The 144,179-nt window shown below is 43.1% G+C and overlaps 1 protein-coding gene across 1 annotated transcript; it reads left to right on the top strand.

The window, feature by feature from the left end:
* The first annotated feature begins 8,983 nt into the window (after window positions 1–8,983).
* Window positions 8,984–113,369, top strand: EFNB1 (ephrin B1). The gene is made up of 5 exons (XM_068247654.1): window positions 8,984–9,345; window positions 91,917–92,194; window positions 104,816–104,908; window positions 105,282–105,407; window positions 107,140–113,369. Exons 1-5 carry the CDS (start codon window positions 8,984–8,986, stop codon window positions 107,526–107,528), a joined length of 1,248 nt encoding a protein of 415 aa, XP_068103755.1. The 3' UTR covers window positions 107,529–113,369.
* Window positions 113,370–144,179: the final 30,810 nt, after the last annotated feature.

Consider the following 144,179-nt stretch of genomic DNA (forward strand, 5'->3'; position numbering starts at 1 on the left):
CACTGGCTCCCGGTACAGAGGCTGACCTCGCCAGGTTGTCCTCTACTGCGCCTGCGGGAGCGCCGCTGTCAATCACTCGCACGAGCAGCGCAGTAGAGGACCACCTGGTGAGGTCGGCCTCTGCACTGTCGGGGACCGTGAACCAGCGGCTGAGAGTGGAGTTGCGTAGAGGGACATAGCGGCTGCTAGGGGCCGGAGGAAGCCTCGGGAAAGTAGGTGTCATTTTTTTGGGGCAGCTCAGATATTCCCTTTAAAACCACATTTATTTTTTTTTTAATCCTCACATTTTCTCTGTGCTGTATATTGCATGCCACCAGTAAATGTTTTTTTAGCCTGGTTTGGCTTGAATTGGATGCAGGTTTTAAAGGATACCTTAATCTTAAATAAATTCAGTAATTGACGCCCTGTGTGTGTGTGTGGGGAGGTTCACATAGGCTTACTGCACCTCCCATGGCCTGGCACCTGTCTCCGTTTAGAAGAAAAGCTGTTCGGTCCAAAGTCCTGGTTGGCAGGGTTGGTGCAGGTGCAGTATGTCCGCAGGAGTATGCTAGCACTCCCACGGAAAGACATAGCCGACATGTGTGCCCTCTGACTTGGGCAAACTATGCGCGCATACACAGTATGTCCGTTTAGGCACCTTCTGACAGCGCGCACTGGCTACGTCTTCCCGCGGGAGTGCGAGCATATTGCTGCGGACATACTGCGCCTGCACCGACCCTGACAACGAGGTCTTTGGATTGAACAGCTTTTCATCTAAACGGAGACAGACGCCGGGCCATGGAAAGTGCGGTAAGCCTATGCATCCCTCCCAATTACTGAATTGTGTTAAGACTAAGGTATCCTTTAATACAATGCAATGTAATTCAATGCCCCAGTGTGAAACTAGCCTCTGAGGATAACTTTTCATTCATCAGTTTCATAAACCGCGTCACACTGGGGAGTTGCGTTGCATTCCCTGGAAACAGAAACACAACGTAATGGAAGGGAAAAATTGCATTGCACAGTAGGGGCTTGATTCACTAAACCATGTTATGAGTTATCTGATTCACTAAACCGTGATAAGAGCTAGCGTTTTTGCGTGCAATCGCAAATATTTGGGATTGCATGTGAAAATTCGCGATTGCGCATGAAAACACGTGCAAAAAACGCTAGGACGGCCTTGATATGAGTTATCACGGTTTAGTGAATCAAGTCCCATACGTGAGATGAGATGCATTAAGTCCCAAGGGAGAAAAGCGCTATATAAATATTTTTATTGTTATAACGTGCAAAGTGTGCAACTGGGTCCTTTCACAGTGCTCAGATTCTGCATGTCAACTCACTGCCCATATAACTCCAGGGGGCTGTTTGCGGTACTGCGTAGTAACTAATTACTCTTATTACTCTCAAGGCTCATACACATGGGGTACGGCCGTCGCCGCAACCACGTGGCACGCGCGTGTTGTGGCGACAGGTCGCCCGTCGGAGCTGTCGCCAGGCGATTGACATGTTCAATCGCCGGCTACGGCTGTCGCCGCAACTTCCCCGGAACTGTCGCTAGTCCCGTGTGAGTATACGGGCTAGCGACAGGAGACCTACGCGAGTTAATGGAGCATCCGGCCGGGGGATGCTCCATTCACAAACAGCTTCCGCCGCGTCTCTGCCTTTCTGGCGAGACGTGTGAACAGCTGTCGCTCCCTGTTCGCGTGCACGCATGCAACGGGAGACAATTGTCCCCCGTGTGTATGTAGCTTCAGGCTAGGTTCACAGTGGGATGTTGCAGAGCTACGTTATAAATCTTTATAATTCACAGTGCGACGTTAGCATTGCATGGTAATGCACAGCTGTAGTGTGTTACCACTAAACGCACGTTACCAGGTACAGAAAAGCATACTTTTCATTGCCTATATGCTCTACTTAATGCAATGGTAATGCAGCGTTATCACTTTTTTGTTGCGTTGCAACTTTACAATGCAACGTCCCACTGTGAACCTAGCCGGACTGGAAGGCTGGTGCACACCAAGGGCTTGATTCACTAAACTGTGATAACTGTGATTATCAAAGTTAACACGCCTTAAGGCCTAGTGCACACCGAGCGGTTTTGGCAGCGTTTTTAGAACCACTTGCGGATGTGGAAACGCTTGGGAAATGTATTTCAATGGGCTGGTGCACACCAGAGCGGTAGGCGTTTTGCAGAAACGCATACTCCCGGGCTGCAGCATTTTTTGGATTTCGGAGGCATTTCTGCCTCCAATGTAAACTATAGGAAAAACGCAAAACGCTTGATAAAACGCCAGATCAGAGCGGTTTTCCAGGCGTTTGTTACAGTAGCTGTTTAGTAACAGCTTTACTGTAACAATATCTGTAATCTGCTACACAAAACCCCAAACCGCACAGGGGCTCAGGGCAGGACGAGTGCCATTGCCAATTAGCAGGCAGAAGTTTGTAGCGCTCACTATGCTACTCTGATAAGGTGTGTTAACTTTGATAAGGTGTGATATTTGAGTTATCATGGTTTAGTGAATCAAGCCCCAAGAGCATTTTTTAAAAATGTTTGCGCTTTGAAAAGCGCTTGACTAATGTATTTAAATGGGATGGTGCACACAAGAGTGATTCGTTTTAAACGCAAACTCGGGTCCTGCAGCATTTTTGCTGATTTCTGAGGCGATTCAGCCTCAATGTTAAGTATAGGAAAGTGAAAAATCGCTCTGAAAAGGGCTAGATCAGAGCGATTTTCCAAGCATTTTTGTTACAGAAGCTGTTCAGTTACTGCTCTACTGCAACAAAATATAAAAAAAACTCTACACTAAAACGCTCCAAAAATTGCTAGGCATGCTTAGAAAATAGCTAGGCACATGCCTAGAATCGCCTTTAAAAATCACTTCAAAAAGCGCTAAGCATTTGCTTTTATGCTAGCGTTTTTTGGTGTGCACTGGCCCTTACTTATTCTAACTCGCCACAGGCAAGTTTCTGAGTTAACATCCAGTCTCCATTGCAGTTTACACACATTATAACGTGTGCAATGTGCACATTATGCGGTACCACACTGTTTATATCTCTGCGTTGTAACAGACTACATTATCTTAACACACTTTCTACAGTGCGATTCTGGATAATTTGTGTGCAAAACACATACATTACATAGCAATTCTTCATGCTATGAAAATAACATACACGTTTTTACATGCAGAGTGTGCAGTGTGTAATGCACGCATCATAGCACATACATAACGCAATGCACTTAGCGTGAACTTAGCCTTATTCATACATATTGATAATGGAGTAATGCTTTTGCACTGCATCGATCAATACAATACAATGTAGAGTGTGATATTTAAGTCAGGTACCATTGAATATGTGCCTGAAATCTTATGTAAACTGGAGAACCGTTTGGTGTATCTTTTATGTTAGAATCTCTTTTGTACAGAGTGCTCCACTCCTCCTGCATCATGTCTTTGTCTGATTGTAACTTATTCCCCTTATTTAATGTGGTCAAAAAATAAGACATTATTGCTTTTGATGTGGCCAGACAGGAATCCAATAGCCTATTATCATCATCACAAATTGTTTGTATTATATTCTCAAGTGTTGATACACAGAATACTGTATGATAATTCTCTTGCTGCTGCCTGGGCTGTTTTTACCTCACTCTAGCCTGTTTTCTGAGTGAATCACAGGAATGGATAACCAGATTCACTTTCCGAGTGCTATCCTTGTCTGAACATTACTTCTCATCACCTGAGTCTGATAATTCATTGCGACCAGGTTCACAGTAGGACATTGCGGTCCTGTGTTATAAAGTCTTATAACACAGCTTACTGCAATGCAATTAAAAGTCTGTGATGTTCACAGTGCAGTGTTAGCGTAGCTTTGTAATGTGTATCGTTATGGTAACGCACTGCTGCAGTGCGTTACCTCTAAACGCACATGTTACCAGGCACAGGAAAGCATACTTTTCATTGACTGTATGCTTTACTGTAACTACTGTATGTGATGGTAAGTTACGATTGGTAACGCATCTTCCATTTGCGTTACCACTTTTTCGTCGTGTTGCATTGTAACTTTACAATGCAATGTCCTATTATGAACCTAGCCTCAGTAAGTGTTGATATATATAGTTAGGTAAGTGAATAGAGCTATGATATGTGGTTCTGTATGCAGATTTGTCCATATGGCCACTGCTTAAGTGTAAAAGTGCCCATTGACAATGCATTTATAATAGTACAAACTCTTACCACGTCTATGTAATATGAGGAACTGCTTAAGGTATTTACTTAGTTTACCCTTCTACTAAATAGATTTAGTAAGATAGTTCAATCCAGATTGTATTGTTAAAGGACACCTTAACAGCTATTCTTAAGGCCCATACACACGTCGGATTTTAGCGAACGACCCGTCGTTTGAACGTTCCGTCGTTAGGCCGTTTTCGCGTCAAATCCGACGTGTGTACAGACTATCGTTCGGGTGATAAGACTGGTTACCAACGATCCGCCGGGCGGATCGCTGGTAACCAGTCTTATCACCCGAACGATAGTCTGTACACACGTCTGATTTGACGTGAAAACGTCAGAACGACGGAACGTTCAAACGACGGGTCGTTCGCTAAAATCCGACGTGTGTATGGGCCTTTACTTTCCTCACTAAGCAGACATGTTATGCTGGGAATACACGTTACGTTCCGATAGATGCCTTTGATGATAAATAGCGGTTACTTCAGTCAACGTTGCTCTTCTATCAGCTTGAATCAGTCTGCCCTTTCTCCTCTGGCCTCTAGCATCAACAAGGCATTTTCACTCACAGGACTGCCGCATGTTTTTCCCTTTTCACACCATTCTTTGTAAACCCTAGAAATGGTTGTGCGTGGAAATCCCAGTAACTGAGCAGATTGTGAAATACTCAGACCGCACCGTCTGACACCAACTACCATGCCACGCTCAAAATTGCTTAAATCACCTTTCTTTCCCATTCTGACATTCAGTTTGGAGTTCAGGAGATTGTCTTGACCAGGACCACATTCCTGAGGCCTCTTTCACAGTGGGACGTTGCGTTTGATGCGACGTTAAAGTCACACAAAGTGCCCCTAACGCATGTGGGTTATGAAATTGGATGTTATTTTGCACTGCGTTGTGTCTCTTGGTGCGCCGTTTTCGCCGCATACTGATAGAACGAAAACGGCGCATGCGTTACTTTAAAAAAACATTACTGAGCATGTGCAACACACATAACGCAGCAAATTTATTGCTAAACACACAGCATGCAGCACTGTCTAAATATTGCTACACATTACACACAACGCAACGTGTGCACTGTAAATGTCGCACAGACTTTGCTGTGCGTTAGTCTGCGTTATAATTTTTTATAATGTGCGACTTTAACGTCCCACTGTGAAAGAGGCCTAAATGCATTGAAGCAGCTGCCATGTGATTGGTTGATTAGATAATTGCATTAAAGAGAAATTGAACAGGTGTTCCTAATAATCCTTGAGGCGAGTGTATAAACACAACTGAGTATTTTAGATAATTAAAAGCAACATGCTTGAGAATCATTTATACACAATTATGGCGTATGTCTATTAAATGTTGACGTGTCAGTGGGTGCTTGAGATAATCTTACCTACAGCAGAGGGCACCTATAAAGCACAGGCTCCTATAAAAGGGCACATAACAAAATAATACTGAAGAACAAAGGTCTAATATAGTAACATATCAGGTTGAGCTCAGACCATGCACATTGCATTGCCTAAATAACGTTATGGGCATGTTCACATCTTTGCTTTATAAATGGACCATGTTATTCAAAACAGTTTCTACAGTGCATTTATGGTCTGCAAACACACATACATACGTTACTATTTATCATGGTCTGAAAATGATGTGCACATTTTATCGCGCAGAGTGTGCGTTGTGCTATGCTCACATTGTAGCATGTTTTTCAGCCTTGTATGTGTAAATTCCACTAACAAGATGGAAATTTACATTTTAGAAAATGAACCACACAAGCTAAAGAATACTTCTATAGTTAACAGAAGATCCAAGCAGTTCAGGGTGACCCAAAATTACAAGGAAAGTATAGGGGAATAAAAGAGACGCTCAGTGTATTAGCCTTCTTAAAACAGAAGATATTTGCAATAATTCAGCTTTAAGTGAGCGACTGTGGTGTCCCACAATGCATCGCTACTTTAGTTAATATGTCACTTTTGAATCATAACTAGGCCAAACCTTTTGCTTCTCATGTTGTTAACAGGCCATGATTGCTTAGAAGTATATGTTGGGAGGTATTGCTGTGAGAAAATACATGTCTGTGTACAGTCTTCTCTCCTTTCATTAGCGTTTTGTAATATCTTACTCCATGCAGCCAAGAATCACAGGCCCTAATCCACATTATTACCTGAAAAAGCTGGTCTTTTTTTAGCCGTTATTTTAACACCTCACAATGGGGCTGAGAGAGATTCTTATCTGGAACACTAAGCATGAGATAACTTGTAAGCCAGATAACTAGCAGGAGGAACTTCACTCAGTCAGCACATGCATTCCCCACTCTGTGAGCTGCCTACACATCATCTTCCCTCCTCTCATTGCCTGAAGTGATTTCACAAATCACAACCTCCTGCTAATCTGTCCATTCAAAGTGTTTAGCACTTTCCTACCTTCAAGGCTGAGAAAGTGCATTAATGGCCTGTTTGGGGACACCACTGTGTATTGTTCCAATTCTTTTCTCATGACTGACAAATACAACTAAACTCACATTTGATTTCCATTCTCCATTGCAATCTTGGCTCAAGAATTTAGGCCTGTTTTCTGCCTAGAAACACCTACTAATGTATTCACAACTGTCCCTTCCAATTGAAATAAATTTCTTTCCATTGCTTAGCATAATTAAGTAACTAGTTTGTTTTCTTTGCCACATTATTTCCTTTAAAGTTTATATTATAGAGCAGATATGGAGGGTGTTGGTCACATTAAAGACAGGGCTGTTTATAGGTCAGTCAGTAACACTCCAAATATGTCCTAAAGATGTTTGACAAATTGCATGCCTTTGTGTATTACTTATTATTTGTATTGTTTGTAATTAATTAACACAAAATGGTTTATATTTCCCAACATTTGTTTCTAGATGGCTTATGTACATTGAGGTAAAAATGTCCAGGTTTTTCAGCATAGGGAAAGCACTGAATACGTAAAAGCCTTGTCTGTTTGCAATAAAAATACTTTCACTCAAGCAAAACCACACAAACAATATCTCAAGAAACTTCAGGCACCTGGATTTCAGCATATAAATCAGAGGCATAAAACAGTCACACGGGCATCTTTTAATCCTCTTAATATGACCTAAAATAAAGGAAGCCTTTAATATGCCTATAAAGTTGTCATGATTAACCAGTGAAACGTGGACCTCACCTAGTGTAAAACTTGTTACTGCAGATCTTTAAGCATTCAAAAGCTAGCCCTTTTTTCAGGAAAAAATGGAACGAAAAATATTTTTCCACTGGATTCTGAGGGTATTAATAAATGCTTAGAGAAAAAAAAATCAATTCAATATCATTAAAAAAACATTAGCTGGGTGGGATGAATGTTGTGAAACTAATGGTGTGAATTTTACAAAGTCTGAGGGAACCTGTATTTGCACCAAAACCCCACACAGAATAAGTGGAAAATCATCAATACAATGTGAATTATATATAATTGTCATCTCTTTTTTTATGCAATAAAGTTTGAAGAATAAAGTTGAGCAGTTGCCATTAAAGCACATTTAGAGATGTCCTGATTCAGTAAAGTTTTGCTCTAGTTTTCTCATGGAAGTTTTCAGACGTTATCCCCTCTGCAAGAATATACAGTACTTACTAAAAATAGGTCCCAAGTTATTTTTAGTTTGAGATTACTTTTCTACCTGTAGTTTTTCATTTGATATTTGTAAGAGAAATAAGAAAAAAAATCCTGTGAGAAAATTAAGAAAAACAGTTTACTGAAACAAAGCTGAAATCTGTAAAGTTGAAGTAGGGTAAGCCAATGCATTTGAAAAACTGTTTCTAGTAAAAAAAAAAATTCCTAAACACATCAGATAGATCAGAAAATCTATCTGATGATCAGTCTGCTGCTAATCTAGGAGTGTATGGCCAACTTTATCTTATCTTCTGGCTGATTCAGACTCTGCAGGTCACCAGCAAATTATTGTAAGTATTGGATGGTTTATTTCCTGAGGGAGCAGAGCTGTGCAATAAGAATAATGGAATACGAATCAGAAGAACATATATACAGCCCAGCAGTAGAAGAGGCCAATATGACATGAGAATGGATTGGTTAACATATATATAGCCCAGAAGAGAACAATGCAATGCGAGAATGCTGGTTTCCTGGGAAATGAAAGGTGAGAGGACATGGGGAGAGAATGCTGCCGGCCTGTTTAGGGTGTAGAATAACGAGAAGCTAAACTAACAAGTTTACACAGAGCTGAATAGAGCTTTCCCAGTGTGCAGAGGCAGAAGGGAGCGACACTCGGGGAGGGGACAATGTGCACAAGTCTGGAGATGACCTGCCTATTGTGTCCCTCGCACTGGGACCTCAGGAAGGGGGGGGGGAACGGCCGAAATAATGGAGTGCCACTGAAAAGGAGTACTTCACAAATACGTGACACCACCGCCCAATCCTGAGAGAAAAGCCAGTCCATAAATCTCGGCAGAAAGCCAGGCTGACCAGTTACAGCAGAAACTAGGTGCTCTCTGCATGGGGGGCTGAGACAGGCGCTCCCCCATAGCACGCAGAGCTCTCATAAAGCTCCTTCGGCTGTGCTGTGTGAAGTGGCGGCGGTAGCGCTGCAGGAAGTGATATACATGCAACGTTCTCTCCATCTTCATACACTAGCAGCCTCCAGCTCCTTTAAGAGGCGTGGTTGCCCGAGTGAGCCACGCCTCTCTTGACACACTGGGGGCGTGGCCAGTTCTGGGAGAGCGTCGGGGAGGCTGTCATTGGCTGACAGCTGCTTTCAGCTGGCCACGCCCGCGGGGGCGATGCGAGCATCGGGTACTCAGTACCTCAGTCAGTGTGAGCCGGGCGGCTGGAAGAGAGAGGATTGTGCTGCGCCCGAGTCAAGCCTAGAGCAGCACTGGCCGCTGCCCAAGGAGAGCGCTTCCGCCGAGCCGGCAGGATGGAGCCCTGATAGGATTATAACCGGGGGATGGCAAGCCTGGATACCTGACGGAGCTCCGGACGGGATCGGATATTGGACGGAACAAAGTTGGGATATTCCGGGACGTGGAGTTGCTATGGAGGGACTCCGGCATCTGCTCGGACTGCTGCTCGCCCTGTGCCGGGTGTGCGGGCTGCTCGGCAAGAACCTGGAAGCGGTCACATGGAACTCGGCGAACTCGCGGTAAGGACCTGAGCATCCTCCGGTCACTGCGAGTCCCCCGTGTGTCCCGCCTGCGCTCTCACCTGCCCGCCGCTATCCTCTACAGATAGATGGGGCTGCAGGACTCCTCCGTGATGATCAGTGCTGCTGTATAATGTCTGCCTAGCCATGTGTTGCTGTGATCTCCGAATGCTTCTGATGATTTGATGATTGGGGTGGTTCAGCCTTTTCACTAGAGATGTTTCTGGACAGTAAATCTGTTTCTCCAGTAACTTAGATTGTTACTTTCCTTACCAACTTATTGCCCATGTCTTCCTTCCTATGTGTATGGGGTGGTGTGGGTGGCTGGTGCAGCGTTTTCTGTGTAGAGATCCTCCTGATCTGTGGCCGTCCTCGTATATTGAGGCAGTGCTGTATGCTGATGTGCACACTGGCTTTAAAAAGGCCAGTATGTAAGTGACTGTCTACCCCATCATCATAACCATCCGATCATTTCCATATGAAGGCCTCAGTAATCAATCAGCACAGGCCAGATAACTTTTCCTTGACGTTTAGCTGTAGTTTAACCCCTGATGCCTCTAAAAAGTTTCAACTGTATCTTCTTGCATTGTTGCATTTACATAGCTGCTTGAGTAGGTAGATGTGTGAAGAGGTTCTGCTGTGTTTTGTGTATAAATATGCTACTCAGTTAGGTCCCCAAATCCTAGGTATTGCATTGCGATGGGAGGAATGGTGTCATTGCCTGTGCAGTGCATGTATTGTTGCCTTGTTTCATTATTGTACCAGAAAACTCTGCCTTCTTGGGTTGCTAAAGAGATATAAAAGAATACATACATATTTTATGTTTAGAGTTGCAAGCGTCCATTTAATATTATTTTTGCTGTAAGTGTGTGATATGCTTTGTAGGGTCAGTTTATATTTGATGGGGTTTTGGTGCAGGACCCCATTAAGATCTTTTGTCTTTATGGAAAAAGGCCTGTTTTACAGTAAGTTACTTCGTCCTTAATTGTCTGGCATAGAATTGTGCCGAATTTCATATATTTACTTTCAAGTTCTCACTTTTTGGATGAGGAGGTGGCCTTATGAGAAAGACTTCTGGATTTCTTAAATTCTTTGCATTTTTGATCTTTCTCTTACTTTCTCTTCAATCTGTCTTAAAGTTAGTGTAGCTTGTTGTGGACCTCATTCCCCTTAGTTGCAGATTGTGAAGTCTTTCTTCAGATGTATATTACAGTAATGCTTCAAAGATATCTTGAATGTTATGGCCAGTGAAAGATTTTCAGAATTAATTTTGCGTCTTAACCATTAAGGAAATTCACCGATTGCTGCTTATTGTTTTGTTGACCTTCACAATCTGGCAATGGCCTTTCCATGTTAGACAAAGCAGCTACAATATTTTCTCTGTTAAGTCTTCTAAAATACTTTAGTTATAAAGGTAAAATATCAATGTTTAGCTTTCTATTATTTTTTTCCACAATGTACTGCTTTGTATTGTGCATGGTTTTCATTTTCTTTCCCTAAGCACCTACTTAGAATGACAGAATACAATTACTAACATGTCTTGTAGACCATCACAGTTTCCAGTGGTGATGAGTGTGTAACTATCAGCAGATACATTATGAAGCTTATAGTCCAAGCATCCCACTATTTTAGCTATTTTTCCTCTGTAGGGCCTCTATAGAGTGCAAATGCATCGGGTGCGGCTGGTGGCGTCTCCTTGAAAGGGTCTTTGTAATTAGCTTGGTTGAAAATAAACCTACTCTGTGCTGCCAGAGGGAGTTGTCAGGAGTGGCAAAGGTACATTTCCCACCTCTGACAGCAAGCCATGCAAGCACTTAATATTCATAGACTGAATCTGCCTAGTAGAGCCCCTGGCTTTCTAATGTGTATAATTGGCTCACAGAATTAGAAAAAAAGTGATGTAAATAATCAAAAGTGGTTTCATATTAGCCTGTATTTAGGATTTGTTTTTTGTAAGTGTGGAATGGTGATAAAAAATGTAGTGTAAACATATTGCTGCTATTGTAAATTTCTTTTTAGCTCTTCTTGTTTCAGTATGACGTCCGCAAGGTTTATCTTGACACCGCAATGATTAATTAAGTTGTCCATCTAGCGTGGGATGACACTTGACATCCTTTTTGCAAAGTTAGGGTGTTTTTTTTTATTTTTTTATTTTTTTTTACTTTCTTCTTTGACCATAGGCTCTAAGTTTTGCTCTCCATTAGTATAGTAGGAGAAAAGTAACTTAGTAGTTGGGCCTCTGTGCCTGGAGCCAGTGTGTGAGCTGCTTTTATATCTCTCTGTTATTGTACTGGCCAGTTCCTGAGACTAAGCAACTTTGATCTTCGCTCAGAAGGGGGGGTCACTGTTCTATCTTAAATTTAGACAGTGCGAGAGATGATAGATTATTCTCATTTATTTAAGTTTCCTGGGTTAAAATATATCAGTTTAGAAAGACCCTGACTCTTCTTGTTACTGAGCAAGTTATTTGTGTTTGGTATAGATATGTAAGTAGACTGAAATATGAATGTACCATTCTGCTGCAAAAATTGATGCCTGCAGAGCACAGCTGTAGGGCTACAAGGCTGAGAACATTGCCTAATTCCATCATCTTTAATGTTTTGACATGTTATAACACCAAGCCATGTTTAGGTGTCCAGTCTGTGGTGAATCAGATTATGGCCTGCTTCTCGGTTTTACATTTTCCCAGAGCGTAAAGGATGGATGGGTTGATGGCAAAGTACAACATTATCTGTTTGTTGGTGCAAAGATAAAGGCTTTGTTTGGTTGGGTTTCTGTTTAGACCCCAGCTACTTCTTTTTTTTTTTTTTTTTTTTCCCTTCAATTATCATACTGTTGTACAAGAGAAGCTGATCTAATTTCATAGTAGAAGTTCAGCATTTCTTTCATAAAGTATACAGCTGACCTTCTGAAGTGAAAATGTTAACCTAGCTTCTTCCCCGTAGACATACTTCCCAGTTTGCTATCTTGAAATCACCAGTGTTTTGTAAGAACAATAATGCAGTAATATCCCCCGCATGTCTGTGCGCCTATATGTGTGTATTTAATCTCCACAATGAAGTTTCATTATACCTAATTAAAGTGAAGGGCTATGCCAGCAGGGGAATCTGTGATAATCACTTTATTGGTCCTTTGAAAAATGTGGGCCCATTTTCCCAACACTAAAAAGGAGAATTTGACATTATTTTCATTTAGTGTAGTTTAGTTTAAATGGAAAGTTGTGCATCATTATTGACATAAACTTTAAATAAACATTCGTGTATTTACATCCATGGCCCTGGATTTGTTCTTATAGTTTAGTTTTTATTTTGTCATCTGGAGTTTGGTTGCAACTCCGATATTACCTAAACTTATACAAAGCGAGTGTAGGAGTTAACTTGGCAGCTGGTCATTATATTGTAAAGTAAAGTTATATCTTTCATGAAAATCTGATTTATGGTGCTTCACCATTTCATGATAAAGTGTTAAAATATGTAATCTTAGGGAGAAGTTGGACCTTCATTTTTCAAGCTAAACAATCTGACTACACGACCATTAATATTTTTGTGGACTTCAGGAAGGATTAAACAGCATCCTCTTTCTGCTTAGGTGCGTTGGAGGCAAAATAACTAGATTTTTGTTGTCTCGTTGCAAGCATAAGTTAAAATTATGACCATATTTTATCAATTTAAAATAAAAAAAATATAAAATGTTATTGGTACAGATGCTTAGTTTCCTCTGATATTGCTGGAAAAAGTAAAATGTTAACCTTTTAGTTTTTTGTTTTTTTTTAATGCTTTACAGAAGTAGAATAACTAGTGCCATTTTGAATTTTAGCTAAAGATTTTTTTTGAAAGGGGTCTGAGTTTAGTATTGGCTTTTCTGACTAATTTTGAAAGCTTTGTTTGTTTCTGGAGACAAATATATATAGTTTCACGCTAACTTAAAACGTAAGCACTTTACTCATTTTGCTGCTTGGCCCATTTGTCTATGTTCACTAAATTGGCTGCCAGTAGAACAAGGCTGGTTGTAGAGCTTGTGGATTGGGATGTGGTGACATTTCTGCTGTTTCAATGGGTTTGTTGCACTTGCTGTAAATAAGACAATAGTTGCCTGGTAATTACACGCTGCTGCGTTAGCAGTGTATGGCAGAAGGATTGCGACAAGAGTAGATCGTTTCCCTAACAAGCTCTTATTTGCAGCTGTGACAGTTCATTTCCCTCCGCCCATATTTCATTCGGCAGCACCTGGATTTAATGGCTCCTACATTCATTTACAATACAGGTTTATTTTGTATAGTCTGTTCCTTCAAATGCTTTGCGTAGCAACTAAATTATACAGCGCTCCAGGACTTGACAGATTAATATTCAGTATGTCATTCTCACAGGTAGCTTGCACTGTACTATTCCCACTTGTCTTTACAGACAAAATACAATCGGGCACCCCAGGGTATGATGTGCCCACTTTTTCTAGTTCAGTGTTCACTAATGTGATGTTATTTTCTAGTGATCAAGTGCTCCATGTGGGTGGTTTTAACTTGTTACTTTTACTTTGTGATGATATGATAGTATTTGCACACTTTTGTGCTGCATCTAAATTGGTTGCTTTGTTGTTGGGCAACAAGAGCTGATGGGTCTGCTATCTCGATGAGCTGAGGTTGGACGCATTCATGTGAATTGAGTTGCCAGTATGTCCAATCCAAGAGCCAGCTCCACTGATGGCAATATGATTATGAAAGTTAGGCTCCAGCTGCAATTTTGAAGGCTCCTAGGATTTGTACAGCCCTGCTATGTCCAGTTTTACTTGCTCTGTAAAGACAAGCCTGCTCTCCAAGAAGTCTCTCAGGCCACAGCCTTATTTGCTAGCACCACATGATAGAATGTTGCTGGTCTTTTAGTGTTCTTTTTCACTCTTTCTGTTCCCCTTACTCCATGCTATGTTTTACTCTTTGCTCTGCTGAGGAAGTACTAATGCTGCTGACTGTGTACACTTTTTGGTGCCTGTCTTTCGCATTAATGTTCCACTGGATATCCTCTCCTTCATGCCAGGGAGGCTTAAACTTTTGCTAAAGTCTAAAAATATGAAGTGACTTTAGGGCTGGGCCAGCTCCCCTTACCTGGGTGACCACTGCTGGCTGATATTGGTGTACAGAATTGAGTAGAAACTATAATTACACAATGCTGGATGCTACAAAACACCAGTCCCAGTGAGTATTTCACAAGTGTTTTTTTTTTTGTTTTTTTTTTTGCACAGTCTCTCATATGACTGTGCTGTAACTTTGTGCCCAGCCCTGTTCACAAAATCTTAAAAGTTCCCTCAGGGAGGCATTTGCTCTCGGTCCTGTGGTAGCCATGTTCCAGGCTGCTTTGTATGTGTACTCTAGTGAAGCACAAGTAATTGGCTCTTATCTATTGTATTTTCTGAGCCCTGCATTGAGGAATGTGAGTGTGTGGCTGGGTCAGACATTACATAGTAGATTACTCTTCTACTTCCAATTGTTTGTCCATTAGCATTTGCCTGGCTAGTACTGATGGCATGCAATCACAGTACAGAGGACACACCACACTATTTTCAGGACTTCCCCTCCCAAAACTGCCGTGTGCTTTAATCCTTTGCTTATTGGAAAGGCCATGTTCTCATTTATAATCGTTTTGTTACATTCTCTAATCTCCTGATTTTCCTAGTCTCCTGGTATTGCTGGGCACATCTTATTTGCCTTTTGTCGACTCAACGGTTTAAAATCCTCCATAAAAGTTTTTAAGAGATCCTTTATGCGCTGCAAGATTCTTGTTTGAGGCAGTTTCACCCCAGTTAACCTAATATGATAATAACATTTAAACAGTAATTTATCTTTTAAAAATAACATTCTTATCAGCTGTGGAGTGCATGTCCAAACACTGTGTGCTGGTCCTTGTTATACACTAACTCTTATCAGGAATAATTTACATTTGGATCAATGCATGTGGAATCCCAGCCTGTCTTGTACTTCAGGCGTCTGATTAGGAGTATTAATAAGTTGCTTTTGAAGCATAGTATGAATTGCTACATCACAGATTATTATTTATTTTTTTTGGATAACGCTATTCTTTGAAGAACTACAGAATCCATTTTTAAGAGTATCAGTAGCTGGTAACTTTTGCATTGTATAGCTGTATACTGTGTTTTTATAAATGCGTAACTTTTTAGACGCTTTGCTTGCTGCAAACTGACACCCAGCACTCGTGACCTTATGCTGGCAATACACGGCTCAATTCTAAGCCATAGAGATGGCTCGATAGATAATTTCCGATCTCCCGCCCAATCGTTTCTGCGCTCGATTCTGCATTGAGGACAATGGAAAAAAGATAAGAAAAACGGAAGATAAGAGAATCGCCTGGGGAATCGAGCGGGTAATAGGGCGGGAGAATCGAGCTGCAAAATTGAGCCGTGTATGCCCAGCATTAGAGACTTGACTAACTTATAAATCATGTGATTGCCACGAAGCAGTTTGAAAAACTGTACTGCTTGGCAGGGTGTGGTGCCCTTCCTCCTATGACTGCAGTTGATTGAATACGTAGCACTGCCTCACCTTTCCAAGCACCACGGCTTTTCAAATGGCTATACCACATCCAACTTTTCAATGCTGTACTTCTTAGAAGGTACAGTATTGTGTACTATATTTTATTTTTACAAAGTAATTGCAGGTTATCACTTCCACATGTCTATAAAAAAAAAAAAAAAACGTAATGCGTCACACAGTGGGTGGAGCCCTTAAAATCTTTCCAACTTCTAGGCGAGTCAGCCTTAATTACACAATATTTTATCCAACTAGCATACTGTTTGGTTTGTGCTATTAGCCCCTCATCAGTGTAGGGTATGTTTGTATGACTGTGCATGCATGATGACTAGGGATGCAGTGATATGTGGTTCCCACTTGTCACATAGAGAGAGGACTTTAATAGGCTAAAGGTGGTCAGTCCATATACAGCGCATCTCAGCCTGCAATTATTTAAAATGTTTGGATGGGCTGGGGGTAGAGCATCTGCTAAATTTTGGTTTCTATCTGGGTTCCTTCTGGGAGGTTTTGTTTATTGTTGCTGTGAGGAGGAATCAAAGCAGTACATTTTAAATCTCCTTTGTGAACAGACGGCAATAAAAAAAAATCTAATGGCCCATACTCACGGGCTACAATTGTCGCCGCAACACGCGGCGCGCGCGTTGCGGCGACAGGTCGCCCGTTAGTATGGGCCGCACCCCGAACTGTCGCCCGTCGCTGATGTCGCCAGGCGATTGAAACTTTCAATCGCCTGGCGACAGTCGCCGCCGCACCTCCGCCGCAACTGTCGCTAGTCCGCGTGAGTACGCGCACTAGCGACAGCAACCTCCATTGAGGTATGCGGGGCTTCCGGCGGGGGGAGGAGGAACATCGGTGACAGCTTCCGTCGCGCCGCTGGTCCCTCTTCCGCGTGTGTACGCGGAGGGACCTGGCGAGGAGCTGTCGCTGGCCTGTCGCCCACACGCTCACGTGTGCTGGCGACAGGCCACTTTTGCTGCCCGTGAGTATGGGCCATAAGAATCCTTTAGCATAGTTTACTTTGCATCCATATTTAGATTTGTCACTTGACGGGGCTCCTGAGAGGAAATATTCCTCAGAGGGGACACAAGCTTTTTTTTTTTTTTCCCCACAAACTTCATTTTTTGTGTCTCCAGTCAGCAATTACAACAGGCACTTGTATAAAAGTATAAAAAAAAAAAGGCGCTAACATCAGGAAAGATTACTCCTAAGACGATACCTATATAATATGAATTCCTCCTAGGGGATATTCTCAAACTAAATTCACTGAGTTTGCTTGAATTTGTTTCCTATTAACATTGTCTATCAAATTAGAACACAGTACTTTTAATTTATGTTCAATATATATGTGTTTTATATTAAGGAAATCTTTTATTTATATAAAAAAAAATGAAGGAATAGTCTCAACGTTCAACCATCTAAAAGTGTTCTATAAACCAACCATAACATCTAATATGTGCTAAATTTCTGAACTTTGTCATTTGCAGTCTATACGATATCCTCCATTTTTAGAAATGGGTTCTACTAAATCGCCAAAACCGGGTGTATAAGTTGTTTTCCAAAATGTAGCTGTTTTTCTGGTTGCAGACAGGATATGACCAATTAAGGATTTTGTAATGACTGAAATATGACCTGGTATCATGGCTAGAAGAGCAATCTCAGGCAGACGGGGCAAAGAGCTGGAATACAACTTAATATACAAATAAAATGCTGAGTTCCATAAGCAAAGTTTTGGGCCGAATTTGGATGTAATCAACCCTGGGCACTTCACATCTTAAACATGTATTGATATACGTGCACCAAATTTCCGTACTGCAGTACGCTACCACCTTGCTAACATCGTTTCTTTCCTGCATAGTCCATGGGTAAGATCAACTACCTTCCCTCAATCTCCCTTTGAATAAGACCCATGTAACACTTTCCATTGGAGTCCGGAGGCCCCATCCAATTCACTTTTTCTCCTAAATTTTTTTCTCCTACGTAATACATTCACATCTTATGAATAAGATGTGTCTAGCATGTGAACAGAGCTTTTAGGGAATAATGCTAATTCTACCCATGGTTTACCCTCTTTCCCATGGAACCAAAGGTATATCTGATAAAATAGCTGTGCTATGGTATAATTCCACAATTCGAGCTCCCAAACCTCCCTTATTTTCCACACTGCATAATGGCTTACAGTTTATTCTCGGTGGCTTCCCAATCCCCCAAGTATGTTTAATAAAAATTTTCTAAAATACAGATATTGCTTTGAGAGCTTGATTGGGATTACTTGTAGGAAATATAGTAGTATAGCAATATTCCCATTTTAAGTGTAATGATGTGACCTAGCCATGATGGTTTTGAAAATGACTAACTCTTAATGTTCTGCTGAATTTTATGAAGTAAGATTGTAGAATTAATTGAAAACCAGTTAGGGATATGGGAGGGTAGACTGATACCAATATATTTCAAGCTGTCTTGTTGCCATTTGAATGAAAATGTATTTTTGAGTTTGTGGTTTCAGTGGATACAGATTGCCCAGCAAGCTCATGATGAACTTTTTTTTTTTTTGCCAAATTTAACCTTGACGTTGCTCAGTGAGCCATATCTTTCTAATTCACAGGTGTTGGAACTCCAGTCCTCGAGGTCCATGTCCATGGCTTTGTTTAGGGTGGACTGATAAATGTGCTCCTACTTGATGAGCTACACCTTTTCGTAATCCAGTCCCGTCAAATAATTTGAGCTGTGCCTAAAATGAGGTCCTTGGCCCTTAAAGAGAAACTCCAACCTAGAATTGAACTTTATCCCAATCAGTAGCTGATACCCCCTTTTACATGAGAAATATGATTTTCACAAACAGACCATCAGGGGGCGCTGTATGACTGATTTTGTGCTGAAACCCCTCCCACAAGAAGCTCTGGGTACCGCGGTACTCTGGGCAAACTGCCACAATGTAACAATGTTCACAGACAGGGAATAGCTGCTTACAGCTGTCTCTAAAGCCCCATCTACACGATACGATTCTTTATACGATTCGATTGCAATTCTATTTACGATCTGATTAAATCCAACATGTCCGATAGGGAATCGATTCAATTCGATTTGCCATTGCGAAACAATGACAAATCTAATCCCGATCGGACATGTTGGATTTAATCTGATCGTAAATAGAATCTTAATAATCGTATAAAGAATCGTATCGTGTAGATGAGGCTTAACAGCCAAAACAGCTAGGAGCAGCTACATAACCTGCCCACAGTAAAAATGTCACCATGTAATAAATGTCAGAATGTAAATCGGGGAGACTAGATTTTACAATGAGCAAACACTGACTAAATCATTTATACATACCGTATTTTTCTGACTATAAGACGCACTTTTTCTTCCCAAAAAGTGGGGGGAAAAAGTCAGTGCGTCTTATGGTCCGAATGTACAAAATTTGGACCACATATATATGGTGCCGCGGTGATGCATTCTAACCATATACGGCAAATACTTTCTCCCAGCAATGCCCCAAGCCTAGTGCAGTCAGAGCGAGTCCATCTTCAATAATAGTTAATACTGATACTCGTTCCTCCCCCCCTACAATCCACGCAGCAGCGATCTGTGCGTAGCCAATGCGTGATTATAATGCTGATAATTGCCGATAATAGTATATAGCCCACCGCACAATCCTCGTGGCAGAGATAGCTAATGCAGAGCGCAGCAGAAGCTGTTAATTACCTATCTAGCTGGCGCGTCCTCCATCTTCTCTTCGGTCTTCAGCCGGTGCAGTGTAACGCTGTCAAACACAGCCCCGGTGCGCTGCATATCCTATCTCTTCGTTACTTCCCGGTGTAGTGCGCTCTCCCTGCCTATTGGCCGCGATACCTCTGCGGGTGGGACCAAGAAATCCAATCACTATGCATTGCAGGGCTGGCAGCCATTGCCCCCCCCCCCCCCCCCCCCCATGGAGTCACTTCTGAGTGCGGCTGCAGCCATGCTCAGACGTGACATGTCGTAGTCCTCCAAGAACACCCGAATAGCACTAGTGGGCAACAGACAGAACGTTGAATTGCTCTGCAAACGCTCTCTTCAGTCGTCCATCTGAAAGAGACCTAAGAAATGCAGGCTTCTCTAGATTTATTACAAAATCTTTTTCATTGTGCGCGTGACATCAATCTCATTACCTGCCTCTGTCCTATCAGCCATCCCTGCTAGGCTTGGAAATGGTGCACATGAGGGCTGCATGCTTTTGCCACCTATATACAGTGCTTCAATCCATCCCAGCCAGGCTTGCCATATCATTTATGTTCCTCAGCCCTGGAGGACCTTAGTAAATCAGGCCCTGTGTGTCTCTGCTGTAGCTTCCATAGCCGGCGTTCAGTAACATTGCCGAGGAGCCCTCAATGCCATTTGGAAAATCCATTAGTAAGATAGAGCTTCTGCCAAGAAACAAAACAATAAAACAAAGCAGCGACTTGTAAATGTGTTAATTAGTCTTGGGACCGAGCAAGCTGCACCATAGCAGATAATAAACTTTCCTGGAGAGTTCTAGATATTCAACTCTGGGCTGAAAAGAGTTAAACAGACTGTTAGAGAATGGCACTTAAAGTGCATTTGTGCATCCTTGCAGCCTCAGGGACAAGAGCTATCCTGCAGTACACGGTTTGTCACAGCAAAATATTAAACACATGAATGGAGTTTGCTTTGCCCTCAAATACCCTTCAGTGCCCCACTTATTATTTTCCCATTGCATGACAAATGCAGCCTGTAAAATGAAGGAAAATGTTGTCTCTTTAGTCATGGTTTTGCAAGGATTTGCAGTCTGTTCATCGCAAAACTAATCTGAACTATCTGAAAGATTCTTCCAGTGAAATGCGCCTGTGTTCTGATGAATTATTTGTGTTGTGGCTTTACAGATGTTTAGCAGTTCAATCATTAACCACTTTGGGCCATATGTGTGTTGTGCGCTGGATATGTTTGCACTGAAATCAAAATTCCTGCTTATGTTGCATTTCTAGGCTTGCTGCTTATGCAGGGATAAGTGACTATATAACTATCTGCACCATCATAGATTTTCAATGCCCTCCTTACTAGGTACAGTAAGTGTGTGATTATCTATGCAGTTCTGGTGCTGCCCTTCACATGCTACTGGCACACAGCACGGAGGGAAAGGGTGACAGTCAGTGATTTGTCTTCTGCTGCATGGCACATTGTAGTCTGCCTAGTAGTTGGAGTTTGCGTACAGGAGAGGAGAGTTGAATAAAGGCCCTAGCAATAAGCTGCTATCTAGTGTAGTTCAGTCATCAGGCAAAGGAAGAGTTTGTATCTGTTGTGTTGCTAGGATGCTGAGCATAAAGGGGGTGAGGGAGTAGAGCTTGGTTGTGCTGCATTAACTGGACTGTCGTAATCAGAACCGGGTGGTCTGCATTAATAATAAATTGTTTTATGAGTAAAACCTTATGCTCCATTTCAACTTCAGCAATCCCTTTCGTTTAGGCCTTCATTTTGTTACAATTAATGGAACACCTTTAATTTTTCTTTTCTTGTATTGATTACTTCTAATGCTCACCTACGCCACACTTATCTTGATAACTCTGTCAAGACTGGGAAGCTCTTCGCTTCCTATCTTCACTCAGTCAATGCAGGTGTGGAAAATAATCAGGAAGATTCTGAGGCTGTCTGTACTAAAAAAGAGTGCAATATACAGTTTCTTGACTGGAAGAGTAATGAAGCTTTGGAAATTGAAAGCTGCCTGCTAAATGAAATGAAAAAGTACTGTAACTTTTATAATATTGTGTTTTTAAAAAAAAAAAAAAGTGAAGCACTAATGGATGTTGCTAGCAAATCTGTAGTAAGAGTAGACCTTAGTAGTAGCTTTCTACCTGTGTTGCCTGAGGTATCGGGTCCCAATCCTCTTTGGGTGACCTCTTATCTAGCTTGTGTGTGGGCCATTAGAGTTGGCGGTATTGTGTGGCAGCTGTCTGTACATGATGACACTTAGTTGTCCCTCCATATCTTTTTGTGAACCAAATCAACAAGTACAGTACATTAAACAATTGAAATACTGTATATTTATAGTATGTTGTGTGTGTTTGTGTTTTTTTTTTTTTTTTTTCTCTTTATACATACTAAAAACCATGGTAGCTGTGTAAATGAAAAGAAAGGCAATGGGACGCCAAACCTCCATGGACAGAATGCTGCCCTGTTTTTCAGTCAGCTGCCAGTTTTGCAGCTGGCACTCCGGCTGCTAGTATGTAGGCGTGTGTGATTTATTCATACAGCAGCCCATGGTCCTCTCTATGCCCTCCATGTCAGGGCTGCCTAGCGGCAGGGGGTAGCTCTGAATGTAGGATTGTGTGTGTCTGGACACAGAACAGCACAGTCCAGCAGGGGCTGACAGATGCCTTTCACATTAAGGTGGGATAGCACTGATCTTTCTTTGGTTAAGTGGCTTACATGATACCCACACATTAAAGCCAACTAAATAAACCTCTACTCTGTAATTCTGTAGCTGTGCTCATAGTTATTAGCACAGAGAATGTGCCTGTGGCTCAGTATTTCACAATTAAACCTGTTCCCTGCCTGTGATGCTTCCCTTCTCATCCAGGTAGGTTTGTTTTTCATTGGGCGTAGGGCCTCAGAACGTTTACTGCTTTGTGCCACTCAGTATGTAAAGTTAATGAAACTTTGCAACTGCTAACTTTGTATTTCCCAGTGAAGTACGAAGCTATATATCCACTGAATAAAAAGAACCGGCATTATAGAATAATGCTCCATTCTATCTATTACAAATCAATGTAACAAATTGTCATTTGATTCAATATTTTTTAAAAATTGAATATTCAAATTGTTGAGAGCATCACATAATGCATGGCCGCACTTATGCTGTATGCTCCCTCTGGCCCCTGGATAAATGTGCTAGGGGCACGTTCCAAGGATCTGTTCTTCTGGTTCTCCTTTCAGGTTTGTCCTATGAGTTCAACTATAGTGCCAACAGACACAAAACATTTATAGTGCGCTTTTCTACTGCCGGACTCAACGTGTCAAAGCTGCAGCCGCTCCACAGGCGATCAGGATCATTAGGGAGCCTTGCCCAGAGACTCCTTACTGTTTTACATACTGGCTTGACCCTGGGATTCAACCCTTGTCAAAGGGCTCAAATCCCACATCAAAGGCATCCAGCTGACCCTAGTACTAAGGAATACTCAGCTCATGGTGACCCAGAACCACCTAGAAGCAGCCTAGCTCCCTGGGCATAAAATGAGGATTTGCATATTCAGGAGTGATGCATCATGGGAAACCAGTTGCTCACTTACATCTGAATTGCGCTAATATATTCTGCTTTAATGAAGCAAACTTATAAACAGAGTACTGATTCTTGGCAAACTTACATTCAGTTAATGTACTGATTCTTACAAGCTGAACTGGTGGTTCATGTGGCTCCCACCACACACAGCAGTATTTTAGGCAATTTTGGTAATACAGATTGAAAACTGCTACATTGTTTTCAAACAACAATACACAAACTTAGCAATTCAATTAAAAAACTTTCCACCCATTCTGTTCATTTCTCTTTCAACAATAGATTCAATTGTATAGCTAATCAAACACAGAGGACAGTAATTAAACCTCATCTTTTCTGGTTGTTCTGGTCAGATGATTGTCACCTGATTTGTGAGCCCTCTGAGGAGACTGCTGGTGATTTGACACGCTCAATTTACCCCGTAAAGTGCTGCAGATAATGTCAGCAACATATACATAATAATAATTACCCAGCCAAATAAAGGTGGGGAGCAAGGTGTCAGGACTAACATGAAGCCTCTATCCATGGAGTTTATCTGGAAGGCAAATGCTACAGTCATAAAACATTAAATCTGTACAGTATTTGGTGCTCTCAGTGATCTGCACTCTTATGCCCCCATTTCATGTGATACCTCATTGCCCATGTATATACATTGTAAAGGAGTTCAGTGTTCTCCCCAGCCCCCTTCCCGGCGTTGAGTTTACAGAATCATACAGTTTCCATACACAGTAAAATCTCTGCTTAATCAGAACTTGAAGTGTTTTGATGGATGTACCACCTCATGCACAGGATGAGTGAACTCCCTAAGGGCTGGAACCCACAAGAGCGGTTTTTTGAGCATTTTGGCAGCGCTGCGATACGCTAGCGTTTTGCCAAAACGCTCAGCTGATGTTAATGGATGGGGCAACTTCCACAGGAGCGTTTGCGTTTCTGGGAAACGCAAACGCAGGACCTGCAGCATTTTGGGAGCGTTAGCGCTTCAATGTAAAGTATTGAAACGCTAGCAGAAACGCTCAGCAAAACCTAAACTGAGAGGTTTTGCTAGCGTTTTGCGGTTCAGCACACTGTAACAAAATTAAAAATAATTCACAGGACCAATCAGGATAAAAACGCAAAACGCTACACAACCGCTGAGCAAAAACATACACTGTTGCAAAACGCGACCGAAAACGCGCATGAATCCGCTTGCAAACCGCTCAGACAAAGCGCTAGCAGTTGCGTTTTGCGTTTGCGGATTTCAGTGGGTTCCAGGCCTAAGGGCTTGTTTCCACTGTTGCGACGCGATTTCGGCCGCATTCCGACGCTTGTAAAAACGCATGCGGATGCGTTTCCACATGCGTTTTTACCCGCGATTTCGCCTGCGATTTCGCATGGCAGGGTGCCATGCGAAATTAACCATGACACTGCCAGGGCTAAATAAAATTGAAAAAGGTGCGAAATCGCACGCGAAATCGCGGGTAAAAACGCATGTAACAAACGCATGCGTTTTTACTATTAAATACATTAGCGGCGATTCGCACGGATTCCCGACGCAGGCGAAATCGTTGGCTCTTTTGTGCGTTTTTTTCACGCTGAAAAAAACGCACCTCAACAACGCTACAGTGGAAACAGGCCCATCCACTTGTATTACATGTGCGGATCTGCATGCGTTGGACGCATGCAGATTCGCGATAGTGGAAACGAGCCCTAAAAGTGTTTTCTGAGATCATAGGATCTTTGTTTCAGCTAAAAAGGCACCAATCCAGTGAATTTGGCTTTTTTTTTTTTTCTTATGACTGTTGGATTTGATGTCTGCAGATTTGCCCGATCTACAGATTCCAGCTGCTGGGATTCATTAATTGCACGATTCTTCAGGGAGCTGGCTCACCTCGAGTTCTGACCAATGTTTTAAAGGGTGTTGAAGACATATGGCTGTGACTCACCACTGCATTCCCTATTTTTGGTTGAGAACCTTTTCAGTTATAAATCCAGCTTTATGAAGCCAAGGCTGAAACTAGGGATTATCTGCTATGGTGGTTTTAATAAGCTGCATGTGGTATTTCTACTTGTTACCAGTTGATATTTTTCAGCGTGAGAATGCCTTGTGCTGGGTGGATTTACAGTATCTTCCAGGTGTTGGATGTTTGCCTCGTGCTCCTCAGCTAGTGAGACCGATGGCTCGGCATGTGGAAGTGCTAGGTTGAGCTAGAAAGAATTCATTAATTGGTAACTGTCCATGTGTTTTGTAATCCTTCTGACACGGTGGCTGACTGTCGCTGCCAAAACGAGAGGCTGGGAGCCAGTAACATTGATCTGCATCTATAGGAACACATCTAAACAGACCGTGTAATAGCTTACTAAGCAGGGTGCCCAGCTATATTATTTTTTTATGTTTCTTATGAGGCTTCTACAACTTAAATTTAAAAATAAAAATCCTCATGCAGCCTAACTGAAGGAGTTAACAGCAGTCTTTGTGTGAAATTCTTCTGCTTGCTTGGGCTGCATCCTGCTGTTCAGTCCATGAGGGCAGCAGATTGTGTGAGGAAATCTGTGTCTGCGGGTCTGTGCATGAAACTGGGGAAGGGGCTCCTGACTGACACATTAGGGCTGGCTCACATGGCAAGGGGGTTTTGTGGCACTTCAGCAACTGTAGGTTGCTGCTGACTGATGCGGTCAGAGTGCACTGGCTGATGTTGCAGGTAAGATCATTAGGGACATGCCTGCAGGATGCATGGTTAAGTGAACCAGCGGCCCTGTCCTCTACAGAAAAGCTTTAACTCCAAGGGTTAAGTAAACATACCTTGCACCGCAGATGCCTTTGGTCACCTTCTCCTTTCCATAGAACAGAACATGCTGCTTGAAAAATAGAACAGCAGGTTTATACAGTAAAATGCTGCCCAAAACCTGTAGACTGGTTAATTCAGATGACCATTTCTGAAAGTGTCCCTGGCTTAATCAATCCCAGCCTTTTCAAACCCGTTTTGCTGAACACCCATATATTTTCAGGAAATGCCATGAGTCACTATTGCAGGTGGAGAAGTGATATTTGGGTTTTTTTGTTTGGGGGAGGCACTGGTATCCTCAGACCTATGACTAAACCTATAAGCATTTTGATGAATTGTGGTTGCAAACTAGGCATGTTTTTTCTCTGTGCCTGTAAAACCGATGGTCTGTATCAGACTGAGGCCATATTTCACATTTATGAGCTCATCTCTCATAAGTACAAGATTTAAAATGGCAGGACTCCGACAGACAGAAAGTTGTTGAATATATGGGGCATTTTGTGCATGAAATCATACATTGGCCTATGGCAAAGTGTCATCTGTTCAGTTAACTTGCGTTGTCTCCTATAGCTGCACCCTGTGTTGTGTGGTGGCAGCTAGTCATGGACGAGTTAAGGTGTATAGTAAGGGGATAAGCTAAGTCACTAGGTTTCAATTTTCATTCTGTCCCTATTACTCAAACGAAGGCATTTCTGCAATAATCATTGTGTAGCAGGATTTGGATTCGCTTTCCTAAAAAATTTCCTTGATTGTTCATGGTAATTTGGCTGTAGATTATGTGCTGCCTTTGGTAATCCTGTTAAAACCTCATCTAGCCCTGGTTAAGAATTGTACACTTAATCCTCCTGCTGTAGAAGGAGTCAAATGGACGTTTAATATTTCTCTATTGCGAGGCAGTATATGCATTTTGAATGGTATTGAATCTTACAAAGTAAATTTTATATTTCTATCATGTTAATGCCATTGAGGTCCAGACAACCCCACAGAGATTTTGCATTTAGAAACAAATTCTTCCTGTGAGTTTTTTTAAACCGATTTGAGGATAGTTTCCCAAATGTGATGTTGTTGGTGCTGATGTAAGTAGCACAGTGTAACAAGGTTTTGTGTAGCTGGAAGCTGGAATCAATTTGAGGTTACAGATGTGAAGTCATTTTTCCATTACACCTTAAAGAGGCCTTTCCATCGTTCTGCCGCCTTCAAGCTCTTACTGCCCACAGATATGGATATGGATAGACTTGACCCAGCAGATGTGTATGTATGAAGACGAGCTGCCTGAATGCCCCGAGGGGGCTCATCGGGACACTTATCAGTGTCTTTACTTATGCAGCAAGTGATTTGCAATGGATGTCTCTGTGAGGTGTGTGGGTATGTGTTGCTGTGGTGACATGCAAGGAGGGGGGGGGGGGGGAAGCAAACATATGAAAATGGATTGCATGTAAGATATATTGGTGAGATTTCACTGCCTGTGAGGAGAATGATAAATCTTCCCGTTTGCCATGCAGTTTCCTTTCGCTTTGTCTTGTCAGTCCTGTAGAAAGAAAAGACTTGATAAGGTCTCTTACCCATAGGCACAACATATGTAATTTTGAAAATTAAAAAAAAAAAAAAAAAAAAAAAGAATTATTTGCAGCCGACTTTGCTTATTAATACAGATCTGTAACACGTGCACCTGTCTTTAGTGACCACTTTATTTAGAAACTTTTCCCAATGAAATGGTGGCCTTTGGACAGTTTTCCCTTCTCTTCTGGACCTTGTCCTTGGGGGGCTGTGGGCCTTATTAATATTTTCTGAAGAGGATGTCCTGCTACTTCCATGGAAGTATGGGCCAGCTGTCAGTCACCTGCTGCTGCTAATATAATAAGATACCGATTATTTATTTTTTTCCAGGAATTTAGGACAGTGGCTCTCTAAGGTCTCCCTCGATGCTGGAGACCAGCAAGGCTAAGTTCACACTGACTCTGTTGCGATGTGCTGCAGATTTTGAAACTGGCATCTTGTCACTCCGCACGATGCCCTATTGCCAGTCATTTGTAATGCAGGCATGATGTGAGTGTTGTACGGCATGCACAGCTTGGCTCATGTTATGGTGGAACCTGAAGCACCGCAGAGCTAAAGTGACAGATGTGAACAGGCTCATTGTGGGAACATGCAGGGCAGTGCTGTGCAATAACGTGCGATGTAACACATCACTGTGCATAATTTGAATGCACCATTTTCCTGTAAAATTTCTACCAGCACTGAAATAAATTTTTATGCAAAAATTCTCATTTTCACAAATCACTTCAGATTTGGTAATGAGGTTTTTATTTATTTTATGTAAAGTGCACATGAGACAAGACATGGCAAGTGACCACCTCACCTGTCTGTGGCCTGCTGAGCACTGTTTGAGAAACTTTGACTAAGGACATGGATGAGTTTCATGTTTATTTTGTGCTTTTATGTGTCTGTAGATATCGCACAGCTGTACAGGATTCCTCTGTTGCATCCACAGAAAAAAATAGAAACAGAGCTAAAGCACAAATGGGTGCTGTGCCTTCTTGTATGCTGTAGCCTTGTGCTCTGACCACAGAATCACATGATGGACATAATGACTGGATTTATCAAGATCTAAGAGACTTTCTTGTTCACAGGCTCTTGGGTGACCTAATGTTGGAGCTTTTAGATGCGTCCATTTCTGATTAACCCATGAAACAGAGCAAAGCAACAGGGAACGTGCAGTAAAGCATGATGGTCAACTATATTTGTGTCTATTGAAGCCAGACCATGGAGGATAGTCTGATTGGTTACTGTTTGGCTACAGCGCTTTGTTTTTCCCAATAAAAGGAAATGTCCTCTTTACAGATGTGGTCATGAAGAGTGCCTGCGAACAGTAGGTAATAATGGTGGACTTGAGCCCAGGAATCATTCCCTGGATATTTCAGTTACATGTCAGTTCATCTGCAGGACACTAGCAGTGGATTACTCGGCATATGTTGGCGTTTCTTCCATTCAATACTTCATATGCCGAGGAAAACTGGGTCAGTGTTCTAATGGGCAAAAATGTTCATGAGCTATTCTTCCCCTTCTGCAGCTCCTGCCTTTAATCCTTCACAAAACTCTGCAGATGTCTTCAAATCCCCTGCTTGAAAGTGGAAATAGATCTGATGATCTGAGCTGAAAATGACCTCTTAATCTTCACCTCGCATCTCAGGATTATTTACGCTGAAAACAGAATTTGCGAGGGATGATGGCTTAATGGGACTTGAGTCCATGCACAATCTTGTTCCAATCACATTTTACTTTTTACTATAGCCATTTCTTTCTCCTGGTTAGTGGTGCATGTGCAAGTAACCAATTAACAAGCCAAATTTGCCAGTAGGCAGGAAACTTATTTGCCTTCGCCTGTTAATGCCAAGAATAGGTAGTTGAAGGCCAAATATTCATTATCCTTCATTCAATAAAAGATGACCATTGAGAAGCTTCATAAGTACTTCCTTACATTTTGGCCAGCTTTATATAATTTGCACCAAAATTTGCATCAATTCAGAAAATTTGCATCTCATTTACGTATTTTTTTTTTTTTTGTGGGGGGGGGGGGGGGGTTCTGGTGCTTGCTGTGGGACCACCCTGTTCTGTGTATTTGACCTTTGTTACTGTAGTCAGTGGGTTAACCCTATACATTTTTACTTTTTTGCGTCTCATGTTCATGTTGAAAATTTCCACTTCCTTTAGAAAAGTCTTGTAAAGTGCATTTCCTCAGTTTGCAAAGTGCTGTTCAAAGGCTAGTATTCCCAGGGGTGATAGTTTGTTTAATGCAATATTGTCTGCCACAAAATCCTATTCCACTTGCACACTGCTCTGTGTTTATTATGCAGTCTGCATCCTTACCCTGCATTGCAAGCATCCCAATATAGTCATAAGTGTTTTTGCTGAAATGAATCTTCGCAGTCAGTCTGGCTCCTTTCTGGTACATTGATAGGGAGAAGGAAGCTTATCTCATCTTCCACATTCCTGCTCCTCACTGATTGGCTGAGTGCAGTTCAGTGTGACACGAGGCTGAGAAGGAAAATACACCTTAACCCTCTGTGGAAGCTGCTCAAATAGAATCTATGTTGTGCCCACTTGTGTTAACAAAGCAAGCCAGATATGACCGTGCAGTTTCTAGGAGAGAAAAGAGTAAGGGAGGAAGTGACATCAGGATTTGTTTGTTTTTTCCCCTGGGTTATATCCCTGCTACTTTTAAGTAGAATGACAGTCACTAAAATTGGACAGTACAGCTTTCAGTAAGTACGTTGTGAAATTCAGTAGGCTGCTGTTGCGTTTAATCCTTTTCATTATACTCCAGTTGTCTGCAACTGGTGTGCGCAAGGCTTGTGTTATGCAGTTTGACCCTCACCACTCTATTCATATCTTGTGAATGCAAGGGAGCAGTAGAGCTACCCCTCTAGGCTTACCTGACAGGCCAATATGATTGGCCTACAGAATCCCCTGGTAAAGAGGTGCTTTCTCCCTTTACTGAACTGCCCAATAAAACCCACATAGGGAAAATAACAGCAGCATTTTGTGTACCTGAAATCATGTAAACACTGTTGCACAAAATCTGTCCACACATATATTTTGTTTTCACTATTCACTAATAGGTGCCCACTAACGATACAATCTTGATTTTACAATCTACTTCTGTGTAATGTTAGGTGTTACCTACGGTATCCATCCAAAGTATATATTCACTCAGTTTACCCCTCAGTTATTGTATTGTTCTGGACACCTCTAATCATGTCAATCTCCCTCCTCCCTGCAGAAGATTGCAGAAATGTTTGGTTTATTAGTCTGAGAAGCAGGGCTGTGGATTCGGAGCAATTTTGGGTACCTGGAGTCGGTGGTTAAACTGAGAAGTCTTAGTCAGAGTTGGATGATTTTTGTACCAAATCCACAGCCCTGGTAAGTATTTGACTAAGGAGTTGGGGAATCCGAGTCGTTTAACCACTTAAGTACCAGTGGTCTCTGCTCCCTTAAGGACCAGAGACCGCTGGTACAATACCGGCGGAATCCCGAGGAATTGCCATGCATACCCGCCGCAACCGCTGTCACCGCCGCATGCCGGGATCCTCCTGACATAGACTGCCGTCTCTATGACGACAGTCATGTGAGCCGGTCAGGAACTGCTTTCATTGACTCTTGTGCCTATCAATGTAAGCCAATGGGAGCGGGTTACGTTGATGGACACGGCCAGGAGCCAATGAAATCGGTTCTTGACCGGCTCACATGGCTCTGCCGTCATAGAGACAGGCAGAGCCAATGAGCTGCGGCGAGAGCCGTCTGGTTTGAGATCCACAGGGAGCTATGGAAACGGCGGATGCACGGTGCAGCGGTGGTTGAAATCTACGCCCTGCCAGCCAGCCCACCAAAACAAGGCGTAGATTTCAATCACCGTAGTCCTAAAGTTAAAGAAAACCTGAACTGAAAATTAAGTCAAAATAAGCATACACAAGTCATACTTACCTTCCATGTAGACTACTCCTCAGTGTCTTTATCCTGTCCCGCATCCTATTTGTTCACTGTGATCAAGGGAATTTTCCGTCCATTTTGAAAATGGCCATTACCCATAACAGCTTTTTGGTCAGCACACAGTTAAACTGTAACATCGCCCACTTGAGCCATAGGGAAACATGGACATTACCTGGTACATCAGTTTTCCTCTCAGCTATAACTGACAGCAACTGATATTTTACTGACAGCAACTGATACATTTCAGATCTGACAAAATATTGTCAGAACTGGAAGGGATCACTGTAAGAAGAAAATGGTGAGCTTCTGAGAGGAACTGATGGCAAGGTAACTATGCAATGTTCATTTGAAGTTACCTCATGTGTTTTATTTTAAATATTTTTACTCAGTACAGGTTCTCTTTAAGGTACCTGGAGTCGGAGGTTTCATAAACTGAGGTGTTGGAGTCAGATGATTTTTGTACCGACTCCACAGCTCTGCTGTGAAGGCCCAACTTCATAGAGAGCCTCACACAGAATGCCCCGGTATTCAACCCTTAACCAGTCCCAATCTGCCAACACAATTTTAGTTTCCTCCAATTATTTCCAATTTCTCGCAGAGGCCATTTTGGCCCCGCACTGCAGTATTGCAGCTTTCCATGCATTTATTGGCTTATTTAGGTAGATGTCTTAATAACTGACCTCTGTTCTCCATTGTCATAAGGTTATTGAATATAAAGTCTTGTTGGAAGAGCTGCACAATAGTTACAGCCCAGGCAGAACCAATTTAGAGCGTCAGCGTGCCAGGGCCATTGGGATTATACTGGAGGATGCCAGAAGACCTATTCTCAGTGTTCATTATGTACACTCTCTATGCACAATTTCATCTCTAAAGAATGTTAACAGAGCCATTAAAAAGTGTCTTAAACCATAGCAAATCTTTTGTGCTGCCTGATCTCTAACTAAAAACTCTAGCTGTGCATTAACAGAATCATGTTTTTCTTGTTCTAGCTGGAAGTTTGTCTTGTGTATCCAAACACATAGAACAGGCATGCTAATGTTTCTTTGTATAATGTCCCCTTGCTTGTGTCATCGTATGTCGCCATTTCTCTAATATATCTGAGCACCAGTTTTCATTTTACAGCTTTTTACTTCCCCCTCACCACACATGCATAAATAGATGCAACACACACATGCGCACATGTACCACATGCACCACACACACAAAAAGGAAATGCACCATACACACACACATAAATACATACACCACACACACACATCTAACACCTCAAACACTCACGTATTTGTGCAGTGTTTAATTGATTTACTGGCTCATAACCTGCTGTCATAATTAGCCTGATTCACTGCATCGGTAGGATGTGATCTGTGGTTATGAGACAGAAATGTAACATCTGACAATCTGTGCACACCTAATTACATCATTGTTTGAGCTAGCCATCTCTGCTTGTGCATTGTTTCATCCCTCATTGCTCATTTATTTCCTGTGACAACATATTCATTATTACATTGCAGCTCCTACAGAAATAGATTTTCGTTTTGGACAGTGGAAGGAGGGATAATCTCGAAGGTTTTTACTGATGTTTCGCCTTTGTCCTATCTTTGGGTCCTCCATGGCGGTAGTATAGTCTGCGAGAGGCTCTAATAAATGTTTTGCATTACAAAAACCAAAACAACCCACAGTACAGGGAAGTTAAAGCAGCGAAGTGCAGTGATAGTTTGTCAGTGGTATCAGTATTTCAGATTAAAACGTATATAAATAAGATACGGATAGTCTCCTACTTACAAACGAGACCCATTGCAGGAGGTTTGTTTGTAAGTTGAATATGCAAGTTGTCGTGTTGTACATACTGGTACTTGTGGGGAAATTGTCTGGATTTGAACATGAAATAGAAACATTTTTTTCGGACATTTTTTAATATGCTTAAAACCACTTCCAATAGTTTGTACAATACTGTAACATGCAGTAACAAAAATGTGATAAGAAAACAGCACAGTGTATCTTGCACATGAGGACCACTTTGTATGAGACGTTTGTAACCTGAGTTTTTGGTAGTAGAGTACTATCTGTGCCTGTAACTTTCTGCTGTTCTGCATTATCACTTCCTCACTGTGGCTTTATTTTTTTTGTTTTGTTTTTTTGTCGCTGTTGGATAATGTTAGCATTACGTCAGGACACAAGGCTGAAAAAACTGCACCTGTGGTAAAGCTACTGCCTAGAACAATTGATCATGATAATTTAGTTACAGATTTAATTAATTCACTGTATCGATACGCTGCTGGCTGCTCTGTCACGTGCGGTCTTCATAATCTTTCAGGATAAAGGCAATTCTGAAAATGTGCAAGGGCAGTAGGGCACACACACTCACACCTGTTTTTGCAGACGCTAATGGGTGTGACATCACATTAGTAACTCTCCTCACCCACCCAGGATGGGGTTGAAGGGTTAGGTGGGAGATTTATCAATCTTGTCACATGGTGCTCATTAGAAAACAGTAGAAGAATGTGACAGATGCATAATTGGAGAGCAGCTTCATTTATACATCTCTCTCCCCTGCTGCTATTTGTATAGAAATAAGTGCCATTGTCCACATTTTTCTTTTTGCATCTGTTTCTGTCAAAGTTGCTGCCCTGTCCTTCAAAGATGTGTGCCTCACTATTGCTGTGGAAAGAAATCGCCTGAGTCAGACGGAAAGTAAAAAGTGTATATCATTTGCTACATGTGTAAAAGATTGATTTGTCCTGGCTCAGTGCTGGATTCTGGAATAAAATGACTTCATCCAAGAAGACTATGGACTAGTAGTATTGCTAAGCTAGGAGTTTGGGTAATGCTGTCAGTGAAATGGGTGTAGGGGCTGGGGCCCACTAGAAAGCGCAAATCAAAATCGCTCATTGCTTTTGGTAGCGATTTCTACTTTTTTTGGAAGTCATTTCCAAAGTTTAAGTGATTTTGTATTTAATGCTAGTAATTTGTCAAGTGTTTTTTTTTTTTTTTTTTTTTTTTTTTTTTTTTTTTTTTTGTTTAATCTTGGAAAAATCACAAACGCAAACCGGTAGCGCTGTTTTTTGTGTTTTTAAATTACCCCTGACCCGGACCTTGGCTCTGATATTTTTAATATAGTTTGTTACTGATGCTGTGTGACTAGCACACAGCACCCTCCTCCCCTCTCCTGTGCCCCCTGTAGACCCCGTTCTGCTCAGGCGTAATCTTCGACTGAGGCAGAACGTCGAATATGGGCGGAGAGGAAGTGGCAGTTCTTTCTCCCCTCTGCCTATCCATAATTCAGCTCTCTCCACCTGCTGCTTTAGTTCCACTTATTAACCACTGCACACAGCGGGCTGCAGAGCTCCGCTGTGTGCAGACTTGTGATAATTGAGATCCGATATCCTTCCGACCTCAATCGCCACAAGATCGCACACAGCGCAGCTCCCATGCATGCTGTGTGCAGCAGATCATAAGGGGAACTAAAGCGGCAGGTGGGAGGGGCTGAGTTGAGGACGGGCAGAGGGGAGGAAGAACTACCACGTCCTCCCTGCCCATATGTTATGTCAGTACGGGGCCGCAGGGAGCGCTGGAGGTGGGAGAATGGTGCTCTGTGCTAGTCACACAGCACCAGGGAGGAAAACCTATTAAAAATATCAGGGTTAGGGGTACTTAAGTGTGAATGGGCCCTAATTGTACAATGATTGCGATTTGCCCTTTTTTCTTTTTTCTTTTTTTATTTTTTTTTACTAATTTTGTTTTTGTGGTTCTAAGTAGTTAAATTGCTTCAAAATCGCTGCAGATTCCAACGCGTGGCTGACACTGCTCCTGTGGACCTCAGCCCTAACATCAGTCAGTGTATGCCAGGGCTGGATGAATTCAGGGAGCCATTTTGCCTCGTGGTATGAAAAAAAGAACAGAAGCTAAGGGTTTTTTTGGGGGTTGCTAATTGAAAAGTCTGCAGCTTTAAAACTCCCACTGTTATCGTAATTATCTCTTTTGGCCAATGGAGTGAAAGCCTAATCTATGTAGGAGAAATAGAGGCACACTGGAAACTGTGTGGTACAAGACAAGAGTCTGAGATGGTAGCCTGATTTAATGTAAGTGGTAATGGGCCAGGACTGCATAAATGTATGCTTTTTACTCCAGGTTTTTTGTGATTAAGTAGTAGTGACTATTTAATTGCCTGAGTATATTAATTACCCAAAGAGTAAAAGTTTTCTGAGAGTTGTGTAAGTGTTGAACAAAGCAGAGTTTAGAAATGCCTTCAATTGTCAATAGTACACAGTGTTTCTCTCTGGAAATGGCTGTTAATGCAGATGACTATAGAGCAGAGAAAGGGGTCTCGGAAATCCCAAAGCTTACAGAAACACACGACAGGAAAAGTGACATGAAGTCACCCTTGTGTTTCAAGTAGCGGCACAGGATGGGAGGCAGCAAACGGGAAGTCTTTCTGGAACAATGGACTCTTGTGTTCCATCACCATGGTCTTCACTTTCTGTCCCTGTCAGTGTTGAGCAGTCTGCTTTCAGCCTATTGGTGGAAAGGTTTACAGATGGCTTCTCCTTAGAGATGGGCACAGAGGGCAAATGGTGGTGACACATCTTCCTGCCTTTGAACTTCTTGATTTAGTACTAGTAGCCACTGCAATTTTCCTCCTCGTCTGATGTCCCTTTGCTTACAAGACTTGCTCATTACATAAAGGCTTTCACTAAAATGGTGTTTTCTGTGTTGCCTACTGCTTCTCCGTCCACAAATCTTCCTGTACAAGTGTTCTGATGTTTATGCTGGGATTTCCACCAGAGAGCATAGTTCTGGTGTAGTATTCTTTGAAGGTCAGTGTTGGGAGGATGACGATGTTGGCTTTGGCTACTCATAATCGTCTGCACTTCTGTAAGCAAAATTGCATCTGTTTGCTTGTCTGTCTACCTGCTATGGTCATATTAAAGGGTGGCTTTTTTCCTATGAGTATTTTTCAGCTCCTGTGTGAAGCTGAGAACACAGCAAGACAGCAAGTTAAGCCGTAGTTAAGGGGATACCTACCTGTACAGATGTCAGTCTGTCACCTAAAACAGTCTTGCATGATCAGGTGACATAATGGTAAAACTGCCCCCACCTTTACTGCAGTTATGTCGGGGGCAGTTTTTCCATTATTTGTTACCTGATCACACGTGATTGTTTTAGGTGGCAGACTATCTGTACAGGCATCCCCTTCATAACTAGGGCAATCAGAGGAAGTGTCGCAGACTGATGTCATAAAGTGGTGTCAGTACTTTTACCTCAGAGTGCCTGCCTATTTTTCCTTTTTTGGTTGTGGAGTCTGAAGTCTGTTGCCAAACCCAATAGGCTGGAAATTTCAGCAGGTGAGTAATGGGGCATTGTAAAGAGGCAATTCTGTCAGTATTTTGGTAGACCTTAACCTGACATTCGTACTAAGAAACCTAAACTAGCAGGTGGTGGTTGCCCTTGGCATCTGTCATCCACAGTCCACTGGGCCGAAAAATGCTTTTGGTGTTTTGCGGAATAGGCTAATCGTCTTATGTGAGCGAGGAAAGAGAGATGTCCGGGCAGGATTTATTTTGAAACGGTTCTGTGTCTGAGCATTTGTGGGGAAGGCGTATGCATTAAGGTAGCCACACCCAGATGGAGAGCGTTTGCCAAATACCATTTTATCATTAGAATTTGGCAAATATTTATCAGTAAGCTTAAGTGCCACTTCATCTTCACGTAACAGACCCTCTTTGCAAGCACAGTAGTTATCCACTGTTACAGCTTGCCTATAGTTAGTTTCTGCTGCCTGACAAGCTACTTCTGATATCATCATAACGCACCATGGCTTGGTAGGATCCAGTGCATTTTCTTTCTCTCTGCATAGCGCTCATCTCTTTATTTCCAGTAGTAGTCCTTTTTAGTTTCTCATATTTTGAAGGGAAGAAAGAGTCTGTGTCTCCTGAACTGAACTTTCTGGAATGATAACATGGACTTCCATGTAGATTTTGCAGCCTGATGTCTTAATTGAAAAGAGTTTGTTTGAAGAAACATGTTCTATGAAGTAGAACTCCAGCCAAACTTTTTTTGTCCCATGTTTTTCTTTCCATAGACTACAGAAGGGTTGGCTTTGCTTTTAAGGAGGCAACTGACTGATGAAGGTCAGGGCCAACTTGACCATCGTAGCTGGTTTTATTTTGTATGTATGGGGATGGGAAATGCATTAATTATTAATGGGGTCAGGACATATGGGTGCAATTGAAAAACCTTCTTTATAGCAGAACAACTTTCCCCTGTCCTCCAAGTATCTTGTATTGGCTTCAGCAGGGAGCACACTTGTGTGTCAGTTGTCTGTGCTTTTTACTGTATGTGTTTTCTGTACACTGTGCTTTTTATGTGGGGACACGCTGTTTTTTTTTTGTTTAACAGAAGCTAATGTAATGGATAGAGAATATGTACACAGTGCTTCACTGCTGTAATTTTTTTTTTCTGCATGCAAAAAAATGCATAAAAGTGCAAACTAGACGATTGATTTATATGGGTACTCAGTTTAAATGCATTTTCCTGTGAAGAAAATGTGCAGGAAAACAGAAGTGTGCTCTCTGTCTTAGGGCCCTTTTCCACTAGCAATCGCTAGCGTTCACGCTGAACGCTAGCGATTGCTGAATCGCAATTACCGCCGATTCCCCGGCGTTCGCGGCCCGCGATTTTGCTATGTGCTGCATAGCAAAATCGCGGCAAAAGTCGCTCCGCGGCGCGATCAAGTAAAAAACAAATCGCGGTAGTGGAAATTACCTACCGCGATTCCTATGTTAAAAAGCAAACCGTAGCGATTGTAAAATCGCTAGCGGTTTGCGTTTTTTGCGATTCAGCCAGCGCTGGTGGAAAAGGGCCCTGAGGGCAATCGCTACGGTTTGCTTTCTAACATAGGAATCGCGGTAGGTCATTTCCACGATTCGCTTTTGACGGGAACGCGAACGCGCGGCGGAGCGATATTTGGCGTGATTTTGCTGTGCATAGCATAGCAAAATCGCGGCCGCGAACGCCGGGGAATCGCCGGTTTTGCGATTCAGCAATCGCTAGCGTTCAGCGTGAACGCTAGCGACTGCAGGTGGAAAAGGGCCCTAACAGAAGCCCAGGGCAGGAAGTAGATGTTCGGTAAAATCTCCAGACTGCTGCTAAGTGTCAGTGGTGCTCAGAGCTCTTCCATCTTAGCACAGCCTCTACATCTATGGCATTGTTATCTCTTGCTGCTCTGTACATGGGAAATAATCAAGTAATGTGACTTTCTATCTTGCTTTGTGTGCAAATAGCAGATTAGAGTTGGAACACATGAAGAAAGCCATATGCATTATGTTTCCAACATTGGTAATCTGATCTTGGCTTTACAGTTACTAAAAGTAATTAATTTGAACCCAAAGGACATGTGTTATGAAGGCTGAAAAAGACGCACACCATCTGACACAAATTCAGAGACTGCTTCATGTAATTCAGGCTACTGGGTGATTTGCAGACAACTCGGTGACATATTTTATGTGTCATAACAAAGCCGGTTCAGGCAGCAGAGACACAGGTGTCTAATGTCAGAGCTCCTCTCAGCTGGGTGCAGTGTGAGCAGGCCTGCCTGTCTGGGCACTTCATATGTGGGCTGCTCTCCAGTCTTCCATTACAGCAGTGCATTCACTCTTTGTGCCTTGCTGTCGCTGTGCTTTTCTATCACTAATCCTAATCAAGGCAGGATCCTCTTGCAGTCACTTCTCAATAAAAAAATCAAACTATTTACTGCTTATCTTGTATGTAGTCTGTCGTCTTCAGACTGTAGTAGCAGGATATTGTACTGGTTTAGGGCCCTTTCACACCAGAGGGATTTTTCGGCGTTTTAACGCCACGGCCGAAGTTGGCGTTTTGCTAGGTAAAAGAAAGTCCATAGACTTTTATTTTACATTTCACATCTAACTCGGCGTTTTGGAGCATTGCGTTTCAACGCTCCCAGGAGCTTTTTCAGGGCTGTTAACAGCTGAAGTTGGCTGTTGGCGTTTCAATGATAGTCAATGGAAAACGCCAACTTCAGCGTTTTCAAAGCCTTTTCAAAGCGTTTTACAGCTATCTTGTTCACTAATTTTTATAGAAGAAAAAAAAAAGGACGTTTTCATATGGGCTGTAAAACTCTTTCAAAAGGCTTTGAAAACGCTATGTATTGGCGTTAAGCAAAAGGCTGACTTTCAGCCTTTTCTACCGCAGCCTCTAGTGTGAAAGAGCCCTAAGGACTCTGCCTCTGACACAGGAGACCAGGGTTCAAACCTCAGCTCTACCTGTTCAGTAATCCAGCAACTACTCAGGAGACCTTGGGCAAGACTCTTTAACGCTGCTATAGAGCGTGTCCTAGTGGCTACAGCTCTGGCGCTTTAAGTCCGTCAGGACAAAAGTGCAATATAAATGTTCTGTGTCTTGTCTGTCTGTACAAAACATTTATCTTAAAGCGGTATAAAACCCTGACATAATATTCAATAAAAACATGTTTTCCTACTTTTTATATGCCATACGGTTAGCATATTTGCTTTTGTGCATATTAGTATTATTCATTTAGAAATGATACATTCATTATTCATGCTTTATTCATCCTCTAACTTAATCAGAAAGCATCAGAAAGCATTTATGCTGGCAGTATGAGAGAAGGCTTTGTTTACATTTCTCACTTGATACAATTAAACACTAGATAACATAATGTAAAGTTTCGGAAACGGCCAGCTCTGCTGGAAGGGAAGCTTCTAATGCTGGGAATACACGGTTCGTTTGAAATTATCAATCGAGCCACTGATGGCTCGATTGATATTTTCCGACTTGTCCGATACCCCGCCGGATCGATTCCGCGCTTGGTACCAGCGGGGAGAACAAAAGAATAAACGTACGGGAGATAAGAAATGCTCGCACGGACGAGCGGGAATCGATCCGGGGGGGACGAGCGGGGACGCACTGGCATCGAGCCGCTGGCTTGATTCAAGTGCGTAATCGACCCGTGTATTCCCAGCATTAAGCCTGTGTTAACCCTTTTGAATGCAGTTCTAGTAAAAAAAAAAAAAATGCTGGTTGTATATAATATGCTGTAAATCTATAAGAGCAAAGTAGAAATGCTGGGTTCCGCTTTAAGAGCACAACATGTATACAGTGGCGTAGCTAAGGAGCTATGGGCCCCGGTGCAAGTTTTACATGGGCTCCCCCCCCCAAATCCCTCTGCAGGTTTTGGTGCGCCGTATCAATTGTTATGCAAAGGACAACAATAGTGTTGGAGGTGCAAGTAGGGGATGGGAAACAGTTACTACTATTTAAAGCATCTATGGAAGTGATTATTACCAGCACAGTGCCAATAGAGAGCTAATATTGTGCTTGAGAGGGGGCCCCTCTGACCCAAGGGCCCTGATGCGGTCACTGCCTCTGCAACCCCTATTGCTACGCCACTGCATGTATACATTCTGACATAGGGAAGAGCAGAGATTACTTGGCTAATACCTCTTCATGACCTTGATCTCTATTAGCAGAATTGTTTCTTTATGTACACACACACACACACACACACGTACACACACACACACACACACACACACACACACACACACGTACACACTCACACGTACACACTCACACGTACACACACACACACGTATACACACACGTACACACACACACACACACACACACACACGTACACACACACACACACACGTACACACACACACACCCACGTACACACACACACACACGTACACACACACACACACGTACACACACACACACACGTACACACACACACACGTACACACACACACACGTACACACACACACACACACACACACGTACACACACACACATATACACACACACACACACGTACACACTCACACGTACACACTCACACGTACACACACACACGTACACACACACACGTGCACACACACACGTGCACACACACACGTACACGTACACACACACACACACACACACGTACACACACACACACACACACACACGTACACACACACACACACACACACACACACACACGTACACACACACGTACACACACACACGTACACACACACACACGTACACACACACACACACGTACACACACACACACGCACACGTACACACACACACACACACGTACACACACACACACGTACACACACACACACGTACACACACACGTACACACACACGTACACACACGTACACACACGTACACACACGTACACACACACACACGTACACACACACACACGTACACACACACACACGTACACACACACACACGTACACACACACACACGTACACACACACACACGTACACACACACACGTACACACACGTATACACACACGTATACACACACGTACACACACGTACACACACGTACACACACACGTACACACACACGTACACACACACGTACACACACACACGTACACACACACACGTACACACACACGTACACACACACACGTACGTACACACACACACGTACGTACACACACACACGTACGTACACACACACACACACGTACGTACACACACACGTACGTACACACACACGTACGTACACACACACGTACGTACACACACACGTACGTACACACACACGTACGTACACACACACGTACGTACACACACACGTACGTACACACACACGTACGTACACACACACGTACGTACACACACACGTACGTACACACACACGTACGTACACACACACGTACGTACACACACACGTACGTACACACACACGTACGTACACACACACACGTACACACACACACGTACACACACACACGTACACACACACGTTGTGTTTTTAGGATTCAGTTTAGAATGCAGACTGGAGGCCTGAAGATATACTGAAATCTTTGTCTAGTTAGCTTCTAAATGGTTCACCCCCCTATTCTGCCATACCTGATTGTGGAGCAATACTGCCACTTATCACTCCTGTTGGGGGAATAGTGAGGCTGCCATTGCTGGCTTTAAGTGCTCATTGCCTACTTATAATGCTGATCTTGTCTAGAATATTTTCTGAATCCTGAATAAGTACGCAGATTAGTGTTTGACTTTGATCTAGAATACATCATTCAGGTGACAGACTGAGAAAATACAACCAGAATATCTGCAGTGAAAGTCAGACATGCAGGATCTTCAGATTTAGGTCAGCATGCAATGGTGACCTCCATATTTCCCTCATAGCAGGTTTTATTTTAGTGTAATTTGTGACACGCTTCAGCAAGTGCTGTCAAGTTTTGTTCATTTTTTGAAGTTGTGACCTTTAGAAGATGTTAGCTGGCTTATAAGAAAATAACAGAAAACACTAACTAGCCCTTTTGTTAATGTCTCTGAAGTACTGGACGGTTTTAGTTGTTTTTCTTTTGATTTCAAGATGCAGATGTTGTTCTTTTCCACCATGTGGAGACAGATCTGTGGCAGAATTTTAAGGCTGTGGCGTCTCCTAAACAGACCCTGAAAATATCTGCGACACAATGGGGATTTCTAGTTGTGTGAGTTGTCCAGCAGAGGGCTGTCCAGACACTCAAACCTTTGGATTTGGAGAGCGAATGTGAGCAGCGCCTCCTGCTTTTTATTGTTTTCAAGTTGGATCTTTCCTGCTGCATGAGCGTAGCTTAGATTTTCAGACTACTGAAAATTGCTGACTACTGAACAGAATATTGACTGTGCGAGACAATTTTACTTGATTATTGTTTAATTTGTGTAATGGATTGAGTGAATTGCCAGTTACAGCTAATGCCATTTAAGCATCTGATTTTCTGAGAACTGTGTGTGTGTGCTGGGTGAGAGGTACCTCCGGATACATTAGAAAGCTGGGTGAAGGCAGCTCTTCAGTGTATCTACAACGGTGTGAACTAGTGCAACGGTTAAACATGGGAGAGCGTTGTCTGTCAGCATAGCTTTCATTCATGCAGGGTAATCTGTTAAAGCAGTGGTCCTCGACATTATTTCAGCCTGTATTAAAGACTGCTTGTGCCAAGTACCCCTGGAATCATCTCAAACTGCCCCCCCCCCCCCCCCCCCAAAAAAAAAGACCCTCCAACAAGAAAGATTTGGAGCACCTTGCTAAAGATGAATGGGCAAAAATACCTGTGGAGACATGCAAAAAGCTGGTCTGCAATTAGACAGCGTTTGATTGCTGTAATAGCCAATAAAGGCTTTTCTGTTTATTATTGAGAAGGGTATGAATAATTTTGGACTGGACACTTTTTGCTCAAATGTAAATAAAAGCTGAGAAATATTTTTTTTCCCACAATAATGCCTCTCTTTTTTTTTTTTTTTTTTATATCTTTTCTTTTTGGGAGACACCTATGTCATTCCCGTCAAAATTACTTGCTGGTTGAATAAAAGTAACTAAGTAGAAATTTGCCAGGGGTATGAATAATTTTTGGCAGCAGTGTGTAGTGCTACATAATAGGCTTTGTCCCTTTTATGCTTTAAATTAAGTAAAAGTGATTGTACTCAGGTTTGCATTGTAGTACTTATGTTTTGGTTTTTAATCTCAAAACTTACTATAATTGATTGTGACAAGACCAAGTACCTCGTGAACCCAATGCAAGTCCCCTGTAGCGTATAGGTGTTGGATTATGCAGATAGACTGTAGGTAGCTGTGTGTGTACATGGTTGTAAATCCTGGATGTTCCTGTACAGTCACTGTAGAAGTGTTGTATGTCCATTAGTGAGTTTAGCACCCACAATGATGGTGTGATTGGGCGAGTCTGATCACTCAGGGGATTCCTATCACATTCAGTCTTGATTGGAAGAAAGCATTAAGCTGCATTGGAGTTTTTCAGCAGATAAAGATTTTATTTCTGCACACTGCACAACACAGAGGTAGTTCTTACAATTGTATTCCCACACAGATGGAGCCTTATAATGGCTACAAGAAGGTTGATTTTAGTGATCTGTGCATGTTTTCTTTACGGAAGAATTGTGAAACTCCTCTTTGTTTAATCTTCCTCTTTCGACTAGAAGCTTGTGACTGTTGTGCTTGACCATCCGTTCTATCAGAAGTCTATGGCAGCATGTGTCCACTAGAGGGGGCAGAATCAGCTATGCTATGGTGTTATTTGCTGTATGGTTCATTCACCTATGCTCTTCAGTGTACACATAATTATAAACTCCTCCTTTGGCTGAGCCATTTGTCTTGTTGTAACACAGCATCCAGCCCTGGGAGAGGATCCAGGGAAGTGACAGCATGTTATGATGGTGTTACAGACAGACTCCTTTCATGTTCCCTAATAGACTTGCTCTGTCTGTTAAACTCATTACCAACCTCCTCCCTACTTCCCCTACATGCTCCCCTCTCCCTTAGCACTCATTTATTTTTTTTATTTTTTTTTTCAAATTTGTTCAAGCTTGCCTCTTTCCTATTTTTGACGTCCTTTGCTTTGTTTCTTTTGGTAATTTTTTTGCCGTGCTTGGAAATATTACTCATGTAACCGAAGTTTGGAGTTTTTCATTTTGTATTTGCTCGGCCTGAGTAGGGAGATGTGAGAATTGTGGGAAAATTTTAAACTTCTTCTTTTTAGCTAAAGACCGGGGTCTTTGCTTTTTATTATAACATATTTATGTCAAGAGGAGTGTGTTGGTGTTTGTTTGTTTTGTTTTTTTGTTTTTTTTGTTTTTTTACAGGACTGCCTTGTTAATTTATTTGGTAAAGGTTAACTCCAGGTACATTACAATTTAGAACATTTGAAACCAACCTACAGCAATTGTTTTACTATAACTAAATCAATAGGATACAATAAGGGCAGGTATAGCCATGTTTGTTGACTGCAGGAGCCAGCCTCCTTCATCGTTATATTATAAATCACTTTACTTAAAGCGGACCTGAACTCAGAACTTCTTCTCTGCTCTAAAGGTTATGCAGCAGCATAATCTTTAACGAAAAACAGTTACTGTATATTCCTGCGTATAAGACTACTTTTTAACCCTTGAAAATCTTCTGAAAAGTTGGGGGTCGTCTTATACGCCGGGTGTCATTGATGCCGGGGGATACACCCTATTCTGTTACCGCCTCTCAGATCTCCCTGCTGAGGGAGCGCAATCTATTCTTCCATACCGCTCTGATAAACCGGTAGACAAGGAGAGCTGACCAGTCTACTTCAGGAGAGTTGACCAATGCAACAAGTCAATTGACTATATACTGTTATATACTGGGTAACACATACAGTACAGCACCAGTATCTGTTCATACACAGCACCAGTACATGATATTTCTATTTTCATTCGGTGTGCCTTGGAAGAGGGGTAGTCTTATACAGCGAGTATATCCCAAATTCTATATTATAACTGGAAAAGTTGGGGGGTCGTCTTATACGCCGGAATATACGGTATTTGTTACAGCTGATGCAATCTGCAGTGTGCCTTTTTCCTACTTTCATGGAAGCAGACGTAGGGTTAACATCCTGTGGTTACAAATTAGCCGCTCTGCCACTGAGATTCCTAAGCTGAAAGATCAAATTACAGCTGTGATTAGTCACAGATGAGGGTGAATTAGACAGGCTAAACACTCTAAATACATACAGGGTGCATTTCTCGGTTTTCCTTTTGTCCTGTGCAAGAGTTCAGGTCCACTTTAAAGGGACAATGCCACTTTTCTCACAGGGTGCCCCCATACCCCCATTTTTTTTTTCAATTTCCCAAAAAAATGTACTTGAGCTGCTCATACACGGGATTGATTTTTCTAGGACCCAATCGGTTTGCCACATAGTGAAAATCTGTGTGTAGGAGTACCTTCTTGAATGTGACAGGAAGGATTCAGTTCTGCTACTTCTGCACACTGAGCAGAATAGCCATGAGGCAGGAGGTAAGGACATCTGAGGAATGTAATATCAAAGAACTCAACTAAAGTTATGTATATAATCCTGGCTTAGAGGAGAACATTCACGTATCTTTTTATTTAAAGTGGAGCTGTCAACCATACTATCACAGAAAAAAAACACATAAGCAGATAAATACTTGCTCTACTTACCTAATATGGATTGCATTGTCCACGTTTTGATTTTAGTGATTCTTCTACTGTAAAAAAAGAGAAAATTCTTCTTAGCATTTCCTATTTTAAGTGTGGCTATTTTGAAGCCAATTCTGATGTAATTTCCTCCCTTACTCTCTTCTGCCTGATTGTGTATGCATTGCCCACCCTCAGCTATATAGAAAGTGCATTGTCTCAGCATGATACATATTTACCAATCAGAGATGAACGGAGATGTGGGAGGGGAAAACAGGAGGGAAAGAGGCTTCAGCCAATCAGGCTGCATTAGTTAAATCTGAGGTGAATTAGAGAAGCAAAAAAGGACATCTCAGCATGCTCTGCAACTTTTTGTGTACCAAATTTAGTGTGTTCCAAATAAGTCAGGTAAACTGGGGAATGATCATTTATCATCAAAAGTAATAGATTTTAACCACTTCACAACTGAGGAGTTTTACCCCTTGAGCACCAGAGCAATTTTCACCTTTCAGCACTCCTTCCATTCATTCGTCTATAACTTTATCATTACTTATCGCAATGAAATGAACTATATCTTGTTTTTTTCGCCACCAATTAGGCTTTCTAGGTGGGACATTATGCCAAGAACTAGGCCTGAAAGATAAATCTAATTTAAATCAAAATCGCGATCACCAAGATCACAATTTCAGAATCGTCAAAGCGGCGAATATCGCGATCACGTCATTTCCACAAAAGGAAGTTTGAAGAAGCACCCTCAAACTTTCCCAAAGTCTCAGTGCCCGCAGGGTTGGACATACCTTCCATCCTCTATCGCCCTCTGCCGCTTCTTGTGCTTGGCAAAACTTCGGATTCCTGTATGTCACATGATATACAGGAAGTATGCCGTGCATTAGAGCCTACAGGAGGCAAAGTGGATAGACTGGCATCGCTGGACTTGTGCTTGAAGCTATGTCCAGAACTGATGCAACTTGAGGGACAGAGGACGCACAGAGAGAGAAAGCGTGGGCACAGAGAGAGACACAGGAAACAGAGGGGGCACAGAGAGAAACCGAGTGGGCATAGAGACACAAAGGAGGCAAGAGAGAGACCCAGAGGAGGCATGAAGAGGCAAAGGGGGCACAATGAGAGACTGGGACAGAAGGGGGAGAGGCACAAAGGGGGGGGGGGGAACAAAGCTTGATTTGATGGAAATCGTGAATCAAATCGAAATCGTAATTTTGGACGGAAATCGTTCAATTCAATTTTTTCCTAAAATCGTTCAGGCCTACCAAGAACTATTTTATTCTAAATGTGTTTTAATGGGAAAATAGGAAAAAATGTGAGAAAACATTATTTTTCAGTTTTCAGCCATTATAGGTTTTAACCATTTACTGACATCCTAACATATTAAAACGTCATGCTTACCGCTATTAACAGCAACATGACGTTTTAATACGTCCCGCGTTCCCGCCGATGCTACCGCCGTGTGTCCGCCGCTGCCGCCGCTGTTTCCGTCGGGCTTCCATGCTGGGTGATTGGGGAAGAGGACCGAACGGTCCTCTACCCAATCGCAGTGCCTGGAGTGAATGGACGTGACCGCGAACAGCGGCTACGTCCATTCACAATAACAGGAAATGTAACAAATAATAAAGTGAAGAAAAAAAAAGTGAACATTTCCTATGAGTGTTCACTAGCGCCATCTTGTGGCCAAAAAGTATATTACACCTACAAAATACATTTATTTTCAAGTACATACAGATCTTAATAAAATACTTCCAACCCTCCCCCCACCCCCCAAAAAAAAACTTGTAAAAAAAAAAAAAAGCAGCTAAAAAAAAAAAAAAAAATAGTTGCCTTCGGGACTCAGCTTTGTTAATTTATATTTTATGGGGGGAAATTTTAATTTATTACATAGGGGCTTGTAATTATGGCCAGAATGGAAAAAAAACACAACAGAAAAATAACTTATATTTCAAAATAATATACTGTCGCCATACATTGTGATAGGGACATCATTTCAACTGTTTAATAATCGGGACAACTTGGCAAATAAAACGTGTTTGTTTTATCCACAGGAGAATGTTTAATTTTAAAATTTTTAATGGTTGAAAACTGAGAAATGATTTTTTTTCTTTTTTTTCTGTTTTTCTCATTAAAAAAGCATTTAGAATAAAAAAAATTCTTAGCAAAATGTACTATCCACAGAAAGCCTAATTCGTGGTGAAAAAAAACGAGGTATAGATCATTTTCTTGTGATTAGTAATAAAGTTATTAGGGAATAAAAGGGAGGAGCACTGACAACTGAAAATTGCTCTGGTCCGTTAGGATAAAAACCCTTGGGGGTGAACTGGTTAAATAATGAATGCTACTGTAATTAAAACCCATGAAATTTATTTTCCCATTTGTCCCGGTTATAAAACCGTTTAAATTATGTCCCTATCACAATGTTTGGCGCCAATATTTTATTTGGAAATAAAGGTGCATGTTTTTCAGTTTTGCGTCCATCCCTAATTACAAGCCCATAGTTTATAAAGTAACCGTGTTCTACCCTCTTGACATAAATATTTAAAAAGTTCAGTCCCTAAAGTAACTATTTATGTATTTTTTTTATTAAAAAAAAAAATGAAAAAATTGGGAGGTGATGAGTTAATTTTTAGTGTAAAACTAATGTATTTGTATATGAAAAATGCTTTAAGGTGTAGTTTTACTATTTGGCCACAAGATGGCCACAATAACTTTTTGTTTATGCGACTTGCAAGCGTAGGAAGTACGCTTGCAGGAAGTCTTATGAGGCTGGGAAACGGAGATATCCGCAGCTATGGGGGTAAAGTGGTTAACTTTTGGATTGCCTGGTTAGCATCCTTATTACTTGTTTACCAGATAAAGATAAAGAATTTATTTTATGCCCGACAGTTACTGTTTAAAGACAACCAGCGTTCCGGTCCACTTGCACAAATATATGGTAAGCTGATGTGCTTTGGACCTGCAATTGGTCCTTTCTCATAACTAGAAGTAATAACTAAATTGCAAAATATGTACTCTGACCCACTAGATCCTTAAAGCAAACCTGTGAGGGAAAAAAAAATGAAATACTATAGTAGGAAGCTTTTGGATGGTCCAGAGGCTTCCCAGATCCTCATGGAGTCCGCCACTGTTGCCTGGAAGGAACTCTCTCTTGTTTGGCCACGCTCCTGCATAAGTATGAGCTTCTTTGTACTAGGCACTAGTATGGTCTACACATGCCCAGCAGAACTAAGCCGGGGCACAGGACAAGAATCTCATATTTGGACAGGGAGTGAAGTCTGGACAGCATATCCAACAGGCTCTTCTCAGCTATGCGTAGAGGTTGGTGCTGCAATGATGGGCTCCAGGAGGATCCGGAAAGCCTCTGATCTATCCAAAGGCCTCCCTTTACTGAGAACTTTAGGTTCACTTGAAATAAACACTATGCCGATGTACAATCCACTGTCTATCCGCGTATCTGCTGGTGTCCGTTGTAGCTCGTTGTGGCTAGGTGTAGCATCATTCTTGCATGTTTGTATTCTGACTCGAGTGCAAGACGACTTTGCGTTCTGCTACGATAACTGAGGCGACAGTTGCGTTGAAAACAGACATATCTAAATGGGTCCTATCGAATAAGAGTTTGACATGTTCATTTAAACGCTTGCCTCCTTTTCATGAAATGGTCAGATTTTATATGCAGTTTTAACCTTGCATTAAGCTAGAGATGGTTAGTGTTGCCCAAACTCTTGCATGTAAATTTCATATTAGGGCTAGTCTAGTTCACACCAAAAATGGCTAAGCGCAAACGCTTAGCGCTTGTAACGATTTGCAGTGGTGATTACCATCATGTGCCTATCAATTTTCTATTTATGCCTAGTGATTTTGGAGTGTTTGCATTAAGCAATTTTGTAGTTCATATTTACAAAACGGGAAGTATACTTTGACCTAGAAGTGAACAGCTTTTGCCAAAAAAGCATTGAAAATTGATTTGTTCAGCAATTGTTAACCACTTAAGTACCAGCGGTCTCTGCCCCCTTAAACCTGTAATGACAAAAAGTTCCCCTGGGGGATACTCACCTCAGTAGGGGGAAGACTCCGGATCCTATCAAGGCTTCCCCCGTCTTCCTGTGTTCCACGGCGGTCTCGCTCTGGCTCTCTGAACGGCTGGGATGTAAATATTTACCTTCCTGGCTCCAGTGCAGTATCTGCTCTCTGCTCGAAAATAGGCGGAAATAGCCGATCGCTGACTGCCTGCTCTACTGCGCAGGCTCAAGTCTCCTGCGCCTGCGTAGGAGAGCAGACCCGACAGATCTGCTTTTTCCTCCTATCTCCGAGCAGAGAGCTGCAACAGCACCCCCCCGCGCTGGAGCCAGGGAAGGTAAATATAGCAAGCCTTGTTAGTCTTGTCGAGCCAGGATTGCAGGAGACTTCGGGGGAGCCAGCTCTGGACTGCCTGCAGCTACAGGGGAGGGGGAAGCCTTATTGGAACCCTGAGGCTACCCCTTACCGAGGTGAGTACCCCCAGGGGAACTTTTTCTTTGTTACAGGTTTTCTTTAAGGACTAGAGACCGCTGGTACAGAAACAGCAGAAAACGACAAATTGACGCACATACCCGCCGCAATCGCCGTCACCGCCGCACGTCGGAAACCTGGGCCACCCACTCTGCCGTATCAGGGCGTAGATTTCAATCAGCTTGGTCCTAAAGTAGTTAAAGCAATTTTACAGTTGTCCTATACTTTATATTGAAGCATAATTGCCCCCAAAAATCCTATCGATGTGTGAATGAACCTATACAAACACATTAGCCAAGCACGTTTTGAAATCCTAGTGCTCTTAAAAGCTCTCAAAAGCGATCTTGACTGGAACCAGCCCTAAATTTGATACAACATGGAGATGCACTAATTGAACCTGGCAGGATTTTTTTTTTTACACATAGATAGATAGATAGATAGATAGATAGATAGATAGATAGATAGATAGATAGATGTGTGTAGTATTTATATAGCGCTGGTATATTTTGCAGCTAAGTACATCAAACAAGTTGTGCCACACTCTAATATCTACTAGTTAATTTGTGCCCAGTAATGGAATCTGAAGTGCCTGGATCGAACTTCCACAAACATGGAGAACATACAAACTCCATGCAGATAGTGTTCTGGCCAAGACTGAAACCTGGGACCCTAATGCTGCAAGGTAATAGTGCTAGCCACTATGATCAAATGAACAGTCGAGGCGTATCTGGTAGATCCTTTGTCTGTCTTTAATCACCTTTACAGTATGGCAGCTGTGCAGACTGTTTTCCCACATGTGCCCCAGCATGCTAGTGGGTCAGTAACCTGCCTCATAGCGCAGTATAATATTATTTAATGGGTAAAACCTGCATCTTTGCTTGCATCTGTTCTGTGAGCTGTAAATCATGAAGACTACACACTTTTGTTCCTTTCCCTGGAATAAAGAGATTTTGCAGCACTTCTTCAGCCCCTCCTCTCTCTCTCCCCTCAGTACAGTTTTGGCTTTGCCACAGTCCAGTTATGAAGGAAGTCTCCCTCTGGGTATGGGAGTGTTTGGTCTTCCCAGGATTCTTTCTTGGCCTCCTTTTTATGTGTCTGGTAATCTATCCCAGCTGGGCTGCTGTGTGGAATCTGGCCTGCTGAGCCTCCTATCCTTTCTCACTTTTGCCTTGATTCTTTGTTCCTCGGCTTGCTGTTGCTTGACTCTCGACAGCTGAGGGGTTTGCTAGAATGAGGGGGATGCTGTGTAACTGAGCACCCAAGATGAACTTTTTTTCCTGCATGCTTTTAGTGTATGTAGAAGCATGTGCTGTTAATGACTTTGCTTGTTATCTGTGTACTCCAATAGTTGACCTCCTCAAACTGATAATTTACATTGTAGAGTGGACACCCACATGGTAACCCAATTACCTTTAATTTACTTAAGGACCAATGTTCAGAGTGCTATTTCATAAGGAAATTATTTTTTTCAATGGTTTACTATGAACAGACATAGTCAGTCATTAATGGACCAAATTGCATTTACGGTAAAACGATTTCCCAGAAATGGTCTTCCAACTACTGCATTCCTTACTCAGTGCTGCAACATGTTCCCTCCAATCAGTAGTGACTGAAGGGGTGGTGTTGCGGGAGCACCTCACCCCAACCCAGATGTCACTCCAAGAGACCGAGATGCTGCGGTGGCGTGTCAGCCTGCTTCCACAGGACAGTGGGGCAGGGATGGATGCTCATTATGAAGTGACTTTGGAAATTTCTAGGGTCTTCAGCAGTATGGGGTAGAGACTATGGGAACTATTCAGCAGGGGCTAGAGCTGACTAGTTCAGTTTCTCTGTTAGGCCTTGTTCACATTGCGTTCCGTTCGCGTGTCCGTCTGCGTTGGGGTTTTTTTTCCGATTCCCGGCGCTTGGGTGGGCGATTCGTTTTTGTGCTTAGCAGTTTTCTAAGCATTTTTTTCCGAGCAGTTTTGTAATACACTCCCTGACGCAAGTTAGGAAGTGAACTCTTTGACTCGGAAAAGAATTTAAAAACGTGAACGCAATCGCCTTAAAGCGCGCTTTTGTACACATTCGCCGATTTTCCTATACCATCCATTGATGCGGAATCGCACTGAAAAGGGAACACACACCGCTCTTTCCTAGCCGCACTGCGCACGACCTGCACTGATATGAACCTTCTCATAGACATTGGCGATGCGGTCGGGGTGCGTTTTGAAAAACCGCAGGTGGGTGAAAAAACAAACGCCTGCAGTGTGAACAAGCCCTAAAGGGGGCTATATACTAGCCGTCCAACCAACCAATCGACCATCCAATTCGATTATTCTAATCAAACTGGGTGAAATTTGGTGCTGCCAATTGCACGCCCGACCGACAAAGCAACCAATTTCGGGACTCAAATTGGCCGCCCGGTCGATCGCGCATGCTGGAAAATTTCGGGCCAAAGTTGGTCGGTCAGGTGCACGGCAGCCGAATTGCGATCAAGCAACGAGACGACGAAACCACCACTGCCGCCGCAATGTATAAATGTATGTAGTGTAGTGCATTTATACTTTACCTGTCCGGTGTCAGCCTCCACACGGTTTCCGTCCATCTCGCGGGTTCCGCATACACGCCGGCGGCGCTATGTCTGACTTCACGAAGGCGCATAGCGTCTGAGGTCAGACGCCGCTAGCGTGTATGTGGCTTACCGTCGAGATGGACAGATGGACCAGGTGAGCTGCTACAGGACAGGTAATGTGTAAATGCACTACACTACATACATTTAAACATTTTGGGGGCAGCGGCGGGGCGGACGCGGCTGCTCAGTTGATTCCCTGATGATTTCATGCTGAAATCGGACGGGAATCGGCCTGTAGTGTGTGGGCAGATTCGACTAGAGTCAAATTTATCTCTAATCGGATTCGATTAGAGATAAATTTGTCTTTGATGAATCTGCCCATATTCATTCTAATGTATGGGCACCTTAAGTTTTACTACTTCCCGACACTGCTCAGTCGCCTCACCAACTGGGCATCTATTTCCCCAAGTAAAAAGCTGGAGTCTTACATTGTTCAGGGCTCTTTCACAATGTGACGTTAAAGTCGCACGTTATAAAATACTGTAACGCACGCAATGCAAAGTCTGTGCGACATTCACAGTGCACACGTTGTGTGGCGTTATTACGTGTAGCGTTATTAAAAAGTGCTGCATGCTGTGCGTTGTTGCACATTCTCAGTAATGTTATGTTTTGTTTTTTAAATGTAACGCATGCGCAGTTTTCATTCCATCAGTATGCGAGGAAAACGGCGCACCAAGACACAACGCAGTGCAAAATAAAGTCCAATTTCATAACCTGCATGCGCTGCGTTAGGGGCACGTTGTGCAACTTTAACGTTGCATCAAACTCAATGTCCCACTGTGAAAGAGACCTCAATAATACAAACATATTGACAAGTAATACACAAACAGTTGTGTAGCAAAGTATACAGCATAACAGCAAGGATGAGACAGTAGAGAAAGGAGGCATTGTCCTTGCAAGCTGACAAACTAGAAATGTATAGATTTTTTTTTCTAACCTGTGAAATCTAATCATTGTGATCCATCCTCCTGTAACTTCAGTTTGCTTGACCTCTGGCAGCCCATGCCCTGATGTGCAGAGGGTACAAAAGATTTATACAGTATAGTGTATGTATACTATCTGTGTATTTGTGTGTATTCTTTCTGTATGTATGTGAAATAGAGGTAAAGGTGTCTGGGTCTATTGCCTATTTGTCATGTCCGCTTGCTCTAGCTCACAGCCAGGTGACCAGACACTCTCCTATGTTGTTCAGTTGCTATTCAGTCATGTCCAACTCTCTGCAACCCCATGGACCACAGCATGTCAGGCCCCTGAGGATAGTCACCTTATCTGGGGCTGAAGGGGATAGTTGTTTTATAGGATGTTTCTTGGCTTCCCAGATGAGCGGTTGTTTAACCCTTGGAGTGCATTTTAGCAAGTGTTTTTTTTTTTTTTTTTATTTTCCCTCGTTCCCACTTGTATTTATTTTGATTAAGGTGATCAACTTAATATTTTCCTTTTCTCAAAGGGATGGTCTGTATTGCTGATATTGTGGTAAAAACCCTGCTAAAGTGTGATGTCAGGACCATGGTCCTGACAGTTTCCTGTCTGTGAACCTCATTGCATTGTGGGAAATAGCTGTTTACATCTGTTTCTAACTGGAAAAAAAAGCAAGCAGCATCTCCCTCCACTGACACCACCTGCCAGCAGTAAAAATGTCACCATGGTATAAATGTCAGAAATGTAAATCAGGGAGAGGAAAGAATTTAGAACGTGCGAACACTGACTTAATTATTTATACATAATTGTAAAAATGAAGCATTTTTGTTTTATTACATTATATTCACTGGAGTTCCTCTTTAAATTCAAAATGGCTAATAGTGCCCTTAGCAGCAGCTGCCAGTGTGTTAAACATTTTATCCCTTTTTCCTCCAACAATTTGGCCCAGTGCACACCAAAAACCTCTAGCAGATCTGCAAAATGCTAGAGGTTTATGAAGCAGATTTCAGAGCGATTTTAGGCATGTTTAGAGACATTTTCTAAACATGCCTAGCGTATTTTGGAGCATTTTTGTGTAGCAGATTACAAATATTGTTACAGTAAAGCTGTTACTGAACAGCTTCTGTAACAAAAACGCCTGGAAAACCGCTCTGATCTAGCAATTTTCGGAGCAGTTTTCCACTTTCCTATACTTTAACATTGAGGCAGAAACGCCTCAGAAATCTAAAAATGCTTCAGCCCCCGAGTTTGCGTTTGTGGAAAAAATGTACCGCTCTGGTGTGCACCAGCCCATTCACTTTCATTAGCCAAGCGGTTTCCCCCCTGCAAGCTTTTTAAAAAACGCCCCAGAACCGCTCTGGTGTGCACCAGCCCTTTCTTGACTTTTGTCTGTGAGAATTCCCTCTCCAGCTTTGCATTCCACTATGCAAGTCTACTTGCCCTCAATGAGAATTTTTCCCACCAGCCTTGTCAGTGCACTAATCTGGGTGAGCTGGGTGTACTAGACTGGTCATGGAAGAAAAAGGTACCCGAAGCTCAGCCAAGCGTAATTCAGAATTGCATAAACAAAATTCAAGTGACATCTCAGGTAACTGAGTGTTCCTTCTTGCCTACTTTAAGAGCTATGTATGCAGTAGTTTGAGTACAGTTAGTACTGCGTTGAAAATAATTATCTGTAGTCTTAGGCGATTAGACTGTGTATAACCAGAAACACATTATGGAGCAGTGTTATGGCCCTTTTCCACTATCAGCGTTTGCGATGCTAAATTGCAAAAACGCAAATCGCTAGCGTTTTCTAAATAACATAGGAATCGTGGTAGGTATTTTCCACTATCTCAATTCGATTTTTACAAAAGCGCAATCGTGCCGCGGAGGAATTTTCCTGCTATTTTGCTATGCATTGCATAGCAAAATCGAAATTGCGGGAAAGAAATTGGGGACGATCGCTAGCTTTTAGCGCTAGTGATTGTTAGTGGAAAAGGGCCCTTAGGGAGTCTTGCCCTAGGACTTTTTACCGAATAGGTAATGGCTTACTAAATGGGAAAAGATTCAAACTTTGGTCTTCTATGCCAGAGGCTGTGCCCTTAACCAGTACAGTATCCAGCCACTGGACTGGGTAGTGTACTGGAAGTGAACCAGAGACAAAGCACCATCATGTATTTTACCATATATATCAGTGGGGACATTAGAGAAAACACCTACCCTGCTCTTTCTTTCTTCACTGTTCAGCTTGCTTCTTATCAGCCCTGATAAAATCCCGACTGAACATTCAGTCTGGCTTTGCTCAGGAATCATTCTAGCTGAGTCATTTTAGCAAAGCCAGACTGAATGGTTCAGTTGTGGATTTTATCAGGGCTGATGAGAAGCAAGCTGAAAAGTGAAGAATGAAACAGAGCAGGGTAGGTGTTACAATATGATCCGTGCATGTGGAAGGACTTTGAGAACTAGCTGTGCGCATGAAGTAATATTACATGGGATTATATGATCTCTGTGTGTGTGGAAGGACTGTGAGCACTAGCTACGCACATGAAGTAAAGGGGCCTATACACTGGTCGATTTCAGCCATTTGAAAGAATTGATTTCTGATTGATCAGAAATCAATTCTTTCAAATTGATTGATCAATTTGTGACCGATTTTGATCGATTTCATCTATCTGACAGGATGGAGGATCTAGGCCGATCTGCTGCTGGTAGCAGATCCATGGCCCATAGTTGCATTGGATCTAATGGTCCAATAATGCATTTAGGTAGATTTAATTCTGAAATCTATTGGAAATCTGTTCCTAGTGTGTGGCACACATCAGATTCCTGTCAGTTTCGACTTGACAGGCATCTGACAGAAATCTGATGGTCGAATCTACTGCAAATCTATAAGTGTATGGCCACCTTTATATTACATTGGATTATATGATACTAAATGTGGAAGGATTGAAGACTAGCAGTGCACATGAATCAATATTAAATGGGATTATATGATCCCTGGGTGTGGAAGGCTTGTGAGGACTAGCTGTGCACATGAAGTACAGTAGTATTACATGGGATATTATGATCTCATGTGGAAGGACTATGAGGTCTTGCTGTGCACATGAAGTAATGTTACATGGGATTACAATATGATCCCTGCGTGTGGAAGGACTGTGCAGATTAGCTGTCCACATGATGTAATGACATCCCTGCGTGTAGGACTGTGAGGACTAGCTGTGCATATGTAGTAATACATGGGAGTATATGATCTCTGCGTGTGGAAGGACTGTGAGTACTAGAATCAATATACATGGGATTATATGATCCCTGCATGTGGAAAGACTGCACTGGTTTATGCACAAGCAACTAATCTTGTATGAGATAATACCACAGCATGGATTTATTGCTCCCAATCTTAGATCTATATGACTAACATCGTAGAAACAACTAACGAGCTGCTTTGCTTGCGGTGCTGCTTTATTATGCAGTAGTGCTGAGAGGGCAATTGAGGTTGGGTCCTGGGGGGCTTTGATATGACAGCGTTGTCAGTTTTAATGTGGATGCATTTGGTGAGGCACACCTGTGGAGGGTTTTTACATATTTTATTTTTTTTCTAACTAAACAAAAGTTATGTATAATTATACATCATGGTTGTACTAATTACAATAGCTTCCGTCTATTAGTACTCTGATTACCAGTAGGGCTACTTCTAGGAATTCTCCTTGGATGAATAACCGTGATCTCATTTAAAAATATGATCAATCAGTGATTTTTCTCACCCCCCCAAACTGTTTTACGTTTCTATTCATCTTTAAAGGAGAACTCCACTACATCGAAGTATATTTTTAGTTATAACTGTTATTGTAATTACTGTTAAAATGCATTGTCCCCTTGCTTATAATCTCCTGCCAAAAATACTGTTTCCACAGACTTCCAGATAAAGGTTTATGTACAGCCTATGTTGTGTTAACAATAAGCAAGGACAAAGCAGCTTCTGTTCTCGTTAACGCTGCACGCGTTCCCATCCGCGTTTGGGGAACGTGTGCAGGAGACCAACACACATGGCATCAGACAGTGCATAGACTGCACTGTCTGATGTTCACGCTGCATGCATTCGGGACCTGTGCGGTCCGGGAATGCATGCTGCACGCATTTTTTCCCAAAACTCGCGGCTGTCCCATTCACTTTCAGTAAATGGGATCAGCCACACAACGCATACAAACGCGGATGGCGTGTGGTTTTCGTACGCGTTGCGTTCCGAACGCACGGCCATCTGCGTTTGCCAATGTGAACAAAGACCAGTATCCTTACAGCTGTAATATCAAGCTATGCATTTCATTATCTCCTGAGTCATTCAAATTGGCTAGTCAGCCAGTTGGCTAGAGGGAGCACTTGAGACTTATATAGCTGAAAGCTTTTACGAAAAGGTAAAACATTGCATCTTATTCCTATTGAGTGTGCAATCTAATAACCTTTTGTGGTGTTCTTTGACAGACTGAGCTACATGAAGTCTGGTACATGCTTTCAATTGTGATTGGCCAGTCATTGACCTATCTTACCACCTTCATGTAGTATGAGAGTTTACACACAGTCTGCTCATAGTTTACAATATCTGTTGCCCCTCATACCACATTGAGGATGTAAAATTGGCCAGTGATTGACCAGTCATAATTGAAAGTGTGTAGCAGGCATTATTCTGTCCTACATCCTGAAACTAGGCATATAGTTATAGACATCTGGTGGCCTTAAACATGTCCAGTCAATTCACTCTTTTGATCTGCTCTTGGATAGTTTATCAATGAAAAGTGTGATTTGACTTTTGGGGGAGGGTAGAGTAGCAGGGGATCAATGTGCCCTACATCATACATGTGGTTCAATTGCTGCCTAATAGATTTCTGCTGAAATGTAACGAGATTTCGTTTGCAGTATTGTGAAGGCATTTAACACTATTCTGTTGAATTCTGATCAGGGTTGCAATGATTGGCCTGGCATATGGGACTGTAATTGGCCCATGTTGGTCTCTTTTGAAATCCTTGTAAAAAACGTGCTCTTTCTCTACACCCCCCCCCCCCCCCCCCCTCCAGCAGCCAGTCTGACCTACCACATAAAGGCAGAGGGAAGGAGTCCTGCATTAGTTAGAGGACATTGGGCTTCTAGACTTCAACAAAATGTGTCCATTATGTCCACTCAACATGAAATGACATTTGTGTATATCAATTTATCATTTCACATACAGTAGTTTGACAATATTCTACTAAATAACACTACATTAAAAATGAGTGGGGAGGACTAAAATATCGATAGAAATACTTCACTTTAGCTCTTATTTCATTCAGCAAACCTATCTTTGCTTGGACTGATCAAAGTGTAGTTTTTTGGGGGGTTTTGTGGTTTTTGTAGCTGGAATATAATAGGGGACATGCCTGAAGAGGTTGGCTTTTACTGTGAGACCTCTAGCACTGGCCTCACTTATGTGTGGACACAGGTGGGGGCTTGCTGAATGACGAGCATTCCCTGGAAACGCTGTGGAGCCCCAGCCATCACAGGGATCAAAGGCCTGGAATGTGTGTGTTGGGGTGAAGGAGGCTTTGTTGACCCTGGGTCTGTACAGTTGGCTGTTAATGAGTCAAATAGGGTAGTCTGAACAACGTATCAGTTTCTCGTTCGTAAATTTATACTTTTATGTTTAGGTTTTTTTGTTTTTTTTTTGTGTGCGTTTATTTTAGTGTGTTAAGAACACCATTCAGACCTAAGTGGAGACCAGTAATGAATTTCCTTATTGGAGGTGGTGGAATATTTTAGTCATGCCTGTGTGGTGAGGATCATGATGGATGGGCTGTACAGACATGGGCATGGGATGCAATCACTATTCATTACTGCTAAATATACTACATGAGGGCTCTTTCACACCATGTGCATTTGGGGGGAAAAACTAATGGCACATAGACTTCAGTGGGGCCATGCAGACTTATGCATTGCATTTTTTTTATTTTTAAACACACTGCTTGCTGCATTTTTTTGGCAACCTCTGTTGACTGAGAGGGAAAACTGCAAATTGCAATAAAAATGCATATGCACATTAAAGGAAGCACAAATACCATACTTGTTGTGTGAATATTTCATCCTACTAATTACTGAATCTGAGAGAGCCTAAGCGCTTTGAGTCCTATGGGAGAAAAGCGCTATAGAAATGTTATTGTATTGTATATTGTATTGTTGTATACTTGTTTTTGTTCAGAAACACAATGCTGTATTGTGAATGAACCACTGATATTATGAAGGGATCAAAGGTTACACTGATTTTTGTGTTATATTGCATGATACGTATATCTAACATTATTTTAAGAAAGTAAAAGATGAATGGTTGCCTATAAATTTCATAAGCTAAGGAAAATCAGCCCTGGCTTGTCTTTTCTCATTGCTCTTATGCACTAGTCTAGGTTTGATAAGAAAGCCCAGCACTGGTCCTATTTAAGTAGGACTTCATGACGATCATCTTGTTTAGGATAGCCTCCTTGTAACCAAAATAAATGGGGTGGAGTTTTGTCAACTTGCCTGGCTGATTGTGTTGCTGTTCCTCCTGTGTGAGCCGGTCTGCAGTTTTATGTACTCTTATTTTATAATTATATATCTGTTAACAAGCAAACTAAAGGCTTGTGGATTGTGTGAATGCCCATTAATTGCAAGAGGTGAATATGAGATATGAATGAGACATTACATTAACTGGATTTTGCTAATAAAACCTTTTAGCATTATACGTAATGAAATTTTGAGCTCCCTTTTCCTTTTTTGAAAATGAAGTGTAGTTTGACACAGCGAGCAACACACAAAGGTGGATTACACATGCACAATGACTGTCACCTTAACGGATCCTAACTTGATCCATCTCTGGGGCCAGTGTGGGGCCAAGCTAGTAACAGACTTGTCGCTAGACAACAGCCGAGCGATGTGGTATGTTATGGAGGAGTAATGACAGCATGCCACATGGTGAAATGGTGAGGATGGCAATAATGTGCTCGCTCTATAGCGTACATGTCAAACTCTGGCCCATGGGCCAAATCTGACCCACAGAACCATACAATTTGGCTGGCAAGTGGTTTCCTTACTTTGCATTGTTTTGCCCTTCTAGACCACCAGGGAAGCTATATTAGAGGTGAAGCCCTGGATCACCAAGGTGGCCATTTGGGAGAGGGGAAAAGCACTAGACACCAGGGAACTGTATGTGGGAGGTAGGGGAACCACTAGACTCCCTCAAACTGTATAAAGCCCCGTCTACACCATAAGAGATTGCAGCGATCCGGCGGCTCGATTAGCCGCCGGATCGCTTCTTCCGCGTGCCCGCCGCGTCCCCGCTCGCCGTGCGTGCGCCGCATTCGATTCCCCGCTCATGCCCGCTCGTCCCCGCCGGCGCCGCTTATCTTCCGCTCGATTCCCTGCCATTGTCCCCTCGCGGGAAGCGAGCAGGGAATCGGCGGTGCGGAGATCCGTCCTGTCGGATCTTATCAATCGAGCCGCATCAGCGGCTTGATTGATAAGGAGCATCGCGGCCGCATCTACTCGTGTAGATGCGGCTTAAGGAAGGGAGGGGGGCAATTAGACACCAAAGAACTTCATAAGGGAGGGACTTGAACACCAGACATTGAAGTTGGCCTGTGACTTGGTCCCAGTGTTCAATTTCGTCCCACTTTGAATTAGTTTAACATCCTTGCATCTTTTGTCAACACTTCAAGGGAATCCGAAGTGAAAATAAACTTATGATTTGTATGTGTAGTACAGATAAGAAATAAATTAGTAGCACAGATAAGTCTGCTATTGTTTCCAGTACAGACGGAGTTGAGAAACTTCAGTTATCTGTGCAAAAGAGCATCTCTGAGCTCTCCGACCAAGAACTTGGTCAGCTAGTTTTCTGAAGCACTTATCTCAACCCTGTCTCACTGTTTCTTGTTGGTTTAAGGTTTTACTGCAGGAAAGTTCAAAGGGTCATTAGCTCTGCTCTTTCATAGTTTAAAATAGAGTGCAGTTTGTAAACTGAAAGTATTAGAGAACGATGCAATTTTATTAAAAAAAAAAAAAGCTATATAACTGAAAATAAAAATGATTTTTATTTTTTTTTGCTACTAATCTATTCTTCATACTACATATACAATTCATTATATCTTTTTTTTTTCGTCGATGTCACTTTAAAGGTTTCTGTGGCATGTTAATAAAAACCAGACACTTACCTGGGGCTTCTATCGGCCCCCTGTAGCTGTCATGTCCCGTGCCGTCCTCCTCCGATCATCTGTTCCCCGCCGCCGGTCTAATTATTCTTCTAACGCAACTGCATGGCCGCGCACGTCATCGGGAGCTTACTGCACAGGCGTAGTACAAGAAAACTGCATAAGCTCCTGGAAACGCGAGCAGGAGCGCACACTATTTGTCTTGTTAGACGAATAATTGACCGGTGCCGGCGGCAGGGAACAGAGGATCGTAGGATGGCGCGGGACATGACAGCTACAGGGGGCCGATAGAAGCCCCAAGTTAGTGTCAGTTTTTTTTTTTTTTATTTTAACATGCCACAGAACCCCTTTAAAGAGAACCTGAACTGAAAATAAAGTCAAAATAAATATACACAGGTCATACTTACTCCTATGTAGTCTACTCCTCAATCTTTTTCTCCTCTCCTGCATCCCATTTGTTCACTGTGATCAATGGAATTCTCAGTCTTCCATTTTAAAAATGGCCATTACCCTATAACGGCTTCCTGGTCAGCCCACTGTTAAACTGTAACATCGCCCACTTCAGCCATAGGGAAACATGGACATTACCTTGCACATTCAGTTGTAACTGACAGCTGCTGATAAATAACTGACAGCAACTGGTATATTTCAGTTCTGACAAAATCTTGTCAGAACTGGAAGAGATCACTGTAAGAAGAAAATGGTGAGCTTCTGAGAGGAACTGATGGTGAGGTTAGTATGCAATATTCATTTGCAGCTACGTCATGTGTTTATTTTAAATAATTTTACTCACTTCAGGTTCCCTTTAAGGGTGTCTTTAAACATGCTATTTTATTGGCAGAGGCAGCCCCAACAGGATGCCTTTTCCAAGTTTAAGCTAGCATGTGTGCAAGGCTTTAGGTCAGGTCATTTTATCCATGAAAGCAGACCCCAAAAATTCTGCACAAAGACAAACCTCCCCAAAGTCAACTGGGATTATACTGGTCTATAGTGTAATAGGCACCCCCACTGATGGACAGCGGGGGCCAGAGGGGTGTGTATATAGTAGGTATTCATTTTTCCCGTGTACTAGTAGCAGTTTGCAACATGCCAAACTGCTTTCTGTATTTGACATTAACCCAGGATTGTGCTTCTATGGATTAATACACACCTGTTGCACTTAACCTTTGTTACTGATTCTAGTGAAGTTTTATTTTTTTCTTCTGGGTCCAATGGCAAAGCTTGCCAGCCTTTTTAAGTAAGATGTGTAACTTTTAACTTCTGTGCGGCTTTTTTGCAGAGCTGTTTGTGATGTAGTGAACTGCTGCATACCGTAAGGATGATTCATGCTGGCTGGACTGAAGATACATTCTCACCTGAGGGTGGCTGTCTGGACTAAAGATACATTCTCACCTGCGGGTAGAAATCTGAAGCCCACCAGAATCGATTCCCAGAGGCAGCTGACACTGCCAAAAGCCATGTGTCTTGTGTCAGCACTACAACTTGTGCTTAAGGGAAGACTTGTAGATAAGATGACCATATGCAGGTCAATATTTCCAGGACATTGGATTACAATGATCACTTCTGCCAGTAGTCTGATCCCTACCATCCTGATCAATACATTTTCACCTGATTTTCAACAGTTTATAGATAGAAACGCTGAGTGTGGTGGGAGGCTGCCAGTGACATTAGCTAGGTAGCATAGCAAGCTTTGAGCTGTAAAAACATTTAAGCTGTGTTCACACATTAGATTAAACCCTGCTGAGGCAAGAATCCAGCACATGTATAGTGGTCACCCAAAATCCCTTGGGCAGAATGACTTGGCCAGCTGTTCTGTGCTACTGTAGACCCCCCCCCCCCCCCCCCCAGCAATAGAATGCTTCGCTAGGCTGGAGGCTAGCAACACATCTGTACAGACTCAGCACTGGTCCCACACTTTTGGTCGAGAGACTCCTGATATTTTCTGGGTGACTGTCTACATACATGTGTAGGCTTCAGTGAGTGCTGCAGTTAACTGATTTTCTATGAGCTGTTGGTAATGTTCGTACTGCAAGGCATTATAAATCAATCCATACTTGTCCAATCACTTAGTGACCATTTGTTGGATTGTGCCGACATTCACCCATGTATGGCTAGCTTTAGCTGATTGTGTATGTGGAGAACATACTGGTGGCAGATTTGCCTGACAGGCTGGGGATGCACAGAGCTGTCAGTGTCCCGAGTTTGAGGTCTGTTGGATGCAGTCATACACCCTGCATGTGGTGTGCTTTTATGAGGGCTTTTGATTTGCAGTCCTTATGGGCAAGTGTCAAACGATTTCTTTCATTAGTGTACAGGGGACATAGTGTTTCGTTTTTTTGGCAGATTTTTAAAAAGCAGTTGAAGGTAAAGGCTACAAGTGCCCTATTGCCAGTGAACTTGTAATTAATGTAATTAAAATATCTGGACTGAAATAGCATATTTGGCTAGCAAATGCTGTGGTAAATTAAGATATCTTTAAATGAAGAGGGACAGCTGCACTTTACCTCTTCTGTGTCACTTGGCCATTAGAAGTGTATAAATTGAGGAATAATTGACAGGTGTAAAGATAAAGCCAGTCTGGAGGCTGAGGTTGCTTTCTAGTGCATCTATAAAGGTGACACGACTGCAATGCTTTACCGATAGTCTGCTCATCACAGCTGGAGAGTTTGAAGCTGTCAGCTTTGAAGTGTTTGCGATGGATGTGACTGCAGCCTTGGTTGTTTAAATTTCACTCATTTTGGTCCACACAGGGTTAGTTTTCTGGCCAGTGGATTTGCTGGTTTACATAACGCGCGCGGTACACTCGCCTCCAGGAGGACATAAAAGGCTCCTGGCAGGATAAAAGGAGTTGCTGCACTTTCAGTATGACTAGGCTAGCTTTTTGATGCAAATTATACTGGATATGTGGTTAAGAGGTGGACATGAGTTAATATTTCTCTTCTCTGTTATTTCACACCCTTCCTTCCCCAGAAGCAGGAGGTTCCGAAATAGCTTTTGATACTCCCACTTCTGTTTAAAAAAAAGTGGTGATCCTTCAAGCCATGCTGTATATGCAATAATCTGACATCACTCATCTCCTCCCCACACCCCCATGCCCCTCCCAGCTTCCCAGCGCACAAGATGGACACTAATTGGATTGGATACGCTTGCTTAACTCACAATGGCTGCAAATATGTCCATGCAGGTTTTCCATCATAAAACTGCCATCATAAATGATGTGATGAGCATTAATAGAAAAAGAGGTTGTGTTTTTTTTAGTTTTGTTCTTGCATTTTCCCTTTACATATATTTCAGGAAGCTTTAAAAGTGACCCTCAAGTTGTGATGCAAATATGTTGCTTTGTTAGTTTTGTTTCAGTAATATTCCAAAAACCAGCAGATGTCTGTGAGTTTGTGTAGAGTAAAGCTTTGTAGGGTTTGTGGCCCCTTCTGTGCTCATCTGCCTGCTCTGCTATCACCCTTACAGATGGAAAACTAATGGCAGCACTGAGGCTGGTCATACATGTGTGTTCCTCTGCAAATGGGAAGGATTGTTTTTTACAATTGTGTAAAAATAAAACGCTTTCCAGCATTTTAATCCATTTTATTCCCGAGAGGCAAAGAACTCCTAATGATTAGATATTTGCTGTTGGTGTGAGGAGGGATGGTCAACTAGATGCCAATAATTCCAGCTTGCATGCCAGTTGTATGCAGCAGAGAATTGGGGACGTTCTGAATCGCCAGGGAGTGCATTTGATTTGCCCATTTCCCAGGGCTGAGGAGTCAGTACAAATATCTTCAGACTCCAACTTCCGACTCCTCCGTTTATGAAACACCGACTCGGACTCCAGGTACCCAACATTTCTCTGACTCCACAGCCCTTGCAGGGCTATAGAGTGGGTACAAAAATCATTCTACTCAAACTCTTCAGTTTCTGAAACAGACTCCAGGTACCGCAGAATTACTTGGACTCCCTACCAGCCATTTCCAAGCTGCTTACAGTTTATATACATTTTGCATACAGGCTGAAATTCTTGGCCTCTTTGACCATCTCCTGATGTGAGGGCAGATATGGAGCTGAAGTTGCAGACACTGAGAAAGCAAACAAGCTCCTGCTGTCTTATAAAGCTTAGTGTAATAGAATTTAATAGTACCGTATATTCCGGCGATCCACCAACTTTTCCATTTAAAATATAGAGTTTGGGATATACTTGCCGTATAAGACTACCCTCTTCCAGTGCATGCCAAATAAAAATGTTAAAAAATCATATACTGGTGCTATGTATGGACAGATACTAGCGCTGCACTATTTGTGGTACCCAGTATATAACACTATACAGGGGATTGACCGGTTGGATTGGTCAACTCTCCCGAAGCAGATTGGTCAGCTCTACCTGTTTATCAGAAAGGTATGGAAGAATAGATGGCGCAGTGCCTGCCCTTGTATCCTATTTACCTCCTTCTCTGCCTCTCAGATCTCGCACACGTGCACCTGCACCACTTCACTACAGTCCTCAGAAGCGAAATCTGAGAGGTGGTAACGGGACAGGGCGTATCACCCGGCATCAATGACACCTGAAGTATAGGACGACCCCCAACTTTTCATTTTCAAGAGTTAAAAAGCAGGGCTGTGGAGTCGGTACAAAAATCATCCGACTCCTCAGTTTATGAAACCACAAACTCCAGGTGCTCAAAATTGCTCCGACTCCTTAGTCTAATTTTTACAAAGCCTATGGATTTGGTTAAAAAATCATCCAGGTACCAAAAACTGATTCGACTCTGACTCCACAGCCCTTTTAAAAAGTAGTCTTATAAGCCAGAATATACAGTACCTATTCTTTATATCCACCAGTTAAAGTGGAATTTCAGCCAAATGTTTTAGCTTGGTACAGTATGGGGATGGATGTTGAATCGGTCAGATTTTTGTTACCTTTATCCCCAGTGATGAGATCCCCTCATTTCCTGCTGTGACCCCAACCAAGAGAGGAAGTTAGGAGGATCTGCACAGATATACAGACAGCAATGAAATGATGTATAGATGCCTTTGCGCTTTTCTGCCCACCTAAATCATTTTTTATTGGTGTCCTCATTATAGAGAGGTTCTGTATCCCTGGGACTCTGTAGTGAAATTGACTAGCAACCCAGATGGCAATAAACACCTGACAGGTTATCCAGCTATTACAAAATGGTTGGATTTTAACTTTACTCTTGCAAGTTTTGAACTGAAGAGGGACTTATGTAAATGGAGGAGAAAAGTGACTTTAGGAGGTGGGTGTTAGGGGAATGTAGAATAATAACTTTGGGAGAATGATCTTGGGGAAATGGAGAACAGTGACTTAATAAGGTGAGTGTTGGGGAAATGGTATAAAGTAGGGACTCTGAGAGGAGGGTGTTGGTGAAATTGGGTATAGGAGTGACTTGTGTTGGAAGGTCTTAGAGAAATTAAGAGTCAGACGCGTGGCCCCTTACCATGCAATTAGCAGCATTCTATCATAAAAATCTGATCATTAGTTAGCTGGTTGGCACATTACCAACTTAAGTCATAAGCCATTCTGACCACGTTTTTGAATGGAGTCCTGGGCATTATAAAATGTCTGTGTAAACCCTGAACCATGTTGTAACTTGGATCCTGAGAGGCTGCTTTCCTGAGCACCCCTGTTTGTAAGAGGGAAGGGAAAGCGAGAGCAGCTTAAATCTTTCCTGGTGATGCTTATCAAGGCAAGGAATCTATTTATTCTTGACCTTCAGGGTCTGCTGAAGAACCTACAAACATGCACTGTCTGTAGCTATATCTTCTAGAGTAGACACTCTGGACTCTTAATCCCTGTGCCCAGCCAAAATGATCAGGAATTTTTCAGCCGACAAATACAAATGTCTGATTGGAGCTTTACAAAGTGTTTTTACACACGTTTTCTGGTAATGGATATACTCGCCTTTACTTAAACATATGTTCATATTTATCTACTACAAGACCATTGTCTGCTTCCTCCCCACTCTAGCACAGATGAGAAGTGGTTCTCTGTCCAGGCCTTTTTACCTTTTCATATGTCTGATGCAAGAGGTCTTGTTCCAGACTGCCAGGGTGCTGCTTCCAGTCTGGGGCTGGGAAGATGTGCAGTCAGCAGTCCTGTGACCACCAATACAATTTTTTTTTTAAATGGGTGTTGAACACAATAGTATTAATTAAAACTGGTATTTCCTGTGATAACTGTGAGTGGTGAATCCACATTCGGAGACAAATTCCTGAAATTTCACTTAAACAGGGGCAGCACGGTGGCGTAGTGGTTAGCTCACTCGCATTGCAGCGCTGGGTCCCTGGTTCGAATCCCAGCCAGGGCACTATCTGCAAAGAGTTTGTATGTTCTCTCCGTGTCTGCGTGGGTTTCCTCCGGGCACTCCGGTTTCCTCCCACATTCCAAAAACATACGGATAAGTTAATTGGCTCCCCCTAAAATTGGCCCTAGACTACAGTACTTACACTACATAATATAGACATATGGCAATGGTAGAGATTAGATTGTGAGCTCCTTTGAGGGACAGTTAGCAACTAGACTATATATATATATATATATATATATATATATATATATATATATATATATATATATATATATATATATATATATATATATATATATATATATATATATATATATATATATATATATATATATATATATATATATATATATATATATACTTATATACTGTACAGCGCTGCGTAATATGTCGGCGCTATATAAATACTAAATAATAATAATAATAATAAACATTTGTCTGTTCGGTTTGAGGGAATGAATAGTGAGAGAGAGAATTTCATGTAGCGTGTATACAATTTGTGAAAACCTCATGTAATGTAAAGCTGGCCAATGAAACAGGGAGGCTGCTTTTGCTGAGAATTCTAATTACCAGAAATATGTAGGCTCTGTCCATAAAACATGGGGCTATATTTTCCACGTTTCTCCCAAGTTTGTGTTTACCTATAAATAGCGAGCCAGTTTGCAGTTGTGCCTGAATTATGAGGCACCATAGAAGATTGATGGACTTTTTTTTTGTCAGACTAACGGAGATGGTGGGCATGCCCGTGCCCAAGTTATGTATCTGAAGAACATATTGCTTTATGTAACTGCAAATGGCTTATAGAATATAAAAAATAACCTTAAGTATATCACTTTTTAAGCTCCAATCCAGTCGCAATTCTGGACATGTTTGTAGACTGATCACTAAGTTGAGTTTTTTTTTCTTTTTGTGTGTCCAGTTACTGGTTGCCCAGCAAGCTCATGGTGAACCAGAACATGTATAAGGGTCTGAAAGGGGTCAAAAAGCCTCCTTACTAAAATGATGTGCAAAAAAAAAAAGTTGCTCTCTTAAAACAAGAGATATTTGCAATTATCCAGGTTGGTGTGAGCTGCTTCTGCAGCCAAGCACCCTGTTTTTAAAATAAGTTATGCCACGGACTTCCTGAGAATGTATGTACCTAAAGTGAAAGCTGAAGTACAAATCTCAAGGCATTTGTGTTCATCATTGTACATAATTATATCCATACAAACTCAAGTCCTAAGTACTCACGGGGGGACAATTGTAGCTGTCGCTGCACACGGGAGCGTGTGCGCGACAGTTCGGCGACAGCTCGTCGCCAAGTCCCTCTGCATCCACACTGCAGCAGAGGGATTAGCGATGCGGCGGAAGCTGTCGCCGAGGTTCCTCCCCCCTGCCGGAAGCGCCGTGTGTGGGTAGCTGTCGCTAGCCCGCATACACATGCGGGACTAGCGACAGTTCTGGCGAGGTTGCGGCGACGGCTGTAGCCGGCGATTGAACATGTCAATCGCCTGGCGACAGCTCCGACGGGCGACGGTTCGGGGCGCGCGTCATACACATGGGCGAACCGTCGCCGCAACACGCGCGTGCCACGTGGTTGCGGCGACGGCCGTACCCCGTGTGTATGAGCCTTTAGAGTCAGACTAATGTCCTGTTTACAAAGTGAGGTGTTAAGCCCCATCTACACGATATGATTCTTTGTGCGATTCGATTACGATCCTATTTACGATCCGATTAAATCCAACATGTCCGATCAGGATTCGATTCGTTTCAATTCGATCTGCCATTGTTTTGCAATGGCAAATCGACTTGAGTCGAATCCTGATCGGACATGTCAGATTTATTCGGATCGTAAATAAAATCGTAATCAAATCGCACAAAGAATCGTATCGTGTAGATTGGGCTGTTTACAGTTGTTCACCACATACTTTCTATGAGCTACTCCCATAAAACAACTTCAGTCTGGTGTCTGTTTTGGTTTCATTGGCCACACCCAACAGACCCACCCAGCAGCTGAATGAGGAGAGGAAGCAAGCTGTAGTGCATTGATGAGCACATATGACCATGGAGTAGGTATTCTGTTCACCCGTTCTATGAATTGATTTCATTAATTATCCTAATCACTGTCAGACTTTTTCTCATTCACTTTGTGGAGCTTTAATACAAAATAAAAATTGTACAGTGCTTTGCCTTAATAAAACATTTGTCCTGTTTTAAGTTTTCCTCTGGTTTTGGTAGGGTAATTTAAAACTTATGCTGTGTTGTTGCTTGTCACTGTAAATGTTCAGAAATGGAGTATTCCACAACTCATGTTTTGGGAATGGCAGCAAGTGTACTGAATCCCTTTCTTTAATTGGGTTTATTAGACAGTGCTAGTCTGTGGAAGAACACTGTGCCTTGTGCCTAGCCCTAATCTGTAACAGTACTTGTGCCACAGCCCCTTATCCTGCTGGGTGTATCGGGAGCTAGACTGCACTGGGTCTCTGTGGATGGCCAGCAGAACAATGTACAAAAAAGCAGGTAGCTTTTGTCTAGGCGGCTGCTTTCTAAAGAACCTTGAGCCAAGCTTCATGGCAGGGAAGAAGGATCAAGTGTTACCTCTCCTCATTGTGCCAAGGAAGAGTTTGTTTCTCAGAGCTGTGCTGCTGACCCTTGGTCTCTGCTTGTCACACATATTAACCCCGTCAGCTGTTGTCCTTTCTTCATCTTGTGCTCCAGCAGATGAAAGTACCATGCAGCGGAGCTCCCTCCCTCCCTCACCAAGTCCTACTGCTGAACAAAAAATGAGCTGATTGCTTCAACTGTTTGGAACTCAGTCTGGTGAATCAGGAATTCTTGCATCCTCCTTCAGTAATTTGATTTGATATGTACCGGTATAAACTCCCTGTAATCCACCATGTGTATAAAATGGCTCTTTTAGGCACACTACCGCCATTGCATACGTTTTATGTCGCTGGAATGTCTTAAGGCTTTTACACACAGCCACAAGTTGACTTTATCACTTGCAGTTTAGGTCCCTGGAATCCAGCACCTCTTTTTCCTGATCCTCTTTCAGCAGACGCTATCTTGCATTTCCCCCCTCCTCTAGGTTCACAGGAGAAGGTGGGGGCTATGTGAAATTTGTCATGGTTCCTGCACTTTATCCATCTTCTTGAAATAAAGAAATTGGAAGGGTACTGGGGGGGTTGGATAATGCTTTGCACCCTCCCCCTGTCAGTCTTGTTCAGAGCTCTCACTGTCAATGAGTTTCTGAATAGAAATCTGCAGTAATTGGATGCAAATTATACAGAAGGAGCTCAAGGCTGCCTGGAATTCCTTTGGGGGACAGGAGGCGAGGGTATAATTAAGATTGCAGGAATTAGGAAAGGGAACTTGAAGAGAGGGGTTTGACAAGCATTCATTTGGATTTTAATCCCTTTATTGTTGGAGGGGAAGGTTGTAGTTTCTGAAACGCTGAATTCTCTGTGCAGGAAAGAGTTAAACACCCAATAAAGCGGACAAAAGAGCTCATCTGATTGGTGCTGGACTGATAAACATCAGGTTTTCTGTTCAGCCTGTTACTAATAAGGGTCTAGTACTTCACATAGTAATACCCATCTACATACAGATGCCTTATAAATGAAAACTCAAAAATCTGCAGGTAAACTCTCTAAGGTGAACTGTTAATTCTGTAAGTTAGTTTTAGTAATCCGAACGAAAATGGTACCTATTCTGTGTGAAGGCTTTTGCAGCTAAAATTCCTCACTTAACTTGAAGCAGAGTTCCAAGCTCTGTATGCCTGAATTGCATTATCCTACTGTTCAGACTGTAAGGGGGAATGCGTGAGCTGAATCTCTGTGACCTGGCTGCGGCCGATAGCAATGAGTCTGTATTGCAGGCAGTAAGCAGTATTTGGACTCCTAAGCAGGTACTTTTAAAAGTTATTTAACATCATTAAAAAAACAAACTGTCTTCACATATCTAGGAAAATGTTGGTTTCTGGAGTTCGGCTTTCAAAGACCTCTGTAAAGAGAAGAATATGGAGGCTGCCATATTTCCTTTTAAGTAAAATCAATAACCTGGCTATCCTGCTGATCCTTTGCCTCTAAAGGCCCATACACACATCGGATTTTTCCGAACGACGGGTCGTTTGAACGTTCAGTCGTCCGCACGCCAAATTGGGCGTGTGTACAGACTGTCGTTCGGGTGATAAGACTGATCTTGAGCGATCCGCCAGGCCGGATCGCTCAAAATCAGTCTTATCACCCGAACGACAGTCTGTACACACGCCCAATTTGGTGTGCGGACGACTGAACGACGGGACGTTCAAACGACCCGTCGTTTGGAAAAATCCGACGTGTATGGGCCTTAATACTTTTAGCTATAGACCCTGATCTAGCATGCAGCAGATCAGGTGTTTCTGATATTGTCCGGCCTGACAAGATTAGCCACTTGCTTGTTTCTGTTATTCAGACACTACTGCAGCAAAAAAAAATCAGCAGGCTGCCAGGTAACAGGTATTATTGTTTAAAAGGAAATATGGCAGCTTCCATATTTTTCTCACTTCACTTGTCCTTTAAAGGACAACTGAAGTGAGAGGTGTATGGAGGCGGACATATTTATTTCCTTGTAAACAATATGGCAGCCTCCATATCTTTCGCTTCGATTGTCCTTTAACAGTTTTCTCTGTGAAATAAACCTATCTGAATTGAGATAGCTTCATCACCCCACTGTTGGGTCATATTAAGGTTGCCAAACACGTTTACTGTAGGTGCTGTGTAATATGTTGTCACTTTATAATTAAATGGTAAATCCTTTTTTTTGCTGGCTTCTGTTTGGTTCTGAATCACTGTAGGGCTGCCTCTGAGACTGTCCTGCTGCAATTCTATTGCTTAGAATGTGTTCCTGTGCATGTTTGTCTAGGCAGTGTTGGGCTCATTCTGACCTGGCCTGCCCAGCATGTATATAGAAAGCAGGGCTTCTGGAAGTGAGTGGAAATAGTTTAGGAAGAGCACTTATTCAATGCCGATTAGATTTGTGTTGCTGCGCCATTTTAAATGCTAAATTTGCAAATTACTAGAAAGCATCTTTTCACATACCGGTAGTTGTATTTTCTCTTATATGGACATGGACCGAGTGCTCGGAATAACTGCAAATATTGAAAGCGGAGCGCAAGTTCCGTGAAACCATGCACCCCCAGAACCTTTTCCCACAAAACCGTTCCTTTTCTATGACCCAAAATCACAGAGGCTTCAATAAGATGACTATGCTATCATAACTGAATTGTCACATAAAAATATATAAACAATCCTACTCTGAACTTGACTGCAATCACTTGTATGGTTTTTTTGCTTTGTTTTCTCATTGCAAACAAACACAGAACATTTATATAATGCTTTTCTCCTGGCAGACTCAAAGCACCAGAGCTGCAGCCACTAGGACGCGCTCTATAGGCAGTAGCAGTTAGGGAGACTTGCCCAAGGTCTCCTACTGAATAGCTGCTGGCTTACTGAACAGGCAGAGCCGAGATTCGAACCCAGGTCTCCTGTGTCAGAGGCAGAGCCCTTAGACAGTACACTATCCAGCCACCACCAGTGGTTTCTGTGCAGATGAAGCATTCAGACTCTCCTGAGAAGACATTAGAAGGCAAAACACTTGTATGTGGCTAAACTAATGTCTGGTACACACCATGCAGAGGAAAGGGGAAGAGATCTGTTAGGCTAGGTTCACACCAGCGCCCAATGCACAATGGTGTGTTCACATCATATCCTATGTAGATATGCAGTGTCCATCGCATTACCGTCACGTCATTCATAGTACCCTTCATTGTGCATCCAGTTTGGGCCTATCCCAAGCTGCTTGGTGCCTCTGCTGGTGACCAAGCGCTGCAAAACTGATGGGAGCCCTAGCAGCTACCCATTAGATTGAAATGGGCCAGTAGGTATCCTCCCACCTCAGGGAGGACTTTCTCATTGGTCCAAGTGGTGGATGAATGAGAATCCTCCCTGGGGAAGGAGAGTTCCTATTAGTCAGTTTTAATCTAGCAGGTTGCTGCCAGAGCACGCATTAGTATTGCATGTGATGGTCCTTGGCAGCATAGGACATGAGCGGGGGCGATGCAGAAGGCAACAAAACAGGATAGATTTGTACCTGTGCAGTGCGACCGCGCTCATACACCGAGAAGCATGGCCGAAAGCAACAATCAGTATTGTTGAATATTGATCAACAGATCCCTGCTCAGGGACGGAGGAACGTACGGAAATCAGTAAAGCCTCCAGAGGTTTCCCCCTACTGAGGTAAGTATCTAACTTTTTAAAGTGACTGAATAGAAGGTCACTGCTTCTCTAGCTGGCCAGAGGTTTTCAGATTAGCCAGACTTACTACCAAGGCAGCGCTGGTTATCACAACCCATAAAGACTGACAATCCCCATAGTCTCCTGGAGGAGCTGCACATGCTGCATTCTCATCTATGTGGTGTACAGTGTGACAAGGGATGGTACTTTGGGGAAATGCCAAAGAATGAAGCAAGCATGAATCTAGACAGGCAATCAAATGGACACAAGGACAATGACTGCTGTGATGTAGCTGCTCATAATTCCCAAGCAGGACAAAATGCTGAAGATTGTAAATTTAGGGTTCTGAAAGGTGGTGTCAGATCTGTGCAGGACCCAAAAACCTTTCAACTGAAGATGAGTCTTGTAGAGTAAGTTACATTCTGATCTTTTGTATTGACCCTAGCTTTTTAAATCGCTATTCAGCGATTGATTTCTTGCACCTCTCTATCTCACTATACTCAATGCCACCCCATTGAAATTGCTTGTTTATTTTTTTAATCAACACTTAAAGGACAACTGTAGTGAGTTATGTGGAGGCTGTCCTATTTATTTCCTTCAAACAAAACCAGTTTCTATTTGGTTGCAGTAGTGTCTGAATAACACCAGAAACAAGCATGCAGATAATGTCATAAACACATGATCTGCATATGCAGAGTCTACGGCTAAAAGTATTAGAGGCAGAAGATCAGCAGGGCTGCCAGGCAACTGGTATTGCTTAAAAGGAAATAAATATGACAGCCTCCACATACCTCTCGCTACAGTTTAGTACTTTAAATAGGAACTTTTATATTAGGATTGAACTTTATTCCTATCAGTAGCTGAATCCCCCTTTCCCTCACATGAGAAACCTTTACCTTTTCTCTAATACATCATCCGGTACATCTGTGTGGCTGATATTGTGGTGAAACCCCTCCCACAGTGTGATGTCATGACCAGGGTCTTGGCCGTTCTGTAAACCTCATTGCGTTGTGAGAAATTACGTTTTGTTTTTTTCCAACAGCCAAGCAAGCAATATCTCCCTCTGTGCATAGAACTCTCAGTAAATGGACATTCCATACAGATCACCTGGCAGAACAAAAGCTGTCACCATCGGTGATAAATTTCAGAATGTAAATCGGGGAGAAGAAAGATTTTATAATAGGCAAAGACTGACTAAATCTATAAATGAATGTTGTAAACAATAAGTTCTCATGTTATGTAAAATTTTGGAAGTTGAGTCCTGAAGAAGGCAAGTAGTACTCAGAAAGATAATCCTTCAAGAGATTAGTGTTGGTGCAAATACAGAGAAACAAACTCAATCTTGATGGGTGTCCTAGATAGCTCAGCAGTATTGTGCTGGTCCAGTGCTCTGTGGGGCTGGATGTGGATACAGGATGAATACATTTGCAGCACATGCGCCTCCAGATTTCACTAAAAGCAATTGGTGGCAGTTCAGGATAATTTTAGGACTATGCAGAATGCTAGTGTGGTTTTTTTTTGTTTTGTTTTTTTCCAAGGAATTTATTTAAAAAAATGTATTTTAACATACAGTGGAGGAAATAATTATTTGACCCCTCACTGATTTTGTAAGTTTGTCCAATGACACAGAAATGAAGTCTCAGAACAGTATCATTTCAATGGTAGGTTTATTTTAACAGTGGCAGATAGCACATCAAAAGGAAAATCGAAAAAATAACCTTAAGTAAAAGATAGCAACTGATTTGCATTTCATTGAGTGAAATAAGTTTTTGAACCCCTACCAACCATTAAGAGTTCTGGCTCCCACAGAGTGGTTAGACACTTCTACTCAATTAGTCACCCTCATTAAGGACACCTGTCTTAACTAGTCACCTGTATAAAAGACACCTGTCCACAGAATCAATCAATCAAGCAGACTCCAAACTCTCCAACATGGGAAAGACCAAAGAGCTGTCCAAGGATGTCAGAGACAAAATTGTAGACCTGCACAAGGCTGGAATGGGCTACAAAACCATTGGCAAGAAGCTGGGAGAGAAGGTGACAACTGTTGGTGCGATTGTTCGAAAATGGAAGGAGCACAAAATGACCATCAATCGACCTCGCGCTGGGGCTCCACGCAAGATCTCACCTCGTGGGGTGTCAATGGTTCTGAGAAAGGTGAAAAAGCATCCTAGAACTACACGGGAGGAGTTAGTGAATGACCTCAAATTAGCAGGGACCACAGTCACCAAGAAAACCATTGGAAACACATTACACCGCAATGGATTAAAATCCTGCAGGGCTCGCAAGGTCCCCCTGCTCAAGAAGGCACATGTGCAGGCCCGTCTGAAGTTTGCCAATGAACACCTGAATGATTCTGTGAGTGACTGGGAGAAGGTGCTGTGGTCTGATGAGACCAAAATAGAGCTCTTTGGCATTAACTCAACTCGCTGTGTTTGGAGGAAGAAAAATGCTGCCTATGACCCCCAAAACACCGTCCCCACCGTCAAGCATGGGGGTGGAAACATTTTGCTTTGGGGGTGTTTTTCTGCTAAGGGCACAGGACAACTTAATCGTATTAACGGGAAAATGGACGGAGCCATGTATCGTGAAATCCTGAACGACAACCTCCTTCCCTCTGCCAGGAAACTGAAAATGGGTCGTGGATGGGTGTTCCAGCACGACAATGACCCAAAACATACAGCAAAGGCAACAAAGGAGTGGCTCAAGAAGAAGCACATTAAGGTCATGGAGTGGCCTAGTCAGTCTCCGGACCTTAATCCAATAGAAAACCTATGAAGGGAGCTCAAGCTCAGAGTTGCACAGAGACAGCCTCGAAACCTTAGGGATTTAGAGATGATCTGCAAAGAGGAGTGGACCAACATTCCTCCTAAAATGTGTGCAAACTTGGTCATCAATTACAAGAAACGTTTGACCTCTGTGCTTGCAAACAAGGGTTTTTCCACTAAGTATTAAGTCTTTTATTGTTAGAGGGTTCAAAAACTTATTTCACTCAATGAAATGCAAATCAGTTGCTATCTTTTAAGGTTATTTTTTCGATTTTCCTTTTGATGTGCTATCTGCCACTGTTAAAATAAACCTACCATTGAAATACTGTTCTGAGACTTTTCATTTCTTTGTCATTGGACAAACTTACAAAATCAGTGAGGGGTCAAATAATTATTTCCTCCACTGTACTTCAAAAGGTATCTTGAGGATCCCCAGTGTACCCGGTACTCTAATTGTGATTGACACTTTATTGAGACTTTCATAATATAATATGGGGGAAAAGCAATTTGTGCTTTTGCAGCTAGAACAATATATCTTTAATCCCTGTGGAAGGGAGAGGTTACACATGATGGTGACCCATGCTTCTTGTATGATACTTTGTTGAACAAGCATTATTAATAGCTGGAATATATATAGCTGCTGTATGAAAATAAAAATGGAGATATTACCAGTGGACACATGATTTCAATGACCTTTCTGACATGAAGTTTCATAAACAAATACTGGCCTTGTAAATACCAAGTTTGTGTTGACAATGCAATCTGTTCAAGCAGTTCTGGTGCGGATCTGGCAGTTTTCTTAGATGCTTGAAAATCTCGCTACTTATGGAAACCGTTCTGATCTTTTCTCTGAAACTCCAGTTTCCTGCTTGCAGGCAAGCTACTACAGTGAACTGGCATTGAATCCGAGCCTCTGTAGTAGCTTTTCTGTCTTTCAAGTCACCTCACAAGATACTCTACTGCTGAAAATGCCATTGTAACAAATGTAGTTGTTCGGCAGTTATGAACACATCCTCACTTTCTGGTATTTGAATGAATAGACAGTAAACACCTGACTGAATGCTGCAGGAAGCATGCCTGGTTTACCTCAACGCTGGTGACCTGATCAGGGTCTAATATGGAAAAGGTGCATGTACACCACACCCATCATCGTGTTCATCTGTATAGATTTCCTTTCAGCAACAGAAATCACCTCATTAAGTAAGTGTAGACCTCTTTACGGCTTCATGTTGGTTTTTTTTCTGGAAGTCTCACACATTCATGCTAACTGTGGCTGTGTTATGAGTAATGTAGTGCCAGCCACATATTCAGAGTGTCAGTTTTTACAAGTTCATTAGATAAATGCGACTCTGTCAGAGTCCCTGCCCCTAAGCACTTAAAACCTGTTCAGCTTTGGGAGAGGCTGGCTGAAGTCTGAGGGATAAACCTGAGCATTCAAAGTACAGTATAATGCAGAGATTTTTTTTTTCTGGAAAGGGATGGGTTGAGCTTTGGTTTTCCATTACTTACATGCATTTATTCTTTGGAAGGTAAAGCTTTGGTAACTATGATTTTGATGAATTTCAGAAATGGAGCCAGCTGTAGGTTATGGCTTCCAGCATAAGACACTCCTGCTAGAGTTGTATTTCCCCTTGCAGTGGTAGCACTATAAAAGGCTTTGTTTAATTTTTAGATTCCCGTTGTAATTTTTGCCATGTCTGTGTTGTAGTACAATTGCAGGTTTAGCTGCTTTTATGACTTATTAATGCATTTACTCACATTCCCTTTCTGCCCAGGAGCCCTGCACTCCCACTCACTGCAGGGAATCAGCCACCATACAGGGAATGAGGTAAGAGGGTGGGCCACTAGGTTCTTTTCATTGCATAGAGGGAGTGAGACAAGACCAGAAAAGAGAACTTTCTTGACAGGAAATGACAGGGAGGGAACAAAACCCCCTGAACAGAATGACTGACAGGCTTGGCTTTTAATTGGTACTGGAAAGAAGACAATGAGCCTCATGAGCTTTGAGTTCTGTTGTCTGGTGCTCACAGGAGATCCTGAAGAAAAACAGGGCCTAGAGGGCTGTTAACCCCTTCATTGTCCTAGTTACTACTGGCATGTGGCAGAAAAGATGACGTTTTCCTTCTGGCAGCATGTGTATTTGCTACAGGGCATGATGGTCCCTATAGATACCAGTTTAGCTATCTTGCGACCAGCAGGAAATTTTATTAGGATTGACTAGTGGAAATCAGTATGCAATCCATTACAGATCTTGTATATTATGGAGCAGAGGATTTTCAGCTCTTGTTCTTCCACTTCCTTTCCCCCTTGCATTAATTGCGGTATATATTAAAACATGATATCCGCCACCAAATTTGAGGTATTTATAGATCAGTAATGTGCCCTTTGTTTCATTCCTGAGAGTTGCTAACATGTTAACATGGCATTGGTGAATGGGAGCTCTGACCACCTGGAAGCTGCGGAGGGCCCGCCACTCAGAGATCTGATATGTTACACAGGCATCTGGGAGGGGAGCCACAGATCATTGCACCACAGAAAATGGCACATCTGGGTGGGAAGACTTGCTGGGCCATGCAGCTATATCTCTGCTGTCTTTTCCTTGTAGTCTTAAGATGGATGCTAAACAGTTTTGCTTTTATTTGTGTGGTGAACAAGCTAGTAGGAGAGCATTTTTAGCCGACCATTGCCCAAATCTAATGATAGAACACAGACTTTGCCATGGGGGAATCCCTCATTTTGCTGTGAGGTGCCAAGCCGCTGAGCAGAAGTACATTTGGATATGGAAAAGGGGGAGAACCGGGGTAGCAAAGGGTAAAAGGGAGCAAAGATTACTATGGAAACTAGTTTCTGCCTCACTGATGCATCTTGTAAATCCATTTAGAAGCCAGAAAGTGGGTGGGTAGAGAGCACATCAATTGAGGCCGGTGTGTGAAAGAGAAGAGAGCTCAAGTGTGTCTGTAAGGGGGTGCCTAGTGAATAAGCGCAGGGAGCCGAGGCACAAAGACATCTCGGCCTGTCCCTTGTCTTGGACAGTCCATTAAGAGTCACCCTTTAACCCTAGACAATAGCGCTATACTTGTCTCAAGTATATAAGCCCATTCATTCTTCCCATCCTGGCTTCAGGGTGGGGTTTTTTTTAATTAGCAGGGATGGTGTGCGGTTCTCACAGTAAAGATACTCTCCGCCCCTGTTGTGTACCTCATTGGCATAAAAATTCTAGTTCAAGCTGATGGCAGTGTAGAAGGAGTAGAGCAGTGTCTACCTTACAGGCTCCATCATATTTTAACAGATCGCCTCATTGATCATTATTAATCTTGCAGTGATATAGTGAGACATAAGTTTATCACATTTTTTTTTTTCTAAATTATCCTAAGTCTGTAGTGTTTGTTGCTAGTGGTGACTAAAGCGATGTACTCACCATCCAGTGACATCCCCTTGATGACGGTCGTTAAAGGGAACCCCAAGGTGAGAGGGATATGGAGGCTTCCATATTTATTTCCTTTTAACAATACCAGTTGCCTGGCAGTCCTACTGATTCTGTGTATCTAATACTTTCAGCCACAGACCCTGAACAAGCATGCAGCAGATCAGGTACTCTGACTCAGCTGACTCAGGTTTTACTGGATTAACCATATGCTTGTTCCAAGGTTTTGACTTAGACACTACTTATGCCAAGAAAAGATCAACCGGGCTGACAGGCAACTGGCATTGTTTGCAAGGAAATAAATATGGCAGCCTCCATATTCCTCACGTTGGGTTCACTTTAAGCGACACCGCTTCCCGCTCACGACGCTACACAACTTGCGCGAATGGGAAGTAAGTGATCACAGTACTTTGCACAGAGTCGTCGAGTATCTAAACAATCCAATCCGCTGTGTCGGGGGGGGGGGGGGGGGGGGGGTGCGCAACATCGTTTAACATAATTATGTTAAACCATGTTCCCCAATGTTGGGTAAGATCGCCGCAAATATTGCCTCATGGGTATGAGGCTTAATGTGCAGTATGTTTATATTGCTAGTTGATCTTGCAGCTCTCTTCTGCCTATTGCATCACATTTTCAGGCTCCCAGATAGACTGAGTGCTACAATCCATATTCACAACCGATTATTTCGACGAGATGTGCTTAAACGGTTTATGCTCTCCTGAATTTGGCAAGTTTTGTTGATTGGTTCTCAGGGTGGTGGGTTGATGAATGGTAGATATAGATCAGTTATATGGCGGTTCTAGTCATGTTGTTCTGCACTGTGCCATACAAATCGTTGTAGACTGCGCCTCCAGCACATTTTTGCTGAAAATCTCTTCAAGATTTGTGGCTGCTGTGTGGCAGGTTGATGGATATTGATATCATTGATAGGTGTTGAAACACATGCAGCAATAAGGAAATTGAGTTAAAGGAAAGATCAATCAATGGGCAGAGTGGACCGGTATCTACACATGTATGGACAACGTGGGATTGTCATCTTCACTCCATACCGAATTTACAACATAGCTTACTAGGCTAGTGCTTTATAAATGTGCTAAGATTCTAGACCTGTAAGATTTTTGAATGAAAATGTGTCTTGCATCAGACTTCTCAAAACTTTTAAAAAGCAATTGTGATATTTGTGTAGCAGCCAGAAATGGCCACGAGGGAGAAGCTATGCTCTACATTAGAACATTGATGTATGGCAGCATTGTAGCACTTTCTGACAGTCTCTGGAAACTGCAGTGATCCTGGGTGCTAATAAGAACAGGATGTTTGAGACTAGAAGTTTTCCTAACAAATCTCCATGGTACAGTCAGTTTTCTGGCACAACAGGTCCCCAGTGTTTCCTCTGCCAGTCAGAAACCTCATATACAAACTGCTGCAGTAACACCAGCCTTGCAAGGGGGGGGAAGCCTTATTTGCTGTGATCAGCACTGCCAGAGTAAAGGTGCTAGTCATCAAGGCATATAATGGGATTCTCCCTAATACATTGGATGTGGCTTATGGTCACGGTTAGGTTGTCTGCTGATCAGTAGGTTTCCATCACACCTCCATACCAGTTGTGTATAAGCAGTGTCTGCACAATGTCTGTTTGGCATATCTCAACTAAACAAGCAGCCTTCTGCGAACACACACTTGTGCTTGGCTCCTACCGACAGTCAAGATATTAATCAAGGCATTTTAATATGCATCTGTGTGGTGTGTTTAAAGGGCAGTGCCACTCTAGTACATATTTTTGTAACCATGTCAGTCTGCAGCTGTAATAACATGAGTCTTGGTGTTTATTGCCCAGAGTTCTGTCTTTGTCTCATTGGCTCGGAAGTCTGCACAAAGCAGAAAGTAAATTTCAATTGCTCACTTCATGCCCCTAAAACTTTGCTAGGCTTTCTGCAGTGAGACATTCCTTCCACAGGGGGAAGTGGAGTCTTCATGAGGATACTGGCTTTGTGTATGCTAGGGTTGGGCGTAAACTGTCCCATCTCAGTAACTGCTGACAACTAGGTGAGGTAGCACTGACCTATCACTGTGGTGGAGCTTAAGATTCTGTTAGCTGCAGCAAGCTATTTTCTATTCTAGGCACCTGTTTGGATTTTGAATTACCAGTAATCGCCGCACATTTTCTTCAAGAAGCCACCTGCACTGTTCTTACATGGTCAATGGAATAGAAATCTGTCAGACCAGTCTGCGGCAAGCATAACACATGTGTAGACCACCACCACATGTATAGACCACAGACATATTTTACAAAGAACATGACATTCACACCACTCTGTCCTTTAGAGGTGCTTACAATCTAGCCTGACTAGCACACTCTAGGACCAATTAACCAGAGTACGTAAAATGTGTTTATAGATCAGAGTGTTGGTATCTTCATAAACTCTTGTCGTCATTTTGTCATGGCTCTCCAGTTTGTTGATAACCACACTTTAACAAGAACATTTGCTGTTTGAAATGACCAGATAATGTTATTTTTATAGACTTTCAAACAACATATACAACATCTGATGTTTTTGTTTTAACTATATAATACAGTATAAAGTATTCAGTCCCAGAGGTGAGGTATGGGAAGGTGTAGAGATGCAGGAACCATGACCATTTCACCCTTAACTCTTCTGCATAGATCCTTGTAACTACAAAAGGGAAAAATGTCTGCAGTCCCATTTAATATGATGGATGTAATGGAGGTTATATGTTCTCCATGTGTTTGCATGGGTTTCGTTTTTGGGTACTCCGGTTTTCCTTCCACATCTCAAAAATGTACAGAAGTTAACTAGTTCCACTCAAGAATTGAGTGTAGACTACAATAGAAACATAAGGCGATGACTGACCATGGTAGGGATATTCGACTGTGAGCTCCCCTGAGGGACCGTTAGTGACATGGCTACGGAAGATGTCAGCACTATATAAATACACATTAATAATAATCGGAAATTCTGGTGATGGTCCTCAGCACTTGTGGCTTCAGTTTGTATAGTAATTTCACAAGTAACAGGTGTCCTGTGTGTCATCTCCAGTCAGGGGGCTGTTACCTGGTCACACTGTAGGTGAAAGATGAAAAGGGTGAATGATCTCTCTAGTTATTCTTTGAGATTTAGTGAGTCTTTGTTCATATTCATCTTTTGCCCTGTTGCCAACCAGCTTCTCAGTCCCACCCCCCTGTGCCAGTCTTTGTGCGGCTGAATGGACGAGGAATGTAAGCCGCATTACACAGCTTTGATCGTTAACTTCCCCACTTCATCAGGATAAGGGGAGTTGTGGGGACTTGAGAGGGGTGCTTGTTTAGGCTCTCTCATATGCAAATGATGGGCATTGAGAGCTGTGGAACGTAATGAGATAACACGGCTTTAGAGACCCCAGCACAATCATGGAAATCCTAAAACAAAAGCCAAGCCAGGACGTGAAAGGGATTTTGTCAGGCAGAGACTGGGGGTGATCCTTGTTCTCCCCCTCCCGACACACACACACAACAGATTTCTTTCCCACCCCCAAAGGAGCCAAAAGCCCTAAGGATGTGTCATTATACTGTTTTAATATTCATGAACTTGTCAGGCATAGGTTCCATCCTGGCAACTTTCACAACTTCTGACTGTTGTGCATGATTTAGCTGTTTTTCCCTTTTCTATTTAACCATGTCTGCTCTGCAATGCAGTGTGAAGACCAGCTGGATTGCTCGGGGTTTGATAGTACGAGACCACAGATCCTTCACAGTCCTAAGCATTGCCACCCTTCTGAGATTTCACCTTCTCTACAGTTATGTCAGCATGCTTTTTGTGGGCTTTTTTCCTGGCCGTGTTCTGCACTCATGTCCACCCATATCGCCCCACACGTTACATACACATATTTATCACACAGCTTGTGAATCTTGCCTGGTAACAAAGCAATTCTTGTTTACCCAACTTGCAGGGATCATTTTTCAGACCTCACAAATCCCCTCTTCACCTTTCCCATCAGAAAACACCTCTCTGAACAATAAGAAAATTGGGGCCTGCCACCTGATAGCTCTCCCAAGGAACTGGGGAGAAAGGAATGTGGTGAGCTCGCTGGCTCCTGTGAGACAGCCTTTGTGCTGTGTGTCTGAATTTGCTGGGGGACGCCCTGCCGAGGCTTTATCCTTTTCCCCGGAGTCTGCAATATATATGTTTATGTGGAGAAATATAGCTTTTATATAAAGCAGAAGACTCCTCCAGGCCTTCACTTTCTGCCAACAAAGTAAAATATTAACCACTTCTTTTTCTACAAGACAAAGCTTTATGGCCACTCTATAGGATTTGAGTTGCAGGAGTCGGGCATTTGTCTGCCCTTTCCTGCGTGTTGCATCATAAATTCAGCAATAACTTGCTTTTCATTAAGCTTCTATTTTATGATTCAAAAGTGTACATCAGTTTATGGACTAGATTCTTGTTCTTGTGTAGCAGTTGCCATATAAAGTACAGCATTTTTTTACTGTCGCAGCTCCCAGCATGGCTCCCACAGCCCGCTGACCAGCAGATACAGTGCAGCCATTTTCATTCTAATGCTGGTTGAAAGTCACCTTTCATGGTAGTTCCTTTTGTGTGTTTGTGAATATGGATAATTACGTACCCATATGATTATCCAGTTGCATTAGGAGTGCCTGTTACACCAGATCTTTTCTCTAACCATTGTATGAACTCTCACCTTAGCCATCATCACACTGATCCATCTAAAGTGACAGAACAAAAGAATGCAAGGAGAGGAAGTGGAAGGGTCGCTATTACATATTATGTCTGCCATGGGAGGAGCATTCTGCTCGAGTCCTGATGTGTGGCACGCATCATCCTGCCACCTCAGGAATACAGAGATTGCCACTAAGAGATTGGAAAGCCACATGCCACAGTCTTCTTGTACAAAATATATGCAGTTGTATACGTAGTGTGAAGAAGCCCCAGCAAGACAGTCTGTTCGTATAATATTTATCTGGGTTGATGTTGGAACAGGCTGCTACACACCACACAGCTGTAACAATCTAATCGACAGTCATTCACTTTCATTGGAAGCTCAGTTCAACTGCAGCAAAAGATTTTGGACCGTTCAATAGACTAAGTGTTAGATCAATGAAAAATGCTGTTGGCCTGGACAGAAAATCTGTGTCAGATGGATGGTAGATAAATCGCTTTGTACGGCACTGAGCAGGAAGTTAAAAACGTTGATCCATTTTGAGTTGCTTTGAAAATTTGACCAAAATCTAAGTGCATGTTGTAGTATGATTTCTCCTTCCTTTAATCTGTTTTCCCATTTGATTCCCTGCAGATTCCGACTATCTGCTGAAAACAGATTTGGCCCAAATGTCAGATTGATTTAACCCAGATTTTGATGAGAAAGATATGGAAAATCTTGGTCGTTTGTGGTGGGGCAGGAGTGGTGGTCGATCGATAGGCCATAGCAGCTACAGTTTGATGGTATATATGTCATCACTGATTCAGGGTTACTTTGCACACAGACTTTTACTTGTGTTTGTTTGAAAAACTTAAAGTATTTAAAAAAAATAAATTCTGTGATGGGAGTCGACTGAAAATGCTTTTTGTGGTAGGAATCGATTCCATTCTGAATCGATCTCTATCAGAGGAACCAATCATTTTGCCACAGCAGGTGGCGATCTATAAATGTGCTGGTAATACAAAATACATATTTAGAACCCTTTATTGTCGTGCGTGTGTGTGTGCGCAGAATGTCAAAATGTCGCCGTAGTGATCCTACATGAGGATGGTTTTATGGGTAAAAATAATTCCGAGTTGATGCAAGTGATGTAAATTTTGTATTCAAACGTTTGCATCTTGGGAATGGAACAATCTAATTCCGTTAAGGTGGAATTCAATTGGTCCATTTTAAAGCTGCATACATTTGCATGCAACATTTGCATCTCATTAACCATCCCTACTCCTTAAAGTGAATCTCCGGACTAAAAATCTACTCAGAAAAACTGAAAATGCTTGGTATTTCTTTACCAGTTTCACAGCATCAGAACTTTGTTTTTCTTACCAAAGCATCATTTTTTGCTGTATTTTTATCTAAGCTCCACCCATCAAAGAAAAAAAGCCCGGGCTTTTTTCCCCGATGCTGTGCAGAGCATGATGGGATTTGCTATGTTGTTGTTCACGTTGCTTAGCAACTGGGAGGGGTGATCAGGACACAGGACAGTTGGAACTGTGTATCATACTCCCTCTCACCTCATTACAGCCAAAAAGATGGCTGCCATCATGAAATCAAACATTTGCCTGTTCTTTTAAAACAGGGTGGGTAAGAGATTATATTGCCTATCTATTTTAAATAACAGAAGTAATGTAACTTAATGAAAGTATGTTTGTTTAGGCGGAAGTTCCTCTTTAAACATGCTGAGATCTGGACTTCAAAATCAGCAGTATGTACAGTGGGCTTGGGATTGTTCACAGTAGTGTTGAAACATTAGCCAAACACTTCAAACTTCAATAACTTGTATTTATCCACCTGCACTGCAAAAATCTAATTATGCATTTTGTGTCTTAATAATTTCACAGCTCTCCAGCAGCGCAAAACTGAGCTTTTGATATTTCTTCTTTAACAAACGCATTTAAAGCCTTTACCTTTACATAGATGGGAAGGTAGGATACTCACCAGGCATATCTAAGCGAATGAGAGCATTTCCGTGCCTGAAGTGTGCATTTAAGCATGAAGTGAAAGTACCATTATTCTCTACTGGAGCAGGTCTGACTGGAAAATCGCTTTTTTATTTTTTAATGCTATCAGAGCTGCCAGTAATTATATAGAGCATTTTGATAATCAAATGGTTAAATATTTAACAAGGTGCATTGCATGGTAAACATCTTTCTTGTACTGTAAATCTGAGGAAATCATTAGTCAAACAAACATTGCCATGGATGAATAAAGAGTTCCAGACACAACGCAATATATTGATTTTTCTAAGCTAGAAGAGACTTGCAAAGTGCAGAATGAACATTTATAATGGACCAATTTATGTTTGTTCCTGTTGTAATGGTTTGGTAAGCCTGCAAATGACTAGAGTCTCCACATGCAGTTCAACTTTGCGGGATTAGGTGTATACAGACAATTGAACATTCAGGCAGCGCTACAAACATTCTCGGCTGTATTTAGTTGCTTTGTGTTTTGGATGTTAGTATTTATTTGGCTTGGCTGTGTTTAATGGAAAATGAGCAATTTAACTAGTGCACAATAGGACATTTTTGGTGTTTAAGCAAACGCAAATTGCCTCAAAATTAAGTACATACTGATGCCATAATCTGCACAGACTCCAGTGACGTGGCACTGTTAAACGTGGTCAGAATGCGTCAGTCTCCACATTTTTTCCCTCAATTCAGGGTGTTTTTAACCACTTCGTTACCAGCTGTATCTGGCCCCTTAATGATCAGAAACCAATTATATGAAAAAGTGGTTCCAACAACATCAAGCCGCACGGATTCGCCACTACTGCTGATCGAGCCGCTCTCCCGTCACTGCTTACTCATTCTGCCATCGCTAAGACTGCAGAGCTCTGTGAGCCAGTCAAGAGCCTATTTCATTGGCTCCTGACCCTGTAATCAATGTGAGCCAATGAGCGGCACAATCGATGGGAAAGTTGAAATCTACGCCCTGGCAGGGATAACCACTCCTAAACATGGCGTAGATTTCAACTAGTGCAGCCAGAAGTGGTTAAAGGGAACTTTAAGTGAGGGGCATATGGAGGCTGCCATAATGATATCCTGGTGATCCTCTGCTACTAATACTCTTAGCCATAAACCCTAAACAAGCATGCAAATCAGATGTACAGTATCTGCGAAAAATTCTGACAATTAACTGTGTGCTTGTTTCAGGTGTGTGATTCAGACACTAGTGGAGCCAAAGAGATCAACAGAACTGCTAAGCAATTGGTTTTGTTTAAAAGGAAGTAAATATAGCAGCCATTATATACCTCTTGCTTCAGGTTCCCTTTACTTATTGATGCTCTTTGGGGAAAGATTTTACTTCTGTACATTTTACTTACAGCAGAAGATGTGAGTACTTTTGTAAAGTGATACCTGCACTTTACACAAGAAAAACGGGTAAATGCAAATTACTAAAACACACATTTTATTGATTTCCAGCTCTTTTCAGGCCAAAAAGCTCTCTTCTGTTTTTCAGATCAGGCCTGTCAGCAAGCTGACACCTTTGTACTTAATTATTACTGAGTAAACACATTTTTGCTGTGGCTTAATTCTGTTACGGAAAACAAATTGGTGCATAGAAACCAATCAATAATTGAGAAGTCGTGTTTTTGAGCCATGCATTTAGACACTGTTTATGAGTAAATGGCCTTATCAGAAGAATGACACGTTGATCTGGAGAGTGGACAGCAGCCACACTAATATCTCCTGGGTAAAATAAGCAGGGCTCTCAGGAGACCTGTGCTAGTGTACAGCAGCGAACACTACATTGCATTAGACTTATGCACATAGTGCTTCTATAACTTCCTATGCAAGACGTCTTTTTGATCTGTGTTTATCTTTTTTGCCAATGTTCATCATAATATATAGTCACAGTGCAGGGCACCATAACCTGTAGGCCCCACAGCAGCAGCCCTTCCTGCTACAGATATGGTAATGCCCAGTCGCAACATTCTCTGACCACTAGAGGTCACTTCTGTCTACCCTTGTAAACCATGTTGAATAACATTTCAGTAATGGGTCAGTACATGAACATTTCAAAAAATGTGAGTTCATGCTTAAGCTTTATTGGAAAAATGGCTTCCAATTTTACACCTAATGCTCCCAGAGAAGTCTTTTGCATCCTGTGTTTTTAAGTAAAGACCTGATTTTGACTGAACCTCATAAGCTGACTGAAGTAGCACTAAAGGCTGCTTTTATGAACAGCTGCAGCTTTACAAACTAGGTATGTTGTATTTGAAAAACTATTGGAGATCTTACTGCTATCGTATGTTGAGGTTTCTCGTCAGTTTCCTGTTCCTGGGACCTCCTTGGAGCTTTGTGGCTTTATATGAACACTGTTAGTTGCATAGATGAGGGACTGCTATAAAAACTAGTGAGGGATTCTACATTTTTCTCACTCTACAAAGGTGTTTAATTTGTTGCCATCTCTCTCGCTCTTGTAGAGATTTCTCTAGTTCCTATCGGGACAGAAAATGATAAAAATTCTCAATGGTGGAGAAAGGATAGCAGTACACATTTTTTGCCATTTTCCTTGCCTTCCAAGTATTTTTTTTTTCCATTTAGGTTTAAATTCTGAACTTTGGCTTTTGTTAGTTCTTGAGTCCTAACGGCATGAGCCGATGGAGTCAGAACACCACCTGCGCTCCAGATTCAACATGCGTAAAATGCGGAGAATAAAGACAACATTTTTTGCAGTGGGGAAAAGTGAGTTAGCAGTGAGATTGTATAAAATGTTTTCACCTTAGTTTCTGCTAGTTTCCATTGGACAGCTCTGTTACTGGGCTACAGACATGCTGAAACCGGGTGGTTCTGAATGTAAATCTGGTAATTCAGGGAAATAAAAGTATTCCCATATTTGCTCATGAACCAGTATAGGAGTAATTTCTTGGTCACATGAAGCAGAATATTAGCAAATACCTTCTATTTTAGGAGGCAAAAATTGTATTTAGCATGTTACATTTTAATAACAAGTAGTCTCTGTTGTACACTTCATTTTATGGATTTGCAGAGTTTGAAATGCTTGCCACGTGCAGACCTGTGCTGTCACGTAGTGCTAGCTCCCGAAAGTTGCAGGTTGTGTCTGGAAATTCAGGTTTACAAATTGCTGTATTGGGCTATAAACGCTAGCTGGAGCACAACCCGGGCTTCAGACACACAGGTGAATCACCCTGCTGCATGTCTACGCCTGTAGGCCTTACTGTCTGCAACCTGACACATTCTCCCTTTCCCTCCACCAAATGCACCTCAGGACAGAGAAACTGGTAACCTTATAGGTGGCCATAAATTACATCTGAAAGATAGTTTGGGGGGGTCAAATCCATCTGAGGCCTACAGTCAGTTTTTGTTTTCTATTTTATCACCATTTCCTTTTTTACCTGACCTACTTGGAGCTACACAGAGGTTATGCATGTCTCATTGCTACTTTTCTGTGGGACGCCAGCTGCCTGTAGAGCCTGGGGCAGGCACACACACCCAGTCTCCCCACAGGTTTTGTTCATGTTGGGTGCTGTCCAAATGCCAATCCCCACCACACATGCCTACAGCACTCAGCTTGTGCGTTCTCTGCTGCTACTTCCTTGCTGTTGGCTTTTAATGTTCCAAATAGTCTCATTTCATTTCTTGGATCATTCTTTTCTCTGACCCATCCCTTCCACTCTTCCTGTGACAGCCTGCAGTAGCACATATGAGATCAAGGAATGCTGAAGAGTGTAATGAGATAGCAGGAGGTGTCACAGAATGTGGGAAGTGTCTGAAGGTGTGATCGCATTATAATAGATTGAGATTAAAAAGTGATTGCTGAAGCTGTAGTCAGAATGTGTAGGTGTTGAAACTTGAAAGAACGTAATTAATTTATGATCTAATGGAGCATTTCTTTCCTTTGCAGGTTTATTCCAGGAAAGGGTTTGATTATACATCCAGCGATCGGAGACCGATTGGACATTATTTGCCCCAAGGGGGAGCCATCGCGGCCTTATGAGTATTACAAGCTGTACATGGTGCGCAAAGAACAAGCAGAGTCCTGCAGCACGGTTATGGATCCCAATGTGTTGGTTACATGCAACCAGCCAGATAAAGAATTCCGCTTCACCATCAAATTCCAGGAGTTCAGCCCAAACTACATGGGCCTTGAATTTAGGAAAAACCAGGACTATTACATTACATGTGAGTGTACCTGCAGTTGCAAGAGTGTAACAGCACAAGTGAAATTGTGATGTATACTAAGTCTAAAGCAGACTGGAAGTTGCAGTAAAACTGTGGGGCCTCATGACTACCACTGTGCCATTGCTGCACACATAAAAGTGTAGGGTTCAATCAAAACTGTAAACCTTTTATTTGCTGGGCAGGAAGTTCTTGCTTCTGTATCCATCCTAGGATGCAGGGATGGGCAGTGCTTCATATAGTCAGGGTGTGGGCAGTGATCACACTCCAGGCAGAACTACTCACTGGAAACCAAATTCCCATTCCAGAATGCAGCAGTAACGTACTTCCTCTTTCTTCAGTCCAGGCTGGAGAAAGAAGCAGGCACGTCTTTTCAGGGCTGTGGAGTCGGAGCTATTTTGGGTACCCGGAGTCGGTGGTTTCATAAACTGAGTCGGAAGATTTTTGTACCGACTCCACAGCCCTGCTTCTTTGCGAGTCAAATTATGGTTGAGTAAGAATTTTATTAATCATGGCAGCTTTTATTTCTGCAGTTGTGTGTCCAATCAGATCCTTCAGTTTTGACTTGGTGAACCCACCTGTGAATTAGAATAAACCTGTTGTACCAGTTATTATTTTTCTTTTTGTATGTGGGAAATCTAAAACTAGTCTGAGCTGTAAATTGTGCCCACTCTTTCCTCACTCACTAAGCTTCTGCTATTGGCCATCTGTCAAGTGATACTGGTGAGATGAGTTGTGGGCTCTAAATGGAAAGACAAGACACAGAACATTTATACTTTACTTTTTTCCTGGCAGACTCAAAGCACAAGAGCTGCAGCCACTAGGGTGTGCTCAATAGGCAGTAGCAGAGTTGGGGAGTCTTGCCCAAGGTCTCCTTACTGAATAGGTGCTGGCTTATTGAACAGGAAGAGCCAAAAGGGATTTAAACTGAAAAATGTAAATTTAAAGTGCCCGTGCTATTCATATGAATCCACAGTTGTCCTAAAATTAGAGTGGTTAATGAAAGAACAGTTGTGTTTAGCTATCCTGAATCTAACCTTCCTCTGTACAAACACATTAAGGGTGCAAGGAAATTTTGCTAGATCATTATTGTAATGTAGCTCAATCTAGGCTCTAGACTGACTGCTGCAGACTTCCCAGGTGATCACTTCTACTAATGTAGCTCAGTCTAGCCTGACTGCTGCTGACTTCCAGGAGATCACTGCACTCCCTCCCATCTGATGTAATGCTGGATACACACGGTGCGTTCCCGCACTCGATTCCCGGCCGCTCAATTTTTTCTGACCTGTCCGATTCCCGTTTCAATGGATCGCTAGGTCAATTTGGCATACTTTAATGAGAATCATCGAAACGTAATCGGAAATGCTTGGAAATAATCGAGCGGCTGGGAATCAGGCTGGGCATCGAGTGCGGGAACGCACCGTGTGTACCCAGCATAATACGTTCTCTGAGCTCCTGCTAGGAAAAGGTGGAATTAATGAAGAGTGATGGGGTGACAGCACAGATTACATGGGACCAAGCTGAGTTGACATGCACAGTGCTGCGGCAATGTTGATATGAGCAAAGAAAATGTATTCAGGGTAGGAAACATAATCTGAGCTTTGCTTTAACACGTCTGTTCAGGCTATAACTGTACTCCTGTGCATGAATACACTACAAAACCACTTTAAATATAAGTAATGGGTCCACTGTTCTCTGCAGTGCGGTGCTGGCATAGCTGGTCATTAAATTCTCCTGTATATGAAAAGTTACAGAAAAAGAAAAATACATGAAACCTTTAGGCGGACATTTTAAGAGCATATATATAATTGCTGGTTGTTACCTGAGTTGTGCTGGCTAATAAGTCACCCTGTGTAATTGTGTGTCTCGGTTTCTCACCAGCCTTGTGTGAATTGTGCTCACACAGCAGTGTAGAGAGCGGATCTCACGCATTCCCCTTAGTGGGGCACATGGCCGGTTAAGTAGAAAGGTTTCTGCAGTTTAGGGTCATAGTAAGGTTTATTGCAGCCCAGGGCACTGCAATAAATGTACACTCTCCCCCCTCCTACTGCAGTAGTAATGATTGTATTCCTTAGGCTGTGGGAACTGTAAGAAAGGTGGATTTATTCATGAAAAAAATTCCTTACTACCATCTAAGGAGAATTTTAACATTTAGGATGTTTAAGTTTGTCTAAGAATAGTAGGTAACTATAAAATTGTGTTCTTTTAACCAGTTTAAAGATCTGTGCTTTTTAAACATAAAATCCCACAGCTACTGCCTGTAAAAATATGAACAAGATGTATAGGCTGCCCTCTGCTCTCCACTTGGAGTAAGGGAAGGTGGGCTTGTTGCACCCCCAGCTTCCCCCTAGCAAACCAGGCCAGCATTTAATTTCCATCACCACTTTAATTTGGAGATCAGCCACTGGTTGCTTACTAGCCAAGCTTGGCCTGTACCATCCACAGCAGCAGATATTCATGCTATAAGAGTGTGGAATGGCACAGCAAGGGTGTGTGGAGCAGTCTTCTGGTCCGGGCTTCAGGACAACAGGGAAAGTTGAGGTTGCATTCTGTTTTTTCCTGTATTTACAGTATAGTGGTGGAGTGGGGAGGTAAAAGCCCCTTGGCTATTGCTCTCATCATATGCCGTCTTCCTACTTTGACACTTCCTGCTTTTTGCTATAAAATTGCTTTCTTTCCAGAGAAACTCTTTATTCTCTTTCTCACTTTATATTTCTTTGACGTTTTTTGTATGTTTCCCAGCCCTAGCCGCTGGCAGTGGCTGGTTGGCTGTTGTGTGTATGGTACAGATCTTTCACAGCAGCGCACATCTGGAAGTGTTCTGTCCTCAGCTGGCAGGTGGGGGTGTCCAGCAGATCATGAAAACATTCTGCAGATCCTTTGAGTATCAAGGTTCATTCAGAATTTACCTTTCTATTTTATATAAAGTCTCTCATTCTGTCGCTTTCTCTCTCACTTTCTCTTCTCCTCTTTTTTTCTCTTTCCCCTCTTCCTATCTTTCTCTGCTCTCCCCCCCCCCCCCCTCCCCTCTCTCTCTCCCCTCTTTCTTCCTCTCCCCTCTTTCTTCCTCTCCCTGCCTTTCTTCCTCCTCGTGCGGGGTCTCTCTTTTTATTTTTCGTTCCCCCTCCTTTTCCTCCCTCTCTCCCCCCCCCCCCCCCCCTCACACTTCTCCCCTCGTTCTCCCTCTTTCACACGCTCATCCTCTGCCTGTAACCTGTTTGTAAAATTCCGAGGGGAAATTTGTATTCTACAAGTTGATGTTATCTAAAAAAATTGCCATTTTTAGTGCTTGGCTCGCCATAGACAGGCAGATGTCTTGCTGAGAATGACAAGTGTTCATTTGGACCTGTTTTTCCAAGAAGTTAGAAAAACTGTCTAGAGAATCTGGCAATCTGAAGACTCCTAACCCCCCCCCCCCCCCCCCCAATGAAAGAGCCACAGTGCTCAGATCATCAGGTTGGCAGGGGTATGAAGCTGGCTGGCAGGTGTATGGCTGTCCTTTCCATCTATGCTTTACTATACACTGGAATGCATCTTTTGCGTTGGTTGTTTGATCTCTGGCCTTACAGAAGCATGTACAGCTAGCTGCATTCATCAGCTGGAACACAGCTTGTGGGGACCTGTGTAGTAAAGGTGTGCCGATGAGTAAAGGGAAGTAGTCTTATCCAGAATCGAGTCATATTCAGAAGATTATATGCAATGCACGCCTGGATGTTTGACATGAACACTTTTCTTCCCTGCGTTTCACCGCACCTCTCTAGAGTGTCATTTGCTGGGCCTGCTCAGGTAGTTCCCTAGACTCCAGCTGCCACCTCTTCCACTGGAGATGGAGCACATCGTGTGGGTATTAAACTTTATCATCCCGGTATCTAAAGCACAGCCAGTCCCACACACGCTCTGTGTAAATTTATGGATGTGTTTTGTAACCATGCTAGCAGAATGTTGCTTTAATGGAAGTCCTCTAACATATACAGATTTTTCAGCAGCTCTAAATTGCCGCTGTTAATGGCGTGTTAACCATTCTTTCATTGTATGACCTTGCTTTCTGTTGCCTCTGCAGACCTCACATTGTGTTTCTGCAGAGAGGAGGGAGAAAATAACTCTCATTCCAGTAGGGTTTTGCGTTGCCATATTTGGGACTGTTTAGGCTGCATACAGTAGAGAAGTGCTATGTGTGACCACCAAGCTGGGAGGGCAGCACTGGTAGGCTGCGGAAGTGCTGGGGCCAGCACTGAGATATCCTAAACACATAAACCAATTTCTCCTCTGGGCTTTCTTCATGAAGCTTTCTGGAATACCCTTGAACTTTTCATTTATCCAGCTGTATTACTGTCTGGAGACAGAACCTCCTAAGACGTATCACTTTCTCTGTGACGGTTATATAGAAGTAGTTTTGATTTAACATGTTTCATTTGTGGTGGTTTATGTAACAGTAGCTCATCCTGAACTGTCTTAAAAAATGGAAGGTGGTCTCTTTCAGGGCTGCTACAGATAGATGGGCTGTAAGAAGGAACGCCACTAACCACATACAGCAAAAACAAGTGGTGATAAATAAATTGGCCAGTCTGGGGAAAATGGTGGTGGCTATTTGTCTGTGTGTGTTTAGGAGGGAAATGCTTGTGTATGTGTTTTGCAGTACCATAAAGTGCTGGCTGGGAGCACAAAGGAATATTTCCTGCTACACACACAAAAAAAACCTGACCAGCAGAGCTAAATGAGAAGGCTTGCATGATGTGGGAGTCCTTTGCTTATTTTACTCCTACTGCTAATAATCCCCTTTGTAGTGCCTTACTGTTTTTGCCTGGAGCCTTCCGATGCTCTTCATTTCTTTTATTTCTTAAAGCCCCCCATGATCCCCCTTCCCAGACTAGGCAAAAGGTTTAATTTCCTGTGTTGGGGGGAATCCTGCAGAGATTGGGAGGAGACACTACGCTTAACCCTTAGTGGGCTTCACAGTAATTCTTTGTGTAGAATAGGATGCAAAATACCCAGGTATATCTAGAGATGACAGTTCCACACGTATACATGCTGAATTGTACATGCATTGAATTTACATGTGGATAGGATTTCAAATGCACACATTAAAGTGCAATTACATAGAACATATGTTCGTGTATTGAATTAAGAACATTATAGATCCGTAATCTGTTTAAAGAATGGTACAGTAACCATATTGCACAGCAGGTCTACATTTTGCCTTAGATTTGCTGTAGAGTACTGTACAACTTGCACTTGCCATAGTGACATGTTCAGGAATGTTCTGGATCTAAATGGTCATTAAAAAGGAGAATGTGTAGGTTTTTTTTTTTATTATTTCTGAACATTTTGTTAATGATTAGGTTGGCTTGTAAAACCACCATAGACTTTTAGACATTTTTTTTTTTATAGTTTAGATGTTGTTTTCAGTGAAAATCCAAATCCAAAAAAGCTTTATTGGCAGGACCAAATACATTTAGTATGTCGAAAATCTATTAAAAATGAAGGCCCTTCCGTAGTATTGTTTTTCTAGTTGAACAGTGATCATCAAAGCCTAGTGTTTTCCAGAAAAATTAAGTTTTGAGAGCACAGGCAGGTGCACTATGTAATGGGATTTTTGCCATAGCTTTGTACTACATTGAAAAGTACACAGCAAACTTCAGCTGTATCAATATTGCCTCAGATGTTTGTCCATATGATGATGATTTCCTGAGGTAATGCAAATGATCTTGTAAATTGCAGGCAGATTTCATTCATCCAAATACAGTTGCTGTAATTTTGGATTGGTCCAATTCTAAGCTGCAAACAATTTTCAGCAAAATTTGCAGCAACTCAAAATCAGCATCTCTCACCATTTCTACGGTTGTATTATCATATAGTGCAGGGGCTGTACCCAGGTAAATGATCAGTATCCAATCTCAATTGTTTGCCTTGCCAATGGCCACATCGAGGAGTGAAGGTTTCTGTAGACATTTTGATGCTTAGAGGTGCAAAGTGGTACAATTTCTAATTTTATTTTATTTTTTCCATTAGATAAGTTAGTTTATTCTGTTAGATAGAATATTAAGATTTCTTCCAACATGTCTGATTGGATTTTATAGAAGAAACGGGATAATCGTTTTTTTCTTGATCGAAAAAAAATTATTTTCAACTTTCATTCGATTGATAGTTTTGGTCGAAAAAACGGGAAAATCAAGTTTTTATTGTGCAGTGTATGGGTACCACAAGGATGATCACATTGCTTCTGTGTCAAATGTCAGCTGAGGTGTGAGGGTACAGGAGGCAAGTGAGGCCATCGCCCGCTGCTGTCTGAAGGCCCCTATTGACATAGGATAATTTCCCAATTGTATGAAAATACTATTAAAAGACCATTTTTCTCCACGGTTAATATAAAAGCTGGTTATGATTTAGTGGTGGGGCTGAACAAAATGAATTATATTAAGAATTACGGAACTTTAATTTTTGTTTCTACGTGTGAATATTGCCATATCAGAGCATGAAATGTTGTTTCCAAATGCATACTGGCAACAAAGCAGCCTTGTTTGAGGCATCACCAGCTGTTGCTGTGACTCCACACAAGTGTATGTGAGGCAGATGTGACAGGACTGGTGTGAATATGTAGTGCTCTCCGGTGATGAGGGAAAGCACCTTTCCACTCATGTGTCTGCAGGAAGCCTGCTGCCTGTCTCTCACTGAAGAGTGAAAATATACAACTAAATTGTGTGCAACTCAAACAAATGTCTGCAGATTAACATTTAACATGAACACTTTTTTCAGTTTGGAAGTCCATTCCAAAACTCCCTTGCCATTTCCACTGAGAATAAGTGCAACAGTTCAAAGTACAATATTATGCCCTTTTAAATAGTTTATTTGTTGAATTAGTTTTCAGAAATCTGACAGCCTAGAAAGTAACATCCAGCCAGCTATGCAGATGCCAGTCGTCTCGGGTTGGAAGTCCTGTCACAAAGGGGGAACTACATGAAGGCACTCACCATGTGTCTGTAAATGTGGCCAGGTCACAGCTTTTGTAACAAATATTCCATTAAATGGTATGGAAGGGAAGTGGGTGTCACCTGCTGGTGATCAGTTAACCAACAGTAGTTATGTAAATGTATTAGCTGCTGGTTACTGCATTGGTAATAAATGGCAGTGCTTTGCCTGAAACCACGTATTTTTCCTCGCAGAAAATGCAAATCTTTAAAACAAATGTATACAGAAACACAAGCTACATATAATTGTCGCCTGTTTAAACCTATTACAGGATCTTCTAAAAAAATGGGCATATTGCGATAAAGTTCATTATTTTCAGTAGTTCAAGCCTTTTATTGTTTCAATATTGATGATTTTGGCATACAGCTCATGAAAACCCAAATTTCCTATCTCAAAAAATTAGCATATTTCAGCCGACCAATAAAAGAAGTGTTTTTAAAACAAAAAAGTCAGCCTTCAAATAATTATGTTCAGTTATGCACTCAATACTTGGTCGGGAATCCTTTTGCAGAAATGACTGCTTCAATGTGGCATGGAGGCAATCAGCTTGTGGCACTGCTCAGGTGTTATGGAGGCCCAGGATGCTTCGATAGCAGCCTTAACCACCCTGGCGTTCTATTTCCCCAGGATTTCCGTGCAAAAAATGGTTTAATTAATTTCCAATAATTTTCAACCAATTTTTTTTTTTTTTTTTTTTGCAATAATTTTTTTTTATATTGAATTCAATACAGGTTATTGTATTGAATTCAATTAAAAAAAGTGTTTGCTGTGAGATTTTGATGATGCTGTGTGACACTGGTGCCATTAACGCCGATCGACGGGGGACATGTGATCGCCAAGGGAGAAGCAAAATCCGCCGCGGGACATGAAAGAATGCACTGGGGAAGCTATCAGAGGTACGCGACGAGGGATCAGCATGCCAATGGTGAGTATAAGACCCAGATGTATTAGTCAGATGTGCAGCCAGGTGTAGTTAGCCAGATGTGCAGCCAGGTGTAGTTAGCCAGATGTGCAGCCAGGTATAGTTAGTCAGATTTATTAGCCAGGAATAGTTAGCCAGATGTGCAGCCAGGTATATAGGGAGCAAGATCTTTGCCAGGTGTATAGGAGACAGATGTGCAGCCAGGTGTATAGGAGACAGATGTGCAGCCAGGTCTAGGGAGTCATATGTATAGGGAGCCAGGTTTGCGGGTGCCTCTGCCCCCCCCCCCCCCATTGCCCCGATGCTGTGGCCTTGTGTCCCTTCTGTGGGGGGGGCTCCCCTTCTGTGCTGGCTGGTAGTGGCCGGCGGGGATCCCCTCTGTGGGAGGGGGGGAATCCCACATACTGTGCGTGCGGGTGGCCCTTCTGTGTGTGCGGGGGGTATCTATAGGGGCTAGCCGTGGTCGGTCGGGGACACCCTCTTCTGTGGTGGGGGGGAGGTGGGTGTCCCCATCTATGCGGGCTGTGGGTGGCATCTCCCTCCTCTTCCCCCCCCCCCCCCCCATTCCTCCCTCCCGATCCCCCCTGCGCCCCCCCCCATCCCGTGTCTCCTGATGTCAGAAGCCGTGATCTACTCACCTGAGGGCTTTCTCCTGCGGTGGAAGCTGCGCGCCTCCTCCATCGCGAAGTCTCGTGTTCTCTGTAATTACAGTACGTGGCTTGGTGACGTCACCAAGCCGCGTACTGTAGTTACACAGACCCGGACTTCGGCGATGGAGGAGGAGGGTGTCCATCGCGGCCGGCGCAGGAGAAAGCCCTCAGGTGAGTAAAGCAGTGCTTCTGACAAGGGGGAGACACGGGATGGGGGGGGGACAGAGAGGGAGGGATGGGGGGGGGACAGAGAGGGAGGGATGGGGGAAGAGGAAGGAGAGGCCACCCACAGCTCGCATAGAAGGGGACACCCCCCGGCTCGCACAGAAGGGGGTGTCCCTGACCAGCCAAGACCAGCCCCAAAGAAGGGGATACCCCCCCCCCCGCACACACATAAGGGTCACCCGCACGCACAGTACGGGGATCCCCCGACCCCCCGCACAGAGGATCCCCGCACCAGCCACCCGCCGGCACAGAAGGGGAATCCCTGCACAGCCCCACACATTCTCTGCCCCGCCGGCTGCACAGGGATTCCCAGGGTGGCTGGATGCTAGTTCTGTATGCTGTGGGTAGCACAGATCGCTACCCACAGCGTACTGACAGGCATCCAGCCATCCTGGGGAATCCCTCTAATGAGGGAAAAGACCAGCCGGTGGGGCAGAGAAACAAGAAATCTCCCTGGCAGTATTGACGAGCTCAGCTCGTCAATACCGCTTTCAGCAAGTTTTTTCCTGGACAAGGTGAGCTCGTCAATACCGCCAGGGTGGTTAAGCTCATCCAGAGTGTTGGGTCTTGCGTCTCAACTTTCTCTTCACAATATCCCACAGATTCTCTATTGGGGTTCAGGTCAGGAGAGTTAGCAGGCCAATTGAGCACAGTAATACCATGGTCAGTAAACCATTTACCAGTGGTTTTGGCACTGTGAGCAGGTGCCAGGTCGTGCTGAAAAGTGAAATCTTCATCTCCATAAAGCTTTTCAGCAGATGGAAGCATTAACCCACTTTTGAACCAGAAACAGCGGCAGAGGTGCCTGACCTGGGCTACAGAGAAGCAGCACTGGACTGTTGCTCAGTGGTCCAAAGTACTTTTTTCGGATGAAAGCAACTTTTACATGTCATTCGGAAATCAAGGTGCCAGTCTGGAGGGAAATGCCAAAATGCCTGAAGTCCAGTGTCAAGTACCCAGTCATTGATGGTCTGGGGTGCCATGTCAGCTGCTGGTGTTGGTCCACTGTGTTTTATCAAGGGCAGGGTCAATGCAGCTAGCTATCAAGAGATTTTGGAGCACTTCATGCTTCCATCTGCTGAAAAGCTTTATGGAGATAAAGATTTCATTTTTCAGCACGACCTAGCACCTGCTCACATTGCCAAAACCACTGGTAAATGTTTTACTGAACATGGTATTACTGTGCTCAATTGGCCTGCCAACTCTCCTGACCTGAACCCCATAGAGCATCTGGGATATTGTGAAGAGAAAGTTGAGAGACACAAGACCCAACACTCTGGATGAGCTTAAGGCCGCTATTGAAACATCCTGGGCCTCCATAACACCTGAGCAGTGCCACAGGCTGATTGCCTCCATGCCACGCCGCATTGAAGCAGTCATTTCTGCAAAAGGATTCCCGACCAAGTATTGAGTGCATAACTGAACATAATTATTTGAAGGTTGAATTTTTTTTTTTGTTTTAAAAACATTTTTCGTTGGATGAAATGTGCTAATTTTTTGAGATAGGAATTTTGAGTTTTCATGAGCTGTATGCCAAAATCATCAATATTTAAACAATAAAAGGCTTGAACTACTTCAGTTGTCGTGCAATTAATCTAAAATATATGAAAGTCTAATGTTTATCAGTACATTACAGAAAATAATGAACTTTATCACAATATGCTCATTTTTTGAGAAGATCCTGTATAGTATAGCTTGGTAACCATTCAGTTGTCTTTAAATACCCATCCAACATTCTTTCCTTTTCAAAAAGGTTTCAGCTCTGAGCTTTCAGGCTGGCCATGCAGCCATCAAATGTACTGCCCAGTACAACTGTAGATGGATGAGGCTGGGTGGTCAAATGAATAGATCTCAAAGATGACAAAAATTGAGTAATTGAATTAGTAGGAGTTTAAAAACTTGAAAGTGGGATACTCCATACTAACTGAAAAAATTAAATCATCCAATAAAAATTATTTAGCTTACCTATCCTGTTTTTTCTTTTAGTGATCACTGTCTGATTGAAGTGAAATGTGATGGGGAAAAAGAATATTTCTTCTAGTTTCCATCTTTACCGTTTCTCTGTGATGCCAAAAGTGACCTTCTATTTTTTTTTTTTATTATTATTTTTAGCCTAGATCAGTGTTAATTTACTGCTTGTTTTACGAATCTCTATCCCTCACACAGCAAACATCACCTAGATAACAAACTTACATCACTATGTAAAGTCTTTGGGGGTGGGGGGATTTGATTAACTTTTGGCCATAGTGTCCTTCTCTTATCTGAAATGTGAAGTTTGGTTTTTGAGTTGTTTGGATGTCACAACTTCCTTCAAAAAGCTACAAAGATAGATTACTTATCCCTTGCATTGCTTTGCCTTGGCTGCATTGCACAGTATGATTTGTGAAGCAGCAGTTTGATTACTTCTTAATCAGAGTTCTTCTGAAATCTAATCATGGTACAGTGGGGCATAGTGGTGTGCCATTGCTTCTCACTGATAGATTTGTCTGTCGGATAAGGCAAGAATCAACACAGGCATAGCTAGTTTCTCCCTCAAAAATTTAAAAGTTCTCAAAATCCCTGGAATACTGCTGAACTAAAATGTGCATGGCTAAAAATAAATTTGACCTGACCCAAATCTCCTGTAAATGAACAGAACTACCCTTGATACCTCACTTACCCACAGAACCATGCAACCAATGCTAACTAGTCTTCAGCTGTTAAATCAAAGCTGCACTTTATGGGCAGCATCCAGGTTGTAATAGCATACATGTGAACAGTCTTTACAGGTTTATCCAAATGACTGCTTTTATAGAACACATGGCTTAAAAGAAATCTGGGAGTGGGATGGGGGTGGAAAGGACTTGCAGATTAATATTAGTGTGGTTTGTTATCCATAAAATGTGGAAGGAATGAAAACTACTGCAGTATAAGTACTTAGGTATAGTATAAGGCTTTATTGTCACTGTAGCTTAGACGCTTTCTTTGATATCTTTTGATCTAAATGAGCCCAGTCCTCTCACCATTAAATAATCTTTGCTCTTCCCAGGCCTGCAGGCACCTAGAGGGATGGCTTCATTCTGGAAAGCAGATTTCTTCTTCCTATTTCTAATCCAATTGCAAGCCCCAACACTTACATAGAGTCTGCCAGATATAATTACCAGCAGAGTAATCAGGCCCTTTCACTTTTGCCTACATGCAATAATGCAGATGATTATACCATATGAAAGCTACTTCAGTGTTTGAACTTTGAAGTGATTGAGTATGCCAGCATATTAACACTGTTTGGGAGCAAAAAATACATGCTGTAGGTCCTACCAGGAACCCACAGTATGGCTGTTCCATGCAGCTGCCCCAGTGTGCAGTGCATTCTGTCATGCCATTGGCCGAATTTAATGCAAGCTAGCCACACACAATCAATTAGACATGATGGTCAAAACAAATCTATCCCTATCCAATCAGCATTTGATCAGACAATGACCACTCCCTACACAGCACATGCAGTCTTGATAGAGGAATAGATTTCAGCACAAATGTATTGAGCATTGGACGAGTTGTAAGCACTGCAGTGCTACGCTACCTTTGATTCCCCGCCTGCTCACACAGAATTTTACCAGCATGTCCAATCAGCCTTTCGATTGATAAACTGCATAGAAATGATTAAAAGGTAATTGCCTGGATATGTTGTGGCAATAGATGGGCAGGTTTGGTCAGTGAACATCAGGAAAATTGATACCTCTATGGCCAGCATAAAGCCCTACACTTTATCTAGGCATTTAGTATTTCAACTAATAAAGTAGATGAACCATTGTTTTGTTTTTATTTGTAACATTGCTGGAACCTGTTCTGATTGTAGTTTAATGATGCATTTTTATGTTGCAGCCACATCTAATGGAACACTAGCGGGTCTGGAGAATCGAGAAGGAGGAGTATGCCAGACACGGTCCATGAAAATAATTATGAAGGTTGGACAAGGTACATCCGTGATCAGTGGTTTTGTGTTTTTCTGCATTGTCAGAAATATTGCATTCTTTCTGAATTAAGTTAAAAATGATCTTACAAAATGGAGGCGGCAGATTCTCTATGCTTATTATGTTCAAACAAAACCTCTGTTCATCTGAATAGCATGACCAGAAGCTATGTAGCATTCCTTTATTGTCTTTACTTATAATATAGGTTGTGGCAAGTGTTGGGTCTTGGATCTTAGCTAAAAAGTACTGTATTGCTTACAGGAAATAGTTTCTCACAGGAAATAGTTTCTCCATGTTTTGCTGAGCCAATTGCTTTTAAAAAATTTTTCATTCCATTGCACGTTCTGAAAGCTTAAACTATTTCTCCTCTTGTTTAGACCCCAATGCAGTGTCACCAGAGCACGTCACAACAAGTCGGCCAAAAGATGTGGACAATTCTGGAAAACCGGTGACTCCTGGTCCATGGAACCATGGTGGTGAGGGAGAAGACCATGGCAAGCCAGGTAATATTTTATACAGATGCCCTGTAGTAGTTGTGGTACACATGCCCTTTAGTTGCCAACTATACATTATGGGGTAGAATTACTAAGGCTAGAAAACATATCCCCCAGCAAACATGGACTGGATTAAAAAAAAAAAAAAAAAATGTATTAAAGTGTATTTGTGGTGTTTTTTTCCTTTTAAATACAATTGGGGCACAGAGGCATGTTTTTTTGCTTAATGAGATGCCTCTATGCTCCACTGTGAACCTCCAAAATTGCCATCAACAAATTGTCGGTAGATTACTTGGGGAATGGGTGTTCCTTGCAGGAGAGGCACTTCTGCAGTTTGCCCCTTCCTCTTTTCTCCAAGCCACTTCCCCACCTCTATGCACCTCTCCCCTGCCTCTATCTTGCCCTTCCGCACCACTCCCAGATTTCTATCCTGCTCCTCCGTGCCTCTCCCGTGCCGCTCTGTGAGGAGGGGAGCTGCAGCGTTGTGACCCTGGGGTTGCAGGCATTTTCCATTTCAAATTACAGAACTGAAACTAAAGGAAAACTCTTTTCAGGAGGGGTGGGGAGTGGTGGCAAGAGGACTCTACCTGATCCAACTAGCCCTCCAGATCAGGTTTCCTTTTTTTTTCCGGGCTCAGAATTTAAGGGTCAAAAAATGTGCAACCCTCACCTCAGTCAAATTAGAGTGTGGAGAGGCAGCTGAAAGTCTATTCAATTTTGTGATGATCTGACTCTACAGTTATGTGCATACGCATACAGCTCCTTCATATATAGAATATCTAGATGGTTCTAAACATTTGCCAACTGATGGTATACAGCTTTTAAAAAAAACTCAGGCCAGGTTTGTTGCATCACTTATGTTCTCTTGCATAGTGCGGAGTCAATGGAAATTGATCCTAAAAAAAAAAAAAGAGGCACTTAAGGAGAGAAGGCTCTGGGTTTTATAGAGCCTTTCCTCCCCTCTTCCAGTCCCGGGTTTCAGCACTGGCTACCCCATAGCAGTATTCGGCCAATTTGGTCAAATACTGCTGTCTCTCTGCCACCGAAGGGAGGCTTCGGAAGTCTCTCGCACGTGTGCAGTACAGAGCTGCCTGTCTTTGAGAGGACTCGGCTTTCGAAGACTTCCGAAGTCCTCCACGGCGGTGGATTTAAACGGGATGGCCAGCGCATAATGGAGGAGACTGGGAGAGGGAAGGCTCTATAGGACCCAGAGCCTTCCTTCTCCTTAGGTAAGTATCTGGCTTTTATTTTTAAGGACCGATTCCAATTGACTTTAAGTGCTTGAGCCAACTCAAACACAAAAAACGAGAGCTGCTTTTTAGTGTAGAAACATAAGAAACAAAGTGAGGGAAAGGGATGAAACTGGGAACTCGAGAGGTTTCCCATGAGGTAACCAACCACAAGGCAGATGTGGTCTGTAGTGATACTTTCAAACTCAGGCACTCCTAAGAAAAAGGTAAAGGTAAAAATTGCCCAACCTACCACCAAAATTGAATTGAATGTAGTACCAGAAATTCAAAATATAACTTAAAATGAGAGATATATTTTTGACCCACACAGTAGTCGTCTTTGGAAAAGGCATCAGCACAACCCTTTCTCCTTTTAACCTGTTTCCTGAGGAGATTCTATGCTGCTTTAAAATTGGCATCAGTCATTATGAACGCTTTATTTATTTTATTTTTTTTTGTATTCCACTGTCATTTTATGTGCTCTTATACTGTTTCTACTTTTTTTTTTCCAGATACTGTGAACCAGGCAGATAATCCACCAGGAGGAGGTGTTGATGGCTTCTTCAGTTCAAAGGTTGCTGTTTTTGCTGCAATTGGTGCTGGATGTGTCATCTTTATCCTCATCATAATCTTCCTGATTGTTCTGCTTATCAAGATCCGCAAACGCCACCGCAAACATACACAGCAGAGGGCCGCTGCCCTATCACTTAGTACACTGGCCAGCCCCAAGTGCAGTGGAAATGCTGGCTCTGAGCCCAGTGACATCATCATCCCGTTGCGGACTACAGAGAACAATTACTGCCCACACTATGAGAAGGTGAGCGGGGACTATGGACACCCAGTGTACATTGTTCAAGAGATGCCACCGCAAAGCCCTGCAAACATTTACTACAAGGTCTGAGAAGAACTTTTGCAACTCACCTTGCTCCCCATTGGTGGGATGGCCAATCCAGCGCCAGGAGCACAGGCCAAAGGTCACTCTGCATTAAGGGACTCTGGGAGACGGAGCAATAAGACTAACTTTCCCTATGTTAGGTATTTTTATATAGTTTGCCCCATTGTTCTGCTCCCTTTCTTGTCCAGGGGAGGGTGGATTGGGTCTGCTCCTGTCTGCACTTTGCACACCTGCAGCAGTTAACCCTCACTTGATCAAGGAGGGCAGTCTGCATTCTATTTACCACAGTGTCTTGTGGGGAACTTATGATGCAGGTAGTATAGATGGCTGTGACTTTTTAACTGTTCAACGAAGCAGTGTTTAGTACCATGTGTGCAGAGGGGTGGGGTATAAGCTAGAAACCCATGTAACAATAGGTTGGTGCACTGGTTTTGTGCGTGCTGAGCCCTCATCAGGAATGGTATCTAAAGGCTTGTGTTGAACGTCGTGAGGCACAGATGAATGGTTTGCTTACCTTAGGCCCTGACTTGCAGATTTTACCGTCTGTGTTCTGGGTAGAGATACTGTGACACCCAGGCTAGACCTAGTGTGGATTTGGACAGCCTTAGTGTGAGCAGAAGTTTCCAGCCACTCATGCACACACTGCCTGTGCACTGGTACACACCACACATACTCCCTGTGTACAAATATGCACTTAATTGCACACTCCTTTTCTTAGGCTGACTCACTACATGCTGCCCATTGGTTCTGTTACAATGACGCTAGTGGTGTCTGGCATCAGCGGTTTTAATATAAAGGGTCACGTGGAGACATCTGAATGTTCTTAATCTGATTGGCTGCAGCACAGCAACATAGGTTTCCTCATAGATGTGACCTAAAGATAAAAGCATGCCCTGCTCAGGCTGTTGTGACCTTCAGTATTATTTTGATGCAAAGTCCTGTGTAGAGATTTCTGTACTGAGTTGCTTATGGAGATGGGCAACCAATAGATGGAATTTGCCCTGCATTGCCGTGGTTATATCTATTCTACTATCTTGCTGCTTAAACACTTCTGGTAGCCTCACATGTTGCATTGTCCTGTTGTCATTGATGAGAATTTAAACCTATAGCAAGCAAGGTTATACATACACCTATTCAGCATTGGCATTCAGTTCTCTCAGGAACCTAAGCAGGGTTTCTCTGAACTTAGTGAAATCCTTTTTCGTAGTGTTAAACTGCATTAACACATTAGTTTAGCTGCAAGCTAGAACTGCCAACTGAAGTACAAATCTATATGATGCAATTGTTGTTCCTGTCGGCTTCATTTACTGACAAGTCAATTTGCTTAGAGGCAACAGTGCTTGAGGCGCTCTAATTCTAATAGACAGTTTAATAGATGAAAAATATTTGATTAATTTTTGCATTTTGCCCTTTTCTGTAGTTTTTTTTTTTTATATGCAGTATTCCCTGAGAATTTACACCAACTTTTCAAGTCCCTTTCTGAGCCATAACATCTGCCACACAGATAAAGGGAAGTAATCAGCAAGGCAGTGCCTAGAACAGTGGCCACAGGCAGAAATCTTACCAAAATGACCAACAGCCTGATACTTGGTTACATTTGCATCAGCATATTGGATAAGTCCAGTAGCTGGCTAGTAATCCATCCAACACTAAGATCAGTAGCTCAGCCAGGGCCTTTGGAACACTTACTCTGGGAGTCCTGGATTGTGATTGAGTGCAGTCCAGAAATACACACGCCTTGTAAAGTGCTGCTCAGCACAGTAGTCTTATATGAAATTTACATAAATGTCCAACTCACCTTTGCAAAAATGTAATGCCCTGACACTGCTCATTTCATGTTAACACACACTAATGTCCCCTGCTTACACAAATGCCCCTCCACATTTCAGTGGCTGCACTTTTTCAGACACAGCCTGAGTAAGTTAGTCTAGAGTTTCTACACCACTCATGTCTACCACTATCCGTCTGTCTTTCCGTCACAGCATTCCTTACCTATTTCCATCATGTTCTTTTTTGCTTTTGTCACAACTTTCTCATCCTACTCTGTTTAACAATATCTGTTTCTTTCTGTGATGGAGCCCTTGAAGAAAGGTTGGGCATGCCACCCCTATTTCTTGGCATGCTTTGTTTGTGTTTGCTATTTTCACGCTATTTTGACATTAGAGTGTTATGCAGAGGCACATGCATATGCTTGTTCGCTCCTCTGCACTCAACACACCCTGTTGTAAATCCTGTTATGGAAGTGTTTCCTATATGCTTGCCTGAGCACAACAGCCGAGTCAGGGCATGTGCTGTACATCTGACTCTACGCCCTCATAATGCAGATTATGTGACAAAGTTAGACTGTGCAGATTGGTACATTACTCGGATTCATTTTTTTTGGTCTGTTCCATAGGATCAGTGATTTGGGCTATCTGAAGGTTATGCGGCAAGGTCGTATGTTGAATGCACAATGCAAGTTTGTGTGGCACTGCTGTGTTTAAACCGCTCAGTCCGGACAAGCGCACATGACTGAGTAGATGCTTGAAGTACAGGGGTTGCTTGCGTCCTCTCACCCTCAGCGACCTGCCATGCAGCTGGTGCCTCCTCCACATCTTCCTTTACTTCCCCCTGGGCAGCTCCTGTGCCCTGTTTTACATTCTATGCAGAGTTGAATCTGGTGTCCTCTTTGTATTATGGCAGATTAAGGGCTTGTGTGCTTTAAGGCAGCAGCTGTCCGTCTGCTGGAGAGGGGCTATGAGACTTTGAGTCTCATGTGGCAAGGAAAAAGGCCTTAAAATAGAATTTCAAAAGCACCACACACTCGACCCTCCACCTCATGTTCACATCAAGCACTATTTGATGCTCGAGTTTTGATTTTTACTACAGTGTGGGGCCTGCCGAGGATTTTTATTTTTTATTTTATTTTGTCAGAAGAGGCCAATGGTGCAAAATTTTAAGCCCCTGACCTAAAGCAAGTACTCCTCCTATAAACATTCAGCACTCATATTTACCTTTATTTTAACGTCTCTGTAAATACATATTAAATTCGCAAACCCATTTCATTTTTTTTATACGGTTTTACAGATTGCTTCTGCTTTTTTCTTAGGGTGGGAGCAGTCGACAACCTAAATAATTCAACGATTTGATTGGTGGTTACATATGAATTATTTTATTCTGCCAATTCCTGCTCGTAAATCACCTTGTAATCCAGCAGCTTTGTTTTAACTACACAGAACTGCGGCAAAGTTTTGTGTTTCTCTTTTTATTGTTATTTTGCCCCTCTGTTTTATAACTGAGCCCTGTAAAATTCTTGTCAGGCCCCCAAGCACCATGTACATATTGTGAAAATGAAAGGTGAAATTTAAATTTATTAGCACCTTTTTTAATTTCTTATTCAAATTACAAATTGATTTTTTTTTTTCTTCCGTACTTTAAGAGATTAACTTTGATATTTTTTGTAAATAAATGTTTTTGAAAAATACTGTAAAGCTGTTTTGTATAAACTCGAAATTTATTTTCATTTGTTTTATTAGTCAAATAGATTTTTTTAACATTAAATCCCATGCATATCTATTCAAACATGAATCCATTAGACCCCCATGATAGTTTTTTTCACAGTAAATGAAGCAGGCTTCAGTGAGGAGACAGTAGCAGAGGCGTTGTGGCTCTGACACAGCTATCAGCATACATAGTCATACACAAGCTCAACACACATTTCCAGGTGGATCCGGGAAAGATGCTTTTATTGGCAGAGACATTTGAGGCAACCTGTATTCTTTTAAGACTAGCGAATGAGAAAACCGTGTAGGACAACCTACCTTATTTGCTAAGGAATGTCTTAAAATATAGGGGTGTCTCCAGTAAACTTCCTCCCTCCAATCACCCTGCAGTTCAGGTATAATGCCATTTATAATGGTCGGGTGTAATGCAGTTTATACTTGACTAAGGGAAGTTTATATTGTTTTCAACATATTTATTGTGTTTAGCACCAATAAAAATAGAATAATAACAAATAACGATGTTCTCTTTACTACATTGTAACAAAGAAGGCCTTTCTTCAACATGGCAAAACCTGTCAGCCAGATCAGCATGTGAAGCTCAGAACATATATCACATTTAACATTTGTGATGACTCGATATTTTCCTGACTATAGAAATGACACTCAAATATATTTTCGTATTAGTAGATCCAAGCCGCTGTATGTTCCCAGTAAAGCGGAAGTAGTTTATTCGGTTGAAATGTGTTGCTGGGGCTTCCTGGCTGGGCACAATTGGAGCAGCAATCGAGCAACAGGATTGAAAGTGGAGAAAACTGTTGCAATTCTTTTGTTGAATGAATCAGCAATACTTGGGAGATCCATTGCACTCTAGGCTTTCCTAATGACTGGTCAGGCACTAAGTGGAATCAAAGCTGCAGAATACAGAAATAGAGGGGGGGGGGAGGGGGGATGAACGGACAGCAGGCATGTATGACAAATTGTCAGAGTAATGTTGTGCAGCTTGTTTTTTTTTTTCCTTCTACACTTGTTCACTTTCGGCTCAGGTTGAACCCCCTGCAATCCCTACCCTGTCATTATTTGCTCAGACGGTTGTGTACCTTGTGTTTTGAAATGGTTTACACTCAAGCTGTGAAGCCATTGCTTGCCTCCCTACTTTGTTCCGGTTTTATTTATACTGTATTGAAATCCAGCACCTAATGACTAAATTAACGACATCCTGCTGAAAATTACAGGTACTTCCCAAACACACTAAAAATTATATATATTTTTTGTATGTGCAATGCACAACATACAAAGCCTGCCACCTATTGTCTAAACAATGCTGCACTGCTCACCTAATGTTAATGTTAGTAAATAGGAACCAGAGCATACAGAACACCACTGTTGTACATGTCCCCCTCATTCCCCTCTGTTTTATTTCATTGCAAAATAAATTTCACAGAACCACTACAATATTACCTATGTGTTGGACCTGCTGCAGACTCTGTACACCGGGTGAATTGTACGCTTGAGAAAAGCATGACAATGCTAGTGGGGTTCAATGTATGTTTAGTCAGGGAAAGACTGTGTTAATAATTATTCTAGGCAATAAATATTAACATCGAAATTTCTAGAATTCTTAAAGAAAAACGCAGATAAATATAAAAAAGCTTTGTAAGAAGAGGTGGGAAAGTAACCTCCCAGCATGGACTGCAGCTTAATAAAGTCCTTTCCCCATTTTCAGTTTGTGTGTATATATAGATAGAAGGGTTAACATCCAGCTAAGATGCTAATAAACACATTTGTTGCCTCTCTCTTGGGCAAACGAGGGTGGCCAGTTATAATTCTTCAGTATCCTTCTGCCTGTCACCAATTTATCCTTTTCCGCTTTGCAGTTAAACAGAAACACACAGTTTAAAGACCGGTAGGGTAAACACTTTTTCTATACGTTTTTTGTTTTACATTTGGACTGTGCCTTCTAGACCCTGAATTCTCGGACGGAGCTTCTGGCTCTAACCTGCTATGCACGCCATTTCATGTCCGAGGCCTCTCAGTCAGGATGCTTGTCTCATATCACCTGGTGTGGGAGGCGGGGTTTGATTCCATAATTTTTAGAGAAAAGATTTCTGTGCACACAATGAGTATTCACTGTAATCTACATGCTCAAATAATGCCTCTGTTTCCTTATCATTCCTCAGGCACTTTGTCATTTTTTTTTCTTCATGACTTTACTACTTACTTTACTTCTCCTGTTGAATACATTGCCCTACAGCTCTGTAGTTTAAACTTCACCCCATGTCCATGTTTAATTCCTGGAACTCCAGTTCCCTGGAGGTATGTTGGAATCCTGATATATTGTTAAATAAAGTTTTTTTTCCTATGGAAATTGACTTGCGTTTTTCTTTAAGTCTTAAAATATTTATCATGTTCTAATATCTAATGGTATTTCCCACATGGAATATATTGCCAAAAGTTGTTTCACATCTTGCCAAATATGCAAATCGTGGTCTTGGTCGTCAGTGTGTGCAGAAGAGCGGTGTCCCAGTGCCTTGGCTATTTACAGCTGCAAGAAACCACAGACATTCCTGTGTCCTCATACATTCTCCGTATACTGAAATGGCTGGGGACTGCTCACTTGGTTTTCACACAGAGTACAGAAGTTATGGGTGTTTATGAACACACACTCACTGCTTTTTATATCTGCTTTGCTCCAGTATCATAGCCAAAGCTGTTGACGTATTTAATGCACTTGAATTAAAGGCTGCCTTTTTTTCTTTTCTTACGGTACAGTATATGAACACCTAGCAAGCTTACGCAACTAAGGAAAACTGCCATACTTTTACCTCTGCACGTTTTGAAAAACGAGTTGTTGTAAAAGTGTGGCTGTAGCGACTCTCCCCACCTACCTAACTATCAGAGGCGCTCACACGCGTCCTAATAAGGCACTGTATTGACCTGAGCAAGCGGGCCAGCACCCTTAAAATGCATTGTCTTTTGTGCATGAATAAACTTTTTCCATTAAATTTCTTTTTTCCTTCGAAGGAGGTAAGACACAATTTCTTACCTATAACACTACAGCTTGCATAGTTTATACCTTGGGTGCCCCCACCAGTCTTGTTTCAGAGACCTACCTGACCATTCACCAGCCTACATGGAAGCAGAGGCCTGCTTATCTGCTTGCACATGGGATTGGATGGGAGTATAGCAATGTCTGTAATGCCCCACTCCTGCCAGCTTTTCTGACTGCTGGAGGCTAGCTTGCTTTGCGTTGGTGCAGAGGCTGATGTATGATCCAATGGCAACCCAGGTGAATGGCTACGCTCCTCTTGTACCGTGAAGTATTGATAGTACCTTCTAAACCTCCCTTCAGGCTTTGTGCAATGTGCAGTGTTTTCTGCTGCTTTGTTTGCAGTAAACGTGTGCATTTTGAGACCGACCATATAGCGTTTACGTGCAAGCACACAAAAAAGCATTGTGATGCAGAGGTAAAAATGAACAGAAATGCAGCTTGATTTTTCCTGCAATGGCATATTGTAAATGTTACAATGCTTTCCATATCCTTTTCTGTTTTAGTTTTATGCATTCTTTGTCTTCTAGGCATGGCTTCTGTTTGACAGATATTGAACTGCTGGCATGACTTGGTCTTAAAGAGGAACTGCAGTAAAAATGACGTAATGAAAAAAGTGCTTAATTTTTACAAGAATTATTTACAAATGATTTAGTCATAGTTTGTCCATTGTAAAATCTTTCCCCTCTCTGATTTACATTCTGAAATTGTGACATCTTTACTGCTGGCAGGTAATGTCTGTGGAAGGAGATGATGCATTTTGGGCAGTTGGAAACAGCTGTTATTTCCCACAATGCAACAAGGTTCCCAAAGTATGATGTCAGTACCTAGGTGCTGATATCAAATCTAACCCAAAAAAGTTTTACAAGTACATTAACTCTAAAAAAAGAAAGGTTGACTGTGTAGGACTCCTAAAGGATGAGGTGGGAACTCAATGGTGGATGACCAAGGTAAGGCAGAGTTATTAAATGCTTTCTTTGCTTCTGTCTTCACAAAAGAAACAGCACTGTTGCAAACTACAGAGGCGGAAGAGTCTCAATCTTCTAATTGTAATATTAAATACTTAACGCAGGAAGAAGTGAAGGCAAGACTAAATAAATTAAAAATAGACAAGGCACCTGGCCCGGATGGCATGCATCCTCGGGTCCTAAGGGAATTAAGTTCAGTTATAGATAAACCCCTTTATCTTATCTTTTGTGACTCTCTTGCAACTGGCAGAGTCCCAGTAGATTGGTGTACAGCCCACGTTTTCCCATTATTTAAGAAGGGCAAAAAATCAGTAATCTCTAGTAAGGCCACATCTGGAATATGGAATTCAGTTCTGGGCACCACATTACAAAAAAGATATTGCAGTTTTAGAGCAGGTGCAGAGATAAGCAACAAAATTGATACGTGGGATGGAAGGTCTCACTTATCAAGAAAGGTTAGATAAACTGGGTTTATTTAGTCAAGAGAAAAGACGCCTTAGAGGGGATCTAATTAACATGTATAAATACATCAGAGGGCAATATAATAGCTTGGCGGATGAGCTTTTTGTCCCTAGGCCTTCTCAAAGGACTAGAGGACATGATCTGCGCATGGAGGAAAAACGTTTTAGCCATTTATTTAGGAAAGGGTTCTTTACAGTAAGAGTGATTAAAGCTGGCCATACACTAGGCCGATTCCCGCCAGATCGACAGCAGATTCGATCACTGGGATCGAATCTGCTGTCACATCGTTCCCGCAACACGCCGAATTTCGATCCATTTCGTCCGATCCCGTCGATCGCTCCGTGCGGAAAATTACCGTCGATCGCCCGCGGGTAGGGAGCGCGTCGCTAGCGGCGTTCGAGTGCCCGACGACCGACGCAATAGAGCCCGCATACATTACCTGCTCCGCCGGCACGACGGCCCCGGTCACCGCTGCTCCGTCTCCGCTCTGGTCTGGTCTCCGGCATGCTTCACTTCTTCTAGCCCAGCAGGAAGTTTAAGCAGTAGAGGGCGCTCTACTGTTTAAACTTCCTGCTGGGCAGGAAGAAGTAAAGCATGCCGGACCTGGAGACCAGAGCGGAGACGGAGCAGCGGTGACCGGCCGGGGGCAGTCGCGCCGGCGGAGCAGGTAATGTATGCCGCGGGGGGAGGAGGAGGAGGGGGGGGGGGCGGCAGCAGCAGCAGCACCAGCACTAGCACCACCACCACAACAGATTGTGAACGGTTTCAGGCTGAAATCGGTTCACAATCTGTTTGCAGTAAAGGTAGCCATACGATCCCTCTCTGATCAGATTCGATCAGAGAGGGATCTATCTGTTGGTCGAATCTGATGGCAAATCGACCAGTGTATGGCTACCTTAAGATGTGGAATGCATTGCCACAGGAAGTCGTTATGGCAAACCCTGTACCTGCATTTAAAGGGGGCTTAGCTGCTTTCCTTGCGTTGAAAGACATCCATGGCTACAATTACTAGGTAATGCCTAATGATGTTGATCCAGGGATTTTATCTGATTGCCATCTGGAGTCGGTAAGGAATTTTTGCCTTTAGGGGCTAAGTGGACCATGCCTTGTAAGGGTTTTTTCGCCTTTCTCTGGATCAACAGGGATATGTGAGGGAGCAGGCTGGTGTTGTACTTTATACTGGTTGAACTCGATGGACGTATGTCTTTTTTCAACCAAAATAACTATGTAACTATGTAATATTACACTGCTGGAAGGGTTTTACCAGAGTATCAGCCATACAGAGCCTCCTGATGATCCGTTTAAGAAAAGGTAAAGGGTTCTTGTGGGAAAGGCAGTATCAGCAACTGATTGGGATGAAGTTCAATCCTTGGTTACAGTTGCTCTTTAATAGCAGCAGACCTTCTAGGGGTGGATACACCTATGCTGGACACACATGTATATAGCATGATAGATGAGACATTTGCACACCATGACCTTCTTGGCTTTTGTACAGAGGTAAAGCATATCAACTGTAAAAACCACCATAACACTAAAAATCTATATACTAAATAGTATCAAGAGCTACCTGTACTAATAAATACCTGGTCTGCTCTCTGTTCCTCACAAGTCACAGCAGTTATTGGAGTTGCTTCCTGCCAAGCAAAGATTTGCTGGCATAACTCCCTTGTATGCAAAAATTGAGTGTATGTATATTTAATTTAAATATAAATTATGAAAATAACTTGGCTGTACATCGGAGTACACATTTGATAGTTGGTCATTAGAAAAATAACTTACTGACAGTTTTGAAGGAACTGTAATAAGAAAGCACTAATAAGCAGATTCCAAAAGCAGTCCATTCCAAATAGCTCCTACTCGGATAATTATCAGGCAGCACAGTGACACAGTTCTCAGGCACATCACTACATGAGACATTTATGCACTCAAACTAAAGAATATAACATTTTAGAGGAGGCTGCATGGCTAATAAGCCGGTCCCAAAGGTAGACCGTTTTCCTAGACAACCAGCAAACTCTTGCAATGGAGTACTATCTTGTAATGGAATACATGAAATGTGAATACTTGCTGTTCTCATGTGCTTTTTTGCAAACTGAGAACCAAGGTTGATCACACTTGAATTTGTTTTTCACATGAAGGAAAAAAAAAACTGACCGCAGTGCAGCACTGTGCATTTTCTCTATCAATTACATTAGCTTCTGTTGAAAAAATGCATGCGGTTTTCCTCATGCGAACACAAGACAAATGGTATGCTTTATCATAGTTGACACATCTTATCCGAGTAGCATAGCGAGGGCTACGAACCCGCAGGCGCGCAGGGCAGAACGAGTGGAGCTCTCGTCATTGCCAATTAGCAGGCATAAGTTCACTATGCCAGTGGTTCCCAACCTTTTCCGGCCCGGGGAACACTCTGACCAAATTTTTCTCGGGGGGGGGGGGTTTGGGGGGGGGTGCGGCCCCGGTTGTTTGCGCGACCTAGTGGACAGTACCGTGCGCAGAAGGCTATGGGGGGGGGGGCTGGGGTGCGGCTGCATAGCTAGCATAGTTGCCCCAGTGTAGGGAGTTTAGTTGCCTCAGTGTAGCTAGTATAGTGCCCCAGTATAGCCCCCCAGTAAAGCTAGTATAGTGCCCCAGGATAGCCAGTATAGTGCCCCCCGCCCATCCACGCCGCTATTACCTTAACAGCTGCCGCTCTCCCCTCTCCGGCGCGTGTATATTCAAGCAGCGTATCTCCGGCTGCTCTGTGTGATGCGGAAGGAAGCAGGGCAGCGGCTTCCTGTAACGGCGATATGTATCGCCGTTACTATGGTAACCGAGCCCTGCCTCCTGCGCATCACATACAGAGCAGCCGGGAGATACGCTGCTAGAATAAATACATGCGCTGGAGAGGGGAGAGCGGCCGCTGCTAAGGTAATAACAGCGGCGGCCGCGGGGACGGGTGAGAGGGGGATAAGAGGACGGCACTAGTGTGCCGCAGAACACTGGTTGAAAAACACTACACTATGCTACCCTGATAAGGCGTGTTAACGTTGATTAGGCATGCTATTTGTCTTAGTGAAACAAGCCCTAGGTGTGCAGAAAAAAGTATGCTGAAAATGGACAAGCTACCCACCTTAAAGGGACTCAGAGCTGAAAATACTAAAAAGATTTATACATACACGCTGCTGTCCTCTGCTGCCCGCGGCTTCGGGAACCGGGTCCCGTCAATTACGTCAGTTGGCTCCAGTCTACGCAGGAGAAGTGTGCCCTCTCATATCTCTCCAGAGGCTGCTGGGGAGATGCGCAAACAGCGCACTTCTCCTGTGTAGACTGAAGCCGACTGACATAAGTGACGGGACCCGGTTCCTGAAGCTGCGGGTAGCGGAGGATGGTGGCGTGGGAGCATTTCGAGCGGATGGGGCTGGAGCAAGCCCCAGTTATGTATAAATATTTTTAATATTTTAAGCTCTGGTACACTTTAATGATGGAGGATAAAAAACTGCAACCTTTCATTTCAAAACTGTTCATTACCTTTAAGATTAACTAGGACTTGGCATCGATATCATGCAGATTCAATTACAATGATCATATCTAACAGAGATCGACGCTGCATTGTGACCACCTGGTCAAGCAGCATGCTGGAAAGTTCTCACTCGAAAGGGATTGGTCTGGTGCACAGCGGGAGCAGTATTCAATGTGACTGATGGACCAGACACACCCCCAGCTCTCCTGCCCCATGTAATTTATACCTCCCTGGGATTTGCAGAGTGCTGTAGGCTCACCTGCCTGATTGTGTGCCTCTTCTTGTGTTCCACATATTCTCTTCATAGCCACCGAGCACCTAGAACATGTGACCCCATCAAATGTACTTTGGCGGCAATGGGGAAAGATGCGGAACGCAGGAGGAGGTGCGCCCTGCAACACTCTGCAGAGTCCAGGGTTCACACTATATGGGGGGGGGGGGTTAAGAACCAAAGGTCCTGGCAGGCAGATGCAGCAGTCGGGTAGATTCATGCTGAAATCTGTGTGTTGTGTGAGCAGCTAATAGATCCCTCTCTCACTGATTCTGATCAGAGAGTGTTCGATTTGGGGGCCAATCTTCTAAAGGTGTTTACTGACTCAATCTTACCACTTCTGTGTAATATGAGGTACCACCTAAACTATCCATTCTAAGTACATTCACTCTGTTTACTCTTCTACTACATAGACTTGGTAAGATTGTACAATCAAGATTGTATTATTAGGGGGCACCTTAAGGGTACATAAATCTATTTGGCTAGTTTTACTGCTTCCATGTAGAATGGGGGTCAGCAGATTTTGGATACCATGAGCAGATTGTGTAGGTAAGCTCTTGTGCTACATGGGAGTCGTACTATTGGTCAATAAAAAGTAGATGTGTGTACGTGCCCTTAGTTAGCCTTTGGGCACTGGCAATTTTCTAATGTCCTGTACGGGGAACAGATGAAAATGGGATAGTCTTAAGCTGAAGAAAGCAAGATGTGGAAAAGATAGGCAGGTCATTCAACTACAAATGTCTGAGCTCTGTCTGTTGATCTTAAAATAAGAGGCTGATTTGTAAATATGCACGGAAAGAGAATTCCACAATGTGTCATTGGATTGAGCATAAAGGCTCATACACGCATCACACCATAGTCTTTGGAAAATGAAAGATCACAGACCAATTTTACCCCCTTCCATGTAGTATGAGAGCCATACCTTCACAGTCTATTCTATGGAGCTGAACTCCCCATCAGACAGAAATCTTTGCAAGATGCTGCACACAAAGATGCTGTACACATTCAAAAGATCAGTATCTGCAAAAGATCTGTTCCTGCAAAAGATCCGTTCCTGCAAATTGCATTCATAGTCTATATCTGCAGATCATCATACACACCTTGTTTAACAGACATTCATCTGCAGATCAGATCCACCAGAATGGATTTTCAGATCTGCAGATGATTGTCTGATCTGCAGATGAATGTCAGTTAAACAAGGTGTGTATGATGATCTGCGGATCTCATAGACTATGAATGCAATTTGCAGGAACGGATCTTTGGCAGGAACAGATCTTTTGCAGATACTGATCTTTTGTGTCTGTAAAGCATCTGTGTGTGCAGCATCTTGCAAAGATTTTTTTCTGATGGGGAGTTCAGCTCCATAGAAAAGACTGTAAAGGTATGGCTCTCATACTACAGGAAGGGTGGTAAGATTGGTCTGTGATCTTTTTTTTTAATAGACGTATTTTATTGAGTTTTGTTAACATACAAACATAACATACATTCCCCATCCCACCCTATCCCGACTCCCTCCCCCCCACCCCCTTCCCAGGTGTGCATCGCAAGGATCATATCTTAAATATCAAGGTAGAACCCATGGGCCGGTTGGACATTCCAGCGATAAAAGTGTGCAGGTAAAGGCTGTCAGCATTAAATACACTTTAGAGGGACACAATTCCAAATTAATAGCAGCATAATAGAAAACAGAGGGAGAGTTCAGGCTAGGACTATTCTTTAAAACCTTAGGCATCACTGAGAACATCGTGAGAGGTAATATAATCCGACCAGGGTAGCCAAATCAAATCAAATTTCTGGGGGCAATTTCTGTTTAGATATGTTAATTTATACCATGTCATTGCCCTATTGATTTTCTTAATCCATAAAGTCTTAGAGGGAGGATCGTCAGAAAACCATTTATGGAAAACTTCCTTCCTAGCATACATACACAAAATATTGAATAGAGTGATGTGGTGTGTGGATAGGGTAGCATCAGTATACAAGCCTAAGAGTAGGCTCCTGGGGTCCACCACAATCCTCTCTCCCAGAACCTCGGTCAGCAGGGCGGCCACCTGTGTCCAGTAATCATGAATCACGTCACAAGACCAGGTCATATGAAAGAAGGATCCAGGTTCCCTTTTACATGGTCTGTGATCTTTAATTTTCCAAAGACTATAGTCTGATGTGTGGGAGCCTTTAGATAGAATTAGTATTTGTAACTTGCACAAATATCTTAAGTCTGTTACTAAAGAGTTACTGGGTAGTTGAAATGACAAGACAAGGGGAGGGGAGCTTTGTATAAAAAAAAAAAAAAAAAATTCTACATACCTGGGGCTTCCTCCAGGCTGATCGCTCCCTCCCCATCCTACTGCGGTGCCTTAATAAATGTTGTGATATTAAATCCATTAATATCTGCACACTTGAAATGAAAGCAAAAGGTCTGCTTTGTAGGCTTGCAGTAATCTTCTGGCTTATAAGGTAATGTTTTGAATCTTTTCACCAAGCAGGCGGTAAAAACACTTACCGTGAAAGTGATTAACCATGCCCAGTACAGAGCAATGGCAAAGAATTCCTTCTCTCTATCTGCATACAATTACATTTTTTTTTTCTCTAAAACATTTAACACCGCAAAAAAAAAAAAAAAACACACATTTGCAGCATGTCAGATCCATACATGTAACCTATTTCAGTCCAGAATTGGTCATATTGTTGGTTGAGCAAGCTCTTGCCGGCACCGATTTACGTCCAATTCCACAGTAATTATTGAATACGATGGTCAATCGGCTGCCAAGTCGATAGATGTATGGCCACCGTAATATTATATCACTGAAAGGCAAGTTTATAATTAGTTAAAGCTAACTGATAATATTGCTGGTTTGCACAATTATCAGATTGTCTAGTCACTGAATTATTGTTGTGCAAACAACGTTCACAAGGAAGTTTTGTGCTCCCCTAACCCACCCCCATGGATACAACAGATGCTATTCACAGTGCTTATCTGCTCGAATGTAATTTTGATTGATTTCCAGTCAAAATTATCGAGACAGATTTCCCTTGAAAGGGGGTGGTGTGCGGAGGTAGACCATTACATACGGTCCGATAGCCAGTGATGAGTCTTCAGGACGTACATGTAAAAAGGACACCTGGAAAAAATAGCCCCAGATTTGGCCGATGAATGTGATTTTGTTTATAAAAAGGTGCAAGATATCCAGTGAGTGCGATTCCGCTTACAAAATGCACTGGATTGCAGCCATCATTAGAATATAATCCTAACCTTAACCACTTTTCCCTCCACTACAGTATACCTACGTCAGTTGTGGCACCCTCCAAGCCACAGTGACGTAGATATACTGACCTGGCTGCAGCCCTGCTGTGCACGGTCGGGTGCGCTTCAGAGCGCACCCTCCGGCACTGTCAGCTGCAATACTAATTGGTGGAAGGGAACATGTTCCCTTTTGGCCAATTAGTCTACCCCCCTCCCATGAATGATCGCTGCAGTAGTGAACTGCAGCGATCCTTCATCTGTCCCCCTCGGCGCACAAATAGTAAAAAAAAATCATCCAGCAAGCAGCCACACTCACCTACCTCGTTCCTGCGATGATCCTGAAGCCCGATCCTCCGATCACCGCTCTGCATTCAGACGCATATTGCCAGGACCCGGGTTACCGGCAATATGCGGCTGACTGCAGAGCGGAGAACAGAGGATCGGGCTTCAGGACAGTCGCAGGAACGAGGTAGGTGAGTGAGGCTGCTTGCTGTTGGATTTTTTTTTAGGATTTCTGCACGGAGGGGGCTGCCTCATGGGGGGGGGGGGGGGGCATCTGGCTATCGATCCTGTGGGGGTGGGGGTAGGATAAATAAAAGGGGGGTTACATATTTTTTGGGGGGCATCTAATTGACTAAGGGGAGGGGGGGATTTACTAATTTGGTGCATCTGGGCAACTGGGGGGGAGGGGGGGCAGTAATCATACTGGGGGAACATTTGGCTATAATTGGGGGGCAGTACTAATCCTGGGGGTACATCTGGCCATAATGGGGTAAATCCTGATCCGGGGACACATGGCTATAAAGAGGGGCACTATTCCTGGGGGTGCGTCTGTCAATCTATTCTGGGGCTGTCAAACGCAGGGGACACATGTGGCTATGCTAGGGGGGCTGATATTGGGGACACATCTGACTATACTGGGGGAGGCGGTGATACTGGGGACACATCTGGATATCTATACTGGGGCGACTTTAACTGGCGGCACAGTTTTTATGTCAATCGCACTTTTTATTTCCAAACAGGAATTGGTCAAAATTGAGAAACAATGCATTTTTAAAAATGTTTCCCACTTTTTCCCATTAAAATGCATAGAGAGGAACATTTTACTTCGTACCAAATACCCCCAATGAAAGCTTAGTTTGTCTTGAAAAAAACGATATATAGATAATTTAAGTGGCACGAGTACAGATGAAGGTATTGTGTCAAAACTGCTCTGGTCAATAAGGGGAAAACAAGGTCTGGATGCAAAGTGGTTAATTCCCCCTGGCTTCCAACCATAACACCCCCCCCCCCCCCCCTTCCCCAATGGTGGTACCCAACTGTTAGCCCTCCACTACCCCTTGGTGGCTTGTAACTGAGTATGTATATGCTGACAGATCACGGAAAACAGGTGGCAGTGTTCAGGGATGGAGACGGGAGGGAGTAAGTGACCTGGGGTGCCCATCAGCTGGCTCTGCTCTGTGGCAATTCCATATATTTCTAATAAATTTCAAGCTGAAATTTGCATCTATTTGCAGTGTGTGGGATAAAATAGATCCTTGTTTGATCACATTTCGATCAGAGAAGGATCTAATTTTTGGGCGTGTCGGGTGTCTGTCTACTAGTGTATAGCCCCGTTGATAATTTTGTTAAACCTGATCGTAGGCAATGGCAATCTTATCAGTTAGCTTTTGAGTCATGTAGAAGTTTCAATGTTAACCCTTCCATAAACTTGGAGACAATTTATAAATATATTTTTTTTTTTGCTTTTAGTTTTCGTTTTAATGTTTTAGGCCATTGGTGAGATTTTAATTTCATACCACTTTAAAGGAATCATCAGTTAAATACTGCTACCCGCTTATATACTTACCCGGGGCTTCCTCCAGCCCCTTGCAGCCAACATGTCCCACGCTGATGCAGTCCCCGCCGATGCAGAGGTCGTCCTTACTGCGCCTGCGCTGCTGTCAATCAAGTCCACATTGTTCACAGTGTACTGCGCAGGTGCAGTAGTTCTGCGCCTGCGCAGTACATTCCGGACAACTTGGACTTGATTGACAGCGGCGCAGTAAGGGCGACCTCGAGGTCAGCCTCTGCACCCGCGGGGATCCCGGGCCAGTGGCTGCGAGTGGGGCTGTGGTGTGGGACATGGCTGCTGCAAGGGGCTGGAGGAAGCCCCCTGGGTAAGTATATAAGGGGGCAGCAGTATTTAGCAGATGATTCCTTTAAGGCTTATACACATGCTATATGGTTCCTGGTTGGGGCCTTATCTGCTGAGAATCTAGCATGTGTACAGCAGCCCCTGATCCCCTTGCATTGACAAGTATTAGCCAGGCAGATTTAGGCCAAGCTAAGGTTGAAGGTGTTCTGTTTCCCCGCCTATTCCGTGCCTTCCTGTTGTGTCACTTGTAACAAACTCTGCCCCATTGGGTGACAGTCCTTGTATGTATGTATGTATGTATGTGTCAGCAGAGCTGATTTACATTCCACCAGAAAGGATTGCCATTGATAAATTCACTGTGCCCTGCTGCCACACAGAATGTGTTCTAGGCAAAGGCCTCCTTAATTAGCCAGTATATAATACTAATGCTTTTCTATATTTTTAAATATATGTTGCTGTGTGCATCCCCATTAATAAGAATGCTGCACATTACTTGTCAGAAATAAACCTCTGACAAAAAGTGAGAAGAAATCTAAAGGATGGACAGACAGCAATAAAAACCCAACAAACAAGGTAAACTCCTACCCCCCACACTAATGAAAATGCTTTTATTGCAGTCTGTTACCTTTGGCAATGTATCTCTAACTTTGCAGTATGGTAACCCAGTTGACCTGGACAAAATGAGAGGAAATCTCCTCCAGCTCAACAATGTGAAACACGATAGGAGTTTTGTGGTTTCTCCAAAAGTTGAATACAAAAAAAATTGGCTGGTGTACTTCACACAACCCATTTAGGCCTTATGTAACTGTTAAAAGACAGGATTTTGCCCGGCATATAAATTAAGACTAATTAAGCTTTAACTTAAGATCTTTCCAGTTCTCATGCAGTAGAAATCAATTAACACCAAGGACTGTAGCTTAATTGAATTAATCAGCAGTGAGTAGAGATCAATGTTGAGATGGAAATGTGTATACGGTGGGGAGTGTGTCTCATAACTCACATCCACTTCTGGTTTATCTGTGGTCTCCTGTGTTCTGGACTTCTGTAAATTCATTCAAGAAACACTTTATTTCCTTTCTTTTTTTAAGTCCATTTTACCTTCTAGAAATTCCTTGTTTTAAACCTCTGGACCACAGGCAGAGATGAAGACTTTTCCTGCAGGATCGGATATGTTGTTGGATGGAAATCTACCCTTCAGGGGTAGGGATATGGTGCAATCTGCGGCTGCTCCCACCTCCTGATTTGGCTGTAGTTAGCTTAAAGAGGAACTCCAGCCTAAACAAACATACTGTCATTATGTTACATTAGTTATGTTAATTAAAATAGATAGGTAATACAATCTCTTACCCACCCTGTTTTAAAAGAACAGGCAAATGTTTGTGATTTCATGAGGGCAGCCATCTTTTTGGTTGAAAGGAGGTGACAGGGAGCATGAGACACAGTTCCAACTGTCCTGTGTCCTGAGCGCCTCTCCCAGTTGCTAGGCAACGTGAATAACAACATAGGAAATCCCATCATGCTCTGCAAAGCATCAGGGAAAAAAGCCTGGCCTTTTTTTCTTTGATGGGTGGAGCTTAGATAAAAATGCAGCTAAAAATGATGCTTTGGTAAGAAAAACAAAGTTCTGATGCTGTGAAACTGTTAAAGAAACACCAAGCCTTTTCAGTTCTGCTGAGTAGATTTTTAGTCCAGAGGTTCACTTTAAGGGAATGTGAAGTCAGAGGAATATGGAGGCTCTCATATTTAATTTTAAACTCTACCAGAGGCATGGCTATCATGTTGATTCTCTGTTTCTAATGCCTGGTACACACCATGCAATTTCCCATCAGACTTATAGAGTTGCTAATTTCCGAAAGGTCCGATCTGATTTCCAATAGTTTTTCTGATTGATTTTCTGATTACTTTTGTACAACACTGATCACAAAAACAACTGGAAATTAGATTGGATCTATCAAAAATGATTGATTTGACCCACCTATCTGATGTGAAATTGCATGGTGTGTACCAGGAATTATACTTTAACCATGGATCCTGAACAAGCTTGCAGTTCATACATTTCTGACAAAGGTCTGACAAGATTAGCTGCATGCTTGTTTCAGGTGTGTCATTCAGACAGTCCCGCTGATCTCTGTAGGTTTGGTAATATCAGTAAAAAGAAAATCTGACTTCATCCATTTCCCTCTTACTTCAGGTTCCCCTTAAAGAACAACTAAACTGAGATGGATATGGAGGCTGCCTTATTTATTTCCTTTTCAATATTACCAGTTGCCTGGCTTTCCTGCTGATCCTCTGCCTCTAATACCTTCAGCCATAGACCCCAGATAAGCATATGCAGATCAGATGTTTCTGACATTATGGTTCGATCTGAGAAGATTAGCGGTTTGCTACTACTACAGCCAAAGAGATCAGCAGGGCAGCCAGGCAAATATTATTTAGAAGGAAATAAATATGGCAGCCTCCGTATTCTTCTCACTTCAGTTGTCCTTTAAGCACAAGGGGTTGTACCAGGAGCCATGACATGTAACAGGAACAAGTGAAGACATAACTTATGGTTGCATGTTACATAACAATTTATCCTCCCAATTGTATCTGAATTGTGCAGTTTTATTCCTCTGGCCAACCATCTTTCCATTAATATTTTTCCGTACCTGCATATCCCACCTTTCTATGGATAGGCACTTTGCACTTAACCCATTCTGCTGCCCAGGACCATATTTACCATAAGGCACTGTAGGCACGTGCCTACAGGCGCCTGATGATGGAAAAGTTGCTCAATCCCCTCCCCTAGGACCTCCCTCTTTCACTATGCAGAGTCCCGAGCAGAGTGTAAATGAGGAATTACTCGCCCAGCTCTTGGCATTCCACTGACATCTTTCTTCAGTCGGGGGCACCACTAGCTTCTTAATACTGAGTGTACATCTGGCTACCTAATGTTAAGGGACACTTGTAGCTACCTGTGAAGGGCAAGGGAACTAAGGGAGAAGTGATAGCTGGGACAGCCAGCACACGTGTGGGGGTTTGAGGCTCATAGAGGACGAAGTCTAGGGTGCCAGGACAATTGTGCCTATAGGCTCCTGTGATGTAAATCCGGGCCTGCTGCTGCCTGCCTGCAAACCTAGCACAAAACCAATGTCAATAATGCACCACATTGCAGTCTTTATTTCTGATTAGTTTTCAGACACTCTGCGATGATCTGTACGGCTCTATACAATAGAAAATGATACACCCATCACCTGACCTGCCTGATTGATCTACATCTTCCACCGCTCCCGATCTTGCTATTGATTGTCCACTTGCTTATAGCTGTTTGAAGATTATCAGTGAAGAAGTAGAGTGCTTTCAGGAAGATTAGGCCAAAATGATTGAATCTGCTCAGAATCAATCATTTCACTCAAAGCTTTTATGGCATTGATAGCATAAAATAGTTTTAACCCCTAAATCTGTGATGTGAGGATTTGAGGCCTCATTTGTGGAAAGCATGGACCAATTTAGCTGCAGTAAAAAGACTGTAAGAAATAAGAATGAAAGGAATCTTAATGTGGTGGGACAAAGGTAAGACAAACCGGATTGGATTATGATCTTGAGCAGTCCAGCAGAGCACCTGGGCCTTTCATGTACTCTGATCGAGCTCTACAGACAAATAGCGGCCATCCCAGCATTCCCATCTGGAAAAGAACACTTCTGTGCAGGAAAGTATTTCATAAACCTTCTCAGGAAATTAGGCCAAATGTGTGTGTATAAATTGTAAGCTGTTCTGTGAAGCTGCTGTTTGGAGGAAAGAGTTCAGGCAGCCAGGTAAGTTCTCATGTTAGAGAAGCAATTTCTGCATGGCAAATCTACTGAATTAAATGCATTTTGCAGAGAAACAATAACTAGCCCTCTCTTTCAGGCATTGCTTAAAACAAACAATCCTCCTTAAAGAGAACCATACATGTCCTTACGGTCTCTTCCTTCCCCACCACACCAGGTAGTGTAGCTGGGCACTAGATCTCAAGCTAATGACGCAGCACCCCACAGTGCCACATACGAGGGATGTAACTTGTGTTACAGGGTCTCAACCCCTTGCAGCACAGTCCTGTGTGAGAGGCACGGCCTGGACTGCCAGATTCCCAGACAGTGCAGTACCTTTCTGTTTCTCAATTCTCTATTGTCTTCAGGCTTGTTAGTAAAGTAAGGTGAGGACTGGGGAGTTTGTCTTGCAAATACCCAGAATTTGGCTTAGATTTCCCACCGGGAGGTTTAAAAGATAACTGTAGTGAGAAGGATATGGAGGCTGCTATATTTTTTTTTTCCTTTTAAGCAATACTAGTTGCCTGGCTGTCCTGCCGATCCTCTGCCTCTAAAGCCCCATCAACACAATACAATTTTTTTGTGCAATTCAATTTGATTCAATCCGATATGTCCGATCGGGATTCGATTCGATCGGTAGTGTGATCGATTTGCCATTGTTTTGCAATGACATTCGACCACACTATCGAATCTAATTGAATCCCGATCGGGCATGTCAGATTGAATTGAATTGAATCAATGAATCAAATCGAACAAAAAATTGTATGGTATAGATGGGGCTTTATACTTTTAGCCACAGACCCTGAACAAGCATACAGTAAATCAGGTGTTTCTGACATTATTGTCAGATCTGACTAGATTATCTGCATGCTTGTTTCTGGGCCAAATAGATCAGCAAGTCTGCCAGGCAACTAGTATTGTTTAATGGGAAATAAATATGGCAGCCTCCATATACCTCTGACTACAGTTGACCTTTAAGCATTGGTTGTTTGTTCTCTCATTCACAGACAGCATCTGCTGAGTAATGCTAACTGCGTACATACTTTGGATAGTGCTTGCATGACCTGACTAGCCAGGGATCTTTCCCAGAAAAGATATGCATGTAAGCTTTGTGTGGGAGACTCGGCATGTTCATTTACATGAAAGAGAGGTAAAGTGTGAAACAATCTAGCAGTGGCTGCAAAGCAAGGAGCTGCGAACAAAGTGTGGCTTCCCCAGCAGCTGGTTGAGTTAAAGTGAACCTGAACTCAGAACTTCCTATCTGCTCTAAAAAAATATGCAACAGCATAATAACCTTTAAAGAAAAACATTTGTTACAGCTGATACAAATCCTATAAATCTGCAGTTTGTCTACTTCCTGCTTTAATGGAAGCAGACATATTGTTAACATCCTGTGTTTACCAATTAACTCTCAGCTGTGGCAGTCAGCTGACGCAGCTGAGGAATCAAATTACAACTTGTGCTTAGTCACAGATGATGAGGAATTAAACAGGCTTAACTCTCTAAATACATACAGGGTGCCTTTCCATATGGTTTCCTTCTGTACTGTGCAAGAGTTCAGGTCCACTTTAAGGCCCATAAACACGTCCAATAAATCTGCAGATCGTCATCTGATTTTGGTCTGTTAGAGGAGAATCAGGTGTGTGTACACGTGGCAAATAACTAGACGAGCGACTGACAACAGGTGGTTTGCCCAATCCATCCAGATGATCAACTCACAGGACTGTTGGGCTGATATTGTGCAGTTGGCTCATATGTACAAGTCATGTGAGCGGCGTGCACTTGTTTTGAGTGCAGCCATGTCGTGCAGTCAATAATTTCGCTTGCATACACAGCATGTAAATGAGTTGGTTGTTTAGGTGGTTGGTGTGTGAAAAATACAAACCGCTTACACGGCGTGTTGTGAGGTCAGTCATGTCATGGAATTGGTTGTGCTTGCAAAGATCAACCACAACAATAAAGCCACTGAAAGGTGAAGTGAAAAAAACTGAAGGTGATGTGACGGAAGTGGGAATCATGGGCAGAGCAAGAATCTGGAGATTTTAAAAAAGGATCAGATTGAGATGGCTTGGTCAGAACATCTCCAAAATGACAGGTGTTGTGAGGTGTTCTCCCAATGTGCATTGGTTAGTTCAAGCCAAAAGTTGTGCAGTGGTGATCAGCTTCCCCAACCCTGTCCTCAGGGCCCACCAACAGTGCATGTTTTGTGGAAATCTACAGAGGGAGTTAATCGGCTCTGCTTAGACACACATTACCTCACCTGTGAATGTTTGTGGTTTCCTGCAAAACATGTACTGTTGGTGGGCTTTGAGGACAGGGTTGGGGAACTCTGAGCTAGAGAACTGGTGACAGTCATGGGTACCCAAGGCTCGTTCCTGTGTGTGGAAGCAAGAGCTTGCCTGTCAGGACCAATGCAGCAGAAGAGATAGTAGATACTTGCAGCATAAAAGGCTGAAAAACGTATTGCTGGTCATGGAGTAAAGGTGAACACAGAATACATTGCTCATTGCTGTGTAGCAGAAGAGTGCCCATGCTGACCCTTATCCTCCGTAGAAAGCAGAAGTGTAACTATAATACCAACTCTCCTTTGACCATTGGCAGGACCTTACGGCACACAGGGACCTGTCATTTTGCAGCCTATGCTGCCTGAATAAACAACTGGCAGGCCCATGCTACTACAATTTAAATTGAGCAGTCTTAGCTAGCTGTGTGTACACAGGCACATCAGGCTGCAATCTGCTACTGTCACCAGCTACTCAGTGGGATCTTTGGCAGGTTGGTGACACCTTCCCTTAAAGCAAACCTGAAGCAGCAGTGAATAACAAATGTTAGATACTCACCTATGTAGAGGTAAAGCTCTGGATCTCTCTCTGTGCCCTCGGTCCACCCCATCCTCCGCTGAGATTCTGCGCCCTCTCCTCGGAAACCTTAGAAAGCACTCTCATTCCAGAGTGCTTTGAAAGATGGGCACATCCATACTGCACACGTGACTCCAGACTCACGCATGCACAGTATGGACCCGGTCATTTCAGGGTCCCGAGTACTTCCAAAGCCTTCACGAGGATTCCCACAGGCGTACTTGTCCAGTAGATTGAATAACTTAAATGGGGGAAATAGCGGTAGATGGAGAGAGGATGGGGAAGGCTCTATGGGATCCAGAGTTGTCCCTCTACATAGGTGAGTATGTAACTTTGTTTTTCACAGCCACTTCAGTATTACATTAACAGGGAAGTATGGGGAATCATGTGATCTTGCAGATGATGCCAAGGTAGTGCTGACAGGTCATGGGCAGAGGGACAGAGTGGCGCAAGTTAGACGTGAGGAGGAGTTGCACAAGGGATGGGAGCGGAAGGGGTATACAGACCACAGAGAGAATTAAGGAGAAAGTGGCTCATCCAAAGTTTTGACATTGTAATTGTGTCCCCTGATGGAAGAGGATTTTAAAGACCTGCTTCCAAAGGATGTGCAAATACACAAAACAAGTTATTGGCCGAAAATCTAGAATTATGTACCAATGTCAATGTTTTGTGTATTTATTACTTACTCTGTTGGCGCTTTTGTAAATTAGTAATAATAACCCTCTCCCTTCACCTATGGCTGGATTTATACTATTTCTACCCATAGACCAACGTTCTTGTTGCTCCCCATCCATTTGCAATTGTGCCCCTCCTGTACCATGATCAGCCCCCTCTTCATGTTTAACATCCATGTAAAGCAATCCTTTGTATCATGTACAGCTCCCTTAAAGAGACTCTGAAGCCTCCTTAAAATCATGTTTTTTTTTTAAAAAAACTTCTTAAGCATGTTTGCCCTAACTAAAACGCTACATCCCTGCGGCTGAAAACTAAATTAGTCACTCCTAACACCCCTGGCAAAATCCACGACTTTCTTGGTCATGGATTTTGCTGCCCTAAGAAGCCAGAGCTTTCAGCTGCAGCTCTGCCTCCATGTGCGACAATCTGTGTGTATCTCCGCCTCTCCCCCGCCCCTCTCAGTAAAAGAAGACTGAGAGGGGCGGGGAGAGGCGGAGATCCGCCGCAGATGGACGTGTGTAGAGGAAGAGCTGCAGCCGAAAGCTCTGCCTCTCACGGAAGGAGCCCCGCAATATGCCCCAGCGAGTTTGGGGTGATTAATTTAGTTTTCAGCTGCGGGGATGCAGCCTTTTAGTTACGGCAAACAAGCTTAAGAGCTTTTAAAAATAAAAACATTATTTTACCGAGGCTTTAGAGTCTCATTAAATGGTAGCATCTCTCTTCCATGTGTAGCTCCCCATTTAGATCCTCACTTTTTCATTTGCTGCTTCCGCTTCCATATTCAGCATCCCCTCTTCAATGTCCAACTGCACCCTTGGGCAGCAATTGCCCAAGACCCAAGCCTTTGTGGCCTTTCCAAAAACTGACCCTGGGAGTCCACCCTTCCCCCATAAATATAAGTGGATGAAGTAAATTACAATCATGCCCCTCTCGTGGACTTAACAGGAAATTTGCATAGGATCAATCAGAGATGGAAAGCAAATTATTCTCATACTACAAGTTGATTAATACTATTAATACAGGTACTCAATCATTACCTTTCTGAATGTATGTGCATTAAAAGTTCCTGTATCAGCCCAGGTTAAAGCCCCTTCCTGTGAAGCAAACAAATCATGTACAGCTGGAATTTATCCTCACGTCTAGTAATCAGCTTTAGTCCAGATTGGCCACAGGCCAAGGGTGTGACTGTGGTAGTTAGGTAGGTACATTAAGCAGTAACTTCCTATGAGGGCAGTCAAGCCTGTAGAGAATCATCAGTACAATATGTAAAACATGCAGATTTATTTAATGTGCATAAACATTAATGTAGTATTTGGTTTCACACCACTGCTAGCCTAGGTAGCCCCTTCCACTCATACTCCATTGCATCATCTATAATGATTCCTGTCTTTCCGCAGTGTAAGTGGAAGCTCTGACATTAACAAAAAGCTACATGCCTGTGTGTGTTGTCAGGGTAGGGTGCTGATGGAACGAATCATGTGATCACTTTGTGTAATAAGAGAATGGTGGGTGGCATGCTGCCTTAGAAAGGCATCTGATCATGTGCCAGAGGTGTATAGTGAGGTACAGTGTACCACCCACACGGGCACATTGTACACGTCAAGGATCTCTGCACTTTTACCCCGTGTCCTTCCTTTCAGACTTTGTATCTATTATTTGTAGAATAAATGTGCCATTACCCTCCACTGCATTTCCTCACACTTCATTTGCATTCCCTCACACACATTCCCCTCTCCTGTTCACAGCTATGTGCCCCATCATCCACGGCTCGATTGCCTCACTTGTTTTCGCACATTGCCAGGCAGGCACTGAAGATTTTACTTGTCTTTCCTCAGTGTTCAATAACATCATTGGGATCTCATCCACAGCACATGAGCATCACTGAGAAAATGAATTACCCATGAATCCACAGAAGTGAAATTTACAGTGAGTATGTATTTCTGATGAGTTCACAGTTACCTCAATCATATTCAGAGTATGAGCCATAAAAGAAAAATCTAAAATAAGCAAAGGTGAGGAATTGCTGGGGCCTTAGCGCAACACCTTCATTATAATGTTTTGGGGTTTTTTTTATCATAGAATAAATATGAAATACAACTTACCAGAAACTCGCACCAGATAGCTTAGAGCAGAACTACTTTTTATTCCTACCCTGGTTTGCGTAAAGTAGAGCAGTGAGTCCGGCACAGCTGAGGACTATTTATTGGTACAGTTCAGATGCAATACCATCAAAAAACACTGCAGGTATCTATTATATACAAAAACCGAAACGTACACAAAGGTGGTGATTCTTCCAAGGCTAAACCATTTGCACAAAAATCATTTTAATGGTGCACACAAGGCAACCCAGACTTAACTTGCCTGATCAGGGCTACTAACTCCACTTTTGATGGACATACATGTCTTCCATGTCATCTATGTAAACTCGAGGAACTTCAAACATCAAATTCCAATCAAACATCATTTAAGGTTATTAATTGCTTCGGCTGTGAAACTAGTAATAGCACCGCATATCACCGTGGATAAGACAACTTTTTTTTATACCCAAATTGTGTGTGTGTGTGTGTGTGTGTGTGTGTGTGTGTGTGTGTGTGTGTGTGTTTAGCCAGAGGTAAGCAAGCCTGTACTGCTCTCTGCAGTGAAAGTAAATGTTTTTATACAGAGGGAATGCTTTCAAATGTTCATTTATGTATCTAAGAGTAGTTACTGAAATTTTAGTGTTTGTTTTTTGGTGACGATTAACGAAAGTGATTTTTATTTGCAGGCCTGCTGGGGGCGAGCCAAAAATTGGATGAGTATATGTACCTTAAAGAGAGACCAAGCCAAAGCTCATGTGCAGAAAGAGATACATCACTAAAGAGAGGGTAGTCTCAGGATCCTATTAAGGCTTCCCTCAGAGTTCTGCAGTCTCCCCTTATCGAGCGCAGCCCCCCTCCACATCGGAGCCACACTACTCTTCTGTGGTGGCTGCACTGATGCCAGAAGAGGAGCGCAGCCCTGATAAAATTGGTGACTATTCATTGTCGGCAATCTTCCACAGGTACTTCGCTTTGCAAGGGGGGGCTGCAGGATGCAGAGGGAAGCCTCAATAGGATCTTGAGGCTTCCCTCTCTATAGCTAAGTATCTCTTTTTGTATCCGAGCTTCGGTTCTAGTACACATTAAGTAGTAAATCCTAACAATTGAAAAGCAGAGAATTTTTAATATGCCTGGGCCTGGTTTCCTGTTGATATTTTGTTATTTGGAGATCTGTGGAGATGCCTTGATAAATCAGGTCCTTTGAATAACCAGCTGCAATTTTTTAAGTGTAAAATAAGTTAAATAAGTCAAAGCAGCTGCTGCAAACAGTGCTTTATGTGAGAGGTACCAGGTAAATTATTCCCCCAAGTTCAGATTCATGTTCTCTGTGCCCTTCCATTCTTATCACATATATGTTCCATTTGTAAATAAAGATTTTACTGAAATCTAATGTTATCCCCATGTTTATCCAGGCTTAGTAATGCTTTCAACTCTGTGGGAAGCACTTGTCATTGGCTCTCCCTGGTCTGCCATCTACTTCTATGCAGGGAAGCACAGCATGGGTTACGCCGGTTCACAGAGGATGTCTCCAATAAAATCAAGTCGGGGGGCTTTAGCTGTTGATCATCTCTTTCCAAGGAGGAAAAAATTCCCAGTACATCAGCCCAGCAAGGGGCACTTCCATTACCACACATTTTACGAGCGGCTTGTTACCGAGTACCGACAACAGCTGAGAGAATCGCTCACATGCTGAAGAAAGTCTGGAAGATGCATTATGGATTATTAGAAGAGAAGAAAGAGAGCCATGGGCTCATTAACTCACTCACAAAAACTCTGCACTTTTGAGAAAGACACTCCTAAGGACATAAACTGGTGAGTGTGAAGACAGATGACTCAGAGAAGAGACCTCACTAGGAGAACAGTAGGTTCCTACCACGTAATTCATTCCATGTTGTTTTAAGGCTGTCTGAGGTGCGCAGCTGCTACTGCTGTGAATTCTTGCTGCCATGGACATAATGACATTCAGTAAAACGGCAGATCATGTGGAATGTTTGGTGTAAAAATCTTTAGAAAAAAACAATGCCACACTGCGCTGTGAAATAGAAGGGTAAAATAGTAAAACACCACATTCTGAGTATGTATCCAGGTTCTTATATTGGAAGTGCAGTTCTGTATTATTCTATCTAGTATGAAGAAGCACTGAATGAAGGAACCATACGTCACTGTCTTAAAGGAAAATTATCGTGAAAAATGTTACAAGTTAAAATGCATACATATAAAATGTACATTACTCCTAGAGTAGAATGCACTATACACAGGGCCGGCCCGCTCATGAGGCGGGGTGAAACTTTTGCCTCAGGCGGCAAATTTTCAGGGGCGGCACCCGCCCGTCCGTGGGTGCGGGGAGCCGGCCGCCGAGCTGGAGGGGTAGCTGGCAGGACGGGGGTATTGGGCCTAGCGGTGGGGAGGGGGGTCGGACCCCCCCCCCCTCCCTCGCCTGGGTCCCCCGAACGGCGCTCCCCTCCAGCCTTAAATACAAGCAGCCGCTATGTGTAAGAGGCACGGGCGGGGAGGACTCACCTCTTCCTCGTTCCAAGCGTGCGCTCCACTGACGTCACTTCCTGCAGCGTTGCAGGAAGTGACGTCAGTGGAGCGCACGCTTGGAACGAGGAAGAGGTGAGTCCTCCCCGCCCGTGCCTCTTACACATAGCGGCTGCTTGTATTTAAGGCTGGAGGGTAGCGCAGTTCGGGGGACCCAGGCGAGGGAGGGGGGGTACGACCCCCTCCCCGCCGCTAGGCCCAATAACCCCGTCCTGCCAGCTACCCCTCCAGCTCGGCGGCCCCCCAGAGCGCGCCCACAGCCCCCCCCCCCCCCCCGGGGGGGGGGTGGCGGCGGAATATTTTTTTTTGCCTCAGGCGGCAAATAGTCTAGTGCCGGCCCTGACTATACATTACTTTTTCTATGTTGCCATCCCTTACAGTAGGGGGTAAAAATGTGATATAGCTGTCAAATTTTGGACCAGTCCATCTCCTTAAGTCCATCTCCCCGCTAAGATCTAGTAGTTTTCACACTATTTTGACAGTTGGAATGAGCAATTGCCATTCAGCAAGCAAGTGCTTTTGCAAATGAAGAAATACTGCGTCTATTTGAAAAGGGCGCCTGGAAAAAAGGGTGCCTGGTGTAGCCCATATATGCCAAATTCGGCATCAAATAGGGCACCTGGTGTAGCCCTAGCCCATATACCAACTTTGGCTACAAAGGGCGCCTGGTGTAGCCCATATATGTCAAATTTGGCTGCAAAGGGTGCCTGGTGTAGCCCATATATGTCAAATTCGGCTATAAAGGGCGCCTGGTGTAGCCCATATATGTCAAATTCGGCTACAAAGGGCGCCTGGTGTAGCCCATATATGCCATATTCAGTTACAAAGAACGCCCAGTATAGCCCATATGCCAAATTCAGCTGCAAAGGGTGCCTGGTGTAGCCCATATATGCTAAATTCGACTACAAAGGGCTCCTGGTGTAGCCGAAAAAGCTAGTTTTAGTTTATAATATAGGCAAAATTTGTTGGGCTATAAAAGGGCTCTAGATATAGCTGAGAAAAGTGATTCCTATGACCTAACTTATCCCTACTCTCACACAGAACCCTCCCCTGATGGTGCCTAACCCTAACCCCTCTGGTGGTGCCTAACCCTAACCGCCCTTTCTCGTGGTGCCTAACCCTAAGACAGCCCCGGGTGATTACTATGACCTAACTTTTCCCTACTCTCACACAGAACCCTCCCCTAGCCCACCCTGGTGATGCCTAACCCTAAGACCCCCAAGTGGTGCCTAACCCTAAGATTTCCCTGGTGGTGCCTAACCCTAAGACCCCCTAGGTGGTGCCTAACGCTAAGACCCCCCAGGTGGTGCCTAACCCTAAGACTCCCCTAGTGGTGCCTAACCCTAAGACTCCCCTGGTGGTGCCTTACCCTAAGACTCCCCTGGTGGTGCCTAACCCTAAGACTCCCCTGGTGATGCCTTACCCTAAGACTCCCCTGGTGGTGCCTAACCCTAAGACCCCTCAGGTGGTGCCTAACCCTAAGACTCACCTGGTGGTGCCTAACCCTATGTCCCCCTGGTGGTGCCTAACCCTAAACCCCCTAGTGGTGCCTAGCCCTAAGACCCCCCCCCCCGCTTGTGATGCCTAATCCTAACACCCCCCCCCCCCCCCCCCTTGCACTTCCGAATCAAAAATCTCGGCTATAAAATGATGCCCTTTTGTAGCAGAATTAAAAACCTTGTAGCCGAATAAAAAATATGGGCTACAAAGGGGCGCCCTTTTGTAGCAGAATCAAAAACCTTGTAGCCGAAAACCTTGTAGCCGAGTGAAAAATATCGGCTACAAAGTGGTGCTCTACTGTAGCTGAAAACCTTGTAGCCGAGTAAAAAATATGGGCTACAAAGTGGTGCTCTACTGTAGCCGAAAATCTTGTAGCCGAAAAAATATGGGCTACAAATAGAGTTGGGCCGAACGGTTCGCCTGCGAACGGTTCCATGCGAACTTCCGTGGTTCGCGTTCGCGTCCCGCAGGCGAACTTTTGCGGAAGTTCGGTTCGCCCCATAATGCACCATGAGGGTCAACTTTGACCCTCTACATCACAGTCAGCAGGCCCAGTGTAGCCAATTAGGCTACACTAGCCCCTGGAGCCCCACCCCCCTTATATAAGGCAGGCAGCGGCGGCCATTACGGTCACTCGTGTGCCTGCATTAGTGAGAGTAGGGCGAGCTGCTGCACACTCTCTCTCATAGGGAAAGATTAGTTAGGCTTAGCTTGTCCCTGGCTGCATACCTGTTCTGTGAACCCACCACTGCATACCTGTACTGTGAACCCACCACTGCATACCTGTTCTGTGAACCCACCACTGCATACCTGTTCTGTGAACCCACCACTGCATACCTGTTCTGTGAACCCACCACTGCATACCTGTTCTGTGAACCCACCACTGCATACCTGTTCTGTGAACCCACCACTGCATACCTGTTCTGTGAACCCACCACTGCATACCTGTTCTGTGAACCCACCACTGCATACCTGTTCTGTGAACCCACCACTGCATACCTGTTCAGTGAACCCACCACTGCATACCTGTTCAGTGAACCCACCACTGCATACCTGTTCTGTGAACCCACCACTGCATACCTGTACTGTGAACCCACCACTGCATACCTGTTCAGTGAACCTGCCACTGCATACCTGTTCTGTTCAGTGAACCCGCCACTGCATACCTGTTCTGTTCAGTGAACCCGCCACTGTATACCTGTTCTGTTCAGTGAACCCGCCACTGCATACCTGTTCTGTTCAGTGAACCCGCCACTGTATACCTGTTCTGTTCAGTGAACCCGCCACTGCATACCTGTTCTGTTCAGTGAACCCGCCACTGTATACCTGTTCTGTTCAGTGAACCCGCCACTGCATACCTGTTCTGTTCAGTGAACCCGCCACTGTATACCTGTTCTGTTCAGTGAACCCGCCACTGTATACCTGTTCTGTTCAGTGAACAGTTTGGTGTGTCAGTGTGAAGCAGTACCTTAATTACACTACCTGATTGATGTATACACATGCAAGATGTTTTAAAGCACTTTAGGCCTGTCATTTAGCATTCAATATGATTTCTGCCCTTAAAACGCTGCTTTGCGTCAAATCCAGATTTTTCCCGGGGACTTTTGGCGTGTATCCCACTCCGCCATGCCCCCCTCCAGGTGTTAGACCCCTTGAAACATCTTTTCCATCACTTTTGTGGCCAGCATAATTTTTTTTTTCTCAAAGTTCGCATCCCCATTGAAGTCTATTGCGGTTCGCGAACTTTAACGCGAACCGAACCTTCCGCGAAAGTTCGCGAACCCGGTTCGCGAACCTAAAATCGGAGGTTCGGCCCAACTCTAGCTACAAAGGGCCACCCTACTGTAGCTGAAAACCTTGTAGCCGAAAAAAATATGGGCTAAAAAGGGGTGCCCTACTGTAGCCGAAAGTAGCCAAATAAAATATGGGCTACCAAGGGGCGCCCGCTTGTAGCCTATATCAAAACTCGGGCGCCCTTTTTCACCACCTTGTAGCCAATATTTGCAGAAATAACATTGATGTCTATGGTGGCGCCCTTTTCATACAGGCAGTGCAGGCGCCCTTTTCAACTGATCCCGAAATACCTGAGAATCCCTATGAGGAGATGAGCTAGTCCAAAACATGTCAGATCTGTCAGATATTTACTACCTACTGTAAGTGACAGTGACACAGGGAAAAAGTAATTTAGCGTGTAATTTACTCTGGGATAATTGTTCATCTTATATGTGTGCATTTAAAATTTTAAAATGTTTCAATTTTACAGGCCCCTTTGCCAAATGTACCGTATTTGCTTTTTTTTTTTTAAATTTATAAAAAAAAAACCAAACCCAGCCCAAAATTCAGTTTGTCATAGCATCTAGGGAACTACTACACAGGGGTGCCTCTAGCCCAGGCATGGGCAAACTTGGCCCTACAGATTTTAAGGAACTACAAGTCCCACAATGCATTGCAGGAGTCTTACAGCCACAGTCATGACTTATAAAGGCAAGTGCATTGTGGGACTTGTAGTTCCTTAACAGCTGGAGGGCCAAGTTTGCCCATGCCTGCTTTAGCCATTTTGTCACTCCAGGCGAGAAAACCTGTGGCGCCTCCCCCCCGAAAATAATCGTAATACGGCAGCGTTTCACTAGAAGATGATTGTAATGTAGCAGCGCTTCACCAGAAAATAATGGTAATTGTGGAAGTGTTCTACCAGAAAATAATCACATTGCAGCAGCGTTTCAGCAGAAAATAATTGTAATGCAGCAATGTTTCACCAGAAAATTATTATATTGCAGCAGTGTTTCACCAGAAATTACACTTATTGCGGCAAGGTTTCACCAGAAAACTACACGTAAAGGCTGCAGCGTTTCACCAGAAAATACACAATGTGGGCAGCATTTCACTAGAAAATACACATAGGCAGGGCGCCACTTTCATGAGGCACAAAGGGGGACAGAAGGAGGCACAGGGGGACTGAATAAGGCCTACATGGCGACATAGGGAGGCACAGGAGGACAAAAGGAGGCATGAGGGTCAGCAGAAGTCACAAAGGAGGACAGAAGGAGGCACAAGGGAACAGAAGGAGGCACACAGGGGAACACAAGGAGGCACAATGGGCAACAAAGGGAGGCACAATGGGGGACAGAATGAAAACACAAAGGAGGACAGAAGGAGGCACAGGAGGACAGACGGAGGTACACAGAGGGGTAGTGGGTGGTACAGGGGGACAAAAGAAGGCATGAGGGCCAGAAGGGGGCACAAAAAAGGACAGAAGGAGGCACAGGGGACTGAAGGAGGCACAGGGGACTGAAGGAGGCACACGGGGACAGAAGGAGGCACAAAGGGGAGCAGAAGGAGGCACAATGGAGGACAGATTGAGGCACGACGGAGGAAAGATTGAGGCACAAAGGGAGATAAAATAAGGCACAGGAGGAAATAAGGAGGCACAAAGGGTGCAGAAGGAGGCACGATGGGGGACAGAAAAAAGCACAAAGGGGCAAAGGGAGGCACAGGGAGACAGTAGGAGGCACAAAGGGGGACAGAAGGAGGCACAAAAGGGTGACAGAAAAAAGCAGAGGGGGATGTAAGGAGGCACAGGGAGACAGGAGGAGGCAGAGGGGGACAGACAAAGCCACAAGGAGACAGAAGGAGGCACAAAGGGAAACAGAAGGAGGAACAGGGGGACAGTGGAAGGTGCAGGGGGCAGAGGTAGCACATGGAGACTGAAGAGGCACAAAGGGAGACAGAAGGAGGTAGAGTGGGACTGAAGGAGGAACTGGGGGGCAGAGGTAGCACAGGGGGACAAAGAAAGGCACAAGGGGACATAAAGAAACATAGGAGGACTGAAGGAGGCACATGAAGACAGAAGGAGGCACAAGGGAGACAGGAGGCATAAAGGGAGACAGAAGGACAAACAGGGGTCAGACATGGCACAAGGGACTGAAGTAGGCTCAAGGGACTGAAGGAGGCACAAGGAGACAGAAGGAGACACAAAAGGGACAGAAGGAGGCATAAAGGGGGTAAAAAGGATGTACAAGGCACAGAAGGACACAGTGGCAGCTGCCTGCAACTTACGCTAAGCAGATGGGGCAGAAGCAAGTAATAGAACACCCGTGGGGGTGGGTCTTGGTCAGGGGGCGTGGCTTTGGCCAGGGGGTGTGGCTTAATCCAGCAACATGGCGCCCCCAGGACCAATGGCACTCCAGGCAATGGCCTGTACTGCCTATGCCTAGAGGCTCCCCTGCTACTACACGTACACAGAAGTCTCTCTTCTGTTTTGGCACCAAGATAATACGTGACTACTAGTCATTAACCTTTTAGCAGCCAAATATTGCAGGGACACATTTTTCTTGCTGCTGGGGAAGTGTGCTCTCCCCAGCCTGGCAGGGTATGCATAGCGGGCGGCAGGGATATTTTATAGTTACCTGTCCGGATGGCTGGATCGACTTCTTCTCTCCTCCACCGCGGTAGCGAGGTAACCCCGACATGTCTTCTCGATTCCAATCACATGATATGACGTGATCAGTATCCTGGAGACTGTGTCAGCATTACAGTGTCACCTGGTGGGTGAAGAGGGGTGATGGAAGAGTCTCTTCCATGTCTTCCATGAACCCTCTTCAACCACCGGGTGGCGCTGTAACACTGACATGGTCGACTGGATCCTGATCACGTCATATCATGTGATCAGATGTGATCGGGGCCCAGAAGACATGTTGGAATTTCAGAGCCACAGGTGGAGGAAGAGAAAAAGACGCCTGGAACAGGTAACTATAACTGCTCCCTGCCACTGTTCATTTGGCTGCCTAGTGCAGAGGTTTAGAGTGCACAGCAGTTTTAAAACGAAATATTTTGTTTAAAGCTGCTAATGGGCTAAGGCCCTATTCACACTGTACCGGATAAAAAACAGATCCGTTTTCTGTTTAACCACTTGCCGACCGCGCACTCATACCGCGAGCGGCTGCTTCCTGTCAATTCACGGCGGGGGGCTCCGTGAATAGCCTGCGGGCCGCCGATCGCGGCTCGCAGGCTAAATGTAAACACAAGCGGAAATGATAAGCTTTGTTTACATTTTTACAACACTGCTCACAGTAGCAGCGTTGTACCAGATCAGCGATCCCCAGCCAATCAGCGGCCGGGGATCGCTGTCACATGACAGGCAGGAGCCTGTTAGAGGCTGCACAGGACAGATCCGTTCCTGTGCAGCCTCGGATCTCCGGGGAAGGGAGGGAGGAGAGGGAGTGGGGGAATTTCGCCGCGGAGGGGGGCTTTGAGGTGCCCCCCCCCGCAACACCCAGGCAGGCAGGAGCGATCAGACCCCCCCAGCACATCATCCCCCTAGTGGGGAAAAAAGGGGAGCGATATGGTCGCTCTGCCTGGTGTTTGATCTGTGCTGGGGGCTGCACAGCCCACCCAGCACAGATCAGCTAAAACAGCGCTGGTCCTTAAGGGGGGGTAAAGGGTGGGACCTCAAGTGGTTAAACGGATCAGTTTGTTACTCTGGGCATCTGTTTTTCATCCAGCTTTCCGTTCTGTTTCTGTATCGCCACCCACTTGGTACCTGTCCCTTTGCACTAAAAATGCACTTATACTGATCCCAGAGCCCCATCAGAAAACAAAAAGACTGATGCGAATCCTCCTTGAGCTCCAGCGAGGATTTTCATTGGTCAGTGAACCAATGATAATCCTCCCTGGAAAGGGACAATTCACCTTTCTTCTGCAAACCAATTGTAGCCGGATGCTTCTGATGAGGCTCTGGGAACGCTATACAGCGTTTTTAGCATGCTTAGACCCAAATGGTTGGTGACAGCAGCGAAGGACCTGGATAGATGGTGACAGGTGAGTAATTTGCAAAACATATTGTACGAGGCGAACAGCAAAGTGCCTTTTTTCATAAACTAACATTGATTCTATTGGCCTCCGTCGCCATCCACTTAGTCCAGGCTGATTCAGAAAATTTGTGCAAGTACCAAAGCCTAAAAGTCCTAATAAAGCCTCTCGTTTTTTTTATTGCATATTGTAGTAAATTTGAATCAGTTAGCAATAATACAGTTTGCTATACACAGACCCATCAGGAATTAGACAGGAATTGATAATGAGACATTGCAGAGCTGTCCACAAAGAGT

This window comes from Hyperolius riggenbachi, chromosome 8, assembly GCF_040937935.1.
Source record: "Hyperolius riggenbachi isolate aHypRig1 chromosome 8, aHypRig1.pri, whole genome shotgun sequence".
NCBI lineage: Eukaryota > Metazoa > Chordata > Amphibia > Anura > Hyperoliidae > Hyperolius > Hyperolius riggenbachi.

Excerpts from the sequence above, each read along its gene's own strand:
- EFNB1 (XM_068247654.1), top strand. The coding sequence starts at position 8,984 with ATGCGAGCATCGGGTACTCAGTACCTCAGTCAGTGTGAGCCGGGCGGC. Across the intron at positions 92,195-104,815 it reads CCAGGACTATTACATTACAT|CCACATCTAATGGAACACTA; the intron begins GTGAGTGTACCT and ends TTTATGTTGCAG. Across the intron at positions 104,909-105,281 it reads AATTATGAAGGTTGGACAAG|ACCCCAATGCAGTGTCACCA; the intron begins GTACATCCGTGA and ends CCTCTTGTTTAG.